The sequence below is a fragment of the Hemicordylus capensis genome, chromosome 2 (genome assembly GCF_027244095.1).
Source record: "Hemicordylus capensis ecotype Gifberg chromosome 2, rHemCap1.1.pri, whole genome shotgun sequence".
Classification (NCBI taxonomy): domain Eukaryota; kingdom Metazoa; phylum Chordata; class Lepidosauria; order Squamata; family Cordylidae; genus Hemicordylus; species Hemicordylus capensis.
In genome coordinates, this window is record NC_069658.1 from 331,527,371 (window position 1) to 331,642,142 (window position 114,772).

Sequence of the window (114,772 nt, forward strand, 5' to 3'; positions counted from 1 at the left end):
CTCTTCCAGGTTCTTGATCTTGCTTCCATTGGGCAGTTCTATTCCTTCTGTTTTTGTTTTTGTTGTTGTTTTTGTTGTTGTTTTTGTTGTTGTTTTTTGTTGTTGTTGTTGTTGTTGTTATTACATTTATATCCCGCTCTTCCTCCAAGGAGCCCAGAGTGGTGTACTACATACTTCAGTTTCTCTTTCACAACCACCCTGTGAAGTAGGTTAGGCTGAGAGAGAAGTGACTGGCCCAGAGTTACCCAGCTAGTTTTATGGCTGAATGGGGATTTGAACTCGGGTCTCCCATGTACAGTCCAGAATGTACAGTACAGAATGACATGTACAGTCATTCACACAAAAACATGCACATGTGCACAGACATCTGTACACATCATGTCTGAATAAGGTTGAAGATGACAGCTGTCATGTGGAGACTGCTGAAATACTTGCCCATGGCAATGGCAGCACACAGCCCATTTGAAGGCTGCTTCCCACATGGACGGCCCGGGAGCATCTTCATCATGCCCGGATTGCATGTTTCTGCCAGTTGCTGCCAATGGTGTGAATGTCCTCCAAATGGCAGTGGAGGTTTTCCGTATGGAAAACCTCCGATTTCTGATGGTCAATAAGGCTTTATGCTCTAGCACTGATATTTGTAAGGAAGTACCTTGAAGAGGTGTCAATAGTCAAATGGTGCATGCTGGTCAGACATATACCGTGCTGCCAAACATATACTGAAACACTTATCTAACTGTTCCCTTCGCCATGGCAATGTGGGGCATGTGGGTCAGACTCCTTGTATATATACATGAGGAAGCCTCCAGTGTCAGGACAGTGGTGGACTGCTAATTTGAACCATACAGAACTGCTTATATATTTTCATGTGGCTGTGCGGATGCAGAATGATGCGTCCACCCACCCCCTTTCTGGGTCCTGCCTCTGTGCCAGGATTATCTTATTCAATCCCAACATCCTGTTTAAAGGGATGGCTTTGCTTTATCTGTGTATATGTGCTCCTGTACAACTATTCAACCTTCACATTTGAATATTATGCCATGACCTGTACCCCATTCAGACAGAGGGGGTTGTGAAAGTGTGTGTGTGTGTGTGTGTGCGCACGCACATGTGCACACACACACACCATCCACTTTCCCCGTCCCCTGGTTCTGGGGGAAGAAACTGTGGGACCTGGTATTTTGTTTCCAGACTGTAGCAGATTGGATGCGGGGATTATATATATAACAACAAGAGAGGAAAAACAAGTAGTGCATATTTACCAAAGGGGGGAAGAAAGGAGGAAGCAAGGGGAACAATGCAGATTAATATATAATTTAAGGGGAGTCTCTAAGCAACCAGAATGAGGAGAGGATGTCCAATAAAATTAGTCATCCACAGGTGGACAAAGAGAAGCTCTCCTCCCCGCTGTTACACTGTCCCAATACTGGGCTGGTTAGAATATTGCTGTGTACGCCTCAGCCTTTCATTCCCTGAGCACTGGTGCGGCTGCCAGATAAATGCTGTTTGAGGGCAGAAGGCTGTTCTCTCCTCCTCCACTGTCCCTCAGGATGGTTCTTTTATTCATGGTCTCTATCATCTCCTCATTCTCTTTTCCTCCCTCCAATCTTCTACCCTCCCTCTTGAGAATCTTCCCCTCAAATATCTTCTCTCAGAAGACTGTACCTCAGAATCTCCTCCTCTCTCCTGCTGCAGCTGCCCTGGGTGAAAAAGAGTTGTGCTCCAAGGGCATATCAAGGGATACCCCTGCTCCATGGGGGCACATATATAAAGGAACTGCCCTGAACAGGAAGCCCGAACAGCACAGACTGCAAGCGGACTGTTCATGGTTCAAGAATAAAAATAGTAAAGTGATTGATAAAGTTACATTTATTTAATTTACCTTTGTCATTTTCAGTTTTTGCTCTTTCTGTGGTTTCTTCTGACTCTGTTTTCCAAGTCTTCAACTACTTGCACAGTTAACATCTGATTATTGCTGCTGCGCATGAGCTGATCTATCATCCATGAGCCTATTCTCACCACACGGGCTGCCTTGGCTACCCTGGGCAACCCTGCCTGAATAACCTGAGCTGCCTGGGTTACTGCCTGGGTTGATCCTGCCTCGGTAGGCGATCTTGTGTGCAATCGCCGCTGGGTAGCTGGGCTCCCCCACCACCCCGACCCCGTTGCCATTTTAGGCAGTGAGCGGGGGAGGCGTGGAGTGGCCAAGTAGGGTGGACCAGCTACTCTACTGAGAGTAGCCGTTCTGCTGCCCCACATGGCACACACTTCCTCCTCCCAATCCCAGCTTGGAACTCCATCGTCATGCCCGTCGCCAGCTGGTGGCATGGTGTGTACCTGCCTCACCAAAACATTCTCTTCCCTCCCCAGCCTCATGGACTGTTTGCACTGAACATTTTATAACCTGCCTCCCCTGACTTCTGCAACCCGCACCCCCCACCCCGCCGCCCAAATGTTGAGGCTGGTTCCAGGCCTGTCCGTCGTCACTGCACCAACCATGTGGGCGTGCAGCGCGGCAGAACCCAAGGGGATAGCTGCATGTGGGGGAAGGCAGGTAAGCTCCTAGCTCCCCCCAGCCCCAGCCCCACAGCTACAGGCATCAGAATGACCTTAATGCCTTTTATTGTTCTGCTAGGTCCTGTTGTCTCTTATCACGGTTATCTTTGTTTCCCACAACAACAAACATATTTCCCCATTTTTCTCATTCCATCTTCAGCTTGCTCAGTTAATATGGTCACCAATATGGCATTCTAATATGCCAGTTTCAGATAAATATTATTTATTTATTTATCTATATTTATATACTGCCCTTCATCCTCAGAATGCCCACCATCCTCAGGTGGTTAACGAAAATATAAAAAACCATTCCAATTCTAAGGTAAAGGTAAAGTGTGCCGTCAAGTCGGTGTTGACTCCTGGCACCCACAGAGCCCTGTGGTTGTCCTTGGTAGAATACAGGAGGGGTTTACCATTGCCTCCTCCCGCGCAGTATGAGATGATGCCTTTCAGTTTCTTCCTAGATTACTGCTGCCCGATATAGATGTTTCCCATAGTCTGGGAAACATACCAGCGGGGATTCGAACTGTCAACCTCTGGCTTGCTAGTCAAGTCATTTCCCCACTGCGCCATTCCAACGTAACTATAAAACTTAACTAGCCCCCTCTCTTGTTGCCTTTATTTTTTGAGCCAGACCTATAATAAGGCCGAGTGGCCATTTTATCAGAAAATGTCGGTTTTTTGCATCATTCTTCCCCCCTGCTGTTAATAAGACTTGCCCAATTAAACAAAACAATCAAATGCAGTTCACAATACAACCAGTCTATAATTTACCAACATCTGAGTTACTCTTTAGCCAAAACAATTAAAAAACTAGTCAATTCGGATCATGCTCAGTCAGCCAAACCGAACAGAAGTAGATCAGCTCCGGTCAATCTACCAGTCACTCCAAGCAAGGAGCTGCATACTTCACTTCGTACATACACATGATGCCATTATAAAGATATCATATTATTAATAATAATCAGCTGCTGAAGGTAGACACATAGAAACCAAAGATATATCTCAATATACTTTTCTTCCTTGTGCCACCGGGATATAGTAGACAGTCCTGCAGCAGACAGCAATGGTAGGTGGACCTGGGAAGAGGGGAAGGTATTGCCCCGGTAACAATCCAATCGTCTAATCAGCCTTACTGTAGCTAATAAGAGGAAAGGAAAAGGATTGCCAGCAAGAACAAAGGCTGCTCCTCCATCCAATACTACTAAGACGAATAACAGTTGTTTTTGTGCCATCGGTATGCAGGGCACTTTACAGAGAATGAGAAGACGGTTCCCTGTCCCAAAGGGGCTCGCAATCTAAAAAGGGGAGAAAACAGAGGAAGGGGAGACAAGCAGAGGCAGGGGGAAACCGAGGAAGGAGATGTGATTATTTGATCTGCTTATACTCAAGCTATGCTAGGCTAATGTTGAGCCACCTAATGGCGCAGCAGGAAATGACTTGCCTAGCAAGCATGAGGTTGTTGGTTTGAATCCTGCTGGTATGTTCCCCAGACTATGGGAAGACTATGGGAAACACCTATATTGGGCAGCAGCGATATAGGAAGATGCTGAAAGGCATCATCTTATACTGCATGGGAGGAGGCAATGGTCAACCCCTCCTGTATTCTGCCAAAGACAAGCGCAGGGCTCTGTGGTCGCCAGGAGTCGACACCGACTCGACAGCACATTTTACCTTTACACTAACGTCAGTAGAAGCAAAGCACAGAACGGAGAGGCAGGTTTCCCCTCTAGAGACAAACAGGGGTTCCGCCATCCACTCTTTTTCCACCAGTGGTGGTGGTGGTTTTTAGTTAACAAAACCGCCCAGCACTGAAGCCTCCATTCTCTACTGATTTACCAGAAGCTATCACAAATGAGAAGATGGTTCATTTGAGGCTTTGGCGAATCTCCAGAGGAAGAAAATTCTGCCACAATTGTGGGACACCCGCCAAGAAACCTTTCCAAAGTTTGGCTGTCTGCGCCTAGCGGAGTAATGGTGCAGTCAAAACTCTGATGCAGCCGGGAGGGAGGCAAGTGGCGAATCACTGCTGCTAGGCCTGTGTGCAGTGATCATTGTGAGTGGCAGTAGCCTGGGATGGAAAACGTTGGCAGAGCTGTGTGAGTCCTCTCTGCCGATGCAGGTGTTTTTAGCTCACTTTTTAGAGCGGGAGAAAAAATGCCATGCTTGGGTGGCTGTCCAGTTTCAGGATGCATATTTTGCTGTATGCCTGAGAGAACATGTCCAGCAATCTTATTCCTCTGGCTCCTCTTCTGGAATGGAATATTCACCTTGGTTCCTTTTGCTGTTATCATTTCCTCCAGGGGTATTTTGCCCATGGTCCCTCCCTCCAGCCTCACACCATAGGGACTTGTTACTACCGCCAAATTCCTCTTGCAGAGGTGTTCACATAAGCAACCTGAAAGGGAGGCTGAGTTTAAAAGCCTGGCTGCTGGGGCAAGGAAATGACAGGCAAAGGGGGGGGGCTCTTTAGCGCAACTGAGAGGGGCCAGCAGCAAATTAACTCTGACAGCGCCAGCCTCACTCATAGAGGTCAGTGTGACAGAGCTGGCACAGCAAACGGGTTGGAGGGGGGAGGGGGGAATGACAGAACGCAATCCCATTCGCCAGCATTTAGTCTGCTGCCTTCAAATCAGCAAGTTTCCTTAGCTTTGCTCTGTGGATCTTGGCAGACATTTTGTAGCCCAGGTACATAGAGGAGGGCAGTGTAATAACAGTATCCCTCCCTGGGTACATGAACTGCTTATTCCTCCCTACCTGTTTAAGGACATAAGATGATACGAAGAAGACGAGTCCCAGGGCAAATGGGGTCCAGCATTCTGCTTCTCACAGTGGCCCACCAGATGCCTCTGGGAAGCCCACAACCAGAAAATGCAGGTGTGTCCCCTCTTCCAGGGGCGTAACTATAATAGGGCAAGGGGAGACAGTTGTCTGGGGTCCCACTGCCTTTGGGGGGCCCCTAGGGGCAAGTCACATGACTGACTCCCCCAGCTGCGCACCCGCCCGGGCTTCCTTCGGTTGTTTTCATCCTCCGAAATGGATGTGAGTGTTAAGACCTGGAACTACCAGAACAGCATGTCTTCCTCTAGGGTACTAGACTTGCATCATCCACAATTTACAAAACCTTTGTAAAAATAATTTAGGATGATGTTCTATTGTGGCACATAGGATATATATATATAACTCTGCTTTTTGCTACCACTCTTCAGCCTCATTTAAGATTTCTTTACTTCATGAGCTGAGCTTCAGTGAGGGGGGGCATTTTAAAATCTTGTCTCTGGGCCCACTCCAACCTTGCTACGCCCCTTCCCTTTCCTACTGTTTCTCCCCTGTAGCTGGTGTTCAGAAGCATCCTGCCTCTGGACCGGGAAGCGGCCTGTTCCAGCACTGCCACCTAGTCTCATGTACTTGCACAACTTTGGTCTTCTGGCTTTATGCCGGTAGTGGCCTGTATGGGCAGATCAGAATGGGGGGGGGTGGCAAATGAGCCTCAGGCGAGGCTCCTTCTCACTCCTCATGCCCCCCACCCTGACTGCACCCAGCTGTCTCTCACTGAGGCCAGATGCGGCAAGGAAGAACAAGGCAGCTGGGACAGGGTGAGAGGTGTGAGAAGGAGCCTCCCCGGAGGCTTGTTCCCCACCACCCCCAAGAGGGACACAGCAGGACCACAGGAAGCTGCCCTCTCCCGAGTGAGTCAGACCCTTGGTCCATCTAGCTCAGTATTGGCCCCACACAGGCTGTCAGCAGCTTCTCCCAGCCCTGTCTTGGAGATGGCTACAGTCCTCTTCTCTTCTCCCAGCCACCATTGCGCTCTGCTGTCCACTAAGGCCACTGCAGCTCTTCCACGGATCAGCACAGACTTACCAGCCCCTCCGCCCAGCCTGCAGCAGGATCTCGGCTATCGTGTCCTACGTCTCCTCTAAGGTTTCTGTTCTGTTATTTACTTGCCTTGCTGAATGTCACCTCCCCTCAGCAGCACCCTCATTTCCAGTTGCCTCTGCCTGGGGCACTGGGATCGCGACGCCCTTCTGTCTCCCTGAATCCTGCTTCTTCATAAGGAAGAACACATCTTTTTGTGTGTGTGGATCGAACCCCAATCTGTTGTGCTACCATCAGGGGTAGTCCCCAGAACCTGTTTTCAAGGCTAGGGCTTAGTCCTGGTACATGGAAATCAATAATAAAAAGGAAGCACCTCTGAGCATGTGCCAAGTACATTCCCCCCCCCACAGAGTTATAATAACAACTCAGCTCCACACATCTGTGAGTGAGAACCTGAGCTTCCGGGTCAGGTGACATGGCTTCAAGGCAGCCCTGAACCCCAATGAGAACTGGGGTTCTCATTACAGGTGTGTGGACACGCTGAGGGCAGGATTAAGCAGCAATCACCAACTCCTGGGTGAGGGGCAAAAGCTTCCCAAGTACACTGAGGTGAGTATGGGGAATGGAAGTCCTGGCATAATTAAAGCAGTGAGGGTATAGTAGTGAAAGAAAGCAGAATTCATTGAAATCGGAAACAGATGTCCACGTGTGAAATTGGAAACAGACAAATGCTACAGGTAGTTTCAGAGAAAGCGTATGCATGCAGAATGCCGCATGCCATGAAAGCAAGGTCCTTCGTGGCCCCCTGATTCTCATATGTGTGTTTTAAATTCTCTGGTAAGTGAATATTGCTCCAGAGGACAGGGAGGTCCCCATAACGTTGCCTGAACGTGTGGAGAAAAACAAAGCCGCAACAGGCGTTTGTGGCTGGAACATGCCTGCCCCCTAGTGGTCAGTTCACAGTTCCCTTCCATTCAATGAGATGTTTGCAGAAAGAGCAGTCAGTGAGCTTTTCCGTATAAGCGTTTGAGGGAGAAATCCACACGGTGCCTTCTCACTGATTTGCTCCCTGGCTGGCATCCATCTCTACAAGAACTAAGCGGTGATTAAGTCATAAGCACTTGACCAGCTCTGGAGCAGAGGAAAGGGAGTGTTTTGGAGATTCTCTCTTTCAAGCTCGCCTTTGTTACCGTCATTTCACATGGATTACATGACCTAGTAGGCCTCATGAATCCCTTTTGCCATATGGTGTGTGGGTATGCTACTGATGCTCTTTTGGTGAGAGTCTGGTGTGGTTTTCCTCATGTCACTACAATGAGAGCCAAATATTATGGTTGCTGCTAAGAACTCTTTACTTTTCTAACTTGCTGCTTGCCTTGATCTGTTTTTTCTCCCAGCAACTCATACATACTTTGCTCTTTTATTTTTAGGTCTATTGAGCATCTTTCATAACTGATTGTTTACTTTTCATTGCTGTTGCTGGTGGGAGGAGGGCGCTTAGCCAAAGAATGATAGTACATAATGTAGGAGGGGAATTTATTGGATTTTATTTTCAGAATTATCATTATGTTTCAAGTGCAAAGTGTAAACCTAGCTTTGCCGCTAATTTTAATGGTAGCAGAAATATTACCAACTGAAATATCCCTATGCATGCTGAGTGGCTAGGGTGGCGACTAGTGGCACAGGGTATCTGTGCCTTTAATAGTTGGGTGTGGAAGAAGAGATTTGGGGAGGTGTGACTTGTCTAGGGGAAAGTGGGTTACTACCGCTTCTACTGGCCTCTTCGCGTTAACTACTAAAGGCACCGCAGCAGCCTTTCCTTCGTTGCCTCTGTTATTTCCATCAGCATCAACATCCCTAGTATAGAGTCCCTGTGTATCCAGAGGCTTTGCTTACACAATCACAGAGGGAAACACTCTCTGGTGCACATGGCTGCGGTGAGTGTAATCGGCTGAGGCCAGACTTCATTCTACATCGCAGAGCACACCAGTTACCAGGAGGTACTGGTGATTCTTCCCTAGATATGTAGTAGGTTTTTTGAAGTAGTCAAGCAAGATTCTCCAGCAATCAGGAAAGCGGATTGGTGGCATGATCCTAGGCGTGCTTACTTGGAAGTAAGCCCACTAAAGTCAGTGGGACTTATGCTTAAGTAAACGTGCCTAGGATTGCAGCCACAGCATTGCAAGGGGTTCCCTGAACTGGGTGTCATTCTAAGCAATATGACTAGAGGCAAAAGAGAACAACGTTTTCTATACTTCAATAGTTGTGTGGAAGAGGGAAATGTGATGTGTGGAGCAGGGGGAAAAAACCCCTCTTCTATTACGTTTAAAAGTACAGGAGGAGGACTAATTGAACACTGGGGTGGGATGTATTGTTCAGAAGGAGAAGGTGCATTATTCTTCTTTTCTGTGAGTGTTTTCTAACCTCTATTTAAAAGCTGTTTGTTTCCATTCTGTCTTTGATGGCTTAGTGTATGAATGATATTATTGAATTTTTCTATACCAATGGAAATTGTAGCAATTTAAGCTTCAATCCTGGTATCAGGTGGAATCAAATGCTTTCCTTTGCTTTCTTTTTTTGATGGTGGAACAAGCTGATATGTTTCCCTTCTTTGTTGTTTGTTTACTTACATGTTTGTTAATGAGCATGTGTAGTGTGAAGGCATGGCTGGTAGTTGCTTTGCCAAAGAGCAGACCAATTTGGCAGTCACAAATGATAGCTGCAAGAGTTTCACAGGTACCGGATGATTATTCAGAGAAGATTCTAATGGAGCGGGTTGCTGTGGCCATTCATAACATATGTTCCTCAGTGATCATTTGGCTACAGGGTCCCTCTCGCTTGCTCTGTTTGGGATGATACTTCCATTAGCTTAATCTCAGGGAAGCATCCTGCTTTGAATGGGTGGGCAACAGAGCCATATGAAAGCATTACAAGTACACTTGTGATGTTTTGAATCTGATTATTTATTTATTTATTTTTTCTTTTCTGGAGTGTTTCTTCAGTTTCATTGGGACTATGTGAGCCTCCACAAACTTTTGGTACTTTTGAAGACCTATTTATTTTCCCATTTAAATTATTCTATTTTCTTGAAAGAACTTTCTGCTGTGGATCCATTCTCCTCTTACCTGGGCATTCTGGCATCTTGGATGTTTTTAGTTTATGGCTGCAATGTTAAAATTGGAGTAGATATCCATTTGCCCTGCAAAATTTTCAAAAAATTCCTCTTGTGAAGTTTGTTGGTGAATATTCTCAAAACATTCTCTTGATTGTGGACGTTTTCCAAAGGATCTTTTAATATTTGATACACAAGACCAGTATGTCATATCCAAATATTATGTAGCAGTAGTCAGCACTCGACAGTATCTGACACACAGTTGTCAGGCTTTGGCAATATATGACACGTGATATGCAGCCACAGAAGTTCAGACTTGTGATACATCATGGGGTTTAAGACTGTAAGGGTATTCACATGACCAGGAGGTGGAGAGAGTGGGGCAGGCAAGGGGAAGGCTGTGCTAAACTTACCTTCCCCACAGACAATACATTGGATGCTGCTGGGAGTACAGACCACACCCACATGGTCTGCACTGCTGCACACAGCACGGAGCTCTGCAGGCCAGGGCAATGCACAGCAGCCTCCACATATCCCACAATGTGCCACGCAATGTGTGTGGTGCACTGGGGGATGCCCCCATGAGATGGGCCCTCTAAGTGCCCGTCTCTGTGTGTGCTTGGGCTGCAAGCCGCCTGAGCATACACACGATCCGGGCACCAGGGTTAAGGGCACACTTGCACCCTTAACCTTGGCTAAAGGCTGGGCTTTAAGGTGGGGTTAGGTGGGTGGGCAGCACCAGGATCCACATGGATCCCAGCACTGCAGATGAGCGCCTAACCCATTAGGCTGCTCATGAGAACAGCCTGGGTGTGTTGTTCAGAAATATTTACTCTTTTTTTGAAGGCACTGTCTTCATTGCTACAAGATAGAAAAGGCATTGACACTTTTGAACTTTGGTGCTGGAGAAGACTTTTGAGGAGACCATGGACAGCCCGGAAAACAAACAAACAAGTGGGTCATAGAACAAATCAACCCAGAATTTTCACTCGAGGCACAAATGACCAGGCTCAAACTATCATACTTCGGACACATTATGCGAAGACCCAGCTCCCCTGAGAAGTCTATAATGCTGGGGGAAATGGAAGGAAAGCGAAGAAGATGCCCAGAAGCATGGTGGATGGACTCGATTACGACAGCAATAAATGCACCACTGAGAGACCTTAAAGGCCAAGGTGAAGACAGATCATCCTGGAGAGAATCTATCTATGTGGTCGCTAAGAGTCGACACCGACTTGAGGGCACTTAATCAACCAATCAGTCTTCATTGCTATTACTACTTAACCACATGACACACCTTATAGACTAGGTCTCACATCATAGGAACATAGGAAACTGCCATATACTGAGTCAGACCATTGGTCTATCTAGCTCAAGACCAACAATAGGGTAGGGGAAGTACCCAACTCATGTTCCAGATCTGTTGCACCCGTTTTGTGATTGTGTGCTTGTAAAAAGGTTGCGGGTGGGGGAAGTGACCATATAGCAAGTTCAAGGGCTTCTCCTCCTGCCTCCTTCAACAGCTGGATAGGACTCCACCTACCCAGCAGGAGCCTTGCACACAACCACCTCCCTGCCTCTTGCCTTCTTTTTACTAACACATTACTGCAAAACAGGAGCATGCACAGACCCGGGTAGGACAGGCTTGGTGGTTGTAAGAACCAGCCTAATGTGTGCCTACAGTACACAGAAAGGCCCCCATCTAACCTATGCCACAATCCCAATCCAGATGCTACTTAATGAATTAAAAAATAAGCATCTGAGCCCCAGCCATGTGCTTAACGTCTTGCTTGACCCTTCGGCAGAAGCGATGACACATTTCCAAATGCTGCAGGATCCAACATTCCCGTTTCAAGCTCAACATTTTGTGAGTTTGAAGACAACGGATCTGATGTCACAAACAGAACTAAGAGTATGGAAATAATTACAGTCTTTGAAATGGTAAGGAACATGAGCAAAGGTTCAGATCTATAAAAAGGGTGGTGGAAAAAGCTGTTGCCATGACACAAAGTTGCATTGCACAGTTCACTCTCTCACATTGAGCAAGATACCGTGAACCCAGTGATGGCAGGAACATGAAATATCAACTTCCCTTCTGAATGCACTGTGGACCAGCAACTCCAGTTTACCAGGGTGCTTTCCAGACTAGACCCTACAATGAGGTCAGGACGTATCTCGGAAGTGTGCTTCCACACTTCCTGTGTTGTGACACCACAGTCCCTATGCGGACAGTAGGGTACTGTTCACATTTCCAATGCCTTGTTGCAAATTTAATCGCTGCAATATAGAGCAAGGATGTCATATATCCGGCGTGAAAAAGTTGCTGGTTTTGGGGGTTGTTAGTTGCTGCGAGACTGCTCCTCCTGCTGTTTACGTTCCGAATGCGACTTGCCAGAATGGAGGCATTTTGCTGATGATGAGCAGTTGGTCTGGAAAACGCTCAGGTAAGACTTAACAGTTCCATGGGAAAGCAGTTGCAGGAAACCACAGATCAGCCTTAGCACTCTTCCAAAGCTGCTCCATCATCTGGGGAAACAGGAAGATGGATGGAGCCTGAGGCTTAACTGAGTAGTGGAAACTGCAGGCATTGTCTTCCCCTGCTAACTGAGCAAAGAGGGACCTTTTTAAAGTGGTGATACTCTTCTGTTTATCAGGAGGAGAGCAACTGGCCCTATCCAGCCCCAAGACAGCATCCCTCCAGTGGCTGTTACTGGTATCTGTCTTATGTTTCTTTGTAGACTGTTAGCCCTTTGGGGACAGGGATCCATCTTATTACTTTACTTTTATTATTGTTTTCCCTGTGTAAACCGCTTTGGGAACTTTTGCTGGAAAGCGGTATATAAATATTTGTTTGTTGTTGTGAGTTCCCATCAGGGTTGGCAGAATGAAGAAGCCCATTTCTGCAAGAGATGTTGAGGTACCATTCAATGACAGCAAATTGCCCATCATTTTCTTTATAATTATCCTTCTGCCACCATGACAAGCTGCCATTTGGATTTTCTGCCCCAGAATGCCTGGGCCATCTTTACCATGCAATGCAGTTCCATAAGTTATATGGAAATATGGTCAGCATGAAAGTAGCTTTTGGCATTGTCCTCCTGCCTCTAGTCATCTGAATCTACCTTATGAGAACAGGAGGCAAAGGACTGCTCCTCACTCCCCCCCTCCACCCATGTAAAGACCCACAAAACACTCCACCACCAGCTCTTCCTGTCTCTGAAGAGACAGCACATGGAAACAGCATGTTGTTGGAATAGCCGTGATAATATTAATTATTTCAAGTGCCTAAGAACCTAGGCACTGCAGAAAGCAGGATTAAAATCAAGGAAGCCTGCCTGCGGGCTTACAATCGTACGCTGTAGATGCAAAGCGACCTGTAAACCATAACACTCCAGAAGCAGTTTGGCAGCTTATATAAACTCCTACATTTCACAGATGAAAATAGGGGCACTTTTGTGTATTTGCAGCCCCCCCCCCCTTTTCACACCAATGGTGCCTGCCTTCCAAACCCCCTCCCACTTTGACACATTGCTGAAGGCCCGTCTCCACCTGCTGTATGCTGTGTTCATTTGCTTTGCAATTGCCTCTCCCAACCTGTTTGAAAAACAGAGTGTTTGTTGTTTTCATGAAAGATATATAGAAAAATGTAATTGTCCTATAATGTGTTACCAACAGTTCAACATGAACTGCACCTGCTGAAGTGTGTGAAGTGTACTGCACATAGCCTTAGAACTGGTGTGTGTGTGTGTGTGCATGTGTTCTGTTACGTGATGCTAATATTTATTTCTAAATCACTTTTTGGACAAAGGCCCCCCCAAAGCAGTGAAGAAAAATCAAGACACGAGTAAAATACAAAGGAAAGCCCACCAGACCAAAATTAAACAACAGCACCATAAAGAGCAGCAACAGTTGTTACAAACAGCCTGCAAAAGCCACCGTTCAGTGGGGGTGGGAAGGGAATCCATCACCGTAAAAGGACTGATGGGAAAGGATGGGCTTTATCATCTGTCAGAAAGAACAGAGAAAACCAGACATGCTTCCCAAGGGCAGGAGGAGTTCCAGGGTTCAGGTGCCACCGCAGAAAAGGCCCTGTCCTGCATATCCATCGACTTCATTTCAATGATGAGACGTGGCACAGAGCCCCTTGAAGATCAAAACAGGCAGGCAGAATCATGTGGGAAGAAGCAGTCCTTCAGATACCCTGCAGACTCCAGCTGTTCTAAGCTTTAAAGGTAATGCTAAACACTTAAAATGGGGCTCAGTTCCAGAGTGTTATGGTTTGAATTACAGGTCCCTGAAAGCGCCCAGGCATCAGATGCCGTTTCTAAAGACTCTCCAGAGCAGCCTCACATAGAGGATGTTGCTGTCGTCCAGTCCGGATGTGAACCAAGACTGTGTGACAGTGCCCAGATCTGCCTAACTAAAGCAAGGCTGCAGTTGGCATCCATAAGGCACTACTAGTCAGAGAGGCCAGCTGGCCATCCAGAGGTAAAGTTGGATCTAGAAGCACACGCAAGCTGTGCAGCTGATCCTTCAGAGGGCGTGCAACCAGAATGAGAGGACCTCCTATGCCTAGGTCAGGTTTCCTGATGACCAGGAGCACTTCGGTCTTCGATCCCAAGCCATCCCAGCATCCGAGGCTGCTTGGTCATCCACCATCCCAACTCCACCCCCCATTCCTGATCTCACCCTCCCTGCCTCCACCCCCTGCTGATTACTCCACTCCCCCACCACCACCATCTGACCCACCCCATATCTCTGCACCACACACACACAGAGGCGCCTTCGGCAGCTGAGTCTCCCATAAGTGAGGATCATTGAAGGAAATGATCGGGAGCTGCCCACATGCGTTATGCCTTTTTAAACGGGTATGTGTCTTTTGAGACATTGGAGTGACTCTTGGGGGCTTTTAGGCCTTTACATGGAGGCTGCATGAAGTCAGAAGAACCCACGTGAGGAACGCAAGAAACAGCTTGGAGCAGTAGCCGATCTTCATGTGTCAAAATAATTAGCCTCACGAAGAAGGCAAAATTAGCTGCTGCGCACAGAATTACCTTGTAATATTTTTGCCCATCTTCTTGTGCTCTCCAGGGTTACAAACGCTTCTTTCAAAAACCGTCTTTCATTGTTCTGCCTGTTCTTCTCAGTCTTGTCCACAGTGCTTGGATTTTGATTCAGAGGTGCAGGGGATGGGAAACAGGACCAGAGGGCACCAAGAGCTCCCTTGCCCTCAATCAAGCCTGGGGTCCACTGGACTCAGAACCGTCAGCCATGACTGGCAGCCAGCCCCTGGAGTCCCACATGGAGGTTCTGTGTGGGTCTGCTTCCCAAAAGGGGCCAGAAATTTCAGTTGGTCCACAATGCTGCAGCAGGACAGTTGATAGGGGCCAGGCCCTGGGAATATGTAAATATTTGGCAGGAACAGCTTCAAGGGCTTCTGGTCAATTCCCAGGCCCAGTTTAAATTTCTGGTCCTTACCTTTAAAGACCTATGCAGCTTAGGAGTGGCATACCTTAATAACGCAGGGGTTCTCACACTTTAAGCCACCTAATGGTGCGGTGGGGGAATGACTTGACTAGCCAGCCAGAGGTTGCTGGTTCAAATCCCCACTGGTCTGTTTCCCAGACTATGGGAAATACCTCTATCGGGCAGGCAGGAGATGGCAATGACTCGACAGCACGATTTACCTCTCAACTTTCTGCCCCGATGTTGTTTGACTACAACTCCTATCACCCCCATCACAGGATGATAGGAGTTGTAGTCCAACAGCACCTGGGGACCAAAGTTCAAGAACCTCTGCCTCAAGGGCCATCTTCACCTATATGAGCTGACCCATGCCTTAAGGTTATCTTTGGTGAGTCTCCTCCATACCCAGCCAACATCTAAACTGCATACGGTTAGGATGAAGGAAAGAGCCTTTTCAGTCAACACCTAGTCTTCAGAACTTCTTTCCAAGGGAGGCTCGTCTTGTTCCCTCCCCGACGGCTTTTCCCTTCTGTGCAGGCATGGTTTTACCGCCAGGCTTTTAATTTGTGATGCATGTTTTTCCTCCTGATTGGGTTGATGCTGCTCTCCTGTTAATTTCCCCCCCTACTTTATTTTATTGTGATTTTATCTGCTGCCAGTTGCCACCTTCCATATATTACTGGGAAAAAGAGAGTGTGTGGTACTTTAAAGGAAAGACTGTATTGCTTCTTCCTAAAATAAGTTGTCTCAGGTTTTATCACACCATCTATACCACAAGACGGGGGCACAGTTAACAAACTGAATTCTTTCATACTAGGCACCTTCAGGGAACAAATCACAGCACACAGGCAGGCCACCCTCGCTCCCTACAGGCTTAAATTAATTTACTAATTGTCCCCTCTCTTCAAGGAACCCTGGGGATTGTAGTCTGGGAAAGGAGCCATGACACCTCTAACATGGAATTCTCATCAACACCCCCCCACACACACACACACAAATTACCATTTCTTGGAGTAAGTCAGTGGCCAATGAAGCCAGTATGAAACCAGTGTTCAGTCTACAGTGTAGGCAGAATCATGAGACTGTGAATGGAGTCATCCAAGGTAGTATTAGAAGATAACCTGACCAGGACTTCAAGTCAGGATGCAACACATGCCCTTTCCACAGAGTATGAAAAAGAAAAAGCCTTCATGACTGCTATACTGCATATGATTGGTTGTCCACAAGCCACAAGTTTTAGTAGTAAAATTTCACTGAATTAGCTGAGGTCATTTGAAGTCCAATATTAAGTGAATGGATGCAAAGAGTTACTAAAAGGCCATTTTTTTTCTCCACAAATCTGAAAAGGCTGGATGATCTGAACTGAAATTCTTTCTGGATTTATGGGCGGGGGTTGATTTCTGTCACGCTGTATGATTCTGTTCCAAATGTCAACTTTCCTCTCATGTGCTCTATAATCATGCTTGGCATTTGTACAGTGCTTTCAAGGGTTCAAAGTGCTTCACGTATATGATCTTGCTGAAATTCTCACAACTACCCTCATAAGTTGGGTTGGGGATCAAGGTTATGATCCCCATATTGCCAGGGTGTGTGTGTGAGAGAGAGAGCAGTGGGGAGAGCTGTGACTGGCCTGAGCCTTGCCGAAGACCACCTAAGGCAGGGATTCTCAACCTTGGGTCCCCAGATGTTGTTGGACTTCATCTCCCATAATCCCCAGCCCATGGTCTTTGGTTGGGGATTATGGGAGTTGAAGTCCAGCAACATCTGGGGACCCAAGGTTGAGAACCCCTGACCTAAGGGGATTCATGGCAGAAGCAAGATTTGAACCAGACTCTTCCTGAATTGCACTCAGTCCCTTACACACCAGGTGACACCAGCCCTCTGCTTCTCCTGGCACAATATATAGCCATGCAAGATGTCACACTTCATGATCAGCTATTTGTACGTGACACTTTCCCTTGGTGCAGGGTTTCTAAATCTTACCATTTCTCATCTTTCGTGCTTTCTACTTGGTTCCATTTATATGCTGTGACTTGTGTGGCTCGGCATCCTTTTGTTCATCGGTGGGAATATTGAAAGCTTTTCAATGTAATGCCGGCACTCAATTCTTGACAGCTATCTATCCATTACATTTTTGATCGCCGTTTCCTAGTCCTCCCTTGTATTATTTTCAGTATCATGCCTCCAAACACATTTCCTGGGTGGCAGCTACAAGCTAAATAGAGGGGGAATTGTCACCTGCTATTTGGTGGTCCAAATGGATGTTTTTTGAAAAACATTAAAACAAGTTCTACCAGGAGGGAAAAGGTACACAAATTGTCACTACTCACTACTCTCCTTCAAGCAGAATTAGACTTTCTTCCCATGCACAGCAAGCCAGCCCATGATTAGCAGCTTTTCTTTAAAAAGGCAGATCCCACAAAAAGGACAGCAGGGCATACATTTGGATTAATACAGAAGGCCTGAAGTAGAGTGTCATACTGTGACTGGAGAAGGCAAGCCTTTTGCATAAAGCAAAACTGGTTTGAGATCAGTCTACCTACAGACAAAAATATAAGCATGCATTTCCCCGGACAATCCATCAACTCAGTTGGTTTACTAAGAAGACCCCCTTACATATTTGAGCCACCAGATAATAATATCACACTGTGAAACATGTGTATGTGGGAGCAGAGTTTAAGAAGGAAACATAAGGGAGCGGGGGTGGGGGGACGGCTCGCCGGAAAAGAGCACCAACAAGCAGGTGTAGAAGAGGCTAACTTGGAAAGCAGCAGGATGCACATGAAGAGAATGAGGAACCCCAAGTAGAAGAGCGGGGTCAGACATGATCTGACAAGCAAGCCTGGCGTTTCACTAGACATGCATTTGTATTGCTAAGCCTACTACACAGTCAAGCACACTGTAGACTTTTGGAGCTGGAAATAAATCTGCTTAGCACATTATCCTTTGCTCTCTGATTAAGATGGATAGTCTGAAGCTTTTACATATGCAGTAGTTAGTTTTCGTTTTCATATCCACTGACAGCTTCATAATAGCCTTCTCTTTTTGAGGGGGGGGGGAGAGGAAGCTGATGTAAAGAACATCATTGCATATGCTTCAGCTGCCAAAGGTGACAGTAAATAGGAGTCCCATGGCAGGCAGGAACTGGCTAAGCATCCTCACTTCTCCCTCACCACACACACTCTTGCAGAGACATCTCTCCAGGCAATAAATACAACAGAGCCAGTGTTTGGAATTGCGGTGGTGAAAGCAAGCAGGTGAGGAGCACCCTCGTGTGGAGAAATGCCGACACTGCCACCAAAGATGTCAAAGTCCTGTGCTCCATTGGGAGCAGGAGACGGGCTCAGAAGGTAGATTTCAGCATCCCCCCAGGGGGGTACCCCAAAAACCCATTTTATACAGCAAGGAAACCATATCAAGAGCAAGACAAACTGGGCCAAAAGCAAAGAATCCCCAATGCAGAAGTCAGTCAGACTCACTCACTAGAGTAAAAACAAAACAAGACAAGCAGTTGGTAGGGGTTGCTTTATTGGGTACAGAAGGTCAACAGAACCCCAGATGAGCTGATCAGTTCTGTTAGCAGCAGAGTCCAGGGGATGAGGGAGAAATCCCATCCGAGAGAGAGAGAGGGGTGGGTGGTGGGTGGGGTAGAACTGAGAGCACAGCAACACAGATGAGCACCTGAATGCAGAAACCTTTCCCTGCCAGGTGCCAATACCCTCTCAGCACCACCACCTGCCGGTTTGTTAAGCACGAGTGTCCTATGGAGCCAAAGGGCAGCTCAAGGAAAGGACACAGCACTTTACTCAGTCAGGGCCAAAACCTGGTGCGGGCGGAGTTGAGAGTACCCCACGGCCCCCTTCGAGCAAAACATGAAAGGCGGGGGGGGGGGCGGCGGCACACAAGGGGCTGCATATTTGTCATACAAGCGAAGGGGTGCTCCCTCCCCCATAGTCTCTTTCTAGTTGGAAACTCTTTCACAGTTTCTCTCTCTCTCTCTCCCCCTCCCTAATACACAAAGGAGCATGACCCTATGCTCAGTCATTCCCGTTTTTCCTTGCATGGCCAGATTGGTTTTCGTTTAATCCAACATGGGTTTTAGGCAGATTTCTCCCCCCTCTCCCTCTCGGATGGCTGGGCCCACGTGTGGTCTTCCTTGGGCACACTCCACTCTATACCGCCTGTGCATAGCTGTAGAACTGGGGCTCTGCCTGCCCCTTTGGGGAACCAGAGCAGGCAGGGCGGAGGGTCACGGTGGCAAATGAGGGACACCAGCAGCATCTTGCCCCCACATCCCCCTTCCTGCTTGTTCCCAGGAGAAGGAGCCGAGAGCAGAGCCACGTGGCCCAGGTCAGCCCCTGGCATGGGGTCTAGCCTGCACAGGGGAGCCCAAGCTCGTGTCTCCCTAACCCAGTCCCCCAGCAGAGACGAGACCTGAGCCCGTGGGGGAAAGGAGCTCGGGACAATCAAGTCGGGGCTCGGAGGAGGGCAGGAGTGTGGGGGCTGCACCAGGCAGCAGGGACAGGGCTCCGGTTGCAGCCAGCTCCCGAATGGGAAGCCACAGGGGCCACGCCCCAGCACCAGGGGGTTCCTGTGGCAACTGGCCCACTCCAGAGCTGCCTCTCTCATTTGGCCTGCAGGTGCAACAGGCCCTCTGGCTCCAGAGATCTCGCAGTGGCAGGAGAGGGAACCCTGCCCAGGATGCCCTATATAAATACTATTTACAGGACCACCCACAACTCATATGGTAGGACTGCTCCAACCAAGGAAAGAAAGCGATGGAGGGGCACCAGGCAGCCGTTCATACGAGTACCCCTGGCGCCACACATGCACACAGACACCCAGCTAGCAGGTGGCACAGCAGCCCCCAATGGTTGCAGCCGGGACTGTGGCTTCAGTCTTGCAGTGGCACTGAGAGTCTGCGGAAGAGAGCACAGGCCCCGCTCGGATATCACCAATTGGCCTTCACAGCATTGATGTCGCTCACTAGGTTCTGTGCCAGGCAAATACCGAAGATCTGAAAGACAGAGTTGAGGAAGAGATCTGTAAAAGGTGCCAGCTGTTCTCAGGCTCACAACTATCTACACAAGAAGCAGTACAGAGTTTGAGGAGCATATAGCTAGAAGTGTCAAGGGGAATAACAAAAACTTCTTTAAAGATATCAGAAGCAGAAAACCTGCCAGGGAGGCGCATGGAGCCTTAGATTATATGGGCATGAAAGGGATTACTATGGAGGATAATGAGATTGCCGAGAAGCTGAATGAGTTCTTTGCATCTGTCTTCATGGCAGAGGATACTGACCATATACCTGCTCCAGAACTGAGCTGCTCAGGTTTAGAGGCTGAAGAACTGGGCCAATTTGTAGTGATGAGAGAGGATGTACTAAACTGTCTTGAAAAACTAAAAATTAACAAATTGCATCCATCCAAGAGTTCTGAAGGAACTCAAATGTGAAATTGCCGATCTCCTAGCAAAACTATGTAACTGGTCCCTACAATCAGGCTCCGTACCAGAGTACTGGAAAGTAGTTAATGTCAACAAGGGATCCAGTGGGGAGGCTGGCTGGCTTAACTTCGGTGCCAGGTAAATTGATGGAAAGCATACTTAAGGACAAAATTGTGAAACATATAGAAGAACAGGCCATGATGAAGAACTAGCATGGCTTCTGCAAGGGAAAGTCTTGCCTCACTAACCTTTTGGAGTTCCTTGAGAGTGTCAACAGGCATGTGGATAAAGGTGATCCAGTTGACAAGAGTATACTTGGACTTCCAAAAAGCTTTTGACAAAATTCCCCACCAAAGGCTCTTGAGTAAACTTAGCAGTCATGGGATAAAGGGACAGGTTCATGGGTGGATAGGTAACTGGTTGAAGGACAGGAAACAGAGGATAGGAATAAATGGACAGTTTTCATAATGGAGGGGAGTAAGAAGTGGGGTTCACCAGGGATTTGAACTGAGATCTAGAAATTGGGGTAACCAGCAAAGTGACCAAATTTGAAGGTGACACTAAACTATTGAGGGTAGTGAAATCCAAAGCAGATTGTAAGGAGCTCCAAAAGGATCTCTCCAACCTGGGGGAGTGGGTGACAAAATGGCAAATGTGGTTCAATGCAAGCAAGTTTGAAGGTAACACATATTGGGGCCAAAAAACCCCAACCTATTATAAACCTCGATCACATATATGCTGATGGGGTCTGAGCTGCCAGTAACTGAACAAGAGATAGATCTTGGGGTCGTAGTGGACAGCTCATTGAAAGTGTCGACACTGTGTAGCAGCTGTGAAAAAGGCAAATTCCATGCTTAGAATCATTAGGAAGGGAATTGAAAATAAAAATGCTAATATTATAATGCCCTTATATAAATCTGTGTTGTGGCCACATTTGGAGAACTGCGTATAGTTCTGGTCACCGTATCTTAAGGAGGACATTGTGGAACTGGAAAGAGTGCAGAAGAGGGCAACCAAGATGATCAGGGGCTTGGAGCACCTTCCTTATGAGGCTAGGCTACAGCATCTGGGGCTTTTTGTATTGGAAAAGAGGTGATTAAGAGGAGACATGATCGAGGTGTATAAAATAATGCATGGAGTAGAGAGAGTAGACAGAGGTACCGTTTCCCCTCTCTCACAACACTAGAATCAGGGGTCATCCCATGAAACTGAATGCAAAAAGAAATACTTTTTCACTCAGCAAATAATCTTTGGAATTCTCTGGCACACGATGTGGTGATGGCCACTAGCTTGGATGGCTTTAAAAGGGACTTGGACAAATTCATGGAGGACTGGTCTATCAATGGCTCTAGTCTGGTTCTATAGGCCGGCCTCAGAGGCAAGATGCATCAAAATACCAGTTGCAGGGAAGCAACAGCAGGAGAGAGGGCATGCCTTCACATCTTGCCTGTGGGCTTCTCAGGGGCACCTGGTGGGCCACTGTGTGAAACAGGATGCTGGACTGGATGGGCCTTGGGCCTGATCCTGCTGGGCTGTTCTTATGTTCTTAGTATTGGGGCCATTAATAAGGTTTATCATCTCACACAGTACAAAAATATTAGTACTACCACCAGTCATAAATACTGACCAGATTTCTTCTAGTAAAATGGCAGCTTTAACAGAGCTAGATTCAAAATTGGAGAGGAGGGTTCTCCCCACCTGGGCCACTCTGGGAGGCAACTACAGCTGAGCGGAATCACTTTGATGTCTAAAGCAGGAATTCCAAGCAGCACCTTCCATTAATTATCATGAAGTATAATCTGCTGGGAAGTTCTCCTGAACAAGCCTCACTGAAATGAAGGGGTGATATGCAAGAATGCGCTCATACAGGTTGTGTCCATTTCAATACAGCTAGCAAGAACTTCACAGCAGAGCATGCCCCACAGGAGGGTCCAAGCTGTCCCAAGGGTACACTCTGCTACCCTTCAGGGCCCCCAAAAGCTGCCACTACATCCTGACACATGGTACAGCCATCTCTGTGCAAGTGAGGGTTCTGTGATCACTTTCTCCTTACTGAAAGGTGGGATTTGCAGTCACTTCATAAGACTGAGTGGATGACACATTTATGAGTAGGCCCAACATTCTCTCAGCAGCTTCACAAGCATGTGGCTGGCAATCTTCAGAAGATCCATCTTGCAAGGCATGCGAGTGCATGCTGCATCTGTTCCGAAGAACATCACAAGTTCATTCTACAAGTATGCACAACATTTAACTATTGCTAGTTTGCTCTGCCCTGAATAGACCATAAATGATATAGCCTATACTCACACATTCTACATGTGATGGATAAGGCAGGGACCAGGGCAATGGCCTTTAGATCTCACTGCAAAACAACTGCAAGAGTGGAGATAGCGTATTTACCGGAACCAATATGACTCTGAATTTAAGATGACCTTCTTTAAAAGGTGACTTTAAATAAAAATTATACCTGCATTTAACCTGAAAAGAACAGGACTCTGAATTAAAGACGGCCCCCTGATTTCTGATATTAAAAAACTTGAGGAAAAACCTAGTCTGGGATTCAGGTAAATACAGGATCAATCCACTCTGAGTGTGTCCACCGGAAGCTCAATTTCAGGCTGAATGCCTCCCCCATCAGAATGAGTGGCCAGGGGAGTGGAAGCCCCCAGTATATTTCATCTCCTGTCTCTTGGAGCTGCTTGGCCAGGGAAGGGCTCTGCTCTTGGGAGCAGAAAAGGGTCACAGTGAGAGTAGCTGTGCAGCCCATTTTCAGGAAATCATGGGAATAATTTGCATTAGGGACAAACTAGGTGGCAGATTAGTCCATGCAACTTTTCAGAGTCCTTATCTTGCTTGGGATTAGCCCAAGACCTAATGACACAGTGCTGGCAACCTCAGAGAGGAAACCGAGATGCCTTGTGCACTCCGGAACCTGGAACTCAGGACTGCATTATACGAGTCAGTCCCGGGACAAAAATCTCAACACCACCAGTAGGAGTACCTGGAGCAGTGCAACGCCAACAAATGTCCCTGCCACTACAATGAGATTGTCCTGGAGCCATTTCTCAAACTGGCCAGCACATCCCTTGGTATGGATAAAGCTCTGCTGCTCCAGCTCCTGCAGAAAGGGAAGTGCAAGCATGTCAACAGCTCTAGAAATGGAACAGAGGGCAGAGAAGGCGTTCTCCCCTGTCCCCAAGAAAGATCTGCTTCAGCTCACATATGACTATCTAGATAGTCCCTCACATGACCTGTGTCCAGGGCCTAAATACCATCAGCTCCGTGGCCACTCACAGCATATTGATCCAAACCCCCTTCCACAACGGCCAACTCAAAACACGTGAGAACACACCCTTGCTTTCCCCCCTACCCTTAAACCCAGAACTCGCACCAGGCTCCAGGCTCCGCCCATCATGGTACCCAACACACCAACCTGAACCTCACCAGTTTAAGGCGGACATCATAGCCACACTGTGTGTTGAGAACATCCTCCTGGGAAAAGAGCAGACACACAGCTGGTCAATCCATCTGGGGGGAGCTCCCCAACCACTTCTCCAGAAAGGGAGCTCAAACCTCTCCTCAAACTCTCTCCAGCATATGCTTTGCATCCCACCTCTTTCCAGGGAGCTCTGCCACTGCCCTCAGTTCCACCCTCTAGCTCCACCCCTCATTGCAACTCATGACAGAGATAGCGAGAACGATGCCAATCCAGTTCATCAACTCAGTCTCACAGATATTTGATCTCCAGATATTTATACTGCCCTTCCGAGCTGGCTCAGGGCGGTTAGAGGGGGAAAGCTATGAAGAAAGCACCCCAATCCAAGATGAGCCGCACCAAAGATTAAATGGATAGCTTATTTCTTATTCCTTCAGCTCCCACCTCAAGCCCCTTACCGCAGGATCCTTGACACAGCAGGAAAAGGGCACCCCACAGCGTTCCCTGCTGGGGTTGGAGTCAGTGCAATTGAAATAAATGTTGAGGTTCCAGTCGTTAGGTCCACGAGCCCCACAGCAAGACCACTGCAGAGAGAGATATGGCAGTCAGATGGGAACAAGGCCCTGCAGCACTAATCCATGGCCGCGGTCGTTGATTTCTACAACACCCTCTAGGAGCATGGTGCTTTACAAAGAATTAGACACATGGGTCCCTGCCCCAAGGGACTCGCAGACTACAATCAGTACAAGGAAAACAGCAGAGGAAGGGAAGGCAAATGGAGGAGGGATAAACTAGGGAAGACTATGCAGTTATTTTATTTACATCTTCTTAGGCTCAATTACAACAGAGTATGGACAATATGGAGTCTCATTCCATTAATGTTATAGTAATAATAATTAGCAAGACACAAATACAACTAACAGATGGACCCGGTCCTGAGGGAGGACCTCTTAAGGACAAAAGCGTTATATGGGGATAGGCATTTTAACTATAAGTTTACAGATTACTTCAAAGCAAAACAAAAAACCCATCACTTTTTAAAAGCGGCTGCAGGGAGCATTTCTGCAACCCTACAGCTTCATCCTCAGCCACCAGATGGCAGGCTCTTCTCTGGGCTTCACAGCCACTACCATTCTAGCCATTCCACAGGGAACAAGAAGAGATTGCTGGATTAACTGCCAGGTGAAAGGGGTTCAGAAAGAAACACTGTACTAGGGGCTTGGAAGAGTGGAGCTCCCTGACCCTGCTCAGGAGGAGGAGGAGGAGGTTTGCTTTTCTGCTGTTCTCAGCTAGCAGGCATTGCAGTGCTGGGGGAATATTTCCAAAGGATTTATTTATTTTTACATTTATATCTTCACTGTTCCGCCAAGGAGCCCAGAGTGGTGTACATGGTTATCCTTATCCTCACAACCCTATAAGCTAGGTAAGGCCGAGGGAGAGAAGTGACTGGCCCGGAGTCACCCAGTGAGTTTCGCGGCTGAAGAGGGATTTGAACTCAGGTCTCCCAGGCCTTAGTCCAACACTCTCACCACTACACCACACTGGCTAAAGAAGAGGCCCATTTTTATTTTTTTAAAGCTCTTTCATGCTGAGGGCCAGAAGGGATTTCTACAGCACCCTCCAGGAGCATGATGCTTTACAAAGAATTAGATGCATGGGTCCCATATTTCCCAAATATTCTGGAACAGAGCATAGCGGACAGGGATAGCAAACAGGACATAAGAGTTTAGCAGGAAGTGTGCGGGGGAGCATGGAAAAGGTCCCTGTTATCACAAGGAGCCCAGTGGAGCAGAGAAGGTAAGTATAAATCCCTCCCTCATATTCTTGGGAAAGGCTGTTTGGACAGTTAAATAGCTGGCCATTACAGCTGAGACCTATCTTCCTAATAAACTAACTCTGAATACTGTAAACAGCCAACAAAAACAGTATGAAGACAGAAAGTCCGCAGGGGAAGGGGCACTTCCCAGTGTATTGCACAGAGTGCCACATGTATGACTATTTGCCCCATGGGCAGAAGTCATGGGTGTGTGTGCTCAGTGCAAGGAGCTCCTGGCTCTCAGGGAACAAATTCATTCCCTTGAGACCAAGGTGGCAGATCTGGAGAAGCTCAGGGAGACAGAGAGGCATGCAGATGAGACCTTCAGGGATGTGGTAGAGGCATCCCACTCTAGGGCTGATAGCTCCTCTGCTGTCAGGGAGAATGAAGGTCTCGGGCAAGGACATCGGTCTGAGGAAGAGGGAAATGCTCCTTTAGAAGGAACCCCTTCCATAGAAGATGAGCCCATATCCTCTCGCACAGGGGATACTCTTCCGGGGGGGGGGGGCATCCTTGTGGTGGGTGATTTGATCATTAGAGGTATAGAGAGATGGATTCGTGACCCGCGTGTTGACCACACAGTGACTTGCCTGCCTGGTGCAAAGGTTGCAGACATCACACAGCATCTAGATAGGCTGTTAGGCAGAGCTGGGGAGGAGACAGTTGTCGTCGTGCACATCGACACCAACAATGTGGGTAAATGTAGTCGGGAGGTCCTGGAAGCCAAATTTAGCCTGATAGGTAGCATTTTGAAGTCCAGGACCCCCAAGGTAGCATTCTCAGAAATGCTACCTGTTCCATGCGCAAGTACAGTGACACAGGCAGAGCTGAGGGGTTTCAATGCATGGATAAGATGTTGGTGTCGGGAGGAGGGGTTTAGATTCGTTAGGCACTGGGATACATTTTGGGGTAAGCAAGGCCTGTACAAAAGGGACGGGCTGCACTTGAACCAAGATGGAACCAGTCTGCTGGTGCTTACAATCAAAAAGGTTGCAGAGCAGCTTTTAAAATGACGCCTGGGGAACAGCCAATGGGAGCTGGGCAGTATCCTGTTCGGCAAAAGCCATCCTTTAAAGTGTGAAGGTGCAAAAGATTCTGATAAAACAGAAGGGGACGGAGCAGAACGGCATAAAGAGCAGACAGGAGCCAGTGCCAGCTGGTCAAAGATAGCACACATCAGGTGAGAGATTTAGAATATAGGTGCTTATATGCCAATGCCAGAAGCCTCCGAGCCAAGATGGGTGAGCTGGGTTGCTAATGCAGAAATAGATATAGTGGGCATAACAGAAACATGGTGGAAGAATGAGAACCAGTGGGACACTGTTATCCCTGGATATAAACTCTACAGAAAGGAGAAGGAGGGGCACCTTGGAGGTGGAGCAGCACTGTATGTTAAAGAAGGGATAGAATCTAACATGCTAGAAAACCTAAGAGGACCAGAGTCCTCCACAGAAACCCTGTGGGTGACAATAGAAGGCCTGAAAGGGAATGTGCTGCTGGGGACGTGCTATCGCCCTCCGGATCAAAACACTGACAGTGACTGGGAGTTGCAGGAGGAAATCAGCAAGGCGTCAAGGAGAGGCAGGGCTGTAAAAATGGGTGACTTCAATTACCCACACATAGACTGGGTAAATTCACAGTCAGGCCATGACAAAGAGGTCAAATTTCTAGATACGCTGAATGACTGTGCCCTAGAACAGTTGGTCTTGGAACCGACCAGAGAGAAGGCGACCTTGGACTTAATTCTGAGTGGCACCCAGGACTTGGTGCGTGATGTCAGTGTCATCAACCCTTTAGGGAACAGTGACCATAGTGCCATCAAATTCAGCATACATGTGGGGAGAGAATCACTAAGGACGTCTAACACAGACATTTTGAATTTCAGAAGAGGAAACTTCTCCAAAATGAGGAGTTTGGTGAAAAGAAAGCTGAAAGGGAAAATCAGGAGAGTCACTTCGCTCCAGAGTACATGGAGTTTACTCAAAACCACAATACTAGAAGCCCAGTTAGATTGTATACCCAAAAGGAGGAAAGGTACCACTAAGTCCAGGAGGATGCCAGCATGGCTAATAGGTAAAGTCAAGGAAGCCATAAAAGGGAAGAAGACTTCCTTCCGAAATTGGAAGGCCTGTCCAAATGAAGAGAACAGAAAGGAACACAAACTCTGGCAAAAGAAATGCAAGGTGACAATAAGAGAGGCAAAAAGAGAGTTTGAGGAACATTTAGCCGAAAGTATCAAGGGGAATAACAAAAACTTCTTTAAATACATCAGAAGCAGGAAACCTGCCAGGGAGGCGGTTGAACCATTAGACAATGAGGGAGTGAAAGGGATTATTAAGGAGGATACAGAGGTTGCAGAGAAGCTAAATGAGTTCTTTGCGTCCATCTTCACGGCAGAGGATACTGAGCATATACCTGTTCCTGAACCAGGCTTTTTAGGGATGGAGCCTAAAGAACTGAGTCAGATAGAAGTGACGAGAGATCATGTTCTAAACTGTCTGGAAAAACTGAAAACTAACAAATCGCCAGGGCCAGATGGCATCCATGCAATAGTCCTCAAAGAACTCAAATGTGAAATGGCCAACCTCCTTGCTAAAATATATAACTTATCCCTGAAATCAGGCTCTGTACCAGAGGACTGGAGAGTAGCAAATGTAACACCGATTTTTAAAAAAAGGATCCAGGGGCGTTCTGGGAAATTACAGGCCGGTTAGCTTAATGTCTGTTCCAAGCAAATTGATGGAAAGCATCCTCAAGGATAAAATTGTAAAGCACATAGAAGAACAGGCCCTGCTGGGAGTGAACCAGCATGGCTTCCACAAAGGTAAATCTTGCCTCACCAACATTTTGGAGTTCTTTGAGAGTGTCAACGAGTGTCTGGATAAGGGTGATCCAGTTGACATATTATACCTGGACTTCCAAAAAGCTTTTGACAAAGTTCCTCATCAAAGACTCCTGAGGAAACTTAGCAAACGTGGGATAAGGGGACAAGTACATGTGTGGATTGCTAACTGGTTGAAAGACAGGAAACAGAGGGTAGGTATAAATGGAGAGTTTTCACAATGGAGGGAAGTAAGAAGTGGGGTCCCCCAGGGATCTGTACTGGGACCGGTGCTTTTTAATTTATTCATAAGAAGCAGGAGTAAGCAGTGAGGTGGCCAGATTTGCAGATGATACCAAACGCTTTCGGGTGGTGAAATCCAAAATGGATTGTGAGGAGCTCCAAAAGGATCTCTCCAAACTGGGTGAGTGGGCAACAAAAGTGGCAAATGCAGTTCAGTGTTGGCAAGTGTAAAGTGATGCACATTGGGACGAAAAACCCCAAATTCAAGTATATGCTGATGGGATCTGAGCTGTTGGTGACTGACCAGGAGAAGGATCTTTGGGTCATGGTGGACAGCTCGTTGAAAGTGTCGACTCAACGTGTGGCAGCTGTGGAAAAGGCCAATGCCATGCTAGGGATCATTAGAAAGGAGATTGGGGGGAAAACCCTGCTAACATTATAATGCCCTTATACAAAACTATGGTGAGACCACACTTGGAGTACTGTGTACAATTCTGGTCACAACATCTAAAAAGGACATTGTTGAACTGGAAAAGGTGCAGAAGAGGGCAACCAAGATGATCAGGGGCCTAGAGCACCTTTCTTATGAGGCAAGACTACAACAACTGGGGCTTTTTAGTTTAGAAAAAAGACGACTGCAGGGAGACATGATAGAGGTCTATAAAATCATGCATGGTGTGGAGAAAGTGGATAGAGAGAAATTCTTCTCCCTCTCCCATAACACTAGAACCAGGGGTCATCCCATGAAATTGACTGCCGGGAAATCTAGGACCAAGAAACAGAGGTACTTTTTCACACAATGCATAATCAACTTGTGGAATTCTCTGCCACAAGATGTGGTGACAGCCAACAACCTGGATGGCTTTAAGAAGGGTTTGGATAACTTCATGGTATATCAACGGCTACTAGTTGGAGGGCTAAAGGCCACCTCCAGCCTCAAAGGCAGGACGCCTCTGAATACCAGTTGCAGGGCAGTAAAAGAAGGAGAGAGGGCACACCCTCAACTCCTGCCTGTGGCTTCCAGCAGCATCTGGTGGGCCACTGTGTGGAAAAGGATGCTGGGCTAGATGGGCCTTGGGCCTGATCCAGCAAGGCTGTTCTTATGGTCTTTAGGGGCAGCTTTACAGCCAGCTATTCACCAAGAACAAGGAATATTTAACTTGGTCGTCCAGCTAACTTCTCACGTTGTCATGTGACACCATGAGGCAGGGTGCAGCAGCTAGCTCACGGGGCAGAAGACAGGGGTGCCAGCAGGGCAGCAAGAGCCACACACACACCCCGCCCACCACCTGCTACCTCCCTCTGCCCCACAACTGCTGAGCAAAGAGCTGCTCCCAGACAGCATTCGAGGCATCCAGGTGCTGCCGCCGCCACCTCACTCCGCCACTGCTCAGGTCTGTTCGGCCACCACTGCTAGTTTCCCCAATTTCCCTGCCTTTTCGGAAGGCAGGAGATGAGGACTGGAGTAACAGGAAGTGTAGACTCCACACTTCCTGTTCCCTGCCCCTTGCCTTTTCAGAGGCAGAGAAAGTGGGAGACTAGGAGGAGCTGTGAAATGGGCCTAAGTAGAAGCAGCAGCAGCTACTGCTGCTTCCCGTCATCCCCCAGTAAGGTGATGGGGGTGGGGAGGAGAATAGGAAGGAGAGAAAGGTCAGGGATGCGGGCTGACAGGGGAAGGGGAGAAGGGAAAGCTGGAGGGGAGAAAAAGGAGAAACCCAGCAGCACAGTGACTAGAGGAGGCTGTCAGGGGAAGGAGAGAAAGGAAAGGAGGGAGGGGGAAGGAGAAATGGATCAGAAGTCCCTGCAACAGACTTTCAGAGGGGGTGGAGATCATGAGAATAGGCTGACAGTCAGCAGTCTCCTTTCCTTGATCTGCAGTCCTTGTAAACCCTGCAAGAGCGGGGGAGGCTGGCTTCAGTGGGGTTGAGGAAGCATTTGACACCTGCCTCAGGAGGGCAGATACCTTGGATTGCCCCTGTGTGATGCACAGGTTAATGCCCTCTAACCTCCAACACACACCCAGAGCAGCTAAGAACGGGCGTGAGGCACAAGGTAATTCATTCCACTCACATATTCCTGAGCAAAGTCAATGAGGTTCTGCAGGTCAATATCATCGCGGTAGGCCTTGACGTTGTTGTTGATGAAGAAGTTGAGCTGGTCTTTGATCCAGTCTTTGAAGATGAAGGCCAAGACACCAGCTGTCAACTCCAGGAAAAATATGAGACCCAGGAAAACAGAAAACTGGAGGCAAAATGGGGATATGTCAGAGTGCAGGGCCTATAAACTGTGGATGGTCAGACAGTGTCGGAGCACCCTAAGAACCAGTGCTTTTATCCTGTGGCAGGATAAGGATTGCCTTCACACTGACTGGACATTCACAGTCCATGGGGAAGCAGAAACAGTTCAAAAGTCAAAATCACAATTTCAAAAAATGCCACATTGTTGCTGTACTTTTCCTCTGGTAGCAGGCAGAGATATTCCCTACATTGCAGTGGAAGAAAATCAAGTTAGTACCGTACCTGGTTTTCCCTGGGAAGTACAGGAAAAGCAACCCGGCAACAGCACCAAAACACAAACATTCCAGCGCAGTTCGTATTTTGCTGCTCTTTCTAATTGGCAGTTCCTACTCCCTTCACACGCAAGGCAAATGGCTCCCTGCATAATACTTGTTTTAAACACTAGATGTGGTTTCCCTCCCAATGCTTCTCCTACTCTTCTCAGTACTGATAAAGGAAAACCCATGATTAGCCCTCCTCATGCAAGAATGCCTGTACTAGGCTCTGACCTCAGTTCTCAAGGTCTGTGACTGAGCAGCAAGTTCAGTGAAAGATGCATTTTCTGAATCAAGTGTGTGGCTCTGCATAGCAAAGCTAATGGGGTACTGATGAAATTTAGATATTTATTTATTATTACATTTATATCCCATTCTTCCTCTGAGGAGCCCAGAGCAGTGTACATTTTATATTTATCCTCACAACAGGCTTGATGTTAATCCCATGGCCGTGATTGCCCAGAAAGCCAATTCCAATAAGGCTGCCTACAGAACCATTCTGTGGGGTTTTTTCCAGCCATCAGAGGTTGGCTGATCACTTCAAAAATGGCTTTGTAATAAAATTTCCTTTCAAAGGAGTCCCATAACATCTGCTTAGGTCAATCTGTTGCAAAGTTATGGGTTCCTGAACCTGATATCACGCTTCTGTTTACGACATAGATTTCCAACTCTGTGTCCTTTCACATTTCAGATGTGGAATTCTGCAGTCTTAAAAGAGCTTAACAGAAACACTGACGAGCGTCCGGAGGCCATGTATGCTTTTTCTTTGGACTTTGATCAACACTCCTGCTAAATAAGTGCGCGGAAAGCCGCATCTGTTCTAAGGCCATCCAGTGAGCTCACATCCAACCTGAGATCAGAACTAGGGAGGTCCAGTTCATACTCTGCTACAGGCTCCAGGAAAAAAGCAGGAAGAAATGGCAACTTACAAATTTGAGCAGGAACGTATTCTCCCTCAAGGCCCCAATGCAACCAGCAAAGCCCAACACGAACATCACCCCTCCAACCACGAGGAAAAGCCACACGGGGTCAAAGCCACCCAGGTCTGTGATGGATGAGAGATTGGAAAGGACACCCTGGAGAAAGAGAGGGAGGGGGTGAGAAGGGCTTACCTTGACCCCACCACCAGGGACCCTTCCAGCAGAAGGGAAGACACCACAGGCTCCAAGGGCAGCTTCTTTTCCGGGACTTATAACAGGTTGGGGGGTGAGGCGGGATCACGGCATGAAGTGGGAAAAAGTTCAACACCCCCTCCCTGTGTGCTAGAGTCTTGATTCTGACAGCTGCCCCAACGTTGGAGGTTTTGATTGTGCAATTTCTGACAATTAGAATCATATTGGCAACAGCTATTGATATGTAGAGTTTTTAACTTGAACACACTTTAGCACAGGCCTGATTAGCAGTTATAAGATAGTAGTAGGCCTCTTGTCCTCAAGAGTGACCTTACAGATATTTGTGCTTAGACAGAAGCTGTCCAAGCGAGGAGTGACATAGGCTGATGCTAAGAATGTTAGGATTTTAACCATAGCTGTTATTTTAGTTTGAAAACAGACACACACACACACACACAAACCACGAGCCCAAGGGTTACGCCTGGTTTGACCCAGAGAGGCAAAAGGTGCCAAGTCATCCCCCCACCAATCCTTCTGCTCTGCTCCCACTCTATGGAAAGCTTCACACATCCTGACAGCAAGTAAATACGGAAGAGCTGCCAGTTCCTGCTGAGCGCACACTTCTGCTATTGCCTCTACCACTTCCGTGACGTCTGAACCCACCATTGTCAGATGCAGGATGTCAGTAACTCACCTCATTCCAAAGGATGGAATCAGACATTTGAAGCTGGCTTGTCAAAGTTGGGCTGAGGTGGGTTACCAACATCCTCCACCCGAGATCATGGCAGTGGAGGCAGGAGCAAGAGTATCTGCTGGGCGAGAACCGGCAGCTCTTTCATTCTTACTGGCTTCCGTTACACATGAAGCTGCCTGCTGTCAATGGGATGCTAAATCTACTCACAGCTCTTCCCCAGCACCAGAGGGAATAGGAGTTCCCCGCCCCCCTTAGGCATGATGACGCAGAATTTGCTAGTCACAGGGCTTGGATGGATAGCTCTTTGTCCCGCTGAGGTTATCACAGCAATGTGAACTCCACTTAAGCTGTTTCTCCCTCTCTTTCTCTCTCTGTGCGTACACACAAGGAAAAAGGAATAAACTGAATAACCAAGTTATTGGCATATGTAATGTATCCAATGACTCTAGAGAGAGGAACAAGGGCAAACAGCAGCTCCAGGGGAGGGCAATTTTCAGCAGGAAAACAGCTTCCTGCACATGGTCTGAATCCCGATTGGGCCCCCTGTGGTTGCTTTTTGTAAAGAAAAAATGTGGTAAGTCCCAATTATAGGATTCCCAACACTTACTCTTAAAATAGCATCTAGTCTGGTCCATACTTCTGCTTAGGTGTATGTAAGATAACTCCACAAGTCTGCATTTTATGAGTCCCCAGTCCTTTACAAATAAAGGATAATATTTTATTTATTTATCTATCATTTTAATATACTGCCTGATATATCTATCTCTAGGCAGTGTACATAATCCAAAATGCAATATAAAAATGGGGGGGACCCAACTGAAACCATTTCACAGAACATGATGATGCAAAATTTGGATCAGGACCACAGAATGGGGATAGGAGATGTTTAAACCTTTACTTCTGCACCATCTTTCTGCTAAACATTTCACACACAGCCCTGCAAGCAGCTATTTTCTGAAAGTGCCCCATAGCAACATCTAGTCTGGCCCAGAGGCTCCCAGCACACAAGGAGGAGTCCCCAAGGGCTCAGAGGTGGAGGTCTGTCAGTCATATGTCACATCCACATAGCCACAGGAGGATAGCTCCTTGGAGAACCTGATTTAATGCACCGTGGGGTTGGGCTCAGGAACTCTGTCAGGAGCAGCAGAGCTCCTTAGGAACCAGCTGCCAGAGAGGGCACTAGAAGGATCAACCAGAACACTCCCTTCCACTGTGCCCAAGGTATTGGTCACACTCACCTTTTCTGCCCAGGCCCACAGACCAATGGCCAGGAAGGCAGCCCCCAGCAACTGCAAGAGAGGAAAGATCAAAGTCATGCAGAGGGCAGCAAGGGGCAGCAAAGGGATGGGGAGCCTGTGGAGAAGATGAGGCAAAGAACTCATCCAGGAGAAGGAGCTGCCAATGAACTGCACTCCACCTCACCAAGAGAGGTCAGTCTCCTTAGCACCCACTCCACCATGCACATCCTCAGCGAGGCACTGCAGTCCACATCTGCCAGGTGCCACCTCATGATCAAGACCAGGAGCCTCAGGGCATGTCTAGGGGCTTCTTAGAATACCAGTAGCGGAGCCAACAAAATGGCTGCCCTCTTCTGCTGCTCTGGGTCTTAGAGCTTGGTGATTAGAGAAGGCCTAGAATTCTGACCAAACACAATTCTAAATTCCAGAACCAGAAATCCTAAATTTTGAAACTGTAAGTCAGCAAGTACATTAGTTATACTTGTACATACAGGCAAACCTTATTACCTGCAGATTCGCTTTCTATGGTTTTGCATATCCGCGGTCAGGTAATTGACACCTGACCTTGGCATATGTACAGGGGAAAACATTAAAAAAAGAGTTAAATTCGCCCATCCAGGGGTCAGGGTGATGGTGACGACCAGAAATGCCTTTGGAGGTAATTTCTGGCTGCCATTTTGTAAAAGAGGGCCATTTTGTGGCTCATTTAGTTTAATCCCTCCCCGGCAAAAAATCATGGAATTATGGGACAATTTGGACTTCTTGGGGACATTGCTGGACTGCTGGAGGCCCTCAGAGCATGGTAGGGCATTTTACTTGGCATCCCCCCACCCCATTTTTACCATGGTTTCCCAGCTTCCAGTAACCTAATTCCCATTTTAGGTTACCCCCCATCCCCATTGACATAATGCCTCGATATCCACAGTTTCATTATCTGCGTTAGTAGCGGAGAACAGAACCCCCATGGATACTGAGGTCCATTCTGCAGGGTTATTTTAATTGCATGAGTACTAAGGTTTTTTGGTACAGGTTTAATCTGTGATAAGAAACAAACTAGACCTGAGTAGAACAGGGAGCTCTAAAGGCACAGAAGAAGAGGGCTGGAGGTCGTGGCTGAGGAACTAGTAGCGAGAAAAACTCAACTCACCCTCTTGCTTTTAAGATCCTTTTTTTCTGTATTAACATTTTATTAAAGATCAATGAGATTACATGATCAAAAATAACAAAGCCCCATAAATCCACCCCAAACCTTCATACAGATTACAAAATGAATACTATATTCTCTACTCTTCAACATGCAGCAAAAGAAAACAGGAATGCTACCCGTCCCCTAAAGAATTCTTGAAACATAAATTTTCAAATATGCACTTCCACAGAGCCCAGAATATATAATTTAAATTGATGTCATAAACAGGGCCACTATCCAAGTGCAAACTCATTCTCAAATGATCAGGATTTCAAGATTCAGAGCACACTGTGGGATCCTAAGGAAAGGGGGCACAGCTCAATGGTGGCGGATGTGCTTTGCATGAAAAAGACCCCAGGCTCAATATCTGGCATGTCCAGGTAAGGTGGGTAAAGCATCCTGTCGGAAACCCTGGAACTGCTGCCGATCTGTGTACACAAGGTTGAGCTAGATGGACCAGTAGATTGACTCAGTATGAAACAGTATAAGCTTCATACATTCATATCTGGTTCATAGTTAGTTCATAGCACTCCAAGCACATTCTCCTTTTAATCACATGAGCCAGAAAAGTATTGTCTGAATCAGCCCGATAAAAAACCAGATGGGTTACCTATGACATCAGATTTTCATATTTCCATGGGAGTTGTCTAATTCTGCATGCAGTCCATATTTCCGGTGCAATGCAATCAAAGCCTCAGAGATACCAAAATCTCCTGCTTTTGATCTATCCTGGGGCTGTACCCCTAGTGAGTAGCAAGTAGTCCTCCTTGAACATCTAGACCAGGCCTGCTCCACTTAGGTCCCCCAGCTGTTTTTGGACCACAATTCCCAAAATCCCCAGGCACAGTAGCCAGGAATTATGGGAACTGTAGGCCAACATCTGCAGGAGGGCCGAAGCTGAGCAGCCCAGAGACAATGCTCTAGCCCTGCACCCATGGAACCAATCCCGAAGCAAGATCCTTCATAAGGGAGCAACCTCTCTCTCTCTCTCTCTCTCTCTCTCTCTCTCTCTCTCTCTCTCTCTCTGATCAAGCTTGCAAGGCCAATTTTTTCCTTACCACTGTAAGATAGATCGGACTGAATTCCCACCACTCCACTGCCCCATTAAGACTAGCACAACGCTCTGCTCGGTATGGGCTCGACTACCAGGCACTGGAAAGCCAGGCAGCCTGGAGACACAGCGTCTGGAGCAACTCGAAGCCCGGCAAAGCGTAGACAATAGCCACTCTGTTCTGCAGTGGGAACTGGACATTCCCGAAACAACAGCAGCATTGATCCAAGGTCTTCCTCTGCCCACAAATCAGGGCCAGCCCTTGCTCTATGGCACTTGCTGCTTGCTTACCTCTGTCTGTGGGAGGCTGCGTGGAGGCATCTCAATTGCAGTGGTGGGACTTGGGGGTCTCAGGAGTTCCTGGGACCCCCCCTCTCATTATGGCAAAGATGATACTGGCCGCATCCCAGGAAACAGAAAGCAGCAACGCCACTAGGTCAAAAACTGTGCAACTCTGCTTGAAGCCATGCTCAGCCCGCCGCAGTGTCACAACAGTCCTTAGAAACCTCATACAAAACAAGGAGAGTTCAGGCAAAGACAGATGGATTTAGATTCACCTCCGCTAAAGCTTGGTTCCTCACATAATTTGACATGGTGAAGACATCGTAATCGAGTCCAGCAGCAAGGTGGATGGACTCAATTATGACAGCAATGACTGCACCACTGAGAGACTTTAAAGGCCAAGTTGAAGACAGATCATCCTGGAGAGAATCTATCTATGTGGTCACTAAGAGTCAGCATCAACTTGACAGCACTTAATCAATCAATCAATCAATCAATCATTCAATCACATCACAAAATGAGAGTTTACCACATCAGAGACTGTGTGGCAAAAACTTCACCAGGTACAGTCACACCACCTCTCACCAACTGAAGGTGCAACGAAATGTAGTATTCACTATACACAACCAACATGCCCACCCCCCCACCAAAGTCACTTTGTGTGTGGTGATGTCACCCTGCCAAAATCAATTCCTGGCCTGCAGCCACAGAGAGGCATTTTGGGAATGCTGCACAGTCTTCCCTACAATCCTGATGGAAAGCCTCATTTCCTGACAGGAAAGTGGACACTCCACTCTGCTACCCAGCTTCTCCTCTTGAAACTCCATTCTAGCATGACAGACACCATAACCAGAAGGTCTCCAGGCAAAGACCGCTTCCAGCAACCAGCCCTGAGGGTGAAAGATCTATTTGCCTCCCCCTAAACCAGGACTGCTCAATTTAGCCCCCGCCCCCGCTGCTGGTTTTGGACTACAACTCCCATAATCCCCAGCCACAGAGGCCAATAGCCAGGGATCAGTAGTCCCTCTAATTTTCTTCATCCCTGTGCGGAATGAGTTTTGTTCTGGGCAGCAGTATCATGGCACTGTGAGCGCACATGCATTCAGAGTGGGGCCTTCCTGATTCAACCTGAGCGGGATCTAAAATGAACTGAGCGGACCTCCAAAAACTTGTGAGTGTGCACACATGTGCACGCCTTAGAGGGAACAGTGCCAGGGATTATGGGAATTGTAGGCCAACATCTGCAGGAGGGCTGAAGTTGAGCAGCCCTGCCCTAAACAATGACACACACTGGAACACTGCTTCTTTCTTTTATGGCACTGAAGGGCTGAATAGCCATTTTTTAATCAACCTCTCCCAACAGGTTACCCATTACAGACAAAAAGGTGTGATAGGATGTGATTTCCCTACATCTTTGTTGCAATCTTGCATTAACTGATGCACCAGATGAATGTGATTCAGTCCAATTGCCATTCCTTACACACACAAAATGACGTTTATACCCAGCCGCTTAATGACTTATTTATTGTTGGCTGTTGTGCAGTCATGTAAATATGTAATGCAAGTCCCCTTTAAATAATTGCAACAGCACTGTTCCAATACTGGAAGAACTCTTGCTAAAGACTAGGAAGGGAGATAAGAGGCTGGTCTAAAAAAAAGAAGGTGTTGTGATAGGCACCTAAACCCCAAACCCCAAATAGAGGAAAAGATAAACATGCTACAAGCAACAGGAACCATCAACAGTGCAAAACAGATAACCAGGAGATCCTGCCATGCTGATAAAACCAGACAGGCATAAATGCACCGCAAATCATCAACGTTCCTAATGCAGAATCATCTCTGCACCTCAAAACAGCCCTAAAGTAACTCAATGCAGTGGAATGTTCGCAGACTCAGAGGACAACTAACAGACAACCAGGTGGGCAAAGCTAATGGAACTCAGTGCCGAGGATTGAGAGGAGAGCACTCGATGAAAAAAGAGTGAGAAATTTCTTGAAGAACACTCCCTCAAGCATTTCACAACCCCTTCTACTTCTGAGGGGGAAAGGTGCCTAACACTTTCACCACCCAGAGGCACACCAGGGATATACTGCAAGATTTCGTTGTGGTTCCAGAACTGTAAATACATATTTAACACACAGCATCACTGCACAAGCCATGTAGGGAGCCTTGCCAATCAAGACAGGCAAAATGGTATGAGAAGAAGACCCAATGAATCCCAGCTGATTGCAGGCATACATAAGGGCACAGTGTGTCCTTATATTCCATTTCCCAGATGTGGCTGGTCTGAAACAGTCACAGTCTGGAACAGACACGGTAGCTCAGGACAGGCTGCCACTCTTGAGACTCCCAGGTCTACTTTAAATGTGACAAAATCCCTCTATGGAAAGCTCTTTCTTTTGCAGAGGAAACAGCATGCAGGATTTCTACATGGAAAGCTCTTTCTTTTGTGGAGGAAACAGTATGAGTAGGCAGTTATAAGACAATGCATATACAAGCATTTCAATACATTTATATGCAGCGCACACATACAGGGGCTGTAAGTCATAGCCAATTGTTAAAGCGTTGCACAATGTTTCTCATGCAGAAGTGTTTAAGAACTGTGCCACATTTGAAGTGGTCCTGAGTCTCCTCACAGAATCTGACCAGAAGCAAGTGTTCTGTTGCATTTCCCAAAAAAGGTAACTTCCTCATGCCCTGAAAATGTGTCGGGGTGGGTGGGAATAACTTGTTAAAAGAAAAGGTAATGTTTGTTTTTTCTGTAGCATAGCCAACCTCTGGATTTGTCCCTATTAAAAGCAATTTGCACCAAACACAGACAGTCATAATCAGACACAGGTAACTGTGATAACTGATAACTGATAAGGAGAGTCAGCGTGGTATAGTGGTTAGAGTGCTGGACTAGGACCGGGGAGACCTGAGTTCAAACCCCCATTCAGCCATGATACTTGCTGGGTGACTCTGGGCCAGTCACTTCTCTCTCAGCCTAGCCTACTTCACAGGGTTGTTGTGAGGAGAAACCTAAGTATGTAGTATACCATTCTGGGCTCCTTGGAGGAGGAGCAGGATATAAAATGTAAAATAATAATAATAAATAATAACTAGTAACAGAGAACTAATCCTATAGCAGCAGCTAATAAGCCAACAAGGCACTTAAGAACATAAGAACAGCCCTGCTGGATCAGGCCCAAGGCCCATCCAGTCCAACATCCTTTTTCACATAGTGGCCCACCAGATGCCTCTGGAAAACCCACCAACACTGTGGTGAGCATATTACACAGCCATATCCACGACCAGGTTTGGCACTGGCCACTCACCACAGAGCTTTCAGTGGTTGTGTTAGCCAGTGGCAAATGCCACAAACAAGTTTAGGGAGCAGCTGGTAAACCACAAGCATATGAAACCACCAAATGACTGCAGCTCCCCTTAGTACGACTTCCTTTGTCACGAAAGGGTGGGGGGAGCTGCAGTCATTTGCCCGTTTGGAGAGACAGAGAGGGAAAGCAGAGGCTGGAAGTAGAGATGGGCACGCTCCTTTTGGCTCAAATGGAAAGTGGCTTAATATATACAAGGTTTATCAGCGTTTTAAAAAACACAAAAACCCAACTTCATATGTTTCCCGAGAATTCTCTCTCAGCGCATGTTTGCACATGTGTGCTGGTGATGCTGATAAGATGATTATATACATCATCACACTGCCCTGGAAACTGTACTTTTGTTTCACCAGCAGCCAGGCACCTGCCCAACATCACCAGCCATGGCAGAGACACCTCACCACCATTCTCATGCCTGGGAACAAATGAGAGCTTTAAGACTTGGATGGAGGACCACATTCACCAGAAAATGTTTGCAAGAAATAATCAGGAGACTTGACTCAAATGGAGAAGATATACACCAACCTAAAGGTGAGGCTGGCTGGTCACAGATTTTACAGTACTCAACCAGAGTTTCGTCGAGAGTCTGGGATTAACGTTAAAGGACTTCGGTGCATGCTCCAACTACTTTGGGCCCCTGGCTTGCTGAACACTAACAGCACAGGGGTCATTTTAAAAGCAGAGTCTTCTTCCTTTTGGAGAAGTATGAGTATAGCCTGCATTTTTAAGGGGGTCGTCTTAAATTGAGTTGTCTTGTTTGGGTAAATATGGTAACATTCCAAGCTGGAACCTTCCTTTTCTGGGGAAGGGCTGCTCAATTTGCTATACAGCTGAGCTCTATGAACTAGGCAAAATCAGGGAGGGTCCCATGGCTCAGTGGCAAAGGCACAAGGTGTGCATGCAGGCAGACGGTCCTCTAAGCCTTGGCACCTCTGATTAAAGGAGACTTGGTAGCAGCAGGTGATGGGGAAAGCCTCTACCTGAGACCCAACCAGCCTACTTGACAGTTTCATATTAGTATACGCTCATATAGACTTGTGTAGCGATTCTGGTAAGTACAAAGTTTGGCGCTATCGCTGGCTGGAAGCTTCTTGGTCCCAGGGAACGGACTGGAGCGGGAAAGCGGCTCTGTGCTCGCAGGGAGTCTCTCCCGATGTCCAGCCCTCACAGTCTTCTGCAGACTCGACCATCGGAGCCAGCCACCTCAAAAGCCTAGAGATTACATGCCGCGGCCGGCGGTCGGTCGGTCCCCCCTCCTCTGTCCCGGGTCGGCGCAAGGGCAAATCATAAGCCAGCCGCCTGTCCCCCGTTAGGCCGGGGACCCCCGAGCCAGGCCCCGGCCTGGCGGCGGGTAATATGGGCCACCGCATCCATCCCATCTGAGCCCACCCCGAGAAAAGAGCGCTGCTGCAAGCCTGCAAGTGCACACTCCTCAACCCTCACCCCCGCCCGCCCCCCCGATACATCCAGGCGGGCCGCGTCGCGCTCGCTCGCTCACCCACCCAGAAGAGCACATTGGAGGCGAAGAGCAGGTACTTGGCGCAGCAGCTGACCTGGGGACCCTGGAAATGCTGGGCTTTGCCTGGCATGGCGGGCGCGAGGCCTGGGCGCTGCCCGGCCGGCTCACAGCCCCATGGCGCCCGCCCGCCCGCCACCGAGCCAGCCGCGCCGCCGCTCCGCCCTGTTTAGTCTGCCCCTAGAGGAAGTCAGGGGACGTTGCAGGCTGCAGCCTGCAGAGGAGCACGGTGTCCGTGGACGTGGTTGCAAGGAGGCTGTGGCCGCCGATACTTACAAAACCACACGCTCTTTTCGAACTGCTGCTGCTTGCTGCTGCTGCAGCTGCAACAAGGCATGGCTGGCAAACGTGGATTCTCAAGCCTCCGCCAGCACCACCGGGAATTCTCAGAAGAAACGACTTTGAGTCAGCAACGCCTTTCTCTTCTCCTCGCCCCTGCAGATGAGCAGATTCATTCGACCGGCGACAGGCCTTTATTTTGAATCATCACCATCATCCTTTGTGTTATATAGCAGCACCTTTCAAGTATTCCAAGCGCTTCACATATGGAGCGCTGGAGAGGAGAGAGCTGGTCTTGTGGTAGCAAGCTAAGCAGGGTCTAGCATATGCCTAGTTGCATCTGAATGGGAGACTTGATGTATGAGCACTGCAAGATATTCCCCTCAGGGGATGGAGCTGCTCTGGGAAGAGCAGAAGGTTTCAAGTTCCCTCTCTGGCTTCAAGATAGGACAAGATTTTTTTATTGAACGGCTGACCAAAGTTGCAGGCAGGAATCTCTCTCAGCCCTATCTTGGAGAAGCCAGGGAGGGAACTTGAAACCATCTGCTCTTCCCAGAGCGGCTTCATCCCCTGAGGGGAATATCTTGCAGTGCTCACACTTCTAGTCTCCCTTTCATATGCAACCAGGGCAGACCCTGCTTAGCTAAGGGGACAAGTCATGCTTGCTACCACAAGACCAGCTCTCCTCTCCATGGAAGTGGTTCTCCTGAGCATGTCCAAACTGTGTCCCCTCACACCAGGAGGAAGGTTGTCAGTTCAGATAGAGCTTCTAGGCAAACCTAAGTTCCACCCCTCCTTTTCTATAAAGCTTTCTCCTTGGCGTGTTGAAATGGCATCCTGCCTCCAGCTAGGATGGTTGTGCAGTTGCCAGAATGCTCTGATGTGTGTCTCAAGCACCTGCGGGTGGGGGGGTTAAAAGGTGGGGATAGGCATTGATAAGCCACAGTCCCCACACAAATGTGTGTCTGGTGCATTTCAGTCTTGCCCCAGCACCATAAACAAGCTTGTCCAGGTGATCCAGTGTTTATTTTATTTTATTTTTATTTTACATATTTCTATGCCGCCCAAAACCTATGTCTCTGGGCGGTTTCTGTTTAAAGTTCAAGCCCTGTTTGCTCCCTGTGCAGTTTATGACATATACCACATCTGTACCCAAGAGGGTACCAAGAGGCATACCCATTATTCCTTTTGATCATTAGAATAATACAGTATCTTTAGAGGAACTGTCATGCTGCACAGTGTACAGAAAGAGGAGAGCTCAGAGCCAAGGTAGAAAGAAGAGATCTGAACTGTACATCCTCATTTAAGTGTAGAGATGGAATATGCAAATAGGCAGGTGGCTGTTCAAGAAGACCAAATAACCAGTCCAGATATACAGAACTGAGACTACATAGGTAGCTGCCTTAGACTGAGTCAGACCATTGATTCACCTAGTTTAGTATTGTCTGGTCTGACGGGCAGCAGCTCTCTGGAATTTCAGGCAGGGCTCTTAATGCTGCATGCACTTGGAGACGGAACCTGGGACCTTCTGCATGCTCTTAAAAGACCTATCCCATTAAGAATGACTAAAAAAATAAAGATCCCACCCCCAGGACTGTGGAAATAACAGTCCAACTCTATTCAGTAGTAAAATCTAATGTGGAATATAAATATTAAAGCACAATTTAATATTTAAAACACTTTAAGACGGGTGGTCTAAGAGTGGTGCAGTTTCCAAACATCATTTCTCAGGCCTGGCACAAGCTTGTAACTATTTTCCCCTCCTTCACCACCCTCATCTGGTCCCATGAGTCATAACAGGAAAAGTGTCTGTTCTTACTGTCTGAAATGACACAAGATGGCCAGCTTTTGATTGGGGTGGGGGTGGGAGAAAGTGGAATGGTTTCATTTCAGATTAGCCCAGACTCAGTTTAGCCTGTCATCCAGTCACCTCACTGCTAGAAGTAAGAAGAAAGCAGGAGTTCTAAGCAAGGTAAAGTGAGTAAAGGGAGCGGGGAGGGGTGTGGGCACACAGAGACAGAGCACCGATATTTCTACATTCCCATGGTTGTTCGAGTGGGCATGGCATGGAGGCTGTCATGCAGAGTGCCTGAGCCTCTGAATTTACACCACTGGCTCTCTAAGTAGAACGAATGGAGCCTACTTTCTGCTGCTTTTAACATGGTGACTCTTACCCAGGCCCCACTCCCATGGGCCATGAACTTAAACACAGCACTTATCAGAGGATTGCACGCACTCCTTCCTCCATTCATAAAATAGACACACACACACACACACCCCAAAAGGGGTGGCTTATGTCTGCCTAAAAATAAATGGCATGGCACCCCATCCAGTGATCTCTCTAATTTTTTTCATCTGTGTGCAGAATGAGTTTTGTTCTGGGCAGCAGTATCAAGGCAATATTGCCGGCGGAAACAGGGTGGTATCTGCTTCGGCTGGCAAAATCCCCTAAGGTGTGAGGGTAAACAAGTTTCTCATAAACCAGAAGGGGACAGAGAGTAGAGCCAGGAGTTGAGCAGAAAGAAACATAGGACAGCTTGCCAAATAGGTCAAATGATGGTAAGGGGGGTAGCACACGCCAACTCTAGGTGAGGGACCTGAAGTATAGGTGTCTGTATACCAATGCCAGAAGCCTCCGAGCCAAGATGGGTGAGCTGGATACTTGGTTACTAATGAAAACATAGATATAGTGGATGTAACAGAAACCTGGTGGAATGGTGAGAACCAGTGGCACACGATTGTTCTTGGATATAAACTCTATAGAAGGGACAGGGAAGAGAGGGTTGGGGGAGGAGGGGCGCTGTTGAGGTTGAGGGAGAAGGGGATAGATTCCAATAAGCTAGAAAACCTAGGTAGACCAGAGTCCTCCACAGAATCATTATGGGTAACATTCTGAGGACTGAAAGGAAATGTGTTACTAGGGACATGCTATCACCCTCCGGATCAAAGCTCTGGGAGTGACCTGGAATTGGAGAAACAAATGAGAGGTGTCAAAGAGAGACAGGGCAGTAATAATGGGTGACTTCAACTACCCACACATAGACTGGGTGAATTCACATTCAGGTAATGAGAGAGAGTCCAAATTTCTAGATGTGCTAAATGACTGTGCCTTAGAACAGTTAGTTGCGGAGCCAACCAGAGAGATGGCGACTTTGGATTTAATCCGGTGTGACCATAGTGTGATCCAATTCAGCATATATGCGAGTGGAGAATTGTCAAGGAAGTCCAACACAGATGCGTTGGACTTCAGAAGAAGAAACTTCTTAAAAATGAGGGGACTGGTATGAAGGAAATTGAAAGGGAAAGTCAGGAGGGTCAAATCACTCCAAGAAGCATGGAACATATTTAAAACCAAAGTACTAGAAGCACAGTTGGAATGTATACCAAGAAGGAGGAAAGGTACCACCAAATTCAGGAGGATGCCAGCATGGCTAACAAGTAGAGTCAGGGAAGCTATAGAGCCAGAGTGATGCAGTTGTCAGAGTGGTGGACTAGGACTGGGGAGATGCGAGTTCAAATCCCCATTCAGCCATGAAACTAGCTGGGTGACTCTGGGCCAGTCACTTCTCTCTCAGCCTAACCTACTTCACAGGGTTGTTGTGAGGAGAAACTTAAGTATGTAGTACACGCTCTGGGCTCCTTGGAGGGAGAGCAGGATATAAAATGTAAAAAATAAATAATAAAAATAATAAAAGCGAAGATGACTTCCTTCAGAAAATGGAAGCCCTGCCCAAATGAAGAGACCAGGAAGGAACGTAAACTCTGGCAAAAGAAATGCAAGGACACAATAAGGGTTGCAACGAGAGAGTTTGAGGAGCATATAGCTAGAAGTGTCAAGGGGAATAACAAAACTTCTTTAAATATGTCAGAAGTAGAAAACCTGCCAGGGAGTCGGATGGACCCTTAGATTATATGGGCGTGAAAGGGATTATTGAGGATAAGGAGATTTCAGAGAAGCTGAATGAGTTCTTTGCATCTGTCTTCACGGTGGGGGAAACTGACCATATACCCTCTACAGAATCGAGCTTTTCGGGTTTAGCAGCTGAGGAACTGGGTGAATTTGAGGTGACAAGGGAAGATGTTCTAAACTGTTTTGAAAAGCTAAAAATTAACAAATCGCCAGGGCCAGATGGCATCCACCCAAGAGTTCTGAAGGAACTCAAATGTGAAATTGCCTATCTCCTAGCAAAAATATATAACTTGTCCCTACAATCAGGCTCTGTACCAAAGCACTGGGAAGTAGCCAATGGGACTCCAATTTTCAAGAAGGGATCCGGGAGGATCCAGGAAATTACAGGCCAGTCAGCTTAACTTTGATGCCAGGTAAATTAATGGAAAGCATACTTAAGGACAAAATTATTAAGCATATAGGATAACAGGCCTTGTTGAAGAAGTACCAGCATGGCTTCTGCAAGGGAAAGTCTTGCCTCAGTCTTGCCCGAAAGTTCTCCGAAAGAACTTTCGGAGTTCTTTGAGAGTGTCAACAGCCATATGGATAAAGGTGATCCGGTTGACACAGTATACTTGGGCTTCCAAAAAGCTTTTGATAAAGTTCCCTACCAAAGGCTCTTGAGTAAACTTAGCAGTCATGGAATAAGGGGACAAGTTCATGTGTGAATTGGGGAAACAGGAAACAGTAAGTAGGAATAAATAGACAGTTTTCACAATGGAGGTAGGTAGGAAGTGGGGTCCCCCAGGGATCGGTACTGGGACCAGTACTCTTTCATTTGTTCATAAATGATCTAGAAGTTGGGGTGACCAGCAAAGTGGCTACATTTTCAGATGACACTAAACTATTTAGGGTAGTGAAATCCACAATGGATTGTGAGGAACTCCTAAAAGATCTCTCCAAAGCAAGTGTAAAGTGATGTATAGTGGAGCAAAAAACACCAACTTCACATATATGCTGATGGGATCTGAGCTGTCAGTGACTGACCAGGAGAGAGATCTTGGGGTCATAGGGGACAGCCCATTGAAAATGTCATCTCAGTGCACGGCAGCTGTGAAAAAAGCTAATTCCATGCTAGGAATCATGGAGGTTGAAAATAAAAATGCTTATATTATAATGCCCTTATAAAAATCTACGGTGCAGCCACATCTGGAGTACTGCGTACAGCTTTGGTCACCGTATCTTAAGAAGGATATTGTAGAACTGGGAAAGGTGCAGAAGAGGGCAACCAAAATGATCGGGGGCCTGGAGCACCTTCCTTATGAGGCTAGGCTACAGCATCTGGGGCTCTTTACCTTGGAAAAGAGGCAACTAAGGGGAGACATGATAGAAGTGTATAAAATTATGCATGGAGTGGAGAGGGTAGACAGAGACAAAATTTTCTCCCTCTCTCACAACTCTAGATCCAGGAGTCACCCCATGAAACTGAAGGTTGGGAAATTTAGGACCGGCAAGCAGAAGTACTTTTTCACACAGCGCATAATTAAACTATGGAATTCTTTGCCATGGGATGTGATGATGGCCACCAGCTTGGATGGCTTTAAAAGGGGCTTAGACAGATTCATGGAGTACAGGTCTATCAATGGCTACTAGTCTGATGGCTGTGGGCCATCTCCAGACTCAGAGGCACGATGCCTCTCAATACCAGTTGCTTGGGAGCAACAGCAGAAGAGTGGGCATGCACATACCTCTTGCCTGTGGGCTCCCCAGAGGCATCTGGTGGGCCACTGTGTGAAACAGGATGCTGGATTAGATGGGCCTTGTGCCTGATCCAGCAGGGCTGTTCTTATGTAAGGCAATGTGTGCACACAGAGGCACACTTACCACTGGACTTCAGGGCCAAAGTCCAGGACCTCTACACCCCCTGCAGGCCCCCAAACCCTCTTTAGTCTTTCCTGGGTGGTGTGGTCGCTTTAGAGTGGGGAAAGAAATATGTGGGATGGGAATATGTTAAGGTGTGTGTTGACATGTTTCTGCCAATGCATATTTGCATAAACATACCTGATTTATATTCTTACATTCTTGTCAAGTCAGTTGCTGTTTGTGCTCTCAAGAAGCCCCGTGTTAAAAATACTCTGAGAGAGAGACCCAGAGAGAGAGACCCAGAGAAAGAGACCCAGATTCAGAGTGTAACCTTCCTGATTAACCCTGAGTGGACATCAAACACTGTGTGAGCACCCATGCATGCCTTAGAGGGAACACTGACCCCATCCCACCCCACTTTGAGCACTGAAATAGATTCTTATCAGAGCTTGCAATTTATCTTCATCCAGTTTCCCATCTAGTATATTTCTGGAACCAAACTGTAGTAAAGTTGCACTGCACTGGTTTTGCAAGTGGAAAGATGGACTGGTGTCCTTTAGCATATTTTATCTATTTTATTTTTTGTTTAAACACACATTTCTGGCTGCCTGATGTGCATCACAGCAAGACATGGCAATATGGCATGTAAGCATATTAATTATGCATGGGCATACTGAAAAATTGTTAAACATACATATATACCCCTTTTCAATAAGCATCCTCATGTTTACATACCAAAACACCCTCTTGTCTTGATGCACTTTTCTGAACCCGAGATCTAGTGTTGGTTCTTTGTATTCTGGGGTCTCTAGAGGCTTAACTTATTCACCCACATATTTTCTGGAGGCTTGTAAGTCTCGGTAGCATTGATGCCCAATGTCCCAACTTATTGTGCATGTCCCTCCGTCCTATTGCCACTCAGATTCCACCACATGCAGTGGACTCCCCCCTTAGTTTGTCCATGTGAGCAGGAACTAAGGAGCTCTGGGCCATTGTTCTTAAGAGAGCACATCACATAGATGAAGAGAAAAGTTCTACCCTCTCTAATTGCAAGCACTAGGGTTTCCTAGTTGTGGTGCTTGCTTGCATGCAGTCACACACTGTTTAGAGTCTTATTCTGAGAATGTTGCTTATTCTTTTCTAATTAGCTTTAATGAGCTACATACAGATGCACAGCAATATATTTGCATAAAGACCTTCAAGCATGATCTATAATTTAGCCTAAATTTAGATAAAGGGATAGATTCAGCCCTGAAAGAGCTGAGCAAGAGGCTATATAAATAAAATAAAATATTTATTTACAGTGGTCCCTCTACTTACGAAATTAATCCGTTCCGAATGCACATTTGTAAGTCGAAAAGTTCATAAGTCGAAAAGCGGTTTCCCATAGGAATGCATTGGGAACAGATTAATGCGTTCCGGAGCCTAGAAAAAAGACCCAGACCCCCAGTAAGGCTTGCAAACTGCACAGGAACATTTCTTTTCAAGAATAAACAGGCAGTAAACAGGCAGGCAAGTCAAGGAAACCGCATGTAAAATTCGTAAGTCAAGGAAACCGCATGTAAAATTCGTAAGTCGAGGAAACCCCATCTAAAAATTTGTAAGTCGAAAAAACCGCATCTAAAACTGCCGTTTGTAACTCGAAAAATACTTATGTCTAGTAGTTTGTAAGTCGAGGGACCACTGTATTTTATTACATTTTATATCCCACTCTTCCTCCAAGGAGCCCAGAGCAGTGTACTACATACTTGGGTTTCTCCTCACAACAACCCTGTGAAGTAGGTTAGGCTGAGAGAGAAGTGACTGGCCCAGAGTCACCCAGCTAGTTTCATGGCTGAATGGGGATTTGAACTCACATCTCCCCAGTCCTAGTCCAGCACTCTAACCACTACACCACACTGGTTCTCTGAGCCAGCTATCATCTGTCCTCATGAAGATCCAGCTAGGGCAGTTGGAGACTAGCGTCTGTCCGGGGAAACAAAATGGGGAGCAAGAGAGTTGAAGGAGTTCGTTCCAGTGTGAGGCCAGCTGGATTGATCAGCAGGGGGACCAATCTAAGACCAGACACAATGAGCTGAGCCTTGGCGTGAGGGTTGCGAATTGGCCAGGCAGGTAGTGATTTCAGCTCAGGTGGCCTCAATGGAGAGGGGCAAACTAATGTGGTCTGCTGAAGTTCTTGTTGCAGTGGAGTCTCCAGCGGAAGGTCTGAGAGAGCACGAAGATGAGGTCCCCAGGCAGATAGAGAAGGGAACACACTGGGTCAAGGGCTTTGATTGATTGATTAAGTGCTGTCAAGTCGGTGTTGACTATCAGCGACCACATAGATAGATTCTCTCCAGGATGATCTGTCTTCATCTTGGCCTTTAAGGTCTCTCAGTGGTGCATTCACTGCTATCGTAATAGAGTCCATCCACCTTGCTGCTGGTCATCCTCTTTCCTTCAACTTTCTCCATCATCATAGACTTCTCAAGGGAGCTGTGTTTTCACATAATGTGTCCAAAGTATGATAGTCTGAGCCTGGTCATTTGTGCCTCAAGTGAAAATTCTGGACTGATTTGTTCTATGATCCATTTGTTTGTTTTCCTGGCTGTCCAAGGGGATACTTCTATCCCAAAACATGCCTTAGGGGCACTTTTTCCTATTGTCATGCTCCACTGAATAAAGGGGTCCAGACAGACTTTTTATGAATGCATTCATTGTGTCTGATTGTCCTTCCAGAGTAGGAAGGTGTGTGAATCACCTATTGTATGCAAGACTGATTGTAATGAAGACTAGAGTATGCAGGTGCATCAAAATAGTATCCTGTGCTGGGACCAACTCCCAATAATTCTGTCAAAAGTTTTGATGGCACCTTTTCAACGTTACATCGCTGACTCATCCCTATTGTGAGGGAGTCTGCTGCTGCACTTGTCTTATCTGCCTTATCTGTGATGGCCTAATTGCTTTATTAGCATCAGGTGTTATCTCTCTTGCGACCAGATGAGGGGAGTTTTAGAGTTCATCCTGAGTCCAAAACTTAGTCCAAAAAAACTAAGTCCAAAAATTATCTCGGATACCAGATAATTCACAATAGCTAGTTCTGGAGTCTGCTCAGCTGGACCCCCACATAGGGAGAGGGCGTGTGAAGCTAATCCCCTTTGCAACTTGCAGCCCAAATCTAGGGGTGACCCGTCTACTGCCAACTAAGCAACTTGTATTGTCCCCATGTATAACAGAAACTGGGAGCTCACATGATGGTGCAGCTCCTGAGCATAGCAAGAGTGCAGTCTCCAAGCCTGGAGAGGCAGCTGTAAGCAGGAAGCTTCTGAGAGCTGGGCAGAATAAGCTCAGCTAGTAACAACCCTATCATTAAGACTAGATAAAGTTAAACTAAAATGGTTTCATGGCAGAGGGCGAAAAGCCAGACCCCATAAAAGCCAAGAGATTGCTCTATCAGAGAGCCAGGTAAATTCAGCTCAGTAGGATGGACAGACTTCTGCATTGACATGTTCAGAATTAGGTTACCAGCTCAAACTAGGAGTTCTCTTGAAAGAAGTGTCCTGCACCTAATAGCCTTCCCACACAAGCATTGTTACAGGCCAGGCCTGATCTATATACTAAATATGCTCATTAGCTAGTATATAAAATAGGTCTGGATCAAGTTCTTTTATATTAGTGACCACGTATGATCTGGATGCAAGGAAGAAAGGAGATCAAACCAGTCTTCAAGATTCAATGGCCTTTATTGAGTATAAAGACAAACAACATAATCTAGTAAAGCAGAGCACTCTATCAATATTGCTAACAGTATTTAAACAGAACATCTAACCAGTACCAATATATTCAACCCGTGTGCCTAACTAACATATGTGTGTGCATTAAATCTTCCTAGATTCTAAAACATTTCAGATACAGGCAGAAAAGTGGGGAGGGGGGAAGGAGAAGGGAGCAGGGAAAGGATGGAGGGGATTTCAAGGCTTGTAGGAGCAGCATATTTACCAGGAACAGAGGCTTGAAAGCAAAGAATCACTTCAGTTGAAGGAGTGAGGCGCTTGGCTGAGACAGGAATTGTTGCAGTGCTCAGATCACGCAGCTTGGGCAGCAAAACTCAGGCATTGCTGTAGTTTCTGTTCATGAACAGAATTCCTGCTTTGCCACGCGGCTTAGCAGCAAACCCTGGGATCCTGTGAGCAGCTTTTTGCTGTAGGCAAAAGATTGCTGAACTCTCTGTCTAAAAGCCTCATTCTTTATAGTGTTTTTCTCTTTGATCCTTGAATAGAATCTATTCAAAATCTCCACTTTTCCTGGGTGTCCGAAAAGGTGACAACTTGCTGCTACCTTCTGAACAAAGTCTTAATTATTCAGGATATTGGCCAGTCCAGAGAGATCTCTGAATCTCATCTTCTGTAAACTGCACACTCAGGAAGGGAGGGGTGGGGAGCATTGCCCAAGGCAAATCTGCACTTGAGAGCCACAATGGCATCTTCCCAAAAGGTGTTAAAAAGTCAGCAGTTAGTAAGGGGATTCAGGATATTCTGTGTGAGACAGCTTGTGTACCTCTACCCAGTGTTTAATTGAAAACAAGATAATATTTAAAGTATACATGAAAAGGTGTGTGTGAGATTTGTAGCATTGGTGAGGTGAGGATTAAAATCTACAGGCATTTACTGTGTATGCATTTGGCTATGTTGAATTTCTATAGAGAGCAATTGACAACGATTAACACTGGCTTCTTGCAACAGGAAGGGGGAAGATCAGCCTCTGGCAGACTCTTCCATAGACATAGTGAGTCAGATGTATTTTAGCATATGAGTAGCCCAGGCCAAAGCCTTTGTGTTCACCCATTTTTCAAAACAATGCTGGATTCCTCCTGCTCCAGAGAGCAGTTTGACCTGGGTGCTAGTTCACCTCGAGTTCAGGTATCATTTCTTAATGTGAAAATGAAATCAGACACAGGCCTATATTTCACCATACTTCTGAGTTGGTACCTCTGGTTCTGATATGTTATAGACCGTTCATAACAGCATCTCTCTCGCAGCATAAATGCACTGTTATTTCCCCTCAAGATAGCACTAGGGTTTGTTTATTGTTCAATTTTTATACTGCCTTTCGTAATGTATTTCAAGGCAGTGTTGTGGGGATCCACTGCTTTCCCAAGCATGTGCAGCGCAGGAGTTTTGTACTTTTTGGAGGGACAAGTTAGGCTCTTCCCAGGCTGTGCTTGCAGTACAGTGACCATAGGAAATCTGGGTATGTGAGTCTCATAGGCCTTTACTGAAGGCCTTTGACACCATCATCATCACCTGTAACTGTAGTAGTGTTAAGAAACACCTACCACCCCATACCTGTGCTAATAAGACATACTGTTTTACATTGCTTTCTCTAAAGCATAGAACTGAGAGCAGAACAGACCTTCCATGAGATGGTATGAGTGGGCAGCAAGCTCCTGCCACCACTGGGGCCATGTCACAGGCCTCCCTGCGGCCCATTACCACCACGCTTCCTCATCTCACGAGGGCACGCTGCTGGTGGCGGCTGCTCCTCCTCCTCCTCCTCCCCCCCCCCCCCAATAACCTAACAGCCCTGCTAGATCAGGCACAAGAGCCCCTGGTGGCGCAGTGGTAAAACTGCCACCCTGTAACCAGAAGGTTACAAGTTCAATCCTGACCAGGGGCTCAAGGTTGACTCAGCCTTCCATCCTTCCGAGGTCGGTAAAATGAGTACCCAGAATGTTGGGGGCAATATGCTAAATCATTGTAAACCGCTTAGAGAGCTCTGGCTATAGAGCAGTATATAAATGTAAGTGCTATTGCTATTGCTATTGCTACCTAGTCCAGCATCCCATTTCACACTGGGGCCCAGCAGCTGCCTCCAAGAAGCCCACAGGCAAGAAGTGAGAGGGCAGGTGCTCTTTCTTGCAGTTGCTCCCCTGCACCTGGTATTTAGTGGCATCTTGCCTCTGAGGCTGGGGCGGCCTACAACCACCGGAATAGTAGCCACTGATGGTCCTTCCTGGGATATGCCTCTTCTTTTCCCTCTTCCTCCCCTTCCTGGGTTGAGGCCATAGTCTAGAGTGCTTGTGTGCCACTGGCTCAGAGATGCATTGCCTAGACATGCAGAGTACCAGCCCACACATGGGGGTATCATGTCCCCCACCTCAAGCAGCAAAATGTCTTGCACAGCCCCTGAGCTGCTCAGATAGGCATTCTTCCCCATCATTACCCTGCCCTCTCTCAACATTAAGGCCGTATCTGCTTCTTTGACACTAGCAAAGATGGAGCTAGTGCTACTAGCCCTGAAAGAGCTTTCCAGTTAGCATAGCACAGAAGCCAAGTCATTAATATACAACAGTTCACCAAAAAAACCCCACCAACAACTATTTATATACCACTTCTCAACAAAAGTGTCCAAAGTGCTTTACATAGAGAAATACCAAACGGACAAGATGGATCGCTGTCCACAAAGGGCTCACAATCTAAAAAGCACTTTATATAGCAATGAGAAAATGGTTCCTTATCCCAAAAGGGGCTCACAAGGCAGGACAGTTATTGCCCTGCTGAATAGAAAAGTGGCCATTTTAAAAAATGTGCTTCTTTGCCCAGTTTTGCATTTCCTGTGACCTTGGAGTGCTGTTGGCTTTCTGGACGTTCGGCCGTAAGTGACAAAGCCAGCCAAGGGCTCACCACAGAGCCATGTGAGGCTGCCAGTATTGCTCTCCTGTGCTCCCATATCAAGTTTCAAAGCGGTTTCCGAAGCTCAGGACACCAGCACTGAGATTTAGCCTTTGCTATAAGCCCTTAGAACAGCCCCCTCAGTCTTTTTTCTGGGCAAGGTAGTTCTTGGATATCTTCTAGTACAGCACTTTTTTTGGGTCAAAGGACCGCCAGTGATCATGCCACCTTGTTCCAAAGTCTTGTTACACCCATGCCTTCCACTCAAGACTAGAGGAGAAGCTGCCATTTGAACAATTTTACTGCAATGTTTCCGTTTTGAATGCTGCCTTTCTGCCTGGTCTAATACCTCTGGCCAGCTGCCTACTTCTAGATGGAAAGTAGATTTTACTTTGTTACTCTTTCAATTTCTATCAATTTTAGTCTTTTGATTTCTTCTTGGCCTGCCTTATGGCACATTTCTATTTGATTAGTGTTGAGGCTCGATTATGCCAGTTCCTTGCTTCCTAAGGAATTTGACACTTGCTTCATCTTGTTACCTATGATATAAAACTGATTCAAGGGAATTGTCAGAAGTTAAATGCAATGGTGCTCGGTGTTTGTTTGTTTTTAACCCCAAACATGTGGATGCCAGTGATCTACTACATAGATCAGCACAAATGCCATGCAACAAATCCTGAGCACAAGGGATGTGCATGGAACCAGTTTTCCCAGTTCAGTTCAAATGAGAGCCGATCCAGTCCAGCCATTGAGCCAGCTCGCAAGTTGGTTCAAGGGGCATGCTTGTAAAGAGGAATCCGGCAAGGATACATTCCTTTACTAGTGGCTTGGCTAGTAGTAGTGGTGGGGAGAGAAAGAAAAATGCTCTTATTGACCTCTAAATCAAGCTGACTGCGGGGGTGATTGTGGCAAAGGCAGCGGTTCTCCTTCAGCCATCACACCACTGGCCTCATAAGGCTTTGGGCCTCTGTGCAGGTGTGGCCATTACAGTGATGCCTGTGTCTGTACTTCACCAAAGAAGTTGCATGGACTCAAATGGCCTCTGCGCAGGCCTGCCTGTCTGCCATGACATTTATATCCCGCTCTCCCTCCAAGGAGCCCAGAGCGGTGTGCAACATACTTGAGTTTCTCTTTCACAACCACCCTGTGAAGCAGGTTCGGCTGAGAGAGAAGTGACTGTAATGGCAGCCATATCTGCTCAGAGGCCTGAAGCTGGCTGCCGGCATGGCTGGCTGGGCCTATGATTTGGGAGGCTGGAGGAGAGCCCCCACTGCTACTGGCTTGATTTAGAAGTAAAGTGCATCCCCCCCCGCCGATCACTCGCTCCCCCCCCCCCATTACTACTGGCCAAACCCTTTACTTGTCAATGGGTATTCAGCCACATTTGGAGAGCCACATATGTTGCCTACCCCTGCTATAAAAAAAGGGGGGGGGATACAGCACAGACGTATCATGAACAGTCAAATGGCAACCTTTTTGTAATGCATGATGTACTTCCAACCTATGGAACAGGAACATTTTCTTGTGTGCAGGTCTAAGAGCAAGAAAGCCAGGTAGAAGAAAGGGTGAGCAGTGTTCCCATTTCCAGTGCACCCCTACGAGTAACAAGTACAGAGAAGGGACTTCCACTTCTTAGAGAGGTGCTCTGCTCATTCAAAAGACATTCTGAAGCTGCTGAGCAAGCAGCAGAACCCAGGCTCTCAAGCTGCCACAGATCTTGGCAAGACCTTTAAACATACCATTGCCATCAAGTAGAAGTTGCCATCAAGTTAGTAGAGGCCTGTCCCAGAGGAAAAAGCAGTTCTTGGACTGGCACTCATTGCTGAGTAAGTAACACCAAGCATAAATTCCGTTGCATCCTCCCTCAGATAAATTCCTTTCTCCTCTCTCCCGCACAAGCACAGTTTTTGTGCTATTACTTGGCCTGTGCTTAAGGCACTTCACAATAGGCAGCCATCCTTATGTCGACCATCCAGGGCTAGTTGTGGCCTAGAACCCTTGCCGTTTGTTTACTTCTGGGAATTAGCGAGCTGGAGCTGTTGAGGTTTGTGATTTAGCAGAGTGCCAAAAGAAGCTACCCACTCCAGTCACAGATGAGAGTGCCGAGTTTAGTTGTTGCAGTTATTTAAAGAACATGCATGGGGATTGTTGTACAATCAAAATAGGTTTATTGGTGAAGTGCACTTGAGAGAGGAAAGCCCTAGTCCTATCTATCAGCTACATAGTGGATGGGTAGGGGTGGGGGTAGATCTTTCCATCTACTCTCTAGGAGGAAAGGAAGAGGACTGACTCACTACAAGAAGTACCACAGCAGAGGCAAGCAGGGACAGGTAAGGAGACCCTCACTAATTACCTCTACTTCCAATGCCCCTGGTGGCCATTAGGATAGTTGGTGCAGAAGGTGAATGCACTGGAACTCCATCTCCAACAGGAGCAGCCTCTCTGAACTGCAGGCCGAATCAGATCTCTGTTACACCAACTATTCCCCAGGAAGTAACTTGATTGGCTTTCAAGTCAGTTCTGTGGCAACTCCAAGATGGGCCCACTGCAAAAGAGGTTTCAGAACTTGAAGTGGTCCCAGCAGCCCTCCCAATCCAATATTTTGGGGTTGCAGACTGCACCTCACCATGTTCCTGGAGCTGTGAGACCACTTCCATTTTGGATACCTGAGCTCACGTGATTGTGAACTCTGCACATGCTCATGTGGCAAGACTTGCAAATAGTCACTTAGCATAAACAAGACATGGGGCAATGCTACCCTGAGGTCATCCCCTGCTAACTTGGCAAAGAGGCACCTTATAATGTGGTGATTCTCTTTATTTAGCAGGGGAGAGTAACTGGCCCTATCCACCCCAGCACAGTATCTCCAGGGACTGTGGCTGGTGTCTATCTTATGTTTCTTTTAGATTGTGAGTCCTTTGGGGACAGGGATCCATCTTACTTATTTATTATTTCTCTGTATAAACCGCCCTGAGCCATTTTTGGAAAGGCAGTATAGAAATCGAACAACAACGACTGAAAGGGGTCATCCCCCAAACCCCTCTTTGTCAAAGAGAAGTAGACCCCAAGTTAAAAATGCTCTCTCCGAGGGAAGTAACAAACAACATTTTTAGAGAGATATTGCTCCACTAATCAGTGGTGCAGTGGGAAAAGAATCTGCCTAGAGAGCAGGAGGCTGTTGGTTTGAATCCCCACTGGTGTGTTTTCCAGAATGTGGGAAACTCCTATATCGGGCAGCAGTGATATAAGAAGATGCTGAAAGGCATCATCTCATACGGCAATGGTGAAACCCCTCCGGTATTCTACCAGGAAAACCACATGGCTCTGTGGTCACCAGGAGTTCACACTGACTCAATGGCACTTTTTTCCAGTCTTCTCCACAGTAACTCAGGTAAGCTTGGCAACTCCTCAGCAACATCAACGGCTAATGATCTGGCAACAACTAGGAGGAGAACTCATTAGAACTTAGGAAATTGATCTTTGCCTCTGGGGAGGCATCTCCTTTTCCAGATAACCTTTAAGGTCTTCCACATACACTCCAAGCCATTCCAGCTTTTTGTTCCTTGGGTGTACACCCAAGTTGACCAATTCATGCAGCCATGAATTGTTCAGTGCAAGTTTCAGCTCCTCCAGTGAAGGAGTGTGACTTATGCATTACCTCAGGACATGATTTGGGCTACAAGAAGTATCCCTGCCCCAGTCACATGGCTTCAGAATCCAAACTGGAATCTGCATGCGAGTCCAATGGGACCATTACCATACTGGTTCTCAAACTTGCAAGCGGTAGCTCCATGCTACTTGCCTCTTCTTCCTACTGCCTTCCCCCTGTGAGGAGGAGATCTACAAGTACACCATATAATAGGTAATACTAACCTTCTGCCCCTCTAAAACCTCTTGCCCCTTCTCTTTCCTCTCCATTTCTACATCAAGCCCTTTCTATGGCAAATCTTTCCCCGCTCCCCACAGTTTGGGCCTTAAGCTAAAGTTCCTCTTTGTGAGATTCTTGTTAAGTTTGTTAGATAAGATGTTATTGCTTTGCCTAACCAGCGTTTTGTTTTCTGTACCCACAAATACAGCATATACACTTCCTCATTTCCAGAAGAAAGCTTTGCTCAAGATTAATACTGCGATAGACTGCTCCCCCATAGCCAAACCGATTCCCCCACAGTAACCCAAAAGCATAGTCAGTGTCCAGCCAAGCACTCTGGAGCAGATCTATTAACACCATGAGCGGCCAATCTTACAAGAACACTTCTCCTTGAGCCAGAAGGTGGTGCAGATAACATTCCTTCAGAAGCAAGTGGCAAGTTGATATATCCAGATGCCTGTTCCTCAAGTCATGCATGCAGACCCAGAAAGGATTGCACTCACTGGGAGTGAGAAAGAGCAACGTTAGGAAATTCGCCTGCTATCGAAGTGCCCTATAGCTCTTATTTCTCCATCCAAACATCTGAGTTGCATGGTAATAGTCCTTCTCTTCTCCCACCCTCCTCAAAACTTAGGGAGTCACATGCAGCAGCTCCCTTTCCTGGCAACCAGCCCCGCTTTAGGGTGAAAGAAATCCCATGAGGCTAATAAGAAGGGATTTTGATCCCGAGAGGTTTTCACACACACAAAAAACCACAAGCTGAAGCATCTGCTGCAGCAACTTTAATCAACTTAAAAACTGACAGAAGCAACATCACTGCTTGCTGTGCTGTCCCCCACCCGACTCATCTCCTTTGTGTACCCAATGCCAATCTTCCCCCTCCAGCTGTGAGGCTTCATTTCAGCTGCTCACACCACAAACTTGTTCTTTGTGAGGGAACCGCTCTTGGTGGCAGTGTCTGCGTGAGCCTGATAACCGATTACCACCTTTGAAGACAAGCCCAAGTGTTCCTTGTACACACGCCTGGAAGAAAAACAAATCCTTGCATGACTGCCCCACCTATATCACCCCCTTCCACAGAGAGCTCATCTGGGCTGCTAGAGATTAGTAGGCTCCATGGATGCCTGGCATCCTCTGCTCATCCATGGGCTTCAAACTCCTCACAAGACTGCAACTAAGAATCCCGTGTTTATTCTGCTCTCCTACCAAGAGTCTTCATTGTGTTTAACTATAAGGATAGGCTTTGCCTTATGAAGAGTGCCTGGCGTGAGCCTTCATTTCATACACCACTGACCAGCACATTCCATTCTGTTGCCAGATTTGGCTTTTTTTAAAAGCCAAATTTTGGGTTATGGCCCATTTGACTCATGAGTATACCCCTTAGGTTCTGGCCACCCTGAATCCCTCTCTCAGTTACCCACCCAATATGGATGACTGCTTCCCGGTTCTCTGCCTCCTGGGTCCAGATTGCAATCTTGTCCCCCTTGGCACGGATGTTGATGACCGCCCCACAGACATCATCACTGTAGTCATCAAACATCTCTCCAATCAGACACAGTAGCTAGATGGGAGGAGGAGAAAAATCCAGGAGTGATCCAGAGAAGAACCAGATGTCAGCCCCTACGTCTTGCACAGGTATGGGGAGCAAGACTTCGGGCCTCATTAGCATTCAATTAGCTTTCTCTGCCCACAGGGCCAGACTGGGGGCACTAAGAGGGCACCAGAATGTATGTGGGGAGGGCACCAGATTTTGAAAAGAATAGGTAATTAAGGGTGAGAGTTGGGGCACAGGGGCACCACACGGGTAGGACACACTGGGAATATGCCCTGTTGGCCTATGGGCCAGTCCCAGCCTGTCTGCCCAGAGGGGAAAGCTACATCCTATGGAATGAGTCAGGGTGGGTAGTTTGACTCAGAAGCCCAGAGGACACAGGGCAGGGGGGAGGAATTAAGACCACCAAAGAAGGGAAGCCTGAGCAGAAACATCCCATTTATTCTTCCCACACTTCAAGCTGGTATATGGTATGAGCAGGGGCACAGCTAGGGGAGAGGGGTCCTGTGTTTCCCCCCTCTCCCCAGCAGCCCCTCACAATGAGGGCGATAAGGAAGAAAACAGGGAGGGAGGGAGCTATGGGGCCCTCAGGAGCTGGGGGGCCTGGGTTCTTTGAACCCATCCACTGAATTATAGCTACACCCCGGGTATGAGTTACCTTGCACCCAATGGCCTTCATTGGGGAAAGGGATTATTAAGGGAAGACACTTTGGGAACTCTCCTACCTGTCCCAGAGACTGGGACAAGCCTTGGGCTCAGCCAGGGTACCACAACCCAGGAAGGGTTGTGGTACCACAACCCAGGAAGTGAGGGTACCACAACCCAGGAAGTGAGGCAGGCAAGCAGGCAGCATCCTCCTTACTTACTGTCTCCAACCAGGAGCGGTCCAGCTCTGTATGCCGCTGCTGCTTTGCTAATGTGATAAGCCAACGGCCACCACGCTTGTTCCTGTTATCTTCCCACATGGGCTCAATGCCATCCTGCCAGAAAAAAAAGCAAGTGACAAGTAGTGCTTGCCACCTCAGTACATACGAGTCACTCACACATAAACCACCAATTGCTACAGCAAGTTACAAGGCATTCTTGGTCCACCAAATTGCAATATATTCCCAGCAGGCCATGCACATAATAGGACTTCTGGGAAGACCCGGCCAATAAGAAAGAAGAACTTACAACTGCAGATGGAGCAAGTCTTTTATGCTCACCTCTCTACAAGGTGCTGGCACAGTAAGTGAACTGAGCTGAGGCAGGAGTCAGAAGATGCCTTACCTTGAAAAGAGAGTAGTCACAGCCAGAGGTCAGCTTGCTGGCTAGCTGGATATGGCCATACAGCCTACAAACTCAAGGAGAGGAGTCATGTTAAACTAATTGGGTGGACTTTGATTAGAAGCCTGCTCCACCCCATGGAGATGCAGAGTACCTTGCAGTTGGCTGCAAGAACACATCCAAAGCAGCAAACACCCCCTGCCCCATTTCATAGGTATGGGGAACCAGGGGTACTGAATACTGATCCTCACAAGCATCTGAGGAGCCCCCCATTTTATTGCATCCCCGAGACCTATTAACCTGTTTCCAAGACATGTTTTCTCCCTATGGGATTTGGGGGGGGGGCTGCTCCTCAAACTTTCTCTCTACCTGCACCCTGCAGGGAACTGCAGCAACCCACCAAGCGCTTGCCCAGACACATGCCTATATCAAACAGGTTTTAGAAGTCTTACATTGTTTAACAGTTACTTGGATCTATATGCAATTGTGTATGGAACAGCCTTTATGAGGAAGGGGCTTGTCAGACAATTACCCCCATTCCACTTCCACCTGGAACGTGAAACAACTCCCTTCCCCAACTTCGGTATTAATGTTATCAAATATTTATAAACACTGATACAAATTTGGAGTATGCATATAGGATTTCAGCTGGCTTTGTTGGAAGTATTTTAGTTTGATTAGAGGGCTGAGAATCCTCCCAGAGTGCTCCCTAGCCCCTCACTCAGAACCATAGTTGCTAGGATTCTCTGAAGATAGAGAATGTATATCACTTTAGCCAAAAAGTTAAATACTGCTTCCCCCATGCAGTTCGATTTTCAAATTAAGCAGGTGTCCCATTTCTCTTCTACTTAGAATGTTAGACAACAGTTAATAGGGTTTCTTTTTAAAAAGATTTTAATGTTTTTTGACATGTTGTATTTTACAAAGGTTAATAGGGTTTCTGACAAGACCCAGCCAATAAGAAAAAGCCTTGGGACAGGAGATGCCTCCCTTCAGGAGACTCACAGAACAAGGGAACTGGATAAGGAACAAAGGAATTGTTAAGCCAGTTGAGCCTGAAGCGTAGGTGTGCCTTCAGAGGACACCAGCACTGAAGGTTATTTTCTGAAAGCCATATGGTAGATAAGCTTCCAAATTCTGTTTTGCAGCTTTTCTTCTAGAACGCCTTTATTCAAATGGCTTGCTTATAGTTTATTCGTGTAAGATGGTATATTAAAGAAAAAGATACACACTATACAAACTCATGTATTCTATTTCAAGGTGACCCTTCCCTTATTTGCCATCAATTTAAAAAAACTGGTAAGACAATACTGATAGCACCCTTAGCAGAGCTCTTTTATTCCTCACTTATTAGTCTCAGAATTTCCTAACTTTCTTCTCATACAGGCATGGTGCCACTTGCATTAGGGAAGGGAAAGTTTACTAGACCCACCAATGCATCATTATAAGGACCCAGCCCTGTAATGTTATACGACGACCCTGTAATGGTCTTCCTACTTCAGCTTGGTCCTGTATTGCCAGGTCCCAGGACTAAGAGAGGAAAGAAAGAGCAGAATGTACTCACGCCCAGAAGTCTTCCACTGTCTCAAACTTGGTAACAAGCCTTAAGTTCTCCTGCCAGGTCTTGCTCTTGTCATTTTTAAAGAACCACAGAGCCCACCTAAGTGGTCAATAGCAAAGCAGGCACAGTTAAACCACTGGCTAGGGACACTTGTACTTCACGTAGGCATCCTACCTTCCTCCCATTACAGTGCATCTACAGGTACTTGGGCTTGACTAAGGCGAGATGCAGGTTGCAGCTGGCACAAACTGTATTTCCTACAGCTGTTCTAGACAGAATTCAGTCTCCTCTCTACCTCTCCTTCCCTTGCATAGTAAAGAGAGGGCGACTTCAAGGACTTTTTCCCATTAGTTACAAGACAAACTGGATTTCATGTCAGACAGGAACATAGGAAGCTGCCATATATTGAGCCAGACCACTGGTCCACGGATGGTTATGTTATTTGTGGGTCTGCTCCCTCTAGTTAGTGGGCACAAGGACAAACTAAGGGACCCCTAAGGTGCGAGTGAGGGTTGTGTGTGCATGCATGATAGCAATGTTATCACTAGAAATGCACAGTAGCACGAACATTTCCCAAAACCAAATTAGCAGAGGATTTCTTGGCAATAGGTATCTGCTGTAGCACTGGATATTTCTTCAGTACCTGAACATTTTGTTAATGTTAGCACTGCAGTATTGAACTGGGAGGGTAATCTATGGAATAAGGGATCATCAAGTAGCACAACAGGTCTTATTGTTCAAATACCGGTTCTGCAGAAGGTGCTTGCTGATGTGTTCCATCTCTTCTCTCCTGGCCTTGCATTTCCGCTGCTCTTCTTGATGCATGCTCACCTGACATTTGAACATATAATGGCAAGATTATCCATATTATGGATAATATGGCAAGAAGCACTACAAATGCCTCTTGCAGGCCACCTCAAGCAAGAGGCCCCTGTACAGGCTATGGCTGACTGGCAAAGAGCAATCAAGAAGGGATGGAAGGGTTGTCCCTACAGCTGAAAGACAGCATGGGGGGGGGGGACATGAGCTGCAAGGACAGTCTATTGCAACCCCTTCCAGAGTGGGCTAGCCATGACAGTCTGTTGCAGCAAAGTCAGGTGGCACAAGGCTGTTGTGGCATTTGGCTTGCTCTCATTTTCCTCCGTTCCAGGAGACGGAACGCCTTTTCTGGCAGAAAGCAAAGCACAAAGCTTTGCAAGAGTGAGGAGCCTTTTCTTGCTTTATGCAGCCTCCAAGGAAGAGCACCAGCTTGAAGTGCTTAGAACCCAAGAAGTAGTGGCAAAGCCAAAGACACCAGATGGAAGAAGCCAAGCCACAAGCGGTCACTTCTGCCTGCTCCACTGGGCAGGATGCTGTGTCAACCAGGGCTCTTGCCTGCCTGTTGACCTTGCTGGCTCTGCTCAAGGGCAGCTGCCGCTTCCTGCCCTCATCATACTTCCATTTGAAAAGTCATTTATATTCCTCCCACCCCATTTCTGGGGTAGCACTGAAGCACACGGATCAGTCAACAATGAAGCAAGAACAAATGGATAGTTCCGGTGCCAGCTGATGGGGGGAGATGGACAGCCCCCATTTCACACAACCACTCATGGGGCAACTTAATGTTATTAAGCAGTCAGGCAAATCACACACAGCCCCTACCCCTTTTCCCCAGCCAGGTGCATAGGCCAAGTCAAATTGGACACAACACAGTCCCACCATGAGCAACGGTACCAGCCCAGACTCAGGGTCATTGTATGCCAGCACAGTCAGACACGAAGAGAACTTCACATAGAAGCAAACAGTTCAATCCCTGAGAAAGAGAGTCATCAGAAATATACAGCAAACCTAGGACTACCAACCATTTTTGCGGCAGGGACCCTACACCTTTAACAGCTACAGGACACGAACAAGTTCAACAAGTAAGACTCCACCCCAAAATGCAGTGCATGATGGGTGACAGTGACAGCACAGGAGTCTGCCTGCTAGAAGCTGGAAACCACCACCCCCACCCCACAAACAAACATCTCCTTTGCATGGAAGGACCAGTTTTAGCAACCATAGTTTGTCATGATAAGACTAGAGGGAAAGTGCCAGGCCTAGTGGAGATAGGTAGTGGGACAAGCCAAATCTTCCATGTTGGAGACTTGTTGATATGCCACTCCATACTCTGAGATGCCATTGAATTTAATGAAGCTTACTCCCAGGTAAGTTTGAATAGAATTGCAACCTTAGAGAAGAAAAGGACTGACCTTACATAAAAGAAGAGGTGTTCAGATGAAGCAACCATCTCACTAGTATATCCAGCCTAGCTTTTCATCTCCTTCAAGGTCAATAAGGCTTCTAGGCATTAAACAAGGAAACACAGCAACTCCACAGCTGCAAGTTATACCCCAGGGAGAAAAAAGCTCAGCAAAAACAGACTCTACACTACTCACCATTGTTGCTGCTGCTGCCATGTTTCTAGCCAATAACAGATTCCTCCCAGCTTCAGGTTTCCTTTTATTTAGAAAGCACCGCCTCAAACTTAGAAGCTTAAAGAGCCAGGTCCATAATTCTTTATTCTTTTAAAGAGCAGGATCCCAGGGAGTGCATTTATAGTGCAGAATTCTCCTGTCTCTATGCTGGAATACATCTAGGCCAAAATGGGCTCTCTGAAGTACATTGGTTTAAAGAAAGCATTTCCCCCATCAAAATTAAAACAAACATATTGTGTGGGAATCAGAGAAATTGTCCTTTTGGAGTAGAGCTGATACAGAAAGCACAGCCCATCCCCATAACTAACAGGACACTGCTGTTGTGAAATATGTGCCCTTACAATCCTATAAAATGAGGAGCATTTAACAACTATAGTTGAGAATTGCAACCAGGTGAGATTAGGCCTGGATGCAGCCACTACCTAAACAGGTTCTAGAACTTTACCCTGTTACAGAAAGAAGACTTTTTTCCCCAAGTCAGAAGCAGCAAGCAAGTTCTTTGCTGCTGCATATGAGGAGACTGTCAAATCAGTTACGTAGACTAGAGAGATGGTGCTGGAAGATTAAGCATATTTCAGATTAATTTGAAAGATTGTAATGAGTTGCTTTAATTTTTGTTTTGTTCATTTATATTACTACTTTTTATTGTTTTGTGATCTACTTCATCTACACTGACTCCTGATTTGTTTCTAGGCACAACAAAGTGCTGGTTGTTAATTTTAAAGCTTTACAGAAATTAGAACTAGGGTACCATCCTGCCATATGAGCCTGCCTGAACATTGAAACTGTCTCTCCTGCAGGCCCTGCCTCCTTCTGAGGTTTGGTTGGTGATGACCCAGGATAGGGCCTCTTTGGTGCTGGTGCTTGTGCCTAGACTAGGGAACTCCCTTCCCCTTGAGGTGCAGCAAAACACCTCATCGGCTGCTTTTTGCAGTCACGTTAAAACATTTCTTTTTAGACAGGCATTTGCCTGCTGATGAGTTTATTGTGGATCACTGCTATGTTTTTTGTGTATCGTGGCTGACTCAGGTTATATTTAATTGTATTTTAAAGTGTATTTTGTGTTCTTATTCTGTTTTATTACACACTGCTTTGGGCACTAATATAGAAAAGCAGTATATACACTTAAAAAGTAATAATAATTTATATTCATTATATTAATAAGGTGGCAATTAATTTGCCACTGAATTACTGGGCCATAGCTCAGTGGTAAAACATCTATTTTGCTTGCAGAAGGTCTCAGGTTCAACCTCTGGCATCTCCAGGTAGGGCTGAGAAAGACTTCTGCCTGAAACCTTGCAGAGCTGACAGTTCTGTACTAGATGGGCCAAGAGTCTGACTCAGTGTAATGCAGCATCCTATGTTCCTAAATGGAAATTAATACTATGTAAAACATGCTTCAAAACCAGACACATGGAAGGTTTCTTTAACTGAAAATCTAAAATAATCATTTTGAAAAGCTTTGTTATTTTCAGAAATGTATGAGAAATGCTGGTTATGACCCCCGCCCTTCCTTTCTTTAAAAAATACAGATGACAGCAAATCTATGCATAATCCTGACACTGAAACGCCATGGAACTGAACCTCATGAGCCTTGGCTCAAATTAAGGAGAAAGGTTAGTGACAGGTTCCTGTAATCACAAGCTACCTACAAGCCGCCTACCCAACAGCCTGGTCTTATACATGCGATTCACTCAGAAGTACATCCTACTGAATTCAGTTGACTTCCTTAAGAAGCTGCCCTGATGAATTTAAAATTACTCTTCTACTTGCTTCTATTCTACCACGAGAGCTTGCTGGTGGCAGATATTGTTGCTAGAAAATATTTACTGAGCCATGGATAATATCGGTTCCAGACAGTAACGCTACAGCACCAATCCCCAGAGCTATTTGGTACCTCCTTGGCTGAGATGCCCTCCCCCGCCACCTCACTTTTTCTTAGCTGCTGGGGAAATCTGCTGTCTTGATATAGCCTACGTGTGTCATGGTGTGACGTGGTTCCTGCAGAAAGGTTTTACATTTTGACTCACCAAATGAAAATATAAGCCAAGTCTTCCATGATAAACAGTAAATATAAAAAAGGAAAAACTGAAATGGCAGCTGATAATACAGAAAAGGTGAGATCAAGGAAAAGTTTAGCAGAAGAAGTGTGGCTCAAGGAGGCATTTGAAAAAGAAGAGTCTGTAAGAAAAAGGAGGAGTCTAGTGCAGGGCTGCTCAGCTTCAGCCCTCCTGCAGATGTTGGCCTACAACTCCCATAATCCCTGACTATTGGCCACTGTGGCTGGGGATTATGGGAGTTGTAGTCCAAAAACAGCTGAGGGGATCAAAGTTGAGCAGGTCTGGTCTAGTGGTAGAGTACATGCATTATAAGCAGAACACATGCAGAAAGAGGCACTTTCAAAAGTGGTGGTTCTCTTATATTTAGCAGGGGGAAATCAACTGTTCCTATCCAGCCCCAGTACAGCATCCCACCAGTGATTGTTGCTGGTGTCTACCTTAAGTTTCTTTTTCATCTGTGAGCCCTTTTGGGGCAGGGATCCAGCTTTATTTTTCTTTGTAAACCACTCTGAGGACTTGTTTTTGTTGAAAACTGATATACAGTGACACCACATTTGTAGTGGTAGCAGTATGCAGAAGGACCACGGTACAACCCCTGGCATCTCCAGGTATGGCTGGAAAAGATCCCTATTTGCAATCTTAGCTGCTATTAGCCAGTGTAGACAATATTGACCGAGCTGGATCAGTGTCCTGACTGATCAGACAACCGGTCAGACACTGATCAGACATTTTTGTGTGTGTTATTAAGTTGTTCAGCTGTTTATACACAGGGAGGGTAAAACTTACGAAGCAGGAGTGTAAAGTACAAATGGAGGGGATATGCAGAAAAAAGCTTCCATGGGTTGGAGACAGGGAGAAGAGAAAGAAGGGAGACAGGAGAGTCAGAAGGGAAGAGGTGGAGAGTGAGCTTTAAATGTTAAGGATGAGGAGACTGGCATTAATGCAGGAGGAGATGGGAATCAGTCTGGAAATCTGAGGTCACAGGAGGAGACATGAATATAGTGATGAAAGAGAAAAGTTACAGCAGTCATATTCTCAGGTGATTTGAATAGAAGGCAAGAAGGTATCTAAGCACAGACAACATTTAAAGCTGTAGTACTAGGTGCACAGGAGAAAGGGCAGATCTTGGAGATCTTGATGAAGAAGCCACGACCTAGACATTATGAAGTGGGAAAGAGAAAAGCTGTAGATCCCAAGGTTGCATGGCTGGAAGACAGAGGAGCTTGCAGTTCTCTGGGAAGGGAGATCATTCACCACTTGAGGCAACCACCTCACCTTGCCTCATGGAAGGACAGGACTGCCCCTGCGGGTGCTCAAGACCTGGTTCTTTCAGCAGGCCTTTGAAAAGTGAGGAGACATCATGGTATTAAGTGGCTCTCTGGTTGCCCGTTGCAACTGCTATTCTCTGCTTTTAGTATTGTGTTAATGCACTCCGCTGAGGAGGTTCTTATGCTCTTTTACTATTTTTGTAATGCTGATTGTTTTTGTGGACCATTTTAATCTTGTATCTTATTGTTCATTCAATGCAGATTAGAGCCCTGCGTGGAAAGGGAAATGCCAGATGTTCAAGCTGGTTTCAGAGAAGGCCGAGGAACAAGAGACATCATTACTGATGCATGCTGGATAATTGAGAAAGCCAAAGAATACCAAAAAGAAGTCAATATGTGCTTTATTGACTACAGAAAGGCCTTCGATTGAGTCGACCATGTCAAGTTCTGGAATATCCTTAGGAAAATGGGCATGCCAGAACATCTCATTGTTCTCAGGAGAAACCTATACGCAGGACAGGAAGCCACAGTCCAGACAGAACATGGTGAAACAGATTGGTTCCAGATTGGCAAAGGAACAAGACAAGGCTGTATAGTTTCACCTTCTCTATTCAATTTATATGCTGAACATATACTGAGGGAAGCTGGATTGGAAGAAGATGAGCATGGTTTTAAACTTGGTGGAAGAAACATCAATAACCTGCGCTACACTGATGACACTGCTCTGAAAGCTGAGAATATGGATGATCTGCAAGCTCTAGTAATGAAAGTCAAGGAGCACTGTGAAAAAATGGGACTAAAACTTAATGTAAAGAAGACTAAACTAATGACAATGGGTACAGCAACCAGCCTCAGAATTGACAATAAAGATGTTGAAGTGTAGATAGATTCTGCCTTTTAGGATCAACCGTCAACAGTAAAGGATCCAGCAGTCAAGAAATACATCACAGACTAGCACTTGGTAGGGTTGCAATGAAGGTCTTGGAAAGGATATTTAGATGCTGTGACATGTCTACACCTACAAAGAACAGAATTGTTCAGACCATGGTTTTTCCTGTGCCACACTATGGATGCGAAAGCTGGAATTTGAAGAAGCAAGATAGAAAAAGCATCGATGCTTCTGAACTTTGGTGCTGGAGAAGACTTTTGAGGATACCATGGACAGCCAGGAAAACAAACAAATGGATCATAGAACAAATCAATCCAGAATTTTCAGTTGAGGCACAAATGACCAGGCTCAAACTATCATACTTTGGACTCATTATGCAAAGATCCAGCTCCCTTGAGAAGTCCATAATGCTGGGGAAAGTTGAAGGGAAGAGGAAAAAAGAACGACCAGCAGCAAGGTGGATCGACTTGATTACGACAGCAATTAATGCACCACTGAGAGACCTTAAAGGCCAAGTTGAAGACAGATCATCCTGGAGAGAATCTAACTATGTGGTCACTAAGAGTCGACACTGACTTGACGGCACTTAATCAAGGTGGAGTCCATCCACCTTGCTGCTGGTCATCCTCTTCTTTCTGTTCAGAAGGAATAGAACTGCCCAGTGGAAGCAACATCAAGAACCTGGAAGAGAAAGAACATTACAAATACTTGGGCATTCTTCAGGCGGACAACACTGCACACACTGGAGTTAAAAGAAAATTTGGAAGTGAATACATCAGGAGAGTTAGAGTCAGAGTCAGGAGAGTTAGAAAAATCCTAAAGTCCAAACTCAATGGTGGGAACACCATGCAAGCCGTAACACCTGGGCTATACCTGTTATCAGATACACTGCAGGAATAATAGACTGGACCCAGGCAGAGCTAGAGACGCTAGATCGTAAGACCAGGAAAATAATGACCATCAATCATGCTCTGCACCCCTGCAGTGATGTAGATAGGCTCTACCTCCCTCGCAGCTCAGGTGGAAGAGGAATGCTGAAAGTCCATCAAACAGTAGAGGAGGAGAAAAGAGGCCTTGAAGAATATATAAAGGGCAGTGAAGAAGATGCACTTCAAATGGTCAATAACGAGGAACTATTAAACACCAATGAAACAAAGCAAGCCTACAAGAAAGAACAAGTCAAGAACCGAGCAGAAAAATGGAAAAATAAGCCACTGCATGGTCAATATATGCACAATATAAGTGGAAAATCAGACATCACCAAGACTTGGCAATGGCTTAAGAATGGCAACTTGAAGAAAGAAACAGAGGGTTTAATACTGGCTGCACAAGAACAGGCACTAAGGACAAATGCAATAAGAGCAAAAGTAGAAAAATCCACAACAAACAGCAAGTGCCGCCTTTGTGAAGAAGCAGATGAAACAGTGGACCACCTAATCAGCTGTTGTAAAAAGATCGCACAAACTGACTACAAACAAAGGCATGACAAGGTAGCAGGGATAATACACTGGAACATCTGCAAAAAATACAAGCTACCTGTAGCCAACGATTGGTGGGACCATAAAATTGAAAAACTTGAAGAAAATGAAAATGTAAAAATATTATGGGACTTCCGAATACAAACAGACAGACATCTGCCACACAGTACACCAGATATAACTGTAGTCAAGAAGAAGAAAAAACAAGTTAAAATAATCGACATAGCAATACCAGGGGAAAGCAGAATAGAAGAAAAAGAAATAGACAAAAAATCACAAAATACAAAGATCTACAAATTGAAATTGAAAGTCTGTGGCAGAAAAAGACCAAAATAATCCCAGTGGTAATTGGCGCCCTGGGTGCAGTTCCAAAAGACCTTGAAGAGCCCCTCAACACCCTAGGGGCCACAGAAATCACCATCAGCCAATTACAAAAAGCAACTTTACTGAGAACAGCCTATATTCTGCGACAATATCTATAACAACAGCAACAACATTGACAATAAAATTCAGCCATCCCAGGTCCTTGGGAAAGACTCAATGTCTGGATAAAACAAACCAGTCAATAACACCTGTCTGACTGTGTAAATAAATAAATAATAACAACAACCACCTCACTGCTAGATTGTATAAGCCATGTTGGGCAAGAGTCCAGAGGACAGGTGGTAAGGTGCAGTGTCCCAGATATCTTGTCCACATACTCGGGAGTCAGAAACTGAAAATGATCCAGTTTAACCACGTAAGAGGAGCTGCTGTACACCTCCACAGTCGACTCCACAGGCACTGTAGAGTCTAGTTCAGCTCAAATACAAGATTTTTTTTTTGCAAAAAACTCATTTAAAATGTCACAATGGGTAACTGATGGATCCAAATACTAATTCAGGGGAGGATGGGCATATACTAGCCCTCTCACAACCCTAGACAACTCCACTGGACGTGAGCTTGCAGAAGCAATGTGTGCAGAAATGAACTGTTTCTTTGTAGCAAACATTGCCAGAGCATAATCTTCAAATGTGCTCTGTGTTGTAGTTTGTCAGATTGGAGCTGAGTCTTTCTCCACTTGTGCTCAATTGTGCTGGGATTACAAAAAGGCAAGGTGAGGTTCTGTGGGAGTTTGGTACTGCTCCCCAAGGTCAAAGAGCTGGCAGGGGGGCTGGAAGGGCTAAGAGCTATTACATTTCTGGTCTCCCTTCCCCTGTAATGATCTGCTCCCCTGCCAATGATACACCTTCCTCTATTCACCACCACCACTGGAATCACCCCAGATGGGCACCTTAACTTGCAGTTTCCGTTCTTTTTAGAGCATGAGTGAAAATGTAAAATATCTTCACTCTAATCTCAAACCGAAGGTTTTTGGATTGTTAAATTTTCTACGCACAGGGAGTGGTTGTATAGAGGAATATTCAATAATGTGCGCTTCCATCTGCAGTCTAAAATGATTCAGTTGCAGTCACAGGTTTACCACCTCAGTATGATGTTGTGCCTCAGTGAGATGCACCCCCACATGAGCTAGCACCAATTTAGGTGGTGGGGGAGATTTAGATTGAGAAAACTGCCCCAGGGGAAGGGTGAAACATTGCCTCTTGATCACCACTGCTCTGAAAAAAATCAGAGACCCCTGCGGTTGCTTTAAAGTAAAATAAAACTAAAATGATCAGGAAAGCCAATCATAGCTCTTTTGTGTCACATAGACATTTTCCAGATTGGGGACTTTACTGCAGGAGGAAGCAGTGTAAATCAGCATGAGAATATATAAAGCATGTATAAGCATAAATCAGAGTCGGTGTGGGCTGTACACATTGCTGCCTTTTTAATGGTTCATTATGGTTTTGCTTCCTTTGATTAATTCACACAGCAGGCTTCCCATTATCCATCCCACCCATTTTTGGCCAATAGGGATGAAGAGGAGGCAGGGCCCCTGCTTCTGATTGGTGGATTCACCTGCACCCAGGTAGTGAAGAGAAGTGTGTGTGTGTGTGTGTGTGTGTGTGTGTGTGTGTGTGTGTGTGTGTGTGTATGGCCTGCAGATCACCCCAAATATCACCTTCTATCTTTTAAAAAATATATAATTTCCCTGTTGTTCTTGCACAACAATAACTGTATGCTAGGGATCAGTGGGAAGCTCCAGCTACTGTAATGGAGCACTAACTTCCAACTACATTTTGAGGTCTCACTGGGGGTGGAGGGTGGGAAGCTTCCCCCTGGGATGGAAGCGGTTTCCATTCTTACTGTTGCTTGTAGAATTTATTACATGTGATTTTCTGACTGTGCTTTTTTTTTTCAAGAACACCAGGACACCAAAACTCTAGAGCAATGGGAATATCTGCCACATCCCTGCCTCACTAAAAACAATACCTCATGGGACAGCAGGGCACCATACACGCCCCTCCCCTGACACCACTATAGAACTGTTATCCATACTTTCATGAAAGGAAACGTAGCTGGGTGACTCTGATGTACTGATGCGCTTGCACAAGAACACCCTGGAGGGTTGTGTGTGTGAAAACAGTATCTCATGGGATAGCAGGGCACCAGATACACTCCCTCCTCAGACACCATGTTACTTCTTTCTTTTTTCTCCTTTTATGAAAGGAAACATAGGTTACTCTGATGTATTGGTCTTCTTGCACAAGAATACTATGGAGGTGGGGGCAGGGGCGGGGAGAGAACATGGGCTAACCAACTCCCCCAAACTCTGGGGTTTTTTTTGTGTGTGCTGGCCATATAAACTCCCCTACCTCTTGCATCCCCCCACTACAAGCATGAAACCTGCTATGGATTTTGCAGTAGCTGGACCTTTCCATTGTTCTAGTCACTGCTGTTAGAGTGCTAGAATATTTGGGAAAATCTAGAAAGATAGAAATAGATATAGACACACACACACTCACACACAGAGATACACACACACACACACACACACACGTGTGTCTGTGTCTATTTCTCTGTGTGTGAGTGTGATGGAGCTCTGGACTGGAAATAGACTACTGGGTATAGGAAGCAAGCCTGCCCAGGAGTGGAACTGAGAGAAGAGGCAGGCAGTCAACACTCCCCAAAGTCACTCCTGGGGGGGGGTAGCCACACCTCCATCTCATGCTTCATATTTCACAGGCTCTGCAAAAATTTCAGAGTATCACACACTACCGTCTTCAACACTCTTCCAAAGTACAACTTTTAAAAGATGCTTATATTATGCATTAAGGGGCAATCGTCATGAAAAAAATTTCAAATAATGCCACTAGCTGTAGGGACGACAAGTTGCTGATACCATATTGAAGGCACTGTAAGTCCCTCCCTCATCTGAACTGCCCCCAACCCTAATTCCAGTGAAGCAGGAGTAAACTGCTGTCTGGAGAATGCCATGCAGTTTGGGGCTGAGTGAGGATTAGACCTTAAAGTCCAGGGACTGAGTGATATGCGTACATGGGCAAGTGGTTCTCTGGCATAAACTTGACCCATGCCTGTGCTGGCTAATTAGGTCTGTCAGAGGGGGACTGGTTAACTGAGGAGGGACAGTGGTTATGTCTCCTTGAGGAAGGGAGTGGTTGCCTGAGCCCTGGAAGGTACTGTGGTGAGGCTGCTCCTAAAAAAAGGTCCTCTGATCTGGCCCTGCCCTTCAATCTTCCCTATGTAGGCAGGTTATTAGAGCATGTTGTGGCAACTCAGCTTCAGAAATCACGGCCAGCTCACTCATGAGGCCAGGTAAGGGAGGTGCCTCAGCCAGCAAACTGGTGGGGGTGGCAAATTGTCCATTGGCCCCCTCTGCTGGCCTGCTGCCTCCCTCCACCAGCTCACTGCCTCCTGGTGCACTCCTAACTTTACCTGACTCCTTTCCCTGATGCTTCTGCCTCTGGGTTGTGAAAATGCCAGCGGCAGAAGCGAGAGAAAAAGAGCACCAGCATGCTATCAAATCAGGTGAGGCGGGGGGTGGGTGGTCTGCGGGTGGGGGAGGATGCTCTGGAGAGTGGGGAGAAGACCCGCTGGGTTGGGAGGGAAGAGACAGCGGGATCTTGGGCCAGCTGTTCCAGGAATTCTCTCATTATGTGGATTATCTGTTTAGCTCATTTTCAATCTGGCTTCTGTTTCTTGTTTTGGAACAGAAACTGCCTTGGTCACCCTTGTGGAAAACCTGCACTAGGAAGAGGATGGAGGATGCACTTAGGTTGGTCCTGTTGGATCTCTCTCTCAGTGGCTTTCAGTCTCATCAAGCGTTGTATCTTTTCTGGATGGTGTTGCTGGGATGAGACTGGGATAGGAGTACTCTTCTGCAATGGCTCAAATCTTTCCTGGAGGGCAGATCTCAGAAGGTGGTGTTGTGGGGTGGGGCAGCTGTTTCAGTTTTGTGGCCTTTGACTTGCAGCATGCCACAAGGGTCTATGCTTGTCTCCCATGCAATTATTAATTAATTAATTCCACTTTCCAACAAAAACATTCTCAAAGGGGTTTACAAAGCACAAGGGATATGGAGATGGTTTCCTGTCCCAAAGGGGGTCACAATCTAAACCGAATCACAAGGGGGACACCATTTGAAATCCACATGAAACTGATGGGTGAGGTTGATCAGAGTGTGGGGTGCAGTGCACTCACTATAGGGACGACACACACAGCTCTCATTTCTGTTAAATCCTGGGGAGGCAGGAGAAGGTCTAAGTCCGTGTCTCAGGTCAGTGGTGAACAAGATGAGAGTGAACCAACTGAAATTACTGTAATCCAGGTAAAATAGAATAACTGTTGATAATAAATAAATTTGTATTTGTGGGAGAGGCTTAGTATAGATCTGATTTTAATAGAAGGTGTACAGTAATAAATAATAAAGGGAAGTGCATCCAGGCATCTACTTGCAAGGAGATTTTTGTCTCCACAGTTATGAAAAGTTATCTGGCTATGTAAAATGGGTTTTAAGAAGATAAGAGCCCTTCTGGATCAGAACGAAGGTCCAGATGCCTCTGGGAATGAAGGCAATGGTCCGCCTATGCCATTACCCTGCAGCAACTGGGGGTTGGAGAAGACATCCTTCCACTTAACCAACATGACTAATATCCACTGGTAGATCTGTTCTCCATGAATTAGTCTGACTACTCCCCTTTTAGGCAGTATATCACCACCACATCTTGTGGCAGCAAATTCCATTCCAGTTGAATTTATAATGTGCACCAAAAAACCCAGTCCAAAACCCAAGAACCTTTAGCCTTAATCAGGACTGGTGCCAGAATATTTTGCGCCCTAGGTAAGGCTAAGTACTTGCACCCCCCCCCCCCAAATTTCAACTTCAAATTTCAAAAACAGATGTTTTGTAGAAAAAATGGAAAGCACCAAATTTGAAACCGCTAAATTTATCTTAAATTGCAAGAATAGATAATACATCAATTTCTGATTATCTTTCTCATATACAAAAGAAAATATTTTGGCACACAAATCATTTTGATTGATTTGATACACTCTGCGCCCCTCTGAGGTCTGTGCCCTAGGTGGCTGCCTAGTTGGCCTGATGGTAGCACCGCTCCTGTCCTTAATCCGGGCAGAATTAGAGGCGTCGCACCCCTGGTACGTGCCTGTTTAATTGTGGGCCGCTTCCGTGTGTGCCGTGTAAGGTCGCCTTCCGTCTGCACCACCCCCAGCCCTTCCAAGACGCGCACGTCAAGGCTCTTGCCCGCGCAGCGCTGCGCTCCTTCTAGGGGTAGGGCGAGAAAGGCTGGTTTGGCGCCCCGCCCGAGGTCACTGGCCAGGCGGCCTTGCAGCCGCCTGGCCGGGTCTTCGGCTGCTGCTGCTGCATCCGGGCAGGGCCGAGGGGCGGGGAGCGCGGATTGCGCGCTATGATGAAATCCCCTCGCCGGGCGGGTATAGGGCACGCGGCGGCTCATTGCAATATTCAGCAGGCAGCCGCGGCGGCAGCAGCAGCGAGGCTGCGAAGGCGCCGGCATCTTCCCTGCTGCAGCTCTTCTGCTCCCCAGCCGCTCCATGGCAGGGTTGCCCTGACTCCCCCGCTACACCGCGCCGCCCGCTCCGGCCCGGAATGATCTGAACCCCTCCCGGCGGAGACGCACCCGAGTCCAGCGCTATCGCCGATCGCAGGTGAGTGGCGACACCTTGTGATCCAGGCGTGTGGGGGAGCACAAACTGCAGGTGCTGGAGCGGGGGAATGGAGGAGGCATCCTTCGTGGGTTGGTCGGGGCGGTGGCCGTCATGTTCGGGCCTGAAGGTGAACTGTCGCGCTCGATCAGTACGCAGGACTGCGGTCTCTGCGGGCGGGGGGGGAGGTCTCTAGCCCCCCCCCCGCCTCCATCTCTACATACACACACGCAGCCCCCCGTATCTCCTGCAAGCTTGGGCTTTCCTCCCATTGGGAATCGGGGTAGTGATGGTGGGGGAAGGAGAGGGGCCGTATTGTTCCCAGAGACCCCCACCTCTCCCCCTCCCCAACTCCCGGCAAGAATGTACGGAGAGCTCAGCCTCTCCAGCCCTCCCCCTCGCCCGCCTTCAAGGACACACGGAGTCACCCCCGTTTTGACTTGCTCGACGAGTCTCGTGGAAATCCCCGCTTCTCTTTCCCTCCCGGTCGCTCGGGACTGGGACGCGGGAGCGGATGCTTTTGAGGAACCGGGCTGGCGACGAGGTGCGCTGCTTCGTCCCACCCCCAGCTTGAAAACGGAGAGGCCGCGGCCGGGCACGGTAGGCCAGGGCGATGGCAGCCGGGGAGGGGCAGCCTTTGCAGCAGGAACAGCTGGCAGCAGACTTGTTGAGTCGGGGGCAGAAGGTTGCCTTCCCAGTGGCGGCAAGCTGGACTCCCCATCTGCCAGCGGGGTGAGGCTGCCTTGCACCTTTGGGACCCCCCACCCCCGCAGCCCCTTCAAGCACGATTGGCTCTGGGGAGGCTGTGTGACTGGAGGGGGAGGAGGAGACTGCCTGCCTGGGTCGGAAGGATGCGGGCAGCATATCACCAGGACTAGGGAAGGACCACCATCCTCCCCCCCCCGCCAGTTCCCCCCCCATCTCTCCCCAGCCAGAATCTCCTCCCTCCCTCCTCCCCCCCTCCCCCAGCCACAGAACCATGAGATCCTGGTTGGGAGCAGCCGAGCCTTTTGCTGAAGCCATCTTGCACGGGTGTCTTGTCTCCACACAGAGCTCAGTGCCGGGATGGATGCGTTTATGAAGGGTCTATCCAAGGCCAAGGAAGGGGTCGTCGCTGCAGCCGAGAAGACGAAGGAAGGGGTGGCCGTGGCAGCAGAGAAGACCAAGGAAGGCGTGCTCTATGTTGGTAAGGCTGCTGCTGCAAGCACAACCGCAGCAGGGCTGCCCCACTGGCTGTGCCCCCTTTTGCAGCAGAAACGAATCTGCCAGGAGGTGGAGGAGGGGAGAGGAGGATGAAGCTGCCATTGCTGGGGTTTTGGATGTTGCTAGGCAGTTATTCCAAATGGGCATCCCTTCCTATCCACCTCCCCCCCACCCCATTTAGGGTTCTTCTAGGGCGGTGGAGGGGCCCAGTGCATAGGGTGGCAGCAGACCCAGAAAATCAGAGAGGCCTGAAGTAAGGTGTTAAGCTCAGTGGCCGAGCTGGGGCTTTGCCTACAGAAGATCCTGTCTCCACCAGATAGGGCTGGGAAAGAGCCCTGTCTGACACCCTGGGGAGTTGTTGCTAGTCATTGTGTAGAGAATGCTGAGCTAGACAGACTCCTGGTCATGAACACCGTTCATATCTACAAAGCAGTTCTCTGTGTTGCCCTCCTGAGGTCCAGGTTTGGTCCGGATGTCAGAGATTGCCTTCAACATGCAAAATATTTTGCTTTGTGGGGCTTACCTGTGGGGTTCTGCTTGTCTTTATTTTTCAAAGACAAAATTTTTTTTTTAAAAATCCAGGCATCTCACAATTTTTAATGTCTATAAAGCACTGATGGAAGGTAGGCCAGCACTATAATCCTCTAAGCATGCCCATCGTGACAACCGGATTCCTGAAATCTCCGACTGGAATCCATTTTTCCGCAGTTATTCCTTTCTCTCTTCTGTTTGTTTTTGATGTTGCTGGCCCAGCTGATTGCGGAACGCAAAAAAAGAGGGCATGAGATTGGTAGAATTATATTTCTATCGGTCCAAACATCTTAAGATGGTATGCAAGCTTTCAAATTTCACAGAACTCTCAAGCAAACCAAATATACTGATACGAATAATATCATTTTGCCTGATGAAGAGTTTTGTGGAATACAAATGCTTGCTGTATCTTTTTTGAAAGATGAATTAGTCCAACAAAAGATGTGAATGTTGATATATGCTTCTATATATACAACAATAAAGTCAGGCCATTGGCCTCATGTCTTCTGTAAACAATGCCTTCCACCACAAAGCTGTAGCTCATATGTGTAGTCCCCCTAATGCAGGGAACAGTTGTCAGTGTCTGGGTGTAATGAGGCAGCTGCTTGCTTCTGTGCAGGTGCAAGGCAAGGCTTGAGGCTGCTGTTTAGGGGATCTTCTGCTCGGGCATGGATCATGTGTAAGGCTAGAGCTTCTTGCAGGATTGGTTTGATTTAAATCAAATAGATTTAAATTATATTTAAATTGTTTCACAGGAGGACTAAGTTTTAATGATTTAAATCATGATTTAATTCACTAAGGAAGATTCTATTTAATCATCATTTTCTAGTAAAAGTACATTCTTCTTGTCTAATATAACCTTAATACATATTCAGAGGTGTAGATTTCATTTTTAGAAAGTAGGTACCCAATATAATGGGACACACTTCTCATAGTGCCGTTTCATCCGGGCAACCAGGCCTTGCATTTCTTTGTTAAGCTGTTTGCATTTCGCACACGTGCCTGTCTTATCCACAGGTACAGGAACTTCATTAAAATATTCCCAAGTGGGGTCTCTTTTATGGCCTGCTGCCATGATAGGTATTTCCCTATGTTCTGTTCACCTTTGGTTTCACTTTCTATTCCTCTCCCCTATCCCTTGCATTTCTATCCAGACTTCTCTTTGCTCAGATCTACTCCATTCCCCCCCAAATCCTCTATTCATTGACCTCCTTAAGCCCAGTTCAGACATTATGCAGTACAAGTGTATGTGTGTCTGTACACTTGTACACATGTTTGTGTGAATGATTGTACATGGGTTCATTTAAAAAGTGAACCTGGATACAGGCCTTTCAAATGCACGGTAGAGGTAGGAAGTATACTGCTGTTCCTGTGTTCATCGTTAACATGTGAATGACTGTACATTTGTAAGATCTGTAACCTGTGTACACTGTACACTCATCATACGAATGTTGAACATAATGTGTGAATGGGCCTAACGTCTTTACACTTTCAGAGAGAGAAAAAGAGGGGCAAAGGAGTGAGTGAGTGTGTGAGTGTATGTTCTGCATGTACACCTGTAGAATAGGATTGATCAGGTCTGTTTTCTCTCAGCCCCATATATTGCTGGTAACTAGTTCACAGAATATAATTGGGAGTTATGATTAACATTCATGATGATATCTTTGACCTAGGTTCTTTTTAAATAAACGTTTAAAAATTAAAATCTGATTTAAAATTTAAAAATCCACCCACCCACCCCTTTAAAAATAAATAAATCATTTTTTAAAAATAAGCCCTGGCTTCTTGAGAAGTGCTGTAGGGAAAGGGCATTGGGGGTAACTCTTGGCTGGTTGGTTTTGTGTCAGGCGCTGCATGAGAGTCCAATGGATGAATATTCATAGATGTCTGTTCTGCATTCAGGAGCCACCTAATATGGGCTCTTATGGATTCACCAGGAAAAATCCCCGATCTGCTGGGACAAGCCAAACGGCCTCTCCACATGCCACTCCCTCTAGTTGGGGCTATGAGACATGCGTGAGAGAGCTTCTCCTTCCAGGAATTCATCTGCCATCTTCTTACCAGCGCTCTTGTCACCTCTCATCTTGATTCACTTTGTCCCTCCCTGTCCTGGTACTAATCTGTACAAGCTTCCTGTATATCTGTGCTCTCCCCCTCCTAGAATTGTAGGTTCTCTTAAGAAAACAAAAAACTGAATGTGTACACAATTGCAGCCATATTCCATAACCGATGTGATGCAGTATGCCAAGACAAAGAACAGCAACAAAAACCCAAACATGAGGCAGCAGACATATTTAATAGGATCATGAAATAGCTGGGTTCAGGGATTGGAAGTCGTCATGTTTAGCTTATGATTATTATAATAAATCTGCAGACACAATTAACAAGGCGTTTGGGTGCAAAAGGGCAATGGCATAAATTCATTATTAGAGAAGGGAGAGAGACTCCGATAATGGAGGAGGAACAGCACAATGGCCAGGAGGTGAGATGAGATAAGACTTCTGTCCCTTCATGAAGCTCATACGGAAAATGGGGCAGCAGAGTGCCGATTGTGACAGACACCCCCCGATTGTGGGGTGGACTGTGCCAGCTTCCAGTCTGGACACATCCAAATGTGTTTTTTCTGTTAAAAGGCTCCTCTCCTGCTTCACTTCTGGCAGACATCGTAGGGATCTAATCCTGCCTTGATCATCTTTCACTGCAAGCATTAGGACCTAGAGAACAAGGCTGATTTGAGCCCTGTAGGGAAACAAGGTTGTGTGGCTCCAAATCTCTAAATTCTGCTGATCCAGATCATTCCAAAGGTGTTCAGACTGTGGAGGGTGTCCCTGGGGAGTGCCAGGCACGAACCAATAGAAATGCTGGGCTGCAGTTACATCAGCAGCAGCTACCAGCATTAGGAACTTCTGCAGAAGTTGTTCAGGAGGGACTGTGGTAGCTCATCTTTGGTTCACACAGGGTTTAAGAACAGGAGTAGATTTTTCTCCCTGGAGGAGGATCATGTACAGTGAAGGTGCAGTGGTGGTGGGGTACCTGGGGATTCTTCTTGATTCTTCTTCCAATGCTGCAAGTGGCTGTCCTGTCTGTAATGAACAGGAGTACCCTGGGGAAAGAGAAGAGCAGGTTCTCCTCCAGTCTGTGATGTTCTCGTGAATGAACAATTAAGGAATGAGGTTATTACTGCACTATCAAAAAATGAGCTCCTGTTCTTCCTCACTTACGCAGTGTGGACATTAGAAGAGTTGCACAGGGCAGAAGATGTCATGTTTGCTAAATAGAAGTAGAGGCATGTGGCGTTGATGCTCATTTCTTCTGGTCCTCCAGTCTGTCCCTCTCCCACACCACCACCTTTGCCTTCTGGGGCGGTCTTGGCTGTCTCTCTCCTTTCCTCCTATGTCACCACTCCCTTGTTCTCCATCCCTTTCCCACTCTGTTCCACACATTAGGACTTCTCTAACTTGGCTCCCCAGATGTTGTGGGACTATGACTCCTATTGTCCTCCACCATAATACCCTTTGGCCACTGTGGCTAGGGATGAGGGGGGTTGTAGTCGGACAATATCTGGGAGGCCAAGTTTGAAAATCCTTGCCACACACTGTAAGGCTTTTCCAGTTCTTGGTTGTTTTAACTATAGAAATTCCTCTGTCTATGTTTAGGATGGCTTTCCAATGAAATTAGAAACCTCCTAATTGACATGGCATATCATGCCAGATGAGACCACCTCAAGCTATCTCTGAATGTCTGGAGTAAAGAAGCCTCCACTGGTAGACATGTCCTGCCTCTCCCCCCCCCCTTACAGTGCCCCCTGCTGGAAGCACCTTCTCTCAGCCAGCTCCTTTATATTACTCCTCCTGTTGGGAAGAGCGAGGATTGCAGTAGCAGCCATCCTTGCTGGCTTCAAGAGGTTCTGAAAACTCTTGTTGAGCTCTTTGCAGTCTCTGGTGTGCAAATGCACTGGAAGAAGAATACTAGGGGCTCTGGAATGGCATGTTTTTTAGAAAATCCCATTTCTGAAACAATGACAGCAATTCTGCAGCTGGAGTAGATTATGAACAGCTAAGTGCCCATCCTTGATTTGGAGGCTGCACACGGTTTGCATAGCATTTGCATGGTATTTGGGAGAAAGGGATTTTTTTCTTTGCTGAGTTCAGGGTTTCCTGAAGGAGAAGGGTTGGGAGACATGGAAAAGTGCTGGGGAGGAGAATAGGACTTGTAAGGGCAGCAGGACAATGATGAAGGGTGACAGGGACTGGTTGATCATGGTGCTGACTGAACAAGTTCTGCTATATGATTAATATATATCCATCTGAACCATCTCCTTTGTCTGTTTCTTGCAAAAATTGCCTGCCACTTTTTAAGGTTTTCTCTGCATTAATGTGGGCTAGAAATTTGCCACTTAAAAAATGAAGCTGAGATTCCCAGGAATTTTGTTTAGGTTGCTGGATTCTGGACTCATTGCCTTGAAGATTTCTAGAACCCCAGAGTAGACTCTTCCTGTTAGTTGTATATAAGCTCGGAACTCTCAGCCTTTCCTAGCAATCATGATAGAAGAATTACCAGCAAGGAAAGCACTTAGAGAGTCTTGTCCAATCCATTGCAAAGGAACATAGGAAGCTGCTTTATAGGGATGTGCAATTTTTAAAAAATATTTAATATTTTATTTTATTTTTTTACATTTTATATCCCACTCTTCCTCCAAGGAGCCTGGAGCGTTGTACTACATACTTAAGTTTCTCCTCACAACAACCCTGTGAAGTAGGTTAGGCTGAGAGAGAAGTGACTGGCCCAGAGTCACCCAGCAAGTATCATGGTGGAATGGGGATTTGATCTCTGGTCTCTCCAGTCCTAATCCAGCACTCTAACTACTACACCACACTGGCTCCAAATGTCTTGACGTTGAAACATTTTGACTTAAAACAGGCCATTTTGAGTGTCTTGAACTTGAAACACAACACCCATTAAATAAAGGGTCTGTTTTGAGCTCAGAACAAAACAAACGCCATTTTGATTCAAAACGTTTTGACGTTTCAAGTGCCATTTTGGAGGCTTGTTTTCCCCTTGCTGATTGGTTTTCTGGCACTGGCTTCCGATTGGCTTCCAATCCTGTGGGGTTTCCGGGAAAGGTTAAAAATGTGTTAAAAATCGCCTGCTTGCCAATTTCTTTTGTGGATTGGGTGGTAGGTAGCATCCATCATGCCCTAGCATGCAACCCACTTTGGTGTCCCACTTCTGGGTGTTTCGAGTATCCCCATTGTTCCCTATGACTGAAACACTCAAAAGGTTTCAAGGTTTGTTCCCTCAAAACAACCGGGTCAACTGCTGATTCAATGTAACGTTTGCTTGTTTCGAGCTCTAAACAAAACGCAAAATCCATTTTGTGTACATCCCTACTGCCTTATAGTGAGTTAGGCTCTTGGTCCATCTAGCTCACTATTGTCTACACTGACTGGCAGCAGCTCTCCAAGGTTACAGGCAGCGTCTTTCCCAGCCCTACCTGGAGGTGCTGAGGAATGAACCTGTGACCTTCTGCATGCAAGCACGCAGATGCTCTTCCCCTGAGATTTGGCTCCATCCCCAAAGGGATGCTTTCTCTTATATCTTACAGTGCTCACGTAGTCTCCTATCCAAATGCAAACCAAGATGGACCTTACTCAGCAAAGGGGACAATTCATGCTTTCTACCACAAGACCAGCTCTCTTCCTGTACCAGGCCTGCTCAACATAGGCCCCCCAGCTGTTTTTGGACTACTACTCCCACGATCCCCAGCCACAGTGGCCAATAGCATGGATTATGGGAATTGTAGGCCTACATCTGCAGGAGGGCCGAAGTTGAGCAACCCTGCGGACAGACATGTAAATGTCCAAAAAGGTTTCTTAAAGCTATTCTACACATTATATACTATATAATGTAATATATACATTATATATTATACTATATATAATACAATATAATATATTATATTGTAATGTATATAATTTTATATACATTCTACACATTGTATACTGTGAGATGGTATTATTCTGGACTATATTCTGGACTATATTGGCCGCCCAGAGATGCAAGTTTGGGCGGGGTATACATTTGATTAAATAAATAAATAAATAAATAAATAAATAAATAAAGCAGTTCAAACTGTGAGTTGGAGCCAGGGGTTATAGTTCTAAAAGCTCCCCCATGTAAAAACCAAACCACTCTTCCTGTATGTAATAAATGAATATATCAGGAGGAAGGCTTATGTAAATCTCTCCCTGAGGTGCTAGTTTATGACATGTGGAGAGCTGCTTACCTGGGAGAGCATTAGAAAAACGGGATCCTTTCCTTACCCTCTGAAATGGTATTGCCCACTCTCTCATCTCAATGTTGCCGAGAACAGGCCTTAGGCTGGAGCTTCTTGTAGGAGTAACTACAGCTGCAGCCCTATGTACATTTAACTGGGAATAAATCCAATTGAACTTAGTGGGACTTGCTTCTGAGAAAACGTACTTAAGATTGTGCTGCATGGCTGCAACCCTGAATCCGCTTTCCTGGGTGTAAGTGCCATTTTATATACCACTTACTTCCAAGTAAACATGCAGAGGACCAGGCTGTAACTTTCCTTCTGTTATTATTACTTCAAACACACTCAGTTGGAATCTGGTTGACAGGAGAGTCTAATCTTGGAACAAGGTGGGGAATCCAACTCCTCCCAGCCAGTGGCTAATTATTTTCACTACTGCGCTATATGACAAATACGACGAATATTTATATACTGCTTTTCAACAAAAGTTCCCAAAGCAGTTTACATAGATATCAGTCAAGCAATAAAATGTCTCCCTGTCCCAAAGGGCTCACAATCTAAAAAAGAAACATAAGATAGACACCAGCAACAGCCACTGGAGAGATGCTGTGCTGGGGATGGATAGGGCCAGTTGCACTCCCCCTGCTAAATAAGAGAATCATCACTTTCAAAAGGTGCCCCTTTGCTTATGAAAAGGTTTCATACCCCTGCTAACTGAGCATTCATACCATGCAACAGCAGAGTGAGGGGGACGGGACACCCCTTTCCCCATGCTTTAACTTCACCAATTGTGAGGGGAAATGGTTGGAAGAACAGAGCCAGATATTAACTAATTCATGTAGAGCGATCTTGAGAATTGTGTAGTGTGGTGATTCTATACGAAGGTGAGAATGACATTAGGAGCAAGTGCCATGTATTGTGAAGTATTTCATAATCTTTTGACTATAACCACTGCTTTCCAGGATAGAGTCTCTCCCATTCCCTAGGTATGCCCTACATTCTTTGTTCCTAGATGGGTGACCTTGCATTTGGCTGCATCCACACAGTTTTTGGACCAGGCCCAGCATAGCAAGCCATCCAGATTGCTGGAAGAGCCCAGTCCTCCTCATTAATTACTGCTCTGGCTATTTCGTATCTTGGGCATGTTTTATTGGCAAGGTTTTTAATACCTTCATCCAGATCTCTCTCTCTCTCTCTCTCTCTCTCTCTCTCTCTATATATATATAGCCTGATCCCTCTGGGATCCTAACATGGACATCTCTGATTTCTACTCACTTAATAATTAGATTGTGCGCTTTATTGATATAGTATAATGCCACTTCCTTAACTGGAATGCCCCAAGGTAGCAAGACAAGTCCCTTGAAGCAATCTGTTATAATGACTGCAGTTACCCTTATGAACCAGTGCTTGTAAATAATAAAAGGAGAGATCCCAGAAGGTGCTTTGAATCTGGGCAGAAGTACTGGCCACACAATCAGGGCAGTGGAGTACTGCAGGTAACTAGGAAGGAGTGCTTGGAGGCTGGTAGACTCCTTGCTTCTCCAGTTGCATGGAGGGCCCAGAAGAGTGGGATTGAGGTGGTGTCTGCGAGGAGTACACTCAACATAACTCATTTTTCCAACACCAACTGGATCCACTACAGAAAGCAGTGCAAAAGCAGGAAGGTGAGACAGCTAGTCCCTGCTTGAATGTACAGGAACAGATTGCAAAGATTTTCGTCTGTAAAGTGCTTCGACATCTTTACTTACAGACTTTGGAAATTTAGCCTGAAACCAACTGGCAAATGCTGCAGCTCAGCTGGAAAGCCGTGTTCTGTGATGGCGAGGGTGCACCATCAGATCTTCAGGGGACCAGGAGGAGGGACTCAGTGGTAGAACTCCTGCATGTACAAGGTCCAAGGTTTGGTCCTTGGTATTTACAGTTAAAGGGCCTCAGATAGCAAAAATAGGAAACAATCTCTGTGTGAAGCCTTGGAGACAAACACTTCTGAGCTAGATGGATCTGTAGTCTGATTTGGTACAAGGCAACTTGATATTTTCACATGCCTTCTGCGCATCTCTTATCCAAGGTGATTTAACAGCCTCAAGAGTTTTGTGAGGCATATTGGTTGTATTGCTCTTGAGCCCATCTCCTGCTCCCAATATCCTTGTGGTGAAGTAGATCATTATTATTCTTATTTTGTAGAGTGAGATCTGAGGCAGGAATTCTCACCCTACACATTATAGGCTTAAAATAACAACAACAACACTACCTTGGCCCCCAGTGAGGCACTACCTTGGCGTGATTGTGGGGCTTGTGTGCTCTGAGGAAGGTGAGAGCTATGCCAGAGGTCCAACCATACTGGACAGGTCTCACCAGAGGAGCCAGACAAAGAGTGCCTCTCCCATCAACAATATGGTGAGACTTAACTTTAATAAATCTATACCGGATCGGTCATCACCCGAGTCAACAAGGAGTCCCTGGACATCTGGGGGCAAGTGGGCAACAGGACTCAGGATCTTCAGTTGAGCAACCAGGGCTGGAGACTGCAAGGTTACTGGAAGAAACGTCGCTTAACCAGAAAAAATATACGAAAAATGCCAACAAGGAAATAATGATCTGCTATTACAAGTCTAGTCCAACTAGAAGAGGTTATTTAAAAAGAATGTACCAGATTTGGAAAGAGAAGCATCCAGATACAGAAATAACAGAACAAAGGCTAGCAGACCAGAGAAGATGCATAATAAGAAATAAAGTATTCACAGGAGTTGAGCTGGAAGAACTGCAAAGAGCAACAAAGGTTCAAGATATGGAAGAAGAATTACCACCAACTGAAGAAGTTGCTCAGGCGCAGGTGGAGGAGGTGTTGGAAATAGAGGATGCCACTGTTGCTGAACTGTTTCAAAATCAAAACCAGGAAACCTCCCCTTTGCTTTCACCTCGAAAACCCGAATGCCGTTTAACAGAAAAGCAACAAGAACTAAAGCAAAAAATAACTGAGCACATGAACCAAACGACCACCAGGGTTCGACTTCCAGCTCTAAAAACAGTTGCCAAAAAACAACTTGCTCAGGCATTAAAAGATGTCAGTGCTGCACTTGCAGAAATGACAACCAAGAATTTGCAAGAAACAAACCAACTAATGTACAGTGCAGCAACAATAACAACATAAGAACTCGGATATAAGATCACTGGACCTGTAAAAAAAGAAAGTAGTACATCATCTAAATGGAAGATTCGATTAGAAAATAAAATCGCCAGGCTTAGATCGGATGCTAGTAAATTGAAAGATATGAAAGACAAGAAGCTGAAGAATGAAAACACCAAACAATATCTGATCCAAAAATACCACCTAGATTCAAGGAAAATTAGAGAAGTCCTGGAAATAATAAAGCAGCAAATAACAGCAGTGTCAAAGAAGATTAGCAGATACAAAGCCAGAATTACACAACACAGGCAGAATCTCCAGTTCCAGTCGGATCAGAGACGTTTCTACCAAAGCATAGAAGGAGAAACTGCAAGAAACACAGAAACACCAAATAAAGGAGAAACAGTGCAATTCTGGGGGAAATTATGGGACAATCCAATAGATTATAATAAAAAAGCAGGCTGGGTGAAAGAGGTCGAAAAATGTAACCAACAAATGCAAGATCTAATAATAACTCCAGAATTAATAAGTGAAAGAGCAAAGAAAATTAAAAATTGGACTGCACCAGGCGACGATGAACTGCATGGCTTTTGGCTTAAACACCTAACAAGCCTTCATAAACAACTATCAAAACAGTTCAATCACATTTTGCAAGGAGGTGATATTGAACAATGGCTAACAACTGGGAAAACTCATCTCGTAATGAAAGACCCAGCAAAAGGTGCAGTTCCAAGTAATTCTAGACCGATAACCTGCCTGCCAACCATGTTCAAATTATTAACTGGAATAATAGCAGACAAAGTGATGCAACACTTATTAACTAACAAACACCTTCCAGTTGAACAGAAAGGAAATTGCCCAAACACCAGAGGCACAAAAGACCAGCTGCTGATTGACAAAATGATTTTAGAAAATTGCAAGGGAAGAAAAACAAATCTAAGTGTTGCATGGAGTGACTACAAGAAAGCCTTCGACTCATTGCCTCACACATGGATACTAAAATGTTTAGAAACAACTGGTGTCAGCAAAAACATTCATATACAGTGGTCCCTCGACTTACGAAGTTAATCCGTTCTGAATGCACATTCGTAGGTCGAAAAGTTCGTAAGTCGAAAAGCGGTTTCCCATAGGAATGCATTGGAAACGGATTAATTCGTTCCAGAGCCTAGGAAAAAGACCCAGACACCCAGTTTTATGTGCAAAACTCTTTATCAAGTGCACTTTAAAGGCATGCAAAATGCAAACTCTGCAAACTCCTGCGGAGCATTGCTTGCCATGGGGCAACGACCACATTATCAAAATTCGTAAGTCGAGGAAACCGCATCTAAAACCGCCAACGGTTTTCCGTTCGGATGTCGAAAAATTCGTAAGCGTGCGGCCACTTTTTCCTTTCGTAAGTCGAAAAATTCGGATGTCGAGTAGTTCGTAAGTCGAGGGACCACTGTATTTATTTTAAAAAGCAATGAGCATATGGAGTATACAGTTAACAATCAATGGTGAGACACTTGGACAGGTTAGCATTAGAAGAGGCATTTTCCAAGGGGACTCACTATCGCCTCTCTTGTTTGTAATCGCCGTGACCCCACTTTCACAAATACTAAACAAAACAGGCCTCGGATACCAAACATCTAAAACATCAAGTAAAATCAACCATCTGCTGTACATGGACAATCTGAAGTTGTATGGAAAGTCCCAGTCAGAAATCGAATCACTGCTAAACACTGTCCGTATATTCAGTAACAATATAGCAATGGAGTTTGGACTAGACAAGCGTGCTGCATTAATAATGAACAGAGGGAAAATAACAAAAACAGAAGGAATAGAACTGCCCAATGGAAGCAAGATCAAGAACCTGGAAGAGAAAGAACATTACAAATACCTGGGCATTCGCCAGGCTGATAACATCGCACACGCTGAAGTTAAAAGAAAAATGGGAAGTGAATACATCAGGAGAGTTAGAAAAATCCTCAAGTCCAAACTCAATGGCGGGAACACCATACAAGCCATAAACACCTGGGCTATACCTGTTATCAGATACACTGGAGGAATAATAGCTCTGGACCCAGGCAGAGCTAGAGACGCTAGATCATAAGACCAGGAAGATGATGACCATCAATCATGCTCTGCACCCCCGCAGTGATGTAGATAGGCTATACCTCCCTCGCAGCTCAGGTGGAAGAGGAATGCTTCAAGTCCATCAAACAGTAGAGGAGGAGAAAAGAGGCCTTGAAGAATATATCAAGGGCAGTGAAGAAAATGCACTTCAAATGGTCAATAATGCGAAACTATTCAACACCAATGAAAGAAAGCAGGCCTACAAGAAAGAACAAGTCAAGAACCGAGCAGAAAAATGGAAAAATAAGCCCCTGCATGGTCAATATAATGATAATATAATTGCACAATATAAGTGGAAAATCAGACATCACCAAGACCTGGCAATGGCTTAAGAATGGCAACTTGAAGAAAGAAACAGAGGGTTTAATACTGGCTGCACAAGAACAGGCAATAAGAACAAATGCAATGAGAGCAAAAGTAGAAAAGTCAACAACAAACAGCAAGTGCTGCCTTTGTAAAGAAGCAGATAAAACAGTGGACCACCTAATCAGATGTTGTAAAAGGATCGCACAGACTGACTGCAAACAAAGGCATGACAAGGTAGCAGGGATGATACACTGGAACATCTGCAAAAAATACAAGCTACCTGTAGCCAAAAATTGGTGGGACCATAAAACTGAGAAAGTTGAAGAAAACGAAGATGCAAAAATATTATGGGACTTCTGACTACACACAGACAAACATCTGCCACACAATACACCAGATATAACTGTAGACGAGAAGAAAGAAAAACAAGTGAAAATAATTGACATAGCAATACCAGGGGATAGCAGAATAGAAGAAAAAGAAATAGAAAAAATCACCAAATACAAAGATCTACAAATTGAAATTGAAAGTCTGTGGCAGAAAAAGACCAAAATAATCCCAGTGGTAATTGGCGCCCTGGGTGCAGTTCCAAAAGACCTTGAAGAGCACCTCAACACCATAGGGGCCACAGAAATCACCATCAGCCAATTACAAAAAGCAACTTTTACTGGGAACAGCCTATATTCTGCGACGATATCTATAATAACTAAGAGCATTGATGATAAAATTCAGCCATCCCAGGTCCTTGGGAAAGACTCGATGTCTGGATAAAACAAACCAGTCAATAACACCTGTCTGACTGTGTAAACAAGAAATAATAATAATAATAATAAATTATTTCTTGTAAACAAGAAATAATAATAATAAATTAATAATAAAAAATCCAAGTAACCCAAATTCTGTGACCAGAAAAATTGAATTCTGCAATCTCTGTAAATCATGGAAACCAGTGGGTTATTTTTCTTTTCTTATTTTAAAAGTTATCCTGCTATCATGGAAAGAAGCAAGGAGGGCACTGATCACAAGGATCCACCTGATCGCTGGAAATGTTATGCAGTAATTCATTACTGGCTTCTGAGATTTCATGTGGTATTGTTTACACACGTTCCGACATATCTTTACAATGATAAGGGATAAAAATTGTTTTTTAAAAAAATGGAAGTGTGTGTGTGTACACACACACCCCTCTGAATTCTGCAGCCTCTATATTTAATCTGCTAGGTTTTTTTACTACCCAGAGCACATGGCTCACAGATCATTTTGATCCTTACCTTCTGGGTTCCTACCTAGCCCAGTAACTGGACCTTTTCATAGGAAGCTGCCTGATACTGAGTCAGACTATTGGTCCATCTAACTCAATATTGTCTCCACAGACTGGCAGCCCTCTCTTGGAGATGCCAAGGTGGGACCTAGATGCTCTTCCCGGAGCAGCCCCATCCCCCGAGGGGAATATCTTGCAGTGCTCACACATCAAGTTTCCCATTCAAATGCAAACCAGAGTGGACCCTGCTCAGCAAAGGGGACAAGTCATGCTTGCTACCACAAGACCAGCTCCCCTCCCATCTTTGGAAGATAGGAAACAGCCGCCTACTGAGTCAAACCACTGGCTCATCTTGCTCAGTGTCCTGCTACACTGTCTGACAGTGACTTTCCAGGGATTCAGGCAGGGGTCTTTCCCGGCCCTACCTGGAACTGTCAGGGACTGAACTTGGCACCTCCTCTCTGCATGCAAGTCATGTGCTTTCTCCCTGAGTCATGACTGCCTTTGATGGGCTGCTCTCTCTTCCCAGGAACAAGGGGTGCTGTGCAACACAGTGAGGAGAGGAATGCTGGACTTCTTTTGACTGTTGATTCCAGCTGTTCTGAATGGTGCCTCTCCTTGCAGGAGTGCCATTGGAAAAACACTCCACTGAAATGGGCAGCGCTCTGAGGAATCCAGTCTGCTCAAGGGACAGATGCCCCTAAAGGATTCATTTTAGAACGGAGGCTGTTTACAGCCTGTCAGGTCACCCTGTCCAGCAGGCTGAGAGGTGTGAAATCCTTGGCTGTTGCCTGGCCTCTGGGCAATCAACACGATAATGCTCTTTGCCAAGGAGGGATTTAGCTTCTCCCGGGCAATTGCTGGAAAGCTCCCAAGGGAATGAAGCAGCCCTTGAGCCGGTTATACCTTTTGAAGGAGGCATTGGCCATGGACAGAGCCTTCCCCTTCCCCACTGCCTAGGTCTGGGGTTCTTTAGGTGCTCTGCATGCACACCTGCCCTGGCTATCATTATATCCCTGTGGGACTTATTAAGGGGAATCAGATCATAGCAGATTAGTCAGCTGAGGATCTGACTTACTCTGACCGCTCTGACAATGGCCTCCAGCCATCACGTACTGTGCTCTGTGGTGCTGTGAACCTCTCTCTCTCTCTCTCTCTCTCTCTCTCTCTCTCTCTCTCTCTCTCTCTCTCTCTCTCTCTCTCTCTCTCTCTCTCTCACCGATTATGGGATTCCCTGCTGGGAGGGCAGGGCGGCTTGGGGTTAGTTGCATTTCTAGCAGCAGAAGGGCCTGCAAGGACACTCTGGTTTATTATAAACAAAGCCCCCAGACATAATGCAGGAGCAGGAAGGATTGCAGAGGGGAAGGCGTTGCACTAGCTCAGTATACTAGGAGAGCTGGTCTAAAGGAGAGGAGAGCTGGTCTTGTGGTAGCAAGCATGACTTGTCCCCATAGCTAAGCAGGGTCTGCCCTGGTTGCATATGAAAGGGAGACTAGAAATGTGAGTACTGCCAGATATTCCCCTCAGGGGATGAAGCTGCTGAAGAGCTGGAGGTTTCAAGTTCCCTCCCTGGCTTCTCCAAGATAGTGCTGAGAGAGATTCCTGCCTGCAACCTTGGAGAAGCCGCTGCCAGTCTGTGAAGACAATACTGAGCTAGATGGACCAATGGTCTGACTCAGTATATGGCAGTTTCCTATGTTCCTATGCTGCCGCTGCCTTGGGAGGCAGGCACCAATGCTGCTAGCACATCCTGCATCCATCCTGGAGATAGGATGGACACTTTGATAGGAAAGCTGGATGCAGTAGCTTTGAGCTTCAGGGGCTGGAAAGGCTCATTGGTCAGACTTGTGTAGCCAAAGACAACAGGGGTGGCGGCGGGGTGGGAACCATTAATGCCAGCTTTTTCCAAAGGAGGCACTGTAGGGAGAAAAGCGGGAGCTGCCAAGGTGAACTTAATCTAGGGTTGTCCCAGAATTGTCCACAAGGGGGTGGTGTAACAAACAGAACTATAGTGTTGGCAATAGGTGAGCTCCTGTCTACTCCAGCTTTAAGCTTGTTGGGAGATCCATCGAAAGCCGTAGAATTGAGGGTGGGGAAAGAGCCCCATTGAAAAACAAATGAAAGCTCCTTTCAGGGTTCAACTTTGTTTCAGTGCAAGGGCTCAGTAAATGTCTTCCTTTTACTGCTGAGTAACTTCAGCTTGCCTCCACACATCTAGGTTTAGAAGTGCAGAACGTTCCGGATCAGAAGGTGTGGCTGCCAGGAGGAATGCAACCCCAGCACCTCTTATTGCTTCTGCTTCTGTGAATTGTGGTCTGACAAAGGTCACATATTTGGACAGGCACGGAGATGTGCAGTTAAAATGGCTTCCCCCTGTACCCGTCACCCCAGAGTCAGGGAGATGCTGATGTGCTAGTTGCCCACAGACAGGCTAGTTGTGTTTCATAGAGGAAAGATCCTATACAGATCATTGTGCACGAGTCAGGAGGCCCATCCACCCAGTGGCCATGAGGTGAAATCGGCAAGTCACAGGAGTTTAAATGGAATAGAAGCACCTTTGCATAGGTTCACCCACATGGCTGCAGGGCATTGTGGGGTGTAGATGTGTACTCATAGCTAATCCACAGTAGAGGGGGAGCTCCTTAGAGCCTTGGCAACCTCAGCCATTCACCTTCTATGTCAATAATGTGTTTTACAGCTGTGTGTTTTACAGTGTGTGTTTTACACACACACACATATATATATACATACATACACACACACACACACACACACACGCCATATATTATTATCATCAAAGATACTCTCAACCTGAGATAGAACAAAAATTCAACCAAAGATGACAATTGGAAATCACATTACGATGGAGAAATAGTGAAGTCCATCATATGGCTTGTACACAGCATGGTGGTGATCTTACTGTTTCTTATTTGTTTGTATGCATTATTTATCTTTACAGCTTAACTGCACCATCTCATAGGATAGAAATTGAGTGAAAGAATCAGTGATTTTGGTAGAATCTCCTGACTGGAAGCTGGCAGGACCCTGTAGTACCTGGGCTTATGTTTGTTTGTTGTTTTGCTCTGAGAGTTAGGAACTCCTGTTTATTCCAGTGTATGTTATATAAATCAGGAGCCAGTTTATCCTTTTTGACAATGTGAGAGCAGAGGCAGCCAGCTACACTGAAAAGCACAGAACTCTACAGCAAAGGAACTCACTGCAGAATCGCAAGTCACAAAAGATTCGTCTGTAAAGGTGAAAGCTACACAGACTCCCCCTGCCTCTTCTCTCCCCCCACCTCCACCCCCCCTGTCCCGCATCAAGGCACACTTTACAGCTAAAGGCTTCCCCAGAAAATAACAGGATCTGCTCTTTTCTGTTAGTGCTCTGCTCTAGTGCCAATAACACAATATCCTGTCCCATATTGCAAAGGGGAGAAGCTTTGCTTCTGGTGATAATAGCCAACACTTAGAAGGGAGCTAAACGAATCTCCAGGGGAAGGGAATTCCAGAGCAGTGGGGCAGCAACCGAGAAGGCCCTTTCACGGGTTCTAGCTCCTCGAACCTCTCGGAAATCGGGGACCGACAAAAGGCCCATCTGACCGGACAGGATGTAACTGGATAGGAGAGACGGGTCTGTAGGTAAACAGGTGCCAAACCCCGCAAGGCTTTGAAGGTCAAAACCAGGACCTTAAATTGAACTCGGTAGCGAATAGGCAACCAGTGCAATGATATTCTACACACTGCTCACAATTGCAATGGATACTGTAGCTGCTGAGGAACCTTTTCCCCCAGAGAGATAATATTGAGGCTTGGGCCCTGGGAAATGCAATGAAACTGCAACAGAAGCACTAATTCAAGGAGAGATATTTGGATTCTCTCCCACAAACGAGTAACATTTATTGTTTTAAAAAACAAAAAGACTTGAAAGGCTCCACTGTAAAGTGCTAGAAACTGTTAGACCAGGTTTATCCACTAGGGGGCCTTTTACATTTGGACGGATGAGTTCAGGGCCAGGTCTGTCTATTGGTGCACCAGAAATGACATGGTCCTTCCATCAGGAGGATAAACAGCCCCGTCTTTCTGGACCTGCTGTCATGTTAGCATAATGACAATGCCTCCTGCCAGCTCCTTCTGTTGTGGTCTGCCAAGAACATTTTCCAGTTACAAACATCTTGCATGGTGTATTAGCAGATAGTTTCCACTAGCCATGTTCTTTGAGATATCTATTCTATCCCTGTTCAATTTAGATTTTATCTAAGTGTCACTGACCTTCCCTCATGGTCAGCCATGACGCCAGACTTCTGAGCAATTAGCATGAACAGTTTAGATTAAAACCTAGCCTCACCAGTTGAAGCTGCACTGCATGCTGGGAGGAGAGTTTAGGGCATGTCAATCCATAGAGCACTGGAGAAGACACTGGTAGACAACTTGTGGACTGGGAACTGGGTATTCCATGGAGGGTCTCTGACCATGTGCTGGAGGGCTGGTTCTGGCTTGGAATAAAAATAGCCCTATCACAGCCACAAGCAATTTTGTCCTGCAATTGGACTAGCACCTTTAGTGAATGACCTACTCTGTCGTGGAAACAACATCAGCACAAGATTTACTGGAAACTACATTGACAAAATTTGCACAAGAGCGTGCTTGCACAGCTGCCAAAAATGTGCAAATGCAGTTGCCTGGTGGTATGACCATTGGAAATGATGCCTGTCCTGTCATGGATCTGCATTTACACAATTTTCTGGCAGTTACACAAGAGTGCTTTTGTGCAACTGTGACAACGTTTCTGTCCCATGCACTAGTTCTGGTGGTAGTGCTACCACCTGCACTGTGCTACATATGTGCCTATAGCTACTACTGTTTACAGTGGTAAGGACCAAAGAATTGATCAAGGGCAAAGGGTGCCATTAGATTAGTGGTTCTTAACACGGGATCTGCCAAATGTTGAGCCTCAACTCCCAGCAATTTATTGTGACTGGGGGTGCTGGAAGTTGTAGTTCAGCAACATTTCGTGGACTCCATGTTAAGAACCACTGCATTAGATTTCAAAAGCTAAGCAGTCAGCCACTCTGAGCTTCCCAAGGAAAAGCAGCAAAGTGTACCAAATGAATTAAATGCAGTATAAAGTGAGTATGCTCCCATACTTGGTTGTTTCTCTAGTTGAAGATGTTGTTGACAGTGTCACATATGATGCTTTTTAGGTGTGCACCTAAACATGTAATGTGTGAATGTGACAACCAGGTGCTTGAAGACACATATATTATAAAGACATGTGCATCAGAGCCATGATTGACTTTGGGCTCCCTGTTGAGTGGACAGGGATAAAGGTCACAGAGGCAAGAGCCCGTGCTGGTTCCTGACTTTCCCTTTCAGCTTCCTTTTTACCAGACCCCTCATTTTTGAGAAGTTTCCTCTTGTGAAGTCCAACGCATCTGTGTTGGACTTCCTTGGCAGTGCTCTACTCACATGTAAGCTGAATTGGATCACACTGTGGTCACCGTTTCCCAATGGTTCTACAACTCTAACATCTTGCATGAGATCCTAGGCACCACTCAGAATTAAGTCCATGGTCACCTTCTCTCTGGTTGGTTCCATGACTGACTGTTCTAAGGCACAGTCATTTAGCATGTCTAGAAATTTGGTCTGTCAATACCCGCACATGAATTTGCCCAGTGTATGTGAGGGTAATTGAAGCCACCCATTACAGCTCTGACTTTCTTTGATGCCTCTCTGATTTGCATCTCCAGCTCCAGGTCACTCTTAGCATTTTGATCCGGAGGGCGGTAGCACCTCCCTAGTAACACATTTCTTTTCAGTCCTCATATTGTCACCCATAATGATTATGTGGAGGACTCTGGTGCTTCTAGGTTTTCTGGCTTGCTGGATTTTAATCCTTCTTTAATGTATAGTGCTACTCTACCCCAATCTATCCCTCTCTATCTGTATGGAAAGGACAGGGATAACAGTGTCCCACTGGTTCTCACCATTCCACCAGGTTTCTGTTATGCCCACTATGTGTTTTCTTTAGCAACCAAGCACTCCAGCTCGCCCATCTTGGCTTGGAGGCTTCTGGCATTGGTCTATAAATACCAATTATTGGTATATAAATACAATTTTTAAAATTTTAATGTGTTTTTATTTATTATGATTTTTATCTTCTCTTTTTAACGCATTTTAAATGTTTTATATTTTATATAACATTTTTATTCTGTATACCGCCTAGAGATTTCTATATTAGGCAGTATATAAATTCAATGAATAAATATAAGTATACACTGAGTCTCTTGCCTGGCGTTGGCGTGTGCGATCTCACTTACTGTCATTTGACCTTTTTGACCAGCTGTCCATCTGCTCAACTCCTGGCTCTACTCTGCCCCCTTCTGGTTTATCAGAAATGTTTGCACCCTAACATTTTAGGGGATTTTGCTTGCCGAACCAGATACCACCCAGCTCCTGTCAGCTATTCTTCAGTCATCATTTTAAAAGCTTCTCTGCAACCTTCTTGATTTTAAGTGCCAGCTGTCTGGTTCCATCTTGGTTAAGTGGAGCCCGTCCCTTTTGTTCAGGTTTCATTTCCCCCCAAATGTATCCCAATGCCTAACAAATCTAAACCCCTCCTCCTGGTACCACCATCTCATCCATGCATTGAGACCCCTCAGCTTCACGTGTCTCACTGGCTCTGCATGTGGAACAGGTAGCACATCACAGAATGTTACCCTGGGGGTCTTGGACCTCAGTCTCCTACCTAGCAACCTAAATTTAGCTTCCAGCCTGCATTTCCCAACATTGTTGGTGCAGACATGCACCACAACAGCTGACTCCTCCCCCATACTGCCTAACAGCCTATCTAGATGCTGTGTGGCGTCTGCAACCTTTTGCACCAGGCAGGCATGTCACCATGCTGTCTACACACGAGTCACAAACCCATCTCTCTATGTCCCAAATGATTGAATCGCCCACTACAAGGAGGCCCCCACCCCCCGGAGGAGTACCCTCAGTGCGAGAGGATATGGGTGCATCACCCAAGGAAAGGGTCCCTGCTAAGGGAGCCTTCCCCCTTTCCTCAGACTGATGTCCTCCTTCCCCGAAACCTTCATTCTCCATTACAGCAGAGGAGCTGTCAGCCTGAGAGTGGGATACCTTTATCACATCCCTGAGGGTCTCATTGACATACCAGTCTGCCTCTCTGAGCTTCTCCAGGTCTGTCACCTTGTCTTCGAGAGAATGAACATGTTCCCTTTGCACCAATTGCACACCCATGACTTCTTCCCTTCAGGAAGATAGTCAGACATGCAACACTTTGTGCAATACACTGGGAAGCACACCTTCCCTTGCTGGCATTCTGCCTTCATAACTGGTTTTATTGGCTGTTCAGAATATATAGAGCTTGTTTACTTGAAAGCTAGGTCTTAGCTGCAGTTGTCAGCTAATTAAAGGTTTTGAGCTCTGTCCTCCAAGAAAATTACAAAAGTGGGGTAGGACTCACCTCCTCGTGCTGGGTGTCTCCTTTGTGATAAAAGGAGATTGCTTGTGTGCCTCACCGCATACTTCTCCACTAAAACTTCACGCAAAACACCTTTGATATTTGTTAGCAAACTCCTGTTCACAAAGCTCTGGGTAGCAAAACTTCCCTGGTCTGAGCCTTGTTTTCTCAAGAGATGCTTCCAAACTGAGTCTTCTCAGGAATGTGGCCCCTCCAACAAGCTCTGCGACAATCCCCCACCCACTATCTCTCTAGACACAACTCAAACTGCCCTGTTAAAAACAACCTCCTAGCCAGCCAGAAATCAAACCCTAGAAAAGACTAGTCCTAACAAACTTACCTTGTCCCCTCCCTCTTGTTTTCTGGTTGGTTGGTTGCTCGGTTTGCTTGCTTGCTTGCTTCTTTAGGAAAAAACAAAAACAAAAGTTTGCTGCCTCCCCTCGTCTGAGTCTTGTCTTCTCAAGAGCTGCTTCCAAACCCTAAACTTAACCAAAACAAACTTTTTTGTTTGTTTTGCTCACTTGACATGCCTGTGATGAATCCCCAAGAGCCATCTGTGTTTCAGTATCTTTGCATACATGTGGGTCCATTCAGACACCTTTGACAGACGTTCCTTCCCTTTCTCCATTTCTTGGTGATTTATATGGTTTCAGGGTCTGATGGATGCATTTAATGGTGGGTAAATACTTTGTATTCACAGATCATAGGAATTGCCTTGAGTGGGCCTTACTGGAAGGTATGCATGCCAGTAATCCCAAAAGGAAATAAGTTCCATGTCATTTGGCCAGTGAGGCAAAGCTTAGTTCTTGGAATAGCATCTCCAGCTTCAAGTTCACAGAAAAACAACAACAGGCTATCTGGAATGTGAGACCCTCAACCAGTGCCAGGCATTTTGCTTTGCCTGTCTGGGTTTAGGTCCATGTTGTCAATGTGAGCATACCTTGTATGTTGAGTCATTTCATATTTAACAGTATCCCTCAGCGCTATTCAGACATTATGTTGTACATGCCTACAGACGTCTTTGTACATGTACACATTTTGTGTGTGAACGATTATACTTGTGTGTTTGGGTAAAAATAAACTTGGGTACTGACTCCTTCAAATGCAGGGTGCAGATTGGAAGTATTCTACTGTATGTGTGATGAACATAATGCGTGAATAACTGAACGTGTGTACAGATCTGCACATGCCTGCCCTGTACACAGATGGTGTGTGCCTTGGATACAGCATGTGCACAGAGCTCTCCAGTGCATATAACCTGTGAGCTGGCTAGAGAAGCAAGGGCTCTGGAGACATAACTCCCTAGTCTGAAAACCTGCCTCTTTCTTCCCTCTTCCTGGGACCTCCTTTCTGAAAGTTTGGTGTTCTCAGTTTCTTCCCACACTTCGTGAGAAGGCAACTTGAACAGGATTGATCAAAGTGAAGAGGATGGATGAAAGGTGAATTGTGGAAGTGCCTCTTCTCACATGATATTCATCCTACAGGGAAAATATCGCCCTAAAAGGAGTTCACAGCAAGGAAATATGGGCTGTGATTGGAGGTTATTGACTGGCCAGAGTTACTTCTACTGAGTAGAGTTACTACTACCAGTGGTAGAGACATAAAGGACATTCACACGACCCTGTACGGTGGGGTGGGGTGGGGTGGAAGGCTAGATCGCTCTTACCTCTCCCACCCCGCCAATGAACCTTTCCCTTGCTTGGGCCCTATTGTGCCCACATTAGCCACACTTCTGGGCGCGGAACAGCCATCTGGAGGCAGGGGAAACGCAGCCCAGCCTCCAGAAATCCCACAATGCACCGCACAAGGAGTGTGGTGCATTGGGGGATTTCCCTGCGGCTGGGCACTCTAGCTGCCCAGCTCTGTGGCTGCTTGGGCTGCAGGCAGCCCAAACAACCACATGACCAGGGATGGGGGTAGAATGGTGCACTTGAGCCCGTCTACCTCAGTAAACCCTGGGAAAATACTCCGGCTACTTGGCGGGGCAGCCCAGGATTGGGCCCACTCCTGGCGTTCCACACGAGCAGCCCTACCTGGTTAAGGCTGTGCAAGCCTAGGTAGGGCTGCTCGTGTGAACAGCCACATTGTGGTGTTGTGGATAGAATACTAAGTCAGAATTAGGGAGATCTAGGTGCAAATCCTCACCCAACATGAAGCTCAGTCTGACCTTTTTCAGAGCATTTTGAAACTAATAGTTGTGTGTTCAAATGGATACCCAGTGCTAGCCAGTGGACACCCCGTAAATATGATTTGTACATATAACATTCATATAATGAAATGGGGAAAAACAATTGGGGACTTTGTGAATAGGAAATGAATTGTAATGTATTTAAACGTACCAATTTTGGTAATATTTAAAATGAAGTCAAAGTCCTTAATTCAAGCAATATTAGCAGCTGTAGGCTAACTACTAAGTATATCCACGGTTATAACTAGACTAATACAAAAAAGTGTTAATACAGGAGGACCTCGCTATTCGGGGGTCCAGCACTTGCCCTTTTGCATATTTGCAGTTGGATAATTGGCACCCAACCTCGGTATACATGGGGCGGGGCAGGGGGACAGAGAAGAAAGGGTTGTATCCATGGGTCGGGGGTGGCCGGAAATGACCTCGGAGGTCATTTCCAACTGCAATTTTGACTGCTGGAGAGATTGGGAGCTATTTAATGGCTCAAACTGGAGGCAAAATATGTGATTTTGGGGTGCTTTTTGGCCCCATGGGTGAGGGCGCAGCACAACTGGATACAGTAGGGCACCTTGAGGGGCCATTGGGGGGTGATTATGGGGGAAAGGGGCAAAAACTGCCATTTTTGGCATCCGGAAACCTAACACACACACTCATTCCCATTGCCCTAATGGCCCGTTTTTCGCAGAATGGAACTCCCTCAAACAGGGTTCTCCTTTACTGCTTGTGGTATAACTAGAACAGCAGAACAATATATTGCACAGTAATGTACAAGATTCTTGGAAATAATCTGCTTTTCTGAAAACATCCACACCGGGGGTGAAATGACCGTTGGGCAGCCTCCTGTATTTAGTGAGCACAGATTGCCCCATGGAGTCAGGGCTGAATGGGGTCACCTGCCAGAGCTGGAGTGAGGGCTTTGGAGGGGACTAAGGACTTGCTTTTTTGGTGGCTCCCACTCCTACCAGCCAGCCACTCACACAGTGGTGCCTCTGTGAACAGACTTTGGGTGGAAGTCCAGAACCCTCCCACCTTTCCTTCATGTGTGCTGGCAGTGCCCTCAGGAATCTCCTCCTTTCCCCCACAGTTTTCCAGCCAGTTGTAGGAGCTGGTGTGTTGGCCCTTTAAGCAAGCTCTCGAATGGAGTGCATTCAGCTATCTTTGGCTCTTTCCACCTGAGTTCCTCAGGCAGACAGCCGTTCTGAGACTAGAAGGGGAGAGGAGGAGGAGGCAGGAGAGATACAGATACTGGATGGGAGTTACCTGACTAGGCAGTGGCACACACAGGGAAAACATCTTGCAGTTGACAAGGTAAACACGAGACAAAAGTGTGATGGAGCTGCAAAAAAGGCTAATGTGATTCTAAGCTGCATTAACAGAACTTCTTTTCTTTTTCTTTCTTCTTCTTTCCACTTGTTCGTCTGTCTGTCTCTATATATCTACATTTGGCAGGGAAGTTGTGCTAGAATACTTTAGGGGCTCTACAAATGACATAGTTGCTTAAAGTAAAAGGAAATCTGTATAACAGGGGCCCCCATTAGGCCCAGACTCTGAAATAACCTCACTGCACCCATATGCCTTCCTCCCCCCCCCCACTCCAGCACTGGTAAAGAGCTGGTGCGCATGGGGCTGGGGTGCTGCCCATGCACCCTCATTGGTGCTGGCAAAGCCCACAGAGTTGACTCATGACACCAGCACCCGGTGTGTGTCACTGGGCAGTGATGTCATTAGCTCTTGTCAGTTTTGCCAGCTCCAACAGTGGCAAGCCAGCTCTTTACTGGCACCCGGCAGGCAGGGATGCAGGCAGCTAGTGGGCAATGGTGGGAACTGCCAAAGAAGCCCATAGTCCCCGGAGTCTCCTCTAAAAGCTGCCCATTGCGCCAGAGAGGGGGAGAAGTTTGCTTATGAAACATGGGCCTTTCAGACCTTGCTACACTATTGTTCTGAACAAACTCTATTTCTGTATAGACTGAGATAGCAGGTTTTCTGTATTTCCATTCTTTGTACGAATTACAGGTTTCAGGCAGGGGCGTAACGAGGCTGGAGTGGGCCCAGAGACAAAATTTTAAGATGGGCCCCTCGCTGATACACACACACTCACTTCACATGTGACTTGCCTCGGGGCGTGGGGGCCCCCAGGCAGCCGCCTCCCCTTGCCTAATGGTAGTTACGCCCATGGTTTCAGGAGAAAAACAGCTGCACGAACCACATTGTGGGGAACAGTGGACATCCAGTGAAAAGGTCTTTAAAAATGCCTTGACCTCTCCACTGTCCCTCAGTCTAGCCTACTTCACAGGGTTGTTGTAAGGATGAAATATGGGGAGAACCATGTGTGCCACCCTGAACTCCATGGAGAAAAAGCAGGATGATAATAATAAAATCATAATCATAATCGGTGTGGCTGTTGCTCCGCACATCTTTCTCATGAAAGCCGCACAGCTCAGGCACTTTCTCCTTTCATCTTTTCTTTCTCTTTCTCTTTAGGAAGCAAAACCAGGGAAGGCGTTGCAGGTGTGGCCTCAGGTACTGGCTGTTAATCCCCCCCCTGTCCCCATGGCTGGCTTTGCCTGACCACTGAGTGGGCGGCTGTGCTAAAGAGATCACAAGCTAAAAGGACAGTGATGTCACTAAAACCTCTTATGCAACTGGGCCCCGGACAGAGCTTGCCAGCTGCTTCTCACGCGTCTGCAGAGTCAGCTGCAGGGATTGGCTAAGGCACTACCTCTGCTCTCAAGGGAAGCAGGGATAGGAACCTGAAGGGGTTGCTTATCTCAGGAGCTGGTAAAGCAGTGGAGTGGGGAAAGGAGTAGGCTTAATGGAATTGATAGGGAATGGGTGTGGAGGCAGTTCCTGTGGTGGAAGAAAGATGACTGCTTTGTCCCATGGCATGCATGGGCACATAGCAAAGGGGGTATTTGACTGATCTGTCTGCAAGGACAGCAGTTTTTCACTACAGCCCTGCTGGATCATCGGTTAGATGTCAAAATCTTTGGCCCTTGACACAGGCTGTAGGAGGGCCTAGGGCTTAGTGGTATGAATCCGGAGGAGGAAGCTAATTGCATGGCTTCATTGGACCTTAATCTCTCTCTCTCTGGCTCTCATAGTTGCTGAAAAGACAAAGGAGCAGGCATCCCAGCTGGGTGGAGCTGTCTTTTCGGGGGCTGGCAATATTGCAGCTGCCACAGGCCTTGTCAAGAAGGAGGACTTCCCCACTGACCTGAAGGTGAGCATCCAACACCCATCAGGTGACCTTAAGAGCGATGGAAAGTGACCCATAGCCAATGGGAATGCAAATCACCCATGAGCAAGTCAGCTGATCCTTTGGCTGCATGGAGGCATCAGTAGAGGCGAGTGGGGTTAGCGAATGGGGCAAGAGTCTGCTTGGCTAGCTCCAGCCCCTCCATACCAAATCTGGACTACAGGCTTGGGTTTTGTTGTGTCCTGCTTTCGAAACCTGTGGCAGACCACAAGAGCATTCATGAGGTGAGCAGCAGAAGATGGGGTGGCAAGAGGCCTGGGTGACATGGCCGGAGAGCGCTCCGGATGCAAGTGACATCCTCTCTCCATTTCCAGGGGCCTAAGGAGTGGCTAACATGCCACACAGTGGAATGTCGACAAGAGGGACCTGCCAGGGCTGCTGCAGAGCTTGAAAAGCAGGCCCAACAGAGTCGTGTGGCACTGCTGTGGAGTGACTTGAAAGCGCTTCCAGGCCATTGTGCAGCGGTGCTGCCAGTGTTTCCAGTGGAAGTCGTGCTGCGTGACCACCCAGATGTTTTAAGTCCTTCTGCAGCTGCTACACCGTCCAGGCTGCTTTTCAAGTTGAGCAGCAACCCTGGCAGGTCCCTAATGCTGACATTCTGCTGTGCGCCTATGAGCATTGGTTCTTGCACATGTGCTGGCTTGTGTACAAATGCAAGCCAGCATGTATGCAAGAACCAATGCTTCTATATGAGGATGTCTGTATTGTGCCACTGTGTGTGCACACAATAATATAGGCAGGCAACCTTGACTCACCAGCTGCTGTTGAACTACAATGCCCATCATCCCCAGCCACAATAAACTGTGGCTGGGGGTGATGGGCATTGTAGTTCAACAATGGCTGGAGAGCCAAGGTTGCCTGCCCCTGCAGTATATGATGAATGCTCAGATAGGGACCATGTACATATGCATGTCTCCATACCAACTAAGCATGTTCAAGGTGTATTTGTGTTCATTTGCGCCATGCTCACACATTAATGTGTATGCATGTGCGCGCTCTCTCTCATGGTTGTATATGTTTGTGCTGGCATGTGGACAGATGCATGCCTACGTGCACATTTGAGTGTGTGTGTGTGTGTTTCTTGCCAAGGATGGGTGGGCCGGTGGGCAGGCGGCATGCACTGAAGCGGTCTGGCAGCTGCAGGGCTGTTCGATCCGAGGAAGAGCTCTTGCATCTTGCAGCCGAGCTGCCACAATGAGCCGAACTGTTTGCTTCCAGCTTAGCTTAAAATAGCAACAGCTGAAGAAGAAATGAGGCCAGCGCAGCCAGGCAGGAGCAGGCGCGCTCTGTTCTTGACGGTGGTGGCGTGGGGGAAGGGAAGTGTGCTGCATCCCCCTCCTGGGTCCTGCCTTTGGACAGCTCCTCTTCTTGGATGGGGAGGGGACTGGCTAGACTGGGCCAATCACAGCTCACCCTTGCCTCAAACTGAAGAGGAGCCTGGGTCCTCATTGCCTCCCTCCACAAGGGAGTGGATCCACAAGCTATAATCTCAGGAAGCTTTTGCCGTGGCACTGGAGACAGGGAAATAGTTGAGCAGCCTTCGTAGGACCCTGGGGCTCTCAGCTTCCAGATTAGCTGGTATTATAATCAACGGTCAGAATGGTATTTTAAGACCTCCCTCCCTACACCTAAAACACATGCATACCACCAGGCCACTGGACTGGCCAAGCCACCCAATTCACCATTTCCCACCATCTTTACTGCTTTAGGGGTATTTGTGTGCCTGGAAGAGAAAAACAGAGAAGATGGTGGGTACAGTCCTGCCCTTGCAGCCATACTCTGGCAGGAGTATCTGCAGCCTCTCCCTGCCAGGCACCTCCTGGACCTGCAAAGCCCCTACTCAGAGCCAGGCACACTGGCAGTCGAATTCCTAACATGGGGCTATTTCCTACCAAGTAGCTGAGGACTGGAAAAGAGCTGTGTTTCTGCCAGTTGCTACTGATGCCCTACATTCCAAGTAAAACAATCAAACCTGAAATGCACAAAACTCTGGCCCAAACAGGTCCTGTCCCCAAAGGCTGGAGAGAAGAACCTATAAAGAATGGGATGAGTTTTAGCACAGAACTTCCTGGCTGAATGGATTCCCCAGGTTGGCTCTTGAAGGTAGTTTTGCCAATCCTCAAGGATAAGGCTGGGTATTCCTGGGATGCAACAGGGAAGCCCCAGACCTGAGTGGTTAGATCCTAGGCCATGGGATGCCTTTTTCTGTCCATAAACCTGTCTCAGATTTTGTAGAATCGTGGCCTGCCTCCCAATCACATCACAGAATTCTAACAGATGTCTGCAGGCTTTCTTTCATAGGAATCTGGGAGAAACAAAGGACTTGGTGGGCCACTGGAGGCTGCCTGGCACAGTATCTGCACTGGGGAAGGGTACCAAGGAGGGCAGTTGTAATGGAGAGGTGTGCACATCGCTCAGGCCTGATAGAGGAAAGGTCTGCAGACTAGGAATGAGGGGCTGCAGAGCTAGTGTGTAGGTATTAAAAACTGGCCAACCCTGCTATGCAAACTGTAGGGCAGTTGGCCCCTGGGTTGCTGCAGCACCTGCTTGTGAGGGCTGTGCTGGGGCTTTCAGAGGAGACACATTGGGAGGGCCCAGATGTCTCTGCCTAATCTGCACATCTGTCTCTTGCAGCCTGAGGAGGTTGGTCAGGAAGCCGTGGAGGAGCCCCTGATAGAGCCACTGTTGGAACCTGAGGGTGAGAATTATGAAGAGCCACCGCAGGTGAGGAGGGACTGAAGGGGAAGTCGGGGTGGGTTCTGGAAAATAAAAGCCTCTCGTTGTGTCCCGCCAGGGCCTGATCCAGGGCAGCGAAGGTCCATCTTAAAAGGGCACAGGCAAGCGGTAGCCTGAGCAGACAGGAATGAGGTGTGATGGGGCAGATGCCTAATGGGAGGTCTCTCTGGGCACTTAAAGCAAGAGACTGACCATATGGCCTTGGAGGAGAACAGAATACTTGCATTCATAGGAGCTCTTACTAGGCTGGTCTGTACTTGGATTCATATTGAGCAGGCTGGAGAAAAGGCCAAATATGTGAGTTGTTAACAGTCAGCTGCGAGACAAGAGTCAAGTGTACCGACTGATGAAAACAGCACAGCCAGCTGAACAAGAGAAGGGGTGACCCTAGCAAGGGCAACAGAGGAGTGAGGCTGGAAGAGGCATCTCGGCATCTCAGATAAGCTTGATCCAGTCTTCCTCCATCTGCTTGGCTATTCTCCAGCTGAGCCAGGGCTGGGCTGGCTGGGCCCTTCTCTCATCTTACGCAAGGATGTCCTTTTTGTTTCTTTCCAGGAGGAATATCAGGAATACGAGCCGGAGGCATAATGGCCATCCCTGTTCCCGACACTTCCACCAGCAGCACAACAACAACAACAATAATGACGACCCTCCCCCTCCCCACCACCCTCCTCCACCTCTCCAAAGGAAGGCCTCGCTGCAGATGGCGACGGAGAGGAGCCCCCACACCCCATCCTGTCATGAGTTCTTCCTCCAGTTCTGCTCCAAGGGACCTCATCGGGATCTGTGTTTTATGTATCGTGGTCTTTAGCGTTAAGAGAAACAAAGAGTTCTGAAGACAAACCCTGACCGCAGTGGTTTGTGTGTGCGTGTGTGCACGCATTTGTGAGCCTGGCCTTACTGCCCTGTCTCCCTCCCAGCACAGTAAGGCCAGGCTTCTCTGTGTCTGTAAGAAGCATGTTGTTATCTTCTCCATTTTAAAGCAGAGCATCCCATCACCTCGGCCGGGACCCTGCACTGGGCCTGCTGTACATTTGCTTGCACGTGAATCACGCCAACTCCGCTCCATTACCATTGGTGGAACTTTTTTTTTATATCTCTGAATGGATTGTTTACGCCTTTGTGACCTTCCCCTTTCCTGACTCCCCTGGTCTTGTAACAGAGACCCCCCTGATTTGACGGTGCAGAAGTGGTGTCTGTGTATCCCAAACAAAAGGAGTACCTTTCCCCTCTCCTGCCCCCAGTGCTCTGTGTTGTGACTGTGGCATGGATATGGATATCTCCCACTGTCGCTGTGTGTGCAAACCCTGGGGCAGCTGCCAGTGACACAGCTGCCCCTGGGCCCATGAATAAAGCCAACTCTTGTCTGTAGCTGCTTGTCTGCCTCCACATTGTTCCCAAGTCAAGAAGGGAGCAGTTGCCTTGTCCTGTGCTGTGAATCAGGGGGCTTTGATGGGTCTGCTGCCCTGCAGCTACTGCGGTTTTCCAGGGGCCTCAGACAGGGCAAGCAACAATGTCCAGAGTCAACCAGAATTGCCGCTGCTTAGTTTTCCTTTGCCAGCAGCAGTAAATCGCCGGCGCTTTCTCTCTCCTCCCAGAAGCAAAGGAAGACAAGGCTCCTTTTAACGGTCAAAGAGAAGCAGGAACTTCATTAGTTCCTGAAGAATGCTTAGGACTGTCGCTCCACTCTTTCAGTGTTGGCTGACACTGACTGGGCTGACAAGTTGCACCTGCCAACATTTTACCTCCTACACGACACTTAAAACAAGAGCTCTATCCTCCTCGACATCTGCTCAACTGAACACACAAGGGTGACAGCTGAGTATCTTCTGAGACAGTGTTGGCGTCTCAAGACAAGGCAGTATGTTGGGTGGGGCATCCAGGCCAAGTCACGTCCAGCCTGCAGGGAGGGGTTGGCCCAATGCCAAGTCTAGCCTCGCTGCGCAGCCGTGAGTGGCAGGTGGGGGCTGGGGGAAGACAGCAGGCACAAGTCTGGCTGAAAGAGGTGCTGGAGAAAGTACCTCTTGTACATTCACATAAGGGGGAAATGCCCCCTCCAAAGCTGCTGTTCTGGCAGACTGCAGCAAGGGAAAGGAATTCTGTGTTGCAGGCTCTTGAAAAACGGGAAACTTTCACCTTAGACAAATTTACTGAATGCATCCTTTTCAAATATTCTCAAATGCCCTCACCCACCAAAGTCTTTGTTAGGAGACAAGAAAATGCTCTTGGTGAAGGAGAATTATGACTACCAGCAGCTCGGCTCAAGCTCTTAGACCTGCTCTTCACAGTTCTGGCTCGTCAATGCTGCTCCGTTTCCGCTCATTGGCCTTGGAAAATCCTGTCTGCTCAGGTTTTAAACCCTTTTATCTCACCACCACTGAAAGAGTGGAGCTGCAGTCCTAAGCATTCTTCAGGAGCAGTCTCACTGTACTAAATGGCTGCCACACTGCACCATGTTACGAGTGCCTTACAAAGTAACAGTGGCACAAGAGTGCTGTTGTGCAGAACACAAGAACTGTGCAAGCACAGTTGTGCAATTGGTGGCCATTGGACATTGTGGCCATCAATTGTACAACCATGTTGGTACAATTCTTGCATTTAGCAGGTCAGCAGAAATACTAACATTGCAAGACACACAGAACAATGTGCAATATATCAGTCACTGATACTTACTTCAAAAGATGCCTAGGATGAGGGACAGTAGTAGATAACTGTCAAATGAAGGGTTTTCCCATGCTTTCGAAGATTCTAGGACCACGGAAGGGTGCATGGCTAACCTTGGGGTAGTGCAATTTCTGGGATGAGTAGATGAGTCTTCTAGAATGGCTAATGTCTGCAAAGCCAACATCAGCAATGCCACTACAAAAAGTATTATAAAAGAGTCACTGAGGCTCAAGCTCACTTTCTTGGGAGCAAGTCCTATTGAACTCAGTGGGTCTTCTTTTCAATTAGCCATGCAGAATTTATACTACAAATTTTCACAGGATTTCATTCTATTAGATACAGCAAGTAATTTATGCAAAATGTATATAATACCATGTCCTATTCCAAATCTTTAAAAACAACAATGGGCACCAACTAGCACAATGCCCCTTGTCATTAGCAAAGATCTTTCTGAATAAGTATTTTTAAAAACCTTGGCTCGTGTTTGACACTGTGTGATGTTCTGCCTGTCTCTATAGCAATCTAAACTTTTGTCAGTGCTTTCAATCATTTAAATAGACTAGTAAGGTCTGACTTTCTTTTATTTTATTGTCTTAAAGTATGCCATCAAGTCAGTTTCGACTCCTGGTGCCCATAGAGCCCTGTAGTTTTCTTTGGGAGGGGTTTAGGAGGGGTTTACCATTGCCTCCTCCCGCACAGTATGAGATGATGCCTTTCATGTAATCTTAAATGGTTACTAATTCTAGTCTTCACTATATAGCATCTTGTCCAACTTGCAACAGGCTCACAGGGGTGGATTAACTTTGATTGTCTTTAAAATAATTCTACAGTTGTTCATTCCCAGTTCACCAATCCTACTGATATGTGAGAGAGGAGTTGGTCTTGCGGTAGCGAGCATGTATTTGGACTCTTTGCTAAGTAGGGTCCACCTTGGCTTGCATTTGGATGGAAAACTACATGTGGGCACTGAAAGATATTCCCCTTTTAGGAGATGGGGCCATAGTTCAGTGGAAGAGCATCTGCATGCTGGCATGCAGAAAGTCCAAGATTCATTCCCTACCATCTCCCGGTAAGGCTGGGAAAGACGACTGGCGGAAACCTTGGAGAGCCACTGCCAGTCTGTGGATTCTATGATCGCAAATAAGAATGGATTCATGGTGTTTCATTGAAAATCTCATTTGCTATCATAGAATCCACACTCAGAATACCTCAGAAACAACAGAACCCTGTACGCCATGGGTTAGAAACCCATGGGGGTGGTTGGCACCCTATGTGCACTACACCACCACTCGCTCTGGGCCACCCCAGCACCCCTCAAGTGCACTTATGGGGCTGCTGAAAGCTCCATTATAACTTATGAGGAAAAACCTTAAAGACGCGTAAACTTCAACAATTAACCAAAAATCAGCCCTATACCCATATCCTTTGAAAAAATTCAGGTAGCTTCCTTGCCCCTACCCGGCACTACCACCAACCCCACACCGCTCTAGGCAACCCCTTTCCCCCCGACGTGAAGCGATACACCCTCCATTATACCTAATGGGGGAAAACCTTAAAAACACGTAAACTTCAGAAATTCACCAAAAATCAGCCCTCTGCCCAATCACTCTGCAATTGGGGTGGTAGCCTCCACCCATTAGGCACTACCACCCCACCCCACTATTTTGCCCCAGGGACCCGTTTTTTAATCCAAATCGATTCAGATTCAGGTTAATTCGGATCCGAATCGAATCAGGGGTGATTCAGATGGGCCATATTCGGATACAGAACAGAACAGGGGTGTTTCGGTTTGGATCCGAATCGAAACACTGAAAATCTGAATTGCACACCCCTAGAGTTCTGACTGTAGGACAGTCCGTTTGGAAAAAACCTAAGGCTTCATCAGAGACTACGTTTGAGATCTATTCTGGCCAATCACAAATTTGGCAGAGTACTTATTTTTGCCTTCAGCCTAAGGCAAGTTTAAATTCAGATGCCATTAGCTAATCTGACACCAGCAACTATAGCCTGATCCATCAGATTCAAGGTGACCTGACATTTCGCTTCTGTTAGTAACTGAGCAATCCCTCTTTGGCCGGGAGGTGCCCAGGTTGCAAAGCAAAGACCCGGCCAGAGGAGGAAAGTCTGAAGTAATGAGAACTATATTAATATACTGTGGGGAAAGGGGAGAGAGTCCCTCAGCTTTCCTTTCCTACTAATGCCTCCAGCAGGAAGCAGCAGGACTATAGATTCTCCCTATAGCTATGTGCAGAACCAATATGAAAAACACCAATTCTGACTTTTCAAGGACAGTGCAAATGTGCTTAATAAGCAGCTATACCAGCAGATTGCAAACAGAAACTTAAAACAGCTGGAAAATGACACCAGATTGCTGGATGAAACTAGCTTTTCCAGATCACATCAGTACTGATTTGGGTTCTGGGCTTAATTAAAGGCACTGGTTCTTACCTTTAAAACTGGAACCTGGGTACACAAAGGATAACCTTCTCCGGCAAGCACCCTTCATACTCCTGATTCAAAATCTGAGGTGCATGTGCCCTTGCTGACTAAAGCTTGACAAATGTCCACTAGGAGCTGAGCCTTCTCAGTGGTGGTCGCAAGTATATGAAATGCCACCCCCAGGAAGACCCACCTAATCCCAACATAGCATGTCTTGAGATACCAGGCAAAAACCTGACAAAGTGTTGAGGCTTAGTTGATATTTTGACTATTTCCTGTTTTGCTGTTCACCTTGGTTTTTCTGATTACTGACCATTTAGTGAGATCTTATCTCCTGCTGCTGTATGTTTTTTGTAGATCATTTCCTCTCTCTCTCTCTCTCTCTCTCTCTCTCTCTCTCTCTCTTGCTTTAATTGTTGACATTTTGGGTGGGGTGCTTTTTAAAAATCATTTGTATATTAGCCATCTTTTCTTCTATAAACATAAAGTGGGATATAAAATTTTAAAATAAATGTTTTTAAAACTATAAACGGAAACAGCCAATATACCTCATGGAGATCAGCTGGAAAAAAGGTGGTGCCAGTGTGGGCACCCTTGGATGTTCATGTCATCATGAGTCAGAACCTAGCTTCTCTAGCCCACCCCTCCATTCCAGCAATAACTGAAGCCATAGAGGTACTGCCCTTCACTGTGGGAGGGTGGGTGGGTGGGTGGGTGGGTGGGGATCCTACCGGAGTTCTTGGAATTCATGATTAGTCAATCTTTTAATATTCTTAGACTTCATTTAAAAGCTGCAAACAATGGGCATGATCTATGTACACTCCTTGATATAAACACAGGGCTCTTGTGTTCATGAAGCACCATACCCATCACGGATGATGCTGTAAATACAAATATATACATCATGCATCCCAATATCCCAAGTGGTCAACAACACTGCTTCATAGCTGAGGGTAATTCTATGTATGCTAAGCAAGATGAAGGAAGAGAGAGACCTGTCCACTAAAGCTTGCTCCAAACCATACAAGGAACATCTCTGGATTCAGACTACAATTCTGCATACTAGCGAAGTGATCCAAGTCAGCTACTGTAGAGCATTCTCCACACAGAGACCTGCAGCAGCCAAACTGAGCCAACAGTGCCTCCTCCTGTACTGAGCTATTTGCCAGGCTGGATGCATCGTCCTGCAGCATGACTGAGCAGTAAAGCCCAGGGTGACAGCAAACTGACAGTTCTTCCCAACACTCCAAGATGTAAGGAGGAACACATGTCACCAGAAGCACTGGTTATTTTCCAATGATGTATTTACTGAGTCTGTTGGAAAGAACATCTTTCATTCAGTTTTACTGAAAGAACAGCAAGCAAGCATGAAGATTGTCAGTATGGAGCAGAACCTGGCACACCTGCTACTAACTAAACGAGCTTCAGGGTGCTAAAACCAGACAAACTTGTGCCCAGCCAGCCAAACCTGCTAAAATGTCAAATGGTGCAAAAGATGACATTTTCATTTCAGTATGGTGAGTCACAAGGAATAAAGTTTGATACCAAAACCTCCACTAGCCCCCAATTTTATGCAATGTTTTCAGAAGATTGTTGATATGTTTGAAAATAAAGAACCAAGAAGAGATCTTTTCTGCAATATGTAAATGAGGACTTAAGCATACCTTTATGTAGTTATCTTACAGCAGAACTCTTTAGGCACATCTGTGTTTTCTGAAACATTTGACATAAGCTCCAATCACAGGCTAGCCCAAACTGCATCAATCTGAAATCAAATCTGCCCAACCCATGCTGGTCCATAAACAGACAATATGTTGAAACATGTAATGACCATTTCCACTGAGAGGCAACCACACAAACACAAAAATCACACACACACTCACTCACCCTCCTAAACCCGCCCCCAAAACTCCTCATTTCCAGTGAGAATGACAGGTTGCTTACCTGTGACTTTGGTTCTTTTTGTGGTCATCTGTGCTCTTACACAAATGGGTTTTGCATCTGCGTTTCTCCAAGCTGATATTTTCCTCAGTGTTTTGGCGGTAGCCCTGCCTCTTCCGGTGATGTGCTCATGTGCCTGGCATCCCTCCTTCAGTTCCCAAGTCCATCAACCTAGAGAGGGGAGAATGGCTGGGCATATCAGAGCACAGATGACCACTAGAAGAAAAAAAGTTACAGGTAAGCAACTTGTTCTTAAACGTGGCCTCTGTGCTTTACATGAATGGGCGCACAGCAAGCTGCACCCATGTATTCCTTACCTGGAGGTGAGTGATTATGTGAAGAGCGACTGAAGAACTGTGCCAAATGGAAGCATCTCTGAG

At 46.6% G+C, this 114,772-nt stretch overlaps 3 protein-coding genes across 15 annotated transcripts; 1 reads left to right on the forward strand and 2 right to left on the reverse strand.

Moving 5' to 3' along the window:
* Positions 1–18,464: 18,464 nt before the first annotated feature.
* Positions 18,465–41,880, reverse strand: TSPAN17 (tetraspanin 17). Of its 9 annotated transcripts, XR_008316657.1 has the most exons (10): positions 41,705–41,877; positions 34,310–34,360; positions 32,195–32,341; positions 30,785–30,955; positions 24,293–24,418; positions 23,843–23,890; positions 23,400–23,516; positions 22,452–22,598; positions 20,647–20,814; positions 18,465–19,970 (listed from the first exon to the last, which is right to left on the reverse strand). XR_008316657.1 is itself a non-coding variant. In XM_053298343.1 (8 exons), exons 1-8 carry the CDS (start codon positions 41,789–41,791, stop codon positions 19,905–19,907), a joined length of 813 nt encoding a protein of 270 aa, XP_053154318.1. In that variant the 5' UTR covers positions 41,792–41,880; the 3' UTR covers positions 18,465–19,904. The 9 variants fall into 9 exon arrangements, 6 of the variants coding, with proteins under 6 accessions (XP_053154318.1, XP_053154319.1, XP_053154324.1 ...); XR_008316659.1 differs by lacking the exon at positions 22,452–22,598; XR_008316658.1 differs by lacking the exon at positions 20,647–20,814.
* A 17,154-nt stretch (positions 41,881–59,034) lies between these two features.
* Positions 59,035–65,189, reverse strand: EIF4E1B (eukaryotic translation initiation factor 4E family member 1B). 3 transcript variants are annotated; one of them, XM_053289164.1, is made up of 8 exons: positions 65,064–65,081; positions 64,878–64,968; positions 63,392–63,477; positions 62,650–62,745; positions 61,089–61,152; positions 60,686–60,799; positions 59,689–59,828; positions 59,035–59,290 (listed from the first exon to the last, which is right to left on the reverse strand). In XM_053289164.1, the coding sequence occupies exons 3-8, from the start codon at positions 63,469–63,471 to the stop codon at positions 59,176–59,178; spliced, it is 609 nt and encodes a 202-aa protein (XP_053145139.1). In that variant the 5' UTR covers positions 63,472–63,477; positions 64,878–64,968; positions 65,064–65,081; the 3' UTR covers positions 59,035–59,175. The 3 variants fall into 3 exon arrangements, with proteins under 3 accessions (XP_053145139.1, XP_053145136.1, XP_053145138.1); XM_053289161.1 differs by lacking the exon at positions 64,878–64,968 and having other exon boundaries at positions 65,064–65,189; XM_053289163.1 differs by lacking the exons at positions 64,878–64,968; positions 65,064–65,081 and adding an exon at positions 64,488–64,535.
* Positions 65,190–76,477: 11,288 nt separating this feature from the next.
* On the forward strand, positions 76,478–108,719 carry SNCB (synuclein beta). 3 transcript variants are annotated; one of them, XM_053296160.1, is made up of 6 exons: positions 76,478–76,866; positions 77,915–78,049; positions 103,838–103,876; positions 104,458–104,576; positions 107,247–107,336; positions 107,904–108,719. In XM_053296160.1, exons 2-6 carry the CDS (start codon positions 77,929–77,931, stop codon positions 107,934–107,936), a joined length of 402 nt encoding a protein of 133 aa, XP_053152135.1. In that variant the 5' UTR covers positions 76,478–76,866; positions 77,915–77,928; the 3' UTR covers positions 107,937–108,719. The 3 variants fall into 3 exon arrangements, with proteins under 3 accessions (XP_053152135.1, XP_053152134.1, XP_053152136.1); XM_053296159.1 differs by lacking the exon at positions 76,478–76,866 and adding an exon at positions 76,874–76,993; XM_053296161.1 differs by lacking the exon at positions 76,478–76,866 and adding an exon at positions 77,277–77,463.
* The last annotated feature ends 6,053 nt before the right edge of the window (positions 108,720–114,772 follow it).

Excerpts from the sequence above, each read along its gene's own strand:
- TSPAN17 (XM_053298343.1), bottom strand. The coding sequence starts at position 41,791 with ATGCCAGGCAAAGCCCAGCATTTCCAGGGTCCCCAGGTCAGCTGCTGC. Across the intron at positions 24,419-30,784 it reads TTGACTTTGCTCAGGAATAT|TGGTCTTGCTGTGGGGCTCG; the intron begins GTGAGTGGAATG and ends CTCTCTCTGCAG. Across the intron at positions 23,891-24,292 it reads GCTGTGTCAAGGATCCTGCG|GAGGATGTTCTCAACACACA; the intron begins GTAAGGGGCTTG and ends CTCTTTTCCCAG.
- EIF4E1B (XM_053289161.1), bottom strand. The coding sequence starts at position 65,084 with ATGGCAGCAGCAGCAACAATG. Across the intron at positions 61,153-62,649 it reads ACAGTGGAAGACTTCTGGGC|GCTGTATGGCCATATCCAGC; the intron begins GTGAGTACATTC and ends TTGAGTTTGTAG. Across the intron at positions 59,829-60,685 it reads ACCGCTCCTGGTTGGAGACA|CTACTGTGTCTGATTGGAGA; the intron begins GTAAGTAAGGAG and ends CCTCCCATCTAG.
- SNCB (XM_053296159.1), top strand. Across the intron at positions 78,050-103,837 it reads GGAAGGCGTGCTCTATGTTG|GAAGCAAAACCAGGGAAGGC; the intron begins GTAAGGCTGCTG and ends CTTTCTCTTTAG. Across the intron at positions 103,877-104,457 it reads CGTTGCAGGTGTGGCCTCAG|TTGCTGAAAAGACAAAGGAG; the intron begins GTACTGGCTGTT and ends TGGCTCTCATAG.